The sequence below is a fragment of the Amblyraja radiata genome, chromosome 1 (genome assembly GCF_010909765.2).
Source record: "Amblyraja radiata isolate CabotCenter1 chromosome 1, sAmbRad1.1.pri, whole genome shotgun sequence".
In the NCBI taxonomy this organism is placed as follows: Eukaryota; Metazoa; Chordata; class Chondrichthyes; order Rajiformes; family Rajidae; genus Amblyraja; species Amblyraja radiata.
In genome coordinates this window covers 116,111,941-116,223,910 of record NC_045956.1, presented here as the reverse complement: position 1 = coordinate 116,223,910, position 111,970 = coordinate 116,111,941, and the positions used below count along the sequence as shown (strand labels likewise).

Here is a 111,970-nt window from a genome sequence, read left to right as displayed (position 1 = left end):
TAAATAATGAACATCCTTGTCTATTGCCCCTTGATAATTGGAATTTTGTAGATAGTATATTATTAGTTAATATTCTAGCCGTGGGTTTGTTATATAATAATTTTATCCATGCGATGAAGTTCTCACCCATTTGAACTTTTTGCAATACTTTAATCATATAATCCCATTCTACTTGATCAAATGCTTTTTCTGCGTCCAATGAAATGATAGAAACATAGAAACATAGAAATTAGGTGCAGGAGTAGGCCATTCGGCCCTTCGAGCCTGCACCGCCATTCAATATGATCATGGCTGATCATCCAACTCAGTATCCCGTACCTGCCTTCTCTCCATACCCTCTGATCCCCTTAGCCACAAGGGCCACATCTAACTCCCTCTTAAATATAGCCAATGAACTGGCCTCGACTACCCTCTGTGGCAGGGAGTTCCAGAGATTCACCACTCTCTGTGTGAAAAAAGTTCTTCTCATCTCGGTTTTAAAGGATTTCCCCCTTATCCTTAAGCTGTGACCCCTTGTCCTGGACTTTCCCAACATCGGGAGCAATCTTCCTGCATCTAGCCTGTCCAACCCCTTAAGAATTTTGTAAGTTTCTATAAGATCCCCTCTCAATCTCCTAAATTCTAGAGAGTATAAACCAAGTCTATCCAGTCTTTCTTCATAAGACAGTCCTGACATCCCAGGAATCAGTCTGGTGAACCTTCTCTGCACTCCCTCTATGGCAATAATGTCCTTCCTCAGATTTGGAGACCAAAACTGTACGCAATACTCCAGGTGTGGTCTCACAAGACCCTGTACAACTGCAGTAGAACCTCCCTGCTCCTATATTCAAATCCTTTTGCTATGAAAGCTAACATACCATTCGCTTTCTTCACTGCCTGCTGCACCTGCATGCCCACTTTCAATGACTGGTGTACCATGACACCCAGGTCTCGCTGCATCTCCCCTTTTCCTAGTCGGCCACCATTTAGATAATAGTCTGCTTTCCTGTTTTTGCCACCAAAATGGATAACCTCACATTTATCCACATTATACTGCATCTGCCAAACATTTGCCCACTCACCCAGCCTATCCAAGTCACCTTGCAGTCTCCTAGCATCCTCCTCACAGCTAACACTGCCCCCCAGCTTAGTGTCATCCACAAACTTGGAGATATTGCCTTCAATTCCCTCATCCAGATCATTAATATATATTGTAAATAGCTGGGGTCCCAGCACTGAGCCTTGCGGTACCCCACTAATCACTGCCTGCCATTGTGAAAGGACCCGTTTACTCCTACTCTTTGCTTCCTGTTTGCCAGCCAGTTCTCTATCCACATCAATACTGAACCCCCAATGCCGTGTGCTTTAAGTTTGTAAACTAATCTCTTATGTGGGACCTTGTCGAAAGCCTTCTGGAAGTCCAGATACACCACATCCACTGGTTCTCCCCTATCCACGCTACTAGTTACATCCTCGAAAAATTCTATAAGATTCGTCAGACATGATTTACCTTTTGTAAATCCATGCTGACTTTGTCCAATGATTTCACCACTTTCCAAATGTGCTGCTATCCCATCTTTAATAACTGACTCTAGCAGTTTCCCCACTACCGATGTTAGACTAACTGGTCTGTAATTCCCCATTTTCTCTCTCCCTCCCTTCTTAAAAAGTGGGGTTACGTTTGCTACCCGCCAATCCTCAGGAACTACTCCAGAATCTAGAGTTTTGAAAGATTATTACTAATGCATCCACTATTTCTGGAGCTACTTCCTTAAGTACTCTGGGATGCAGCCTATCTGGTCCTGGGGATTTATCGGCCTTTAATCCATTTAATTTACCCAACACCACTTCCCGGCTAACCTGGATTTCACTCAATTCCTCCAACTCCTTTGACCCGCGGTCCCCTGCTATTTCCGGCAGATTATTTATGTCTTCCTTAGTGAAGACGGAACCAAAGTAGTTATTCAATTGGTCCGCCATATCCTTGTTCCCCATGATCAACTCACCTGTTTCTGACTGCAAGGGACCTACATTTGTTTTAACTAATCTCTTTCTTTTCACATATCTATAAAAACTTTTGCAGTCAGTTTTTATGTTCCCTGCCAGTTTTCTTTCATAGTCTATTTTTCCTTTCCTAATTAAGCCCTTTGTCCTCCTCTGCTGGTCTCTGAATTTCTCCCAGTCCTCCGGTATGCTGCCTTTTCTGGCTAATTTGTACGCATCATCCTTCGCTTTGATACTATCCCTGATTTCCCTTGTTATCCACGGATGCACTACCTTCCCTGATTTATTCTTTTGCCAAACTGGGATGAACAATTTTTGTAGTTCATCCATGCAGTCTTTAAATGTCTTCCATTGCATATCCAATGGATATACTTGTTAGATAACTTGTTCTTGAGGTCTGTGAGAGTGCATTATGTTAAGCAGACGTCTCAGGTTATTAAATGAATGTCTCTTAGGTATAAATCCCGTTTGATCCTCATTTATTAATTTACTAACATATTGACAGTCTTCTAGCTAGTGTTTTCGCTAGTATTTTTTGATCCGTATTTAACAAAGCAATAGCTCTATGAGCCTGGTTCTTCTATATCTTTATCTTTTTTAAGTATTAATGTGATCGTTGATTCTGCTAGTGTTTCAGGTAAGATTTGTTCTTTAAAAGCGTATGTATACATTTTCTGTAGACGTGGTGTAACTATGTCGTAAAAACATTTATAAAATTCATTACTGAATCCATCTGGTCCTGGTGTTTTTCCATTCTTAAGTGTGTTTATTGTGTCTTCTATTTCCTTAGATGTAATTTGTGCTCCCAGTTCCTCTTGTTCCTTCAGTTCTAGTTTTGGAAGGTTACAATTGTCCAGAAATTCTGAAACTTTATTATTGTCTATTAGCGTTTTCGATGTGTATAAATTCTTATAAAATTGAGCAAATCTTTTATTGATATCATTAGGTAGTGTTAATAATTCCCCTCTATCTGATTTAATCTTTAAAATTGCATGATCTTTTTCCCGTTTTTTCAGTTGGTGTGCCAAAAGTTTATGGGGTTTATCCTCAAATTCGAAATGTTCTTGTTTTGTAATTTGGAATAGTCTTATAACTTTCTCTGACAATAATTTATTTAGCTTAAATTTCAGTATTAAAATTTTATTATGTTTATCCATAGTTGGATCTTTAGCATTATCTAGTTGTCTGATTTGTTCTTCTAATTGCCTTTGTTCATTCTTATTCTTTTTGTTTTGAAAAGCTTGATACGAGATAATGACTCCTCTAATAAATGCTTTGAAGGATTCCCATAGTAAAGTGGGCGATATATCTGGTGTATCGTTTGTCTCAAAAAATAGGTCCATCTGGTTTTTTAGATATATACTCCCTTGTGGGTCTTTCAGAATTTGCGAGTTAAACCTCCAGAACGATTTGTTCGTAGACATTCCTCCTAATTTTAAAACGAAAGTTAGCGGTAAGTGATCTGAAATCGTATTGGTGTGATATTTAGGGTTCATAGTATAAGGGATTAGTTTTGTATCCACTAGGAAGTAGTCTATACGTGAGTATGTTTTGTGTACCATTGAATAAAACGAGTATTCCCTTCCAGTCGGATTCGCGATCCTCCAGACGTCTGCTATATTTGTATTTTTTATATATGTATTTAAGAGTTCACTAGTTTTAGATTTCATATTACCTCTTTCTTTTTGCATCGATTTATCTAAGTACAGATCTAAAACACAGTTGAAGTCTCCTCCAATTATAACATTTTGGTAGTTGAATTCTGCGATTGTATTCAGGATTTTATTAAAAAATTGAGGATTATCGTAATTGGGCGCATATATATTTACCAAAGTGATTGGCGTAGCATGGATCTCTCCTGTAACTATAAGATATCTCCCTTCCTTATCTGATATAATGTTCTTTGATTTGAATGGTATTCCTTTGCGAATAATAATTGCGGTGCCTCTGGATTTCGAAGTATATGAGGAGTGAAATGTTTGGCCTATCCAATTCGCCCTCAATCTCATCTGATCTTGATGTTTAAGATACGTTTCTTGTAGAACGTTTCTTGTGTGGACGACAGATGGCACAATGGGCTAAGTGTTCGGCTGGCAACCGGAAGGTAGCTGGTTCGAATCCCGCTTGGAGTGCATACTGTCGTTGTGTCCTTGGGCAAGACACTTCACCCACCTTTGCCTGTGTGTGTCCTTGGGCAAGACACTTCACCCACCTTTGCCTGTGTGTGTGAATGTAATTATGTGAAGCACTTTGGGGTCAATGCAAGTTGACTAAAAATGTGCTATATAAATAAAGAAATTTAATTTAATTTTAATTTAGAAAAGTAATGTCCGTGTTATATGATTTCAACTGAGCTAGTATTTTGCCCCTTTTAATTGGTTCATTAATACCCCTTATATTCCAGCTACACAATGTGATTCCTCCCATTTTCTTTTGTTTATCATCTTGCATTTTCTCTGATTTTAATACCCTTATTTATTACAGTGCATCCATACCTCAGGACTCTGGATATTTGGGGGGCGTTTATATTAATAACTTCCTTGGTAGATCCCTTGTGCGATTGTCCTTGAAAAAAAACCACATAGTTGTGACATATTGTGATTAAAAAAAAAAATTGAACAAGTAAAATTACAGTGTCTGGAGTATTCGACACTGTAGTGAGTGTCCCATGCGTCTGTGGGATTCGACATCTAATCGACTTCCGAAGTTGATGTTGTACAATTAGCTCCGCTCCCTGATTTTGAAATGGTACCGCCCTCCTAGGTTTAGAGCAATAAAGGGAGCGGAGCTAATTGTACAACATCAACTTCGGAAGTCGAATAGATGTCGAATCCCACAGACGCGTGGGACACTCACTACAGTGTCGAATACTCCAGACACTGTAATTTTACTTGTTCAATTTTTTTTTTTTATCACAATATGTCATAACTATGTGGTTTTTTTTCAAGGACAATCGCAAAATGGATCTACCAAGGAAGTTAGTAATATAAACGCCCCCCAAATATCCAGAGTCCTGAGGTATGGATGCACCGTAATAAATAAGGGTATTAAAATCAGAGAAAATGCAAGATGATAAACAAAAGAAAATGGGAGGAATCACACTGTGTAGCTGGAATATAAGGGGTATTAATGAACCAATTAAAAGGGGCAAACTAACCTGAACTATATAATGGGCAAAATGTAATAATGTGTTAAAAAGACTGACTAGCTCGTATATAGAGCGAGACAATTAAGCAGGGATAAAGAAATAATAAATAACAAATTTTAGAATTAAAGTAGATAATACTGAAAGTTTAAGTGCTATGTAGTTCGTGTGGGGAAGGGAGGAGACTCGGGCACCTGGCATAATTCCAGGAGTCTGATTCTGGTTAACCCTTTCAGCTAACAGCTTACTATTATCAAAGGTATAACTAATTATAAATAATTAGTATATGAAAGTGTTAGATATATAAATTTCACAGTAGCTGAACACAAGATCTGATAAGTCTGAATGAAATATATATATATATATATCTATATATATCGACTAATTATTTATAATTAGTTATACCTTTGATAATAGTAAGCTGTTAGCTGAAAGGGTTAACCAGAATCAGACTCCTGGAATTATGCCAGGTGCCCGAGTCTCCTCCCTTCCCCACACGAACTACATAGCACTTAAACTTTCAGTATTATCTACTTTAATTCTAAAATTTGTTATTTATTATTTCTTTATCCCTGCTTAATTGTCTCGCTCTATATACGAGCTAGTCAGTCTTTTTAACACACTATTACATTTTGCCCATTATATAGTTCAGGTTAGTTTCCATTTATATTTCTATATTAGTATTGTTAATTATTGTTAATTCTCTATATTTTGTAAAGCTATTTTAAGATCTTAAACCGCCATTTGTCCTTATGATGTTTTCCACATTCGGCTCTGCTGTTCGTCCCTGCGTTGCTTATCAGTCTTTCCTTCATTTTGAACAAAGAATGTCCTTGAGTTGAATGCCAAAGCGTCCAAAGGAGATAAGGTGTCTAGACCAGCGCAAGTGGAAATGCTCTTCCATTTTAAACTTTTAGAGAATGGTGTTTCTTCCCTTATCTTCAGGTGTTCTCTGTGAAGTAATAAAAGGAAAGAATTTGTCCATATCGTCCCGCTGCCTTGATTAATCTTCTGTTTCTGCCACAATCTCTTGGGCATATTTATAAGATGCGTCCAAATTAGTGAAAGTTTTCTCTTTTCCCTTGGAAGTAATGCGCATCCTGGCCGGATAAAAAACGCCACATCTGACATCTTTAACTCCATGGAGAATCTGTCTTGTCTGTGAGAACTTTCTTCTCTATTGCACGATCTCATAGGGATAATCCCAGAGTTTGATAGTCGTTTCCAAACGTCATCTTCACTCCGTATTTAATTTTTTTCATCAGCTCTTCAAGTGCTGAAATCTCCCAAAGTTTGACTATGATCTGTCGTGGGTGGGCTGGATCTGCTTGCGATATTGGCTTAAATCTGGGTACACGATGTGCCACTTCAATTTCCGGTTCCACAGGTAAATTGAGTACGTTTAATTAAGTTGGCAGTGAACTCACGGGCATTGCTTCCCTCTGCCCCTTCTGTTACTCCCAGTATTCGTAAATGTTGGCATCTTGAGCGAGCTTCGCGATCAAGGCATTTATCTGAGACTTTCGCCGGTTGACTCTTGAGGCTGTCTAGTTTTAGCACCATTCCCTGCATATCTTCAGCCATTTGTTCAACAATTGTTTCCATGTTTTTCATTGCAGTTACATGTGAAGAAACAATTACATGCACAGCCTCAAACTTCTTCGTAGGTTCTTTTCCCCTTTATTAATTCTCCCCGTTAGCTCTTCTTGCACATCCTCAATTCGTTTTTGTATAATGCCAATGCAGTCAATAACTTTTTGATTACCAGCATTGATGTTCGACATATTTTCCATCAATTTAACATTAATATTTTCCATCATTTTTGAGTTTCCAGCCTCAATATCCTTTCTCAGTTCTCTTACCGAGTTCTTTATCTCCTCCATTTCATTTTTCTCCTTAGTAGCCATCTCAGTCTTTGCCCTTGTAGCCATTCCAGAATCCACTTCAGAGGTCTGTTCTTCAGTTTTCTGGGTTTTCAGCAATTGTTTTGAGATTGTTCTCTGAGGGCTCTGAGCTGAAGATGTTTTTTTCATTTAAAAGCCTTTATCCTCCGTTTAAATCACAGCGCTTACTGATGACGTCATCAGCGCGACGTCCCGGGGCTCCGGTAAGTTTTTTGAATTGGTCCCGACCTCCAGACCCAATTTTAACGCGAAAAATCGCGATTTTACAGCAGCGGAGCTAAAAGTTGCGACTGCTAGTCCAGCATGGCGCCACCGTAAGATCTAAAGTCTGAATTTATGAAAATCTATCTGTATGGACTTTAATTAATTTAATTGCACCCTTTTATAATGTGAATAAATTCATTCATTCACTTACTCCATTCATTCATTCCTTATTCATTCACTTTCATTCATTCATGAAGTTGAGGGCCTAAACTATATGTATCCATAACACAGTCAATTAAACATTGTCACTAATGCCAGCTTGTTGTAGATTAATAAGTCTTTAACTGCTAATCTCGGAGCTGCCTGCGATACCTTATCGGGAAAAAGTGCTCCGATCGCGGGGCCTAGGTACCTGCGGTAAAGTGAAGCCGCGGTCTCAATTAATAAGCGGCCGATTCGCGCCGATAGTGCCTTCTGTAGCGGCCGTTTTCAGGCACGGACAACGGGAGAAAAACGGAGGGACATCGATCGCACTTTATAGGCTTCCATTGCAGTGCGAAATGGTCAGAAATTGTTGATGTTTCTGTAGAAATGAATTGGTGATATGTGAACTTGAACTAGTTTTTTTATGGTAGTAACCTATTGTTATTCTCATTAACATTCTTCTTGGTTTCTTGGTCCTCCAAAATATTCCAAATGGAATTTAAACTGGAGGTGGAATTTTATTAAGATTAATTAACATTATTTATTAACAATTATTAATTAATTTATTAATTATTATTAATTAACAAAATTTATTAACATTAAGAAGAGGTTGAAATTTTATGAATTGACGTCCATGCAGACTTAATGACTGTGAGATTTTTTTTCTGTAGCCTCTTGAAATAACTTATCAATTGTAGTAAATTACAGTGTAAGTCTCTGACATTAAATAGAGGTTGACACTTTATGAATTGGAGTCCGTGCAGACCTAGGTACTATGAGATGTTTCTTTCTAGCTATTCTGCACCCTCTGCTCCTGCACTTGAACTTGAAGTCTTATCTATGGCAGTAAATTACAGTCAGTCTCATTGACATTAAGAAGAGATTGACATTTTATGAATTGAAGTCCATGCAGACATAAGTAATATGAGATATTTTTTTTCTGCTGCTTCTGCCCCTCCACTCTTCAGAGCCTGTCCACACAAAATATGATTACATTCATATTTACAGGTTATATATATATATATATATATATTGGTATAATAATATATAGTTTAAATGGACTGCAACACGGAAATAGGCTGCCCATGATGTAATACGGGCATTGGCCACTAGATGGAGCTTATTTTCCCGATCTCATTTTCTAATTGGTTTAATTAATTAATGTGCAACGTTTGGCAATGACGAGTTATGCCATCCTTCTCAATTTTATTTAATCTAAATCTGTGGAAAATATCATGTAATTTGGTGACCTGAGTCACGAAAACTGATTTCTAGACACATTTTTGATGCTCGGCCCACAGCCTATATCCCGCACCCACTAGGAACAATTTTACACCTACACCAAGCCAATTAACCTGTATGTCTTTGGAGTGTGGGAGAAAACCCACAGGGAGGACGAACAGACAGCACCCGTAATCTGGATCGAACCCGGGTCTCTAGCACTATCTTTTCTATTAATATTGCATTTAAACCAAGATTCATAGGTGGGAGCATCATCAGAGTTAAAAAAAAAACCTCCAACTTGAGTGATCTAGAGAACATTAATTGAGTCATAACCATCCCCCAACCTATCTCAACTGTTATAGTTAATGGAGTTTGCTCAAGGAGCTAGAGTGCAGAACTTCACTCTTAAACTGCACAAGCTTCAATGTTATGGCACAGTACTGACCTTATTTTATTTTGAAATTGCATAGTAAACATTAAAATTGTACATTAAAAATTCAGAAAGGATTACTGCATACAGCAACACGCCTGTCAAAAAATAAATTGAAAGCAAACCACAGAAATCCAACTGGGTATATCTAATTCTACAAAAATGTTTTTGTGCTGGCACGAGCAGAAATAGTGCATCTATTCTAAATTTATAGTGTGAAAAACAAATTATCTAAATTAATGTAAATTCTTTCACTTCAAGTGTCACTCCTGATTACCTTCAGGCAGTTCTCAGAGTTAAAAGCAACTCAACTTGAGTGTAGTTCTGCATGCTGTAGACATTTTGTTTGTCATTGTCATCATAGCAATTTTTTTTTACAAAATTGCAAAGAACAAAGGATTGTGAAATAATTTAATTTTGTCTTTAAGAAACTGCAATTATTTTCAGTTATATTGTTTTTCCAGTGTACCCAAGCAAACAATTACACTTCAGTTCCTTTTTGAAAACAATTACACTTATTTAGATTATATTAACGATACACCGCCCAAAACACTCGGTAAGATACACAATGCTTTAAACACAAACTAATTCATATTTTATGCCAACTTCTGAGATAAAAACATCGCAGAAGGGTGCATGTTATCAAGGCTTGAGCTTCTTTAATGACAACTGAGAAAGCATTCATCAGCAATGCCAATATATCAAATGCATTTTTGTTAGTTATGAACCTTAATGGTATATGGAAGTGTGAAGTGAATTTTGTTTACATGCAACTTACAATGAAATAATACAAAACTGCTTGAAATACCATCTAAACTTTGTTTTCCAATGATAGCAATTAGGTAACTGTAACACTAACACCCAGCTGTGGACAGGAAACTTTTGGCATTGATGTTCTGGGTAGGCTTAAATTCAGACAGGGTGAAAATTTCAAAAAAATTAAAGTACAATAACAGTAAATCAGTGTTTGTAGTTCCATTTAATACCAATCCCAATGCCTGTACATAATTCATTTCTATGTTTGAATATGAAAGCAGAAAACAAACCATATGTCTAAAATCAGTAATTCAGTGTCCAAGTCAGAAGGAATTTTTATCTACAACATATGTAAGCTCCGTGGCTTTCTAATTCACAAATGTATTGTCACAAGCAACTTATGTAAACTACTTTCCAATGACAAATCAAATTTACAGGCAAAAATGGTGGACAAACAGTAGCATAGTCTCACCTGAGGGAGTTTAGCTACAATAGATAAATCGGTGAATTTAAAATATCACTTTCATTGTCCATTCAGTATTTTGTGTTCACTTTGAATTGGACCTCAAATCAAAAAATAACAATTACTGCAATCTGTACTGGTTGTCCAAATCAATACAATTTGCACATACAGTAGTCACAAAAAATGCTCCACCTTGAACAAGCACATTTAAACTTTATTTTAAATAGGCTGATAGTTGATATAGTACGATGATAGGTTAAACAGAATTACAGTTTAGGTAAATCATAATAAGTCTTAGAAGGTAGTGATGCACTTGTTGGTGACAAAATATAGTAGTGCTGGAATCAAAGCCTCTCATTATAAAAGTGGATATATTTCAGTATAAAAGAGAATTACACGGTCTTGTTATTACAAATTGAAAAATTAGAGTACAGCCGATTCAGAGATAAAATTATTTAAGTTACTGAGATGTGTTGCAACTTATACTAAATGTAGACCAAGAGAGCCTGGTTAGACTGACCAATTTAAAATGGACAATATTTCTACTGAAAGACCAAATGAAAACAAACAACAATTTCAGCATTCAACAGGAATCAAATTTCATTAACTTATTCCAAACAAAAACAAGATCATGATGAACATCAATAAGTCGTCAGTCATGCACTTCGGGCTCCGCCATTTTCTATAAGAAAGGAGGAAAACGTTAAAATTAGTGACATTGTACACATAATAAATAGGGAGCAAAACGCACATCCTATTTAATTTTCTAATTCAGTTTAAGAATTTTCCTCACCACCAGCCACTAAAGACTTCTGATGTAAGTGCAGATGTGTGATGTTGGTATAAAATAAAGCTGAAGGACAATCCTGACATATTGTGCGAACTATGTAGCTGCAGTGAACAGCGGTAAGCATGTTCAGGACAAAACTAGAATGTCACTAAAACAAAGAACATATTTACATTTTAATACATGAAAATATATTTTAACTTGCATTTTGTTGCAATGAAATTGAGGAGAGTAACCAGAAAATATTACTCCTGGACTCCAATATTCCACTCCTCTAGAATTATGTAGTCTGTTCAGGACAGCACAGTGGCGCAGCAGTAGAGTTGTTGCCTTTCAGCGCCAGAGACTGGGATTCGATCCTTACCAGAGATACTGTCTCTACAGACTTTGTACATTCTTCCTGTGATCGCCTGGATTTTCTCCAGGTACTCCAGTTTCCTCCCACACCCCCAAAGACACACTGGTTTGTAGGTTAATTGACTTCTGTAAAAATTGTAAAATTATCCTTAGGATAACGTTAGCGTTAGGTATCCCTGGTCAGCGCAGACGGTGTGGGCCGAAGAGGCTGTTTCCACCCTGCATCTCTAAAGTCTGAATTCTGTTTCTAGTTTCAAGAACATTGAACAATATGACACAGAAATAAGGCCTTTGGGGCTCATGTCTGTCCCGATCACAATGCCAAGTTAAACTAATCTCCTCTGCCTGCACGTGATCCATATTCGTCCATTTCCTATGGATCTATATCCCTTTCCAATGGCTTCTTCCACACTACTATTATATCAGCTTCTTCCACCACACCTGCCCATTCCAGGCATCGATCACTCTTTGTGTAAAAACTTAGCCCTCACATCTCCTTTGAACTTTCCCTCTCTAATCTTAAAGCTATGCCCATGAGCCTTTGACATTTCCACCCAGAGAGACATGTTCTGACTGTTTACTCGATCAATGCCTCTCATAATTTTATATACTTCTGTACAACGGGAACTGGGGGTCCTTGTTCATCAGTCACTGAAAGTAAGCATGCAGGTACAGCAGGCAGTGAAGAAAGCAAATGGCATGTTGGCCTTCATAACAAGAGGAGTTGAGTATAGGAGGAAAGAGGTCCTTCTGAAGTTGTACAGGGCACTAGTGAGACCACACCTGGAGTATTGTGTGCAGTTTTGGTCCCCTAATTTGAGGAAGGACATTCTTGCTATTGAGGGAGTGCAGCGTAGGTTCACAAGGTTAGTTCTCGGGATGGCGGGACTGTCATATGTTGATAGAATGGAGCGGCTGGGCTTGTATACTGGAATTTAGAATGTTGAGAGGGGATCGTATTGAAGCATATAAGATTATTAAAGGTTTGGACACGCTAGAGGCAGGAAATATGTTCCCGATGTTGGAGTCCAGAACCAGAGGCCACAGTTTAAGAATAAGGGGCAAGCCATTTAGAACGAAGATGAGGAAAAACCTTTTCACACAGAGTTGTGAGTGTGGAATTCTCTGCATCAGAAGGCGGTGGTGGCCGGTTCTCTGGATGCTTTCAAGATAGAGTTAGATAGAGCTATTAAGATAGCAGAGTCAGGGGAAAGAAAATTAGTCAGAGGGAAAGACAGTTTAAAAAGAGCGCAAAAGTCAGTCCTAGCCCTGTCCTTACGTGGAGCTCGGAGAAACAGCAAGCAGAAGCAAAGAGAAGATACTATTGGCTTGAAAGTCCGTGGGAAAGAAGGCGAGTCAGAGGGAAAGACAGTTTAAAAAGAGTGTCAAAAGCCAATCCTAACCCATGTAAATTGGTTATTTCCTACTAACCAATTGTAGTGCTTGTTAGTAGTTGCTCCACCTAATATGCGATTTATATTACCAAGATCTTGCTTACGTAATTCAGTCTGAGTAGCTGCTAGTTACGGAAAGTGAAGATAAGAGTTCAGCCATTCACTCTCTCCTCCCTTCCTCTAACGAGCAACTTGACCCTGAGGTAACCATGTTTGTGAATATCAAGGCTGTGATCGCAAAGATTGATACCGGCACGAATTGCAATGACATCTCGTTATCTGAGTTTAAAAAAAAAAAACGTAATGCTGAACATGTTGAAAAGGCCCCGGCCACGCTTTGGGCCTATGGGGGTGGTGTTCTACACCCACTTGGACAAACTGATTTAAACTGCATCATAGACTCGCAGTCTTATACCCTAAAGTTTTATATCATCAAGGGGGATTCTGAAACTCTGCTTGGTATCAATGCATGCCACGATCTAGGCCTAGTCTACTTTGGTCGCACTGTCCATCAACTCTTTCTCGCTGAGGGCTCCACTCATCAAATACTCTCTCAATATAGAGAACTGTTTAATGATGAGCTTGGCAAGCTGCCCCTCAAGTAGAACATCGCCGTTGATCCCAAAGTCACTCCTGTGGTTCGAGCACCACATCGTGTTCTTTATGCCATGCGTGACAGAGTACACAATGAGCTCAAGCGGATGGTCTCCCTGGGTGTCATTGCTGAAGTTACTGACCCATCTGACTGGGTTTCCACCATGGTGGTTGCAACGAAGAAAAACAAGGAGGAAATCAATATCTGCATCAACCACAGGGATCTCAAGACACAGCTATCAAGGGACCCACGCAAAACCAGCGAACAACAGCCCTCTAAACAGGACCAGTTCTCAGTAATAAAGGTATCGAATGTTCCCAATGATTGCCTAAGCAGCCTGGCAGAGCACACGTAGTTGCTAGTTGCTGTAATGTCCTGCAGACCAATGCTGTAAGTGGACTTTAATAAATATGTTGCATCTTGACGTGTGTACGACTCGACTCATTGCAGCCCAGTCCTTACGTGGAGCTCGGAGAAGCAGCAAGCAGAAGTAGAGAGAAGAGACTATTGGCTTGAAAGTCCATGGAAAGAAGGTGAGTCAGAGGGAAAGAGTTTAAAAAGAGCGCCAAAAGCCAGTAGTAGCCCAGTCCTTACGTGGAGCTCAGAGAAGCAGCAAGCAGAAGTAGAGAGAGAAGAGTCTATTGGCTTGAAAGTGGGAAAGAAGGTGAGTCAGAGGGAAAGACAGTTTAAAACTGAGAAATGTGATTCGGAAATTGGCGAATTAGGCATTTTATCAGCCAATATAAGCAAGGTTGCTCTAAGGGAGCGGCCAGTCGGGAAGCGGTCTCGTGTGGGAAGCGGCCATGTGAGGGAAGCGCGAGTCTTTGGCTCGAGAAGTGCCTTGTGAGAAAAATGCAAGTCTTTTGCTCGAGAGTCTTGGGCGAGGAGGCTGAGGAGAGGAGACTATGCCAAAAGTTGGTGAGGACGGGACGCGGTGAACACATGACGGGTAAGATGATTCAGTGTGATGCTTGCAGGATGTGGGAGGCCAGGGACACTGATGGTGCCTCTGTCTGCTACAAATGTGGTAAGTGTGTCCAAGTTCAGCTCCTGAAAGACTGTGTTGGGGCACTGGAGAAGCAACTTGATGACCTCAGTATCATCCGGGAAAACGAGTTTCCTAGACAGGACCTACAGTGAGGTTGTCTCGCCAAGGATACAGGAAGAACTAAGGTGGGTGACTAAGAGAAAGTGGAGTAAACGTGGAGTGCAGGGGACCCAGGCGACTGTGTCTAATGAAAACAGGTATGCCCTCTTGGGAGCTGTCGGGTCAGAGGACACTTCCAGTCCATGCGGCGGACCGGGTGGTGGCTCCAATCCTAGCGATGAGACTCGACTGGCGATACCAACGTCGGGCAGAGCTATAGTGGTGGGTGACGCCATTGTCCGAGGTGCGGCGAGAATCGAGGATGGTCTGTTGCCTCCCTGGGGAAGTGAGTACAGGAAAAGTTTCAAAAGACTCCCAAATTAATGGGAAGGAAAGTTCGAGAGGGGATAAGAGTGTAAGGTCAGTGCCAATAGGGACCGGAGTGAGAGGGGAGGTGAATACCAAAGTCAAAGTGATATATATGAATGCGCGAAGTATAAGAAATAAAGTGGACGAGTTTGAGGCTCAGTTAGAAATTGGCAGGTATGATGTTGTGGGAATTACAGAGACATGGCTGCAAGAGGGCCAGGGCTGGGAACTGAATATTCAAGGGTATACATCTTATCGAAAAGACAGACAGGTGGGCAGAGGGGGTGGGGCTGCTCTGTTGGTGAGGAATGAAATTCAATCCCTTGCATTGAAACAGGAGATGTGGAATCAGTATGGATAGAACTAAGGAATTGTAAGGGTGAAAATACCCTAATGGGACTTATCTACAGGCTCCCAAACAGTAGCCTGGATATAGGGTGCAAGTTGAACCAAGAGTTAAAATTGGCATGTCGTAAAGGGAATGCTACGGTTGTTATGGGAGATTTCAACATGCAGGTAGACTGGGAAAATCAGGTTGGTACTGGACCCCAAGAAAGGGAGTTTGTGGAGTGCCTCCGTGATGGCATCTTAGAGCAGCTTGTACTGAAGTCTACCAGGGAGAAGGCAATTCTGGATTTAGTGTCGTGTAATGAACCGGATTTGGTAAGGGAATTTGGTTAATGAGCCATTAGGAGGTAGTGACCATAATACGATGTTTTAATCTACAATTTGAGAGGGAGAAGGGTAAATCGGAGGTGTCAGTATTACAGTTGAACAAAGGAGGCTATGGAGTCATGAGGGAGGAGCTGGCCAAAGTTGACTGGAAAGATATCCTGGCAAGGATGACAATGGAACAACAATGGCAGGTATTTCTGAGAATAATACATAAGGTGCAGGATCAGTTCATTCCAAAGAGGAAGGATTAGTTCATTCCAAAGAGGAAAAAAGATTCCAAGGGGAGTAAGGGACGACCGTGGCTGACAAGGGAAGTCAGGGACAGTATAAAAATAAAAGCGAAGAAGTACAACATAGCAAAGATGAGCGGGAAGCCGGAGGATTGGGTAAAGTTTAAAGAGCACCAGAAGATAACTAAAAATACGGGGAGAAAAGTTGAGGTACGAAATGCAGTTTAACCAAAGTTTTACAGCTGCAACATAACTTTCCTACTCAGATACTCTATGCTATGACCAATAAAGCAAAGCATTCCATATTGCTTCTTTACCAGTCTATCCACCTCAGCTGCCACTTTCAGGGAGCTATGAATCCCTCTGTACATCAATGATGTTATGGGTCTTCCTATTAACTGCAAACTTTCCCCTTACATTTAACCTTTCAAAGGACAATACCTCACACTTGCTAGGATTAAACCTTACCTGTTATTTATCTTCCCTTATCTGTAACTGATCAATATCTCGCCATGTCCTTTGACAGCCATCCTTGTTCACCAACCCATTTATATTTATAACCGTTGATATATATAAATATACATATAAATATATAAATACACATATAAATATATAAATACACACACACACAAATATACATATAAATAGATATATAAACATACATATAAATAAATATGTATACATATAAATATACATACAAATAAATATATGTATACATATAAATACACAAATATACATATAAATATACATATAAATACACAAATATACATATATAAACACATATATATATAAATAAATATACATATATAAACACACACATATATATATATATAAATAAATATACATATATATATACACACGCATACATATAAAAATACGCACACGCCAGATCTGAATCCAAACTACCTAGCCGCTGTGGATCACCTGCATCGTCATCTTCCATAGAAACAAGGAACTGCAGATGCTGATTTACGAAAAAAGGATTAGAATGCTCAAGTAACTCAGGTCAGGTGACATCTCTGTAGAACATGGATAACATGTCCTGCAAAGATGCTGCCTGATCTGCTGTGTTACTCCAGCACTGTGGCTTAATCTTCTAGATAGGCAATTGATAAAGTCCCTCGTAGTAGGCCTGACTAAAATCCATGTAGACCACAACCACTGACCTATCCTCATTGTGAACAATAGCTGACTGTCCCCAGGTATCCCATTATTTCACAAATGCGAGTAAATCCTATTCTAAAAAATCCTCTCCAAGAGCTTTCCTACTACTGATGAGGCTCATCTCTCCTTACACAAAGAAGCAACATTGGCTATGCTCCAATCATATTCTTTAAAATGTAGCGTCTGTGCAAAAAGCAGAGTAAAAAACTGGAAACACTACTTTTTAACCGTAGTGAATAGAAAAAATATATCTTCTAGAATTAAATTGAGGACAGAGAGAAGTTTTCTAAAAGTTGATTTTAACCATTGAGATCTTTTTAAATCATCTAACCCTGATTTATTCTACATATTACATTCTATAAATCTGCCCTCATATTTTGTAATTGCTACTCCTCTTCTTTACAAGTTGTATAATAAATTAAACAGGAATGCAAATCAAACAGATAAAACATCTCGAATACAACAAATGATTAACCAACAAAATGCCAGAAAACTGCAAGTCAGCTATAATCTCACTCATACCTGGCTCTTTTAGAGTGTCTACGCTGCCAGCAAGCTCTTTTGCTCCATCTTCGTCTAGCAGCATGCTGGTTAAATTATTATTTTGTTCCTCTTCAGAAATTCTCTTCATCAATTCAACCTGTGCAGATTGGACAAAAAGATTATTGTGAATTATTGCCATTTTCTTATCTGAATGGAATGTCTGTAAATGAGTACATATTGAGAAAATTGTAAATTTTCCATAATTGGACTGAGGCTAACTTATGGACATGTGATGTGATAACTCGATGGACATGTGATGTGATAAATAGTGTCGGAGTAATATAGCATAGAAACAAATCCTTTAAATCAAGTAATTCATCCCATCGAGTCAGTGACAACTAACAAGCACCAATCTACTCCAAACGCATGCAGAGGAGTATTTTATGGGAGGAGACAAACTGGAGATATAAGGATGGAGTTAAAGGGAAAGAAAGTAAAAGAAAAGTTAAGAAATACACCAGAATTAACAGGGCAGAAAGCTCAGGAAGGGATAGGAGAGTATGGCCAAGTGAAATAGGAATCGATGTGAAGGGTGAAGGGGGTAATGGATTAAAAGTATTATATATGAATGCACGAAGTATAAGAAATAAAGTAGATGAGCTTGAGGCAAGTATGATGTTGTGGGAATTAGAGACATGGCTGCAAGAGGACCAGGGTTTGGAGCTGAATAATAATGAAGGGTATACGTCCCATCGAAAAGACAGACAGGTGGGCAGAGGAGATGGGGTAGCTCTGTTGGTGAGGAATGAAATTCAGTCCCTTGCGAGGGGTAACAGAGCCAGGAGATGTAGAGTCAGTATGGATAAAACTGAGGAATTGTAAGGGTAAAACGACCCTAATTGGAGTTATCTACAGGCCCCCAAACATTAGCCTGGGTATAGGGTGCAAGTTGAATCGGGTTAAAATTGGCATGTCGCAAAGGTAATGCTACGGTTGTTATGGGAGATTTCAACATGCAGGTTGACTGGGAAAATCAGGTTGGTGCTGGACCCCAAGAAAGGGAGTTTGTGGAGTGCCTCCGTGATGAATTCTTAGAGCAGCTTGTACTGGAGCCTGCCAGGAAAAAAAGCAATTCTGGATTTAGTGTTGTGTAATGAACCGGATTTGATAAGGGAACTCGAGGTAAAGGAGCCATTAGGAGATAGTGACCATAATATGATAACTTTTAATCCACAATGTGAGAGGGAGTAGGGAAAATCAGAATTGTCAGTATTACATTTGAATAAAGGGAACTATGGTGCCATGAGGGAGGAGCTGGTCACAGTTGACAGTAAGATACCCTAGCAGGGATGACAGTGGAACAACAATGGCAGGTAGTTCTCAGAATAATACAGAAGGTGCAGGATCAGTTCATTCCAAAGAGGAAGAAAGATTCGAAGGGGAGTAAGGAGCGACCGTGGTTGGCAAAGGAAGTCGAGGAGTGTAAAAATAAAAGAGAAGTATAACATGGCAAAGATGAGCAGGAAGCCAGAGGATTGGGAAACTTTTAAAGAGCAATAGAAGATAACTAAAAAGGCAATACGGGGAGAAAAGGCCATAGGATCTAGTGTGTTGGAGGAACTGAAGGAAATTCACATTAGACAGAAAAGGTGTTGGGTAGACTGATGGGACTGAAGGCTGATAAATCCCCAGGGCCTGATGGTCTGCATCTCAGGGTAGTTAAGGGAGTGTCTCTAGAAATCATGAATGCATTGGTGATCATTTTCCAATGTTCTATAGATTCAGGATCAGTTCCTGTGGGTAGCTAATGTCCCACTTTTTAAGAAAGACGGGAGCGAGAAAACAGGGAATTATAGACCAGTTAGCCTGACATTGGTGGTGGGGACTTTGCTGGAGTCAATTATAAAAGATGAAATAACAGCACATTTGGATAGCAGTAACAGAATTGGTCCGAGTCAGCATGGATTTACGAGGGGGAAATCATGCTTGACTAATCTTCTAGAATTTTTTAAAGAGGAAAATGGACAAGGGAGAGCCAGTGGATGTAGTGTACCTGGACTTTCAGAAAGCATTTGATAAGGTCCCACATAGGAGATTAGTGGGCAAAACTAATGCACATGGTATTGGGGGTAAGGTACTGACATGGATAGAAAATTGGTTGGCAGATTAGTAGGGATTAACGGGTCCCTTTCAGAATGGCAGGCAGTGACTAGTGGGGTACCACAAGGCTCGGTGCTGGGACCGCAGCTATTTACAATATACATCAATGATTTAGATGAAGGGATTCAAAGTAACATTAGCAAATTTGCAGAATACACAAAGCTGAGTGGCAGTGTGAACTATGAAGAGGATGCTATGAGGATGCAGGGTGACCTGGACAGGTTGGGGGGAGTGAGCGGATGCGTGGTGGATGAAATTTAATGTGGATAAATGTGAGGTTATCCACTTTGGTGGTAAAAACAGGAAGGCAGATTATTATCTTAATGGTGTCAAGTTGTGAAAAGGGAAAGTACAAAGAGATCTGGGGGTCCTTGTTTATCAGTCACTGAAAGTAAGCATGCAAGTACAGCAGGCAATGAAGAAAGCTAATGGCATGTTGGCCTTCATAACAAGAGTTGAGTATAGGAGCAAAGAGGTCCTTCTACAGTTGTACAGGGCCCTAGTGAGACCACACCTGGAGTATTGCTAGAGGCAGGAAACATCTATTTTGCCTCTATTTTTTTCCTTACAAATTAAGTACACAACTATAAGCAAACAGATGCACAAATATAAAAACAGCAACACAGGTTAATCAGAAAATTAAAAAAGGCAAACTACAAGTTAAATTTCTTGACAGATAAGAACTGAAGAGCAGAAACCGTAATCACTAGTACAAAATCATAGTTAGACTACCTTGGAAGTTTGCCCCCTCCATTTTAAGAAACAATTCACACAAAAACATTCAAAATTCTTTCCTGATAAATATAATCTCCTGGATAAAACAAGAGAAGACCATTTCTCTAGAAAAAATACTGAGGCTTATCTAATGTAGACAAAAATGCTGGAGAAACTCAGCGGGTGAGACAGCATCTATGGAGCGAAGGAAATAGGCAATGTTTCGGGTCGAGACCCTTCTTCAGGCTTAAATATTACAAGAGTTTGCTCGGGTAGATGTTATGTTTCCACTTGTGTAAGAGACAAGAATTAGGACCTCAAAGGCAAGATATACACAAATAAACGCAAAAGGAAATTCAAAGAAAAGTACTTTTCTCAGAATGATTAGAATGTGAATTCAATCGAGGTGCAGTTGGGGCAATTAGTACAAATGTATTGAAGCTGTTCGAAAAGCACAATAGAATATGCCAACAGGGCAGGAGGAGATGACTTTATTTAGGACATAAATAGCAATTGGACCTGATACAGTGAATGATCTGTTTCTATGCCATAAACACCCAGTAGTTTACCTCAGAAAGCACAGCGAGTCTTGGAGGCAGGTTTTCGACTTTAACAAAGTCATCTTCATCTGATTTCTGACTCAGATTGCCAGATCCAGCCTCCTGTTAAAGTAAAAAAGGAAATAAATTGCACAATTTTACTTTTCCAGATATCTGTGACAGATTTTGCAGTTAAAATAGCAAACATATTTGGGAATGAATGAACAAATCAGTAAGCAGTACTTATGGCCAATGGAGATGCAAGGAATATACTTTGATCTGCTTACATAATCATTAACTAATACAGGAGACTCTGTGTCAGGGCTGGCAGCCAATGAACTGTCCGGTGATCCTTCCAGGTCATTTTCTAATTCCATCTGCATCGATGTTCCTGGAGCATATTCACTTAAAGGTAAGGGCAGCTTTGAACTCTTGGTGTCTTCGCTGAATATTTGATTTGATACTGCCGAAGATTTAAAAGGAAGATTTGCAGTTTTGCCGCATTCATTTTCACCTACAAAATAAATATAAAATGCGAATTGATTTAGCTACCTAATCCAATATTAAGATAAATACAATATGGTCAAATTTCACTGTTTGTTGATTTTTAATAAAAATCATATCAAAGCTTATTCTACCTGCGGCGACTGTGTCCTCGATTTGATTAACCACATCACCCTGGCTGGTTTTGGTAAGAAGATCCTACAAAGAGAAAAGTTCTGTTTGATAATAAGCACAATGCAGAATTTTAGAACTTAAAGTGGCAGAGAGTAGTCTGGCCCTTCAGCCTGCTCTGCTGTTCCATAAGATCATGGCGATCCAGTACTTCATTCATTTTCCTTCCCAAACTCCTTACTCTTCAATTCTGTTGCTGCCACATTCTGCTTCTCTCAATGACAAGACATTGAGTAAAGACATTTAAAATAAAGAATAAGCTTGCTATTTTACAATCCCTACAATCCCATGCATAAACAATTGTTCACTCTTCAATTTTAGGTTAATATTTTATTCAGAATCTTCAGCCCAAGGAAACAGCTTCATGAGCCTACATACTGACAATATCTTCAACAATCTCCAAAACTAAATCTCAATGAGCTATTTATTTTCTCTCCTTTCTTGACCAGTAATATATTTTTACATTACTTTTATTTTCAGTGAAGATAGAACACTGACACAGATATAATTGGTTTTAAGGCAAAACTCAATGACGGCAAACATGAGCTTTTGAATACAGATGTTCCATCTTGGCAACAGACAGTATGATGGGAGGAGGTTGCTTGTGACATAACATTTCTCAACGGTCTGCAACAAAGTTGTTGCATAAAAGCTGCAGTCCAGGAAAAAGAGCAATTACATAAAGCAAAACTTTGGCATTAAATGGGATGAAAGTTTGAAAAATTGAGCAGCCATAAAACATAAGCTGGCAATGCACCCAACAAAAAGAAAATGTAACAAAGAACAGTATAAAAAGATGTTAAACTTTATTTGGAAAAAAGGACCCATGCGGCCCAAGATCAAATTATGTGGACCCTAATTAATAATAACACAATACCTTTATCCACAGGATGACATTGATAAATCAGGAAAAGGGCAAGTACAACATGATCTGGGTATTCTTGTTCATCAGTCATTGAAAGTAAGCATGCAGGTCCAGTAGGCAGTGAAGCAAGCTAATGGCATGTTGGCCTTCATAACAAGAGGAGTTGAGTGTAGGAGCAAAGAGGTCCTTCTACAGTTGTACTTCCGGTGGCGCTGGTGCCAGCTGCCTCCACCTTCAGCTCGGTATCTTTTTGTTTTTTCGTATTTTTTGTTATGTTGAAGTGTGTTTTTTAATGTTTTTTTTAATGTTTTAATGTGGGGGAAGAGGGTACGGTAAGGGGGATACCGTCCTTCAGTCACTTCCTGGAGAGGACGCGACTATTATTCGAGTCGCGTCCTCGCCCCCCCCCCAGCAGCCTACCTACTGGATTGGCGCGGCCTTTCCTGCCTGGACCGACCAGAGCTGCAGCAGCGGCGGGACAGCGCTGATACATCGCGGGGCTGGCGATGCCTTACCGGGGATCGCCGTCTGGAGCCTGGAGTGCTGGGCCTGCGGCACCGACATCCTGGAGCTGTGGTTCGCGGAGCTCCCAACGCGGGCGGCGCTGACAAACATCGTGGGGTCCTGCGACTCTGCCCGGCTCGGCCTGCGGACTCGGGAGCTGCGGACTCCGGTGGGAGGCGGCTGATTGAGAGGTCCGGACCGCTGAGGAGGATTTTCACCGTCGGGGTTCGGCGTCGGCGTTCCATCAGCCCGGCGAGAGGGCCTGAGCATCGGGCCGCCCGGGGTGGCGACTGCGGGTGCTCGGAAGGCCCCGACCACGGGTGAACATCTGGGAAGATCGGAGGGGAGGCTGGCTGGACTATGGTGCCTTCCTCACCAACTTTCTGTGTTTGTGCTTTTTTTTAAATTCTATTTTATTTTTAATATGTTTTATTATTTATTATTTATTTATTTTTATGATACTGACTGTAAAGGGAAATTCATTTCGTTGTCTCTAATTGAGACAATGACAATAAATTTGAATACAATACAATACAAAGTTGTGCGGGGCCCTAGTGAGACCACACCTGGAGTATTGTGTTCTGTTTTGGTCACCAAATTTGAGGAAGGACATTCTTGCTTTTGAGAGTTAGATAGAGCTCTTAAAGATAGCAGAGTTAAGGAATATGAGGAGAAGGCAGGAACGGGGTACTGATTGTGGATGATCAGCCATGATCACAGTGAATGGCGGTGCTGGCTCGAAGGTCAAATGGCCTACTCCTGCACCTCTTGTCTATTAAAGCTCTAATAGTCAACATTTCAAATAGGGCTGTCAATTAAAATTACGAACATGACCGCAATGGAATTAAGTTATATTAACAGGCTAACATGCATAATATTAACATGCTACAGACAAATAAACTCAAAGTTTAAAATAAAGAGGCCAAACAAATTGCCTTGAATGCCATATGATAATGTACTGTAACTCTGAACCAACATGGAAAATAAGTGATTCAATTCCATTTCATATTAACAAATTAAAAATGTCTAGGGACATCGTCCCACATGAAAATCACTAAACCTCAGCAGTTGTTGTCAAAGTAGACATTTTAAAATCACCTCAGAACTGCATAAACCAGCCAACACTGGTCATCATCTCAAATATTACCTGTTCATGATCATTTTCATCTGCAATTTCAATATTAGCCTGCAGAGATGTCTGCACATCAATATTGCAGGCATCAAAGTCCTCTATTTCATCTTCATTCTCATCCTCGCCACTTCCATAATTTGTTAATGCTTGAGTTTCAGCTTTTGAAAGACCTAATGGTTCCAATAAACAAGAATATTGTCATTTGTCTTTTTAAATTGAAAACACATTTGATAATTTTTTTACTTTGTCATTCATTAATCATGGCCAGAGCCATGCAAGTTTTGAAGCTTAGTCAATCAGATTCAGACTTTTTTGGGTTCTATTCAAGGATGTAATTTTTGTTGAATTGGGCGGCACAGTGGTGCAGCTGGTAGAGCTGCTGCCTCACTGCCAGAGAACTGGGTTCCACCCTGACCTTGGGTGTTGTCTGTGTGGAGTTTACATGTTCTTCCTGACTACATAGGTTTCCTCCAGGTGCTCCAGTTTCCTCCCACATCCCAAAGACATGCAAGTTTGGAGGTTAACTGCCCCTTGTGTGCAGAGAGTGAATGTGAAAGTGGGATAGCACAGAATTAGTGTGAATGGGTGATTCATGATCGGCATAGACTTGGTAGGCCGAAGGGCCCGTTTCCATGGGGTATCTTTCAATGAATCAAAAACTCCAAAATAGGGCAGAACGGTGACACAGCGCCAGAGACCCGGGTTCGATCCTGACTACGGATGCTCTCCTTTGGTTTCTGAATTCTTTCCATTTAGAAAATAGTTTATACGCTTATTCCTACTACCAAAATGCATGACTCCACACTTTGCTACACTGTATTCCATCTGCCACTTATTTGCCCAATCTCCCAATCTGTCTAAGTCCTTATGCAGTGTCCCTGTTTTCTCTAGACAACCTGGCCCTCTACCCACCTTCGTATCATCTTCAAACTTGACCACAAAGCCTTCAATCCCCTCATCCAAATGATAAGGATGTTAAGTGGACAACAGTGTTAAGAGTGGCGACCCCAGCAATGACCCCTGCGGAACACCGCTAGTCACTGGCAGCCAACCATAAAAAGCCCACTTTATTGCCACTTTGCCGTCTGCCGTCCAACCAACCTACTATCAATGTTGGTATCTTCCCCCTGATACCATGAGCTCTCATCTTTTTTTAGCAGCCTCACGTGCGGTACCTTATCCAAGGCCACCTGAAAATCCTGGTAAACCACATCCTCTGACTATTGTTTCTCTATCATGCTATTTACTTCCTCAAATAATTCCAACAGGTTTCTCAGGCAAGATCTCCCTTTCACAAAAGTTGTCCCGAAGGATCTGTTTTTGTGCTGTTTGACTCAATCACAGAATTTTTTATTTCAATTCTTTGATAGATTAAATTTCAATTGGAAGGGGAAAATATCGTTTGTACACATAAAGCACAAATTTCTACGGCATCTCGAGAATAACACATAGATTTCTCATACAAAGAATTTAATATTTCAATGTTATGCAAGTCATACAAAAATTGTTTTAAAATTCCATAAGCCCAGCCACAACATTTCTTACTGATGGAGACGCATTTAGCAGTCATGAGTTCACTTTCAGCATCATCATCCTCTCTGTCCGACAATCCACTTTTCATTAACTTCTCGGCTTCAACAGATTCATTTGCTTTGAGATTATCTGCAATAGCAATCTCACTTTCATCCTTATCCTACAAAATAAAAATAATTAGAACAAAATAAACATAAACTGGGAGCATATAAACCTGGAATAACGTTAAAGACGTAAGAAATAATTTAAAGCAAAAGCTTCCAAAATGAACTTTGTGTATTATTTCATGGTAGCTTGGGAGAAAAACAGGTATCCGAAGCAATTTGCGAAAATGCAATGACCAGACATGAATTTATTATTTCAACGAAACTCAGTTAAAAAACCCCCATAAAAGAGTAGAGCAACAGAGCAATTGCAGAATCTATCCAGACCTCCCATTGTCTTGGAAAACATTCATACTTACTTTGTCTTCATCTTCAAGCTCTTCTGCAGAGGAATCATCCTCTTTGAAATGTGCCTTCTCCTATTTAGTAAGAAATTTCAGAACAAGAATGCATTAAATAATTTTATCATCAAACTCCCAATTGACTAATCTGTCCTTCACATGCTTGGTGCAAGTAATTTCCAGCAACAGGATATATTCTCACATTTACAAAACAATCCTGAAAATTCAACTGTAGCATTGAAGAAATTGCATCTCATAATGAACTTCCTCAATATTCCAATGTTGTCAGTTCACAGCAGTCTGTTTTACAATCTTATTGCTATTCAGAAGTTTTTATTTAAGCATGACAGGAGGCAGTCTATCAGTCCATTAGGTCTAGGCCAGCTCCTAGCGGAGCAATTCCGTCAGTCATAATTTTTAATTTTTATACTTCCCAACTCACCATTGATTCGTCTGCCACTTATGTTCATTATAGGGTAATTTATAGTAGCTAATTAACCTGTCAGCACATGTCAGGCTGCACCCAGTTGCTTAGAAATTGAGGCAACAGCATTAATTGCTGCATCACCATGACAGTCAACAAAAAATATTGTTTTTGTTAAAATTGCTCCAAAGAGTCAACAAAATTTACAATCGCAAATTAAGACAATATTTGTAAAACTTTGTATTAAACATATTACCATACCTCTGTTGTATAACGATGTTTAAAAGATGCCACTTCTTTCAGTCTTCTTTTGCATCTTTGTTTTGCTGCCACACTACTGTTATCTAGGTCTTGCATGAGTCTAAAGAATGCAAGTTCATTGAATAGGATCTCTGAAATCTCAACCAGCAAATCCTCCCCACATTCCTTGAGTTTACGACCAGCAAACTTAGCCAGAGAGTCCTATTTGGACAAAGTCAAAGCTTCAATTACAGAATGGAGCCACAGGAATGAGCTAATACAGCGCCTCAGACATTTTAATAAATCCTGGCACATTTACCTGCTGGTGTACCATTTTACCTCATATCATCATATTGGGCTTGTATTCACTGGAGTTTAGAAGGACGAGGGGATATCTTACAGAAACATATAAAATTATAAAAGGACTGGACAAGCTAGATGCAGGAAAAATGTTCCCAATGTTGGGTGAGTCCAGAACCAGGAGCCACAGTCTCAGAATAAAGGGGAGGCCATTTAAGACTGAGGTGAGAAGAAACTTTTTCACCCAGAGTTGTGAATTTGTGGAATTCTCTGCCAGAGGGCAGTGGAGGCCAAATCACTGGATGGATTTAAGAGAGTTAGATAGAGCTCTAGGGGCTAGTGGAATCAAGGGATATGGGGAGAAGGCAGGCACGGGTTATTGATTGTAGACGATCAGCCATGATCGCAATGAATGGCAGTGCTGGCTCGAAGGGCCGAATGGCCTCCTCCTGCACCTATTTTCTATGTTTCTAACATGCCAGAAATCTATTGAAAGCCATAAAAAAATAAAACCTACGAAAATACACTATAGCAATAGCAATACTGATAAGTAAAAGTGTTGATTTTATAATAACAGTACAGTAGCAGCATCACATCATGTGGATAATATAAACTGGGATAACAAATCTTTATTTATTACATCTATAACAAAATGTTTGCCTGCTCATATAAAAAAACTCAGAAATATTAACGTCTAAACACGTGTCCTGATCAACTTTATTGAAATTCTGTCTTGCTACAAGAGGAAATAAGTCTTTATCAATATTGCTGATTCTCATTTTTTAAGTTTCCCTGCCTTTTCTATAGATTTTCTAAACGACACTACTTAGTTAGCAATTATACCTATTTTTTAACCATATGCATTGCATTAATGCATCTATTTGGATCACATATCCTTCCTCTAACTCATTTCACATTGTAATTTATGGCAAGACTTCACCAAATCACACAGAATACTTTCAGTCAACTCCTTCCCCCATTCATTCCTGGAATCATTCTCGTAAACCTCTTCTGGACCCTCTCAACACATCCTTCCTCAGATATGGGGCCCAAATGTGCTCACAGTACTCCAAATACGCCTTGACCAGCGCCTTATAGAGCCTCAGCATTAAGTCTGTTTTTGTATTCCAGTCCTCGATATAAATTCTAGCATTGAATTTGCCTTCCTTACAACCGATTCAACTTGCAAATGAACTTTTTGGGAGTCGTGCACCAACATTCCCAAGTCCCTTTCACCATCAATCTCTGGATTCTCTCTCCATTTAGAAAATAATTTATGCCATTATTCTTATTACCCAAATGCATGACTCTGCGCCTTGTTATAGTGAATTTCATCTGCCACATCGTTGCCCACTCTCTTAACCTGTCAATCTTTGCCAGCTCCTCCCTCATGCCTCGGTAGTCCTCTTTGCTCAGGTGTTAAACGACACCCATACCTTCTCTCCAGAGATGCTGCCTGTCCCGCTGAGTTACTTCAGCTTTTAGTGTCTATGTTCGGTTTACACCAGCATCTGCAGTATCTTCTTACACGACATATCCAATTTCACCTCCCTTTCAAATAGGTTAAATCTTATCATATTGAAGCAATTCATAATTGAGGCAGGTACAATACATGGGTAGGAAAGGTTTAGAAGGATATGGTCAAATGCAGGCAAATGGGACTTGCTTAGATGGGGAACCTATGCAACTGGTGCGTTACATTGCTGAGAACTATATTCTGGACTATGTATTTGCTCTTCCTATTGTACTTGAGTTTGACTTGATGTATAATATTATCTGATTGGGTAGCATGCAAAACAAACTGTACACGTGACATAACAATAAAACTAAAACTATGTTGGAATGGAGAAATTGTGCCAAAGGGCCTGCTTTGATGCTGTACGATTCTCCAAACACCCAATTAACATACACATGTATAAAAATAAACAAAAAATTCAGTACAGTACAAACCTGAAGTATGGCACCAAGCTGTTTATGAAAGAACTTGACAAATTCCTTGCTTTCATCATTCTGTTGTGTAAGTGCCAACACCATGCAGCCAATAGTAGTTAGTAACTGTAGGGAGCACACATCATCCATGTGTTCCTAAAAGAATCAACCAAACGTAGAACATATTTTTATACTTTTGATAATTAGGTTCATGCATAGTTCAGCTGCAACTGGCGATTCATTCTTTTCCCTTCTAACCCATTTTCTTCTTCCCTATCACTCCATTCTGCCTATGAAGGCAAAAAATAAGTCATTAACCTTTTGTAGATGTTCTTTTTCCCCCATCCAAGCTGACAAAAAAAACTGCTATTTATGTAGTTTTCCTCTTAAAATATGTACTCCCTTCCTGTCCCACTGTGCACTGTCCACTTCTGTTCACAACCACATTGGTTTATTCTGGTCAACTTTTTAACCAGCAAAAATTAACTTTCTAGAATCAGACGTTACATGGTCAAGTCCACGGGAGCAGCTCCATTTCAAGGAATTAAGAAACTGCCGTCAAAGCAATTTATATTTGTTTCTTCAGCATCTTTGTCAGTATCGGAATATCTGAGATAATTGAGAAAAGAGTCATTCGAAGAAGCAAAGAGATTTAAGGCAAGAGAGAGCAGCATGATAATGCTGGCTCCAAGTAATAATGTTTGGAGATGAAGTGCAGGCTATGACAGGTTGCTAACTTGTTGATATTGTTAATATTATGAAAAAATTACGATCCGTTTTTCCAATGTGAATGATTCATTCTGCGTGTGATAATTGAAAGAAGGAAATGTCAAATTCTGAAAGAAGAAATTGAATCAAACCACAGAGAGTAAGGGAATTATCTAAATGAAGTGAGTTTACAATTTACGTAGACGCATGATAGCCAGATAAAAGTGAAGAGTCATTGTTTGGTGGCAGAATTAAAGTGCTTAATGTGGCCTAAGAAAGTTAAACACTGGAAGGGTTGTAAAAACTAACAAATGACAAAGTTGCTAGAGTATAACTTAGCAATAAGTAGATAAAAATAGTTTGGTCTTCAACAAGTACATAATAAGAAAGTGCAGCTCAAGTAAACATGGTGGCAGAAGCTGGAAAAATCAAAATAGAGGAAGAAGAAATAACAATAAATTTGAATTAAAAACGTGCCAGAAAAGTGATTGTAATAAATCACTTCTAAGGTAAATAGTATATCAGGGTAAAAACTGAAATGAGTAGGGTTAAAAATGCCCAAACAATCTTAATATGGTAAAAGACAGAAAATCTAACTGTCAATAATTGACGAAAATAGTAAACTACAGATCAATTAGCTAAGGCCCCAGAACACAGAATCAAGAACCATGTTGTGTTTGCCTGATCATGAGGCTTTGAAATAATAAATAATGATTGTCATTCTAATTTTTTTGAGATCTAGGAGAGAAGATACGGAACCTTAGTAGATGTAGACAAAAATGCTGGAGAAACTCAGCGTCTATGGAGCGAAGGAAATAGGCAACGTTTCGGGCCGAAACCCTTCTTCAGACTCCTTAGTAGATGTAGTTCCTTTGGATTTGCAAAAGGCAGTAAATAATAATAATAATTATGGATGGGATTTATATAGCGCCTTTCTAGAATACTCAAGGCGCTTTACATTGTACAGCTTTCCAAAACAAAAAGGTTTACTATTCCATGGCCAGATGATTGGTGAAATATTGGTAAACTGTGAGTAGGGCTAAAATGGTCATTTTCAAGCAGGCAGCCTGTTTCTGGACAACTTCATAAGGATTACTGCTGAAGCAACAGCTAACCTTAAACCTTTAATATTGACACATTGATGAGGGGGGCTGGTATAATCTATTTACTGGTAGCACTTGTCAGGATGGGAAATTAAGCTGAGAGCACAGAGAATACAAAAAAAAAGGGAAATTAAGTGGGCAAGAAAGTGGGAGCTGAAAAAATATTGTGTGGAAATATAAAAATTTTCATCGGAATATTTTTTTGAATTGTTTCTATTCAAGAAGGATTTACCCAACAATCAGCACCAGGTGAGATTAGCTGGTCATTTAGGTAATTGAGTTAATTTCCTGAGTTGAACAATGAACTTCCAGCAACCAGCCTCCTCTCAGGAGTGTGTTTCTGGGAGCAATTCTGCACACTAAGGTAGCTTGCCTATCATTAGAAAATCAAGCCTCCTGCAGTGCCCTCCATAATGTTAGGGACAAAGACCCATCATTTATTTATTTGCCTCTGTACTCCACAATTTGTGATTTGTAATATTTAAAAAAAAATCACATGTGATTAAAGTGCACATCCTCAGATTTTAATAAAGGCCATTTTTATACATTGTGGTTTCACCAAGTAGAAATGACAGCAGTGTTTATACATAGTCCACCCATTTCAGGGCACCATAATGTTTGGGGCACAGCAAAGTCATGTAAATGAAAGTAGTCATGTTTAGTATTTTGTTGCATATCCTTTGTATGCAACGTCTGCTTGAAGTCTGCGATTCATGGACATCACCAGTTGCTGGGTGTCTTCTCAGGTGATGCTCTGCCAGGCCTGTATTGCAGCCATCTTTAGCTTATGCTTGTTTTGGGGGCTAGTCTCCTTCAGTTTTCTCACCACCGTGTTTCACAGATGAGGTGGTGTGCTTTGGATCTTGGGCATTTCCTTCTCTTCTCCATACTTTGCTCTTGCCATCACTCTGATATGTTAATCTTCGTCTCATCTGTCCACAAAATCTTTTTCCAGAACTGTGGTTGCTCTTCTAAGTACTTCTTAGCAAACTGTAACCTGGCCATCCTATTTTTGCGGTTAACCAGTGGTTTGTATCTTGCAGTGTAGTCTCTGTATTTCTGTTCATGAAGTCTTCTGCGGACAGTGGTCATTGATAAATCCACACCCGATTCCAGAAGAGTGTTTCTGATCTGTTTGACAGGCGTTGGGGGATTTTTATTAATTATATAGAGAATTCTTCTGTCATCAGTTGTGGAGGTCTTCCTTGGCCTGCCAGTCCCTTTGCTTTTAATAAGTTCACCAGTGCTCTCTTTCTTCTTAATGATGTTCCAAACAGTTGATTTTGGTTAGCCTAAGATTTGGCTGATGTCTCTAACAGTTTTATTCTTGTTTCTCAGTCTCATAATAGCTTGTTTGACTTTCATTTTCACAACTTTGGTCCTCATGTCGATAAACAGCAATAAAAGTTTCCAAAGGTGATGGAAAGACTGGAGGAAAGACGAGGTGCTGCAAGCTCTCTTACACCTGCATTAAGGAGGCATTTAAACACTCCTGAACAATTATTAAGGCCTGTGAAGCCATGTGTTCCAAACATTATGGTGCCCTGAAATGGAGGGGGGGGGAACGGGACTATGTTTACACACAGCTGTAAATTCTACATGGTGAAACCAAAATGTATAAAAATCCCCTTTAATAAAATGTGTACTTCAACCACATGTGATTTTTTTTCTTACAAATCTCAAATTGTGGAGTACAGAGGCAATTAAATAAATGAGTCTTTGTCCCAAACATTATGGAGGGCACGTGCCAAATGCTCACATATGTTCTCCAAAAGTGTATCACAATAGACTCTATTTGAACAAAGCCTTGATCATGCATGAAGGTTAAATAAATGAACTTTTGTAAGAAATTTTGCAGCATAAAATCAATACTTCTCTTGGTTAACAAATACGATATTTAGTTATATAATTTCCAAATATGCAATTTTAAGGGTGTCATCTAAATATCTAATTTGACAAAAACAGTTTAAAAGTAAAATCGATGCTCTGTAAACAAATGAACTATTAATATCAGCTTTTTCACTGCTGACAGCAACACCTGCATCGCACCTTCAGAAATGGAATTACTTCTGTCATGATGGCCTTTATTTGCTTGTCCAGTTGTTGAGTGTCGATGCGGGGGCCATTAATGTCAGAAGCATCAGTGATGTGATCCATTACATAACTGTTTTCAGCTGCAAATCCACCTGAATTAATAATGCAAATAAAACAGCTTAGATCTGCAGTTGCAAATAAACACAGCAATACAAATTAAATAATTATTTTCAGATGATATCTGGACAAAATCTGCTTTATTTGCTTCCTGAGGTAACAACCCTGAACCAATGTTCATATAGACACGTGCAGGCTGCTTGCGTAATTACATCTCACCACTTTCATACTCAATCCCACACATCATCTTTAAATTGTCAGATGGCCCTACCATTAGTCTTAACTGAGTTGGGTTTCCAATTACAAGTTGTTTAGATCATTACTTCCAAATTCCATAACATTGCTGAACAGAAAATAAGTTCTGAGGAAGTAGCAGTGACTTGAAAAACTGTCTGGTTTATTTCTACAGATGCTGCTTGGTTGGCAGAATCCTTTCAGCAATTCTGGTTTTTTTCCCCCCTTAATGACCCCTTCGTTATACTGCCTCAGCTTGTCTGCTTTGAAATGGACATTCCAACAGATTCCTGGTTCCAATCTTTATTCTTCACAAGAAGACAGAGTGCTGGAGTAGCTCAGCGGGTCAGGCAGCATCTGCAGCTGAGCTACTCCAGCATTCTGCGTCTTCTTTTGTAAACCAGCATCTGCAGTTCCTTGTTTCTGCTCTTCTTTATTCTTCACAAACCTGATTTGCAGCTCCCTCCTGGAACCAAGCTTCACAAACACATATTTGTGGTTAATCACATGGACCCCTGGATTCATTCACAACTCAATTGACAAATTCACATCCTCGCAGTCTGAAGAAGAGTCTCAACCCGAAACGTCGCCTATTTCCTTCGCTCCATAGATGCTGCCTCATCCGCTGAGTTTCTCCAGCATTTTTATCTATCCTCGCATTCAAATCACTTTACCCTTTTCATTTCCACTCCACAGTCCAAAAACATCAATTAACTTTGCATTCCTCCACTTCAGGCCTCTTGCATATATTCCATCTTAATTACTCCAACATTAGCAGCTGAATTTTCAGCAGTAAGTTTCTCAAACTCTGGCATTCACTCCCTTATCCTCTGTGCTTTAAAAAAAAAATAAATAAAAAAAAAAATAAAAAAAGACATTTTCTGCTATGGATTTGCAGAACTTGTCAAATTGCACGGTTTGTCCTCTAACTTCACAGTTGTCTTTTGGTATTGTCACCTTAGCAAGAAAGGTCAAATTGGGCAGTATAATTCCCCATATGCTCACATGACAAGAGGTTCTCAATCTAATGTTCTAAACGTTTGATTTCGAACATCAGTTCTAATAAAATGTCTTTAACTTGAAATTGTTTCACTTTCTGCAGATACTACCTAACATATTATCAAAATTTATTTTTCATTCATTGGCTGAAAAAGCTTTTTTAAATTCTAGTAATTTACCAACTGTCAACTTAACTTATGAAATAAGACATTAGTGCATGACATTTTTCGTTCGATATTGATTATATATTTTTTTCCAGATTACCGTCAGCACAATCGATGGCATTGGTGCAGCCACCTGTAATTTGATTATTTTCAACATCAAATTTCATTCGTTCATACTCTTTTATCCGGGATAGAGCCTTGTCTAAGTGTATGACTGTATTACCTGTGTGCATAAAAAGCACATGTTGTAACATAGGTTCAGTGGAAAACTAATCTATTTTAGCACATATAGTTAAAAAAATATATATTTAAATGAAGATATTAATACAAATCTGGATAAATTTATATAAAAAGCAAGAAAATAAATTTACCTAGATCATCATTGGCAAATGGTTCTAAATTAGAGGAAGTAGACAATGAACTGGCAATATCCAAAGATTCTATGCACTCTGTATTTCCACTCTGTTGAATTTCTATAAGAGTCTGTTGCTCAATAGCCTTGTCGTATGTCTCCTACATTTTACAAGAAAGAAATGAAAGATATCCATATTGTAGCTAATAATAATAAACTTTATTTCGGACTCAAGGTCCAGACAAGGGACATTACATAAAAATGCATTGCATATTAAAAAACATAAACATAACATCATAAAGTACATATAAAACCTTAGTATATCACTTATAAAAGCATCATAAATTATATAAATCTAAAAAAAATACAATACATGAATTAAAATCCAGAATAAAATGATCAATGTCCTACAACGAGCCAACGATACCAGTGTCTCCACAACTGGGATTCGTAACGTGTGGTGTTAAACCTTATGTTTGACAAGGCCACAATAATTACATTTTTAGTCCTTTATCCTGCAGATGAATTTATACATATGATTTCTTAGGATAGCTTCTAAAGTACTGACTCGTGCAGCCACAAACATGTTACTAGCACTACACCATCTAGGTTTCCTTAGCAGTGTTCTCATGGCATCATTATATGCCACCTTTAGTCTCTGCAAACTTGTCTTTCCATAGTTCGACCACAGGTGCGCAGTATAGAGTGGTGTGCAATATGCTCCGCAAACAACGACATTTTCACCACATCTGCACACGCACCAAACGTACGCAAGAGAATATTCGCCTGTACATACAGCATGCGTCGTAGCCTATAAATATCCTCATCATCTGTCATTTGTTCTGTAATAAAATGCCCTAGATATTTTACCTTATTACAAACACTATGTGATCATTGAAACTATGTACATGCGACATAAGATTAGAATAACAATGTCAATCAAGATTGTTAAAGGAACAATTAAATTCTTACTTGCTGCAGCCTTACAGGCACATTAACACAACATTTATCTATCTATAACATATCATATAACTATTAAATGTCTGATCGTGCGCGCGCGCGTGTGTGTGTGTGTGTGTGTGTGTGTGTGTGTGTGTGCGTTTACTTGTCTGCGTATAACCACATCTTCTCAAAAAAAACGACACGGTAACAGTAACATTTTAACATATTCCGGTAGACATTTTCCGGTAGTCCAAAATCTACTTATCTGAAAATTTCATGCTTTATTTCTCGAGTTATTACTGAAAATGTTCAAAAATCTGACAAAACTTTGAATTGAAAAGCGACTGTCTTTCGTTGATGACCTCACAATGGGTCTGCTCTGCGCACTGTCTTCCTCGCGCTGCGAGTGACGTCACCCCCCCCCCCCCCCCGGCCACTCCTCCCCCCACCCCCCGGATATTCAAAAGACGCAAAAAGAACGAGCAAGTAGGGCCCTGTACTCGCCCCGGGTCGGCGCATGGTGGGGAGGTTGTTGCCGCAGGCCGTGCCCGGCGACTGGACCTGGGCAGAAGCAGAGCCTGGAGCTGGAGTGAGGGAGTATTGCAGGAACCAGCCCTCCCCTGTGACGCCGCGCCTCTGCCCACCCCTCAAACTCTACTCTCCTCCCTCTCTGCCCCCCTCGCTCCCTCTGCCCCACCTGCTCTGCTCACCTTCTCTGCCACTGCCCTCTCTCCCTCTCCCTCTAATTAATATATCAAGGGTGGTGGTTAGTGTGTGTGTGGGGGGAGGGGGGGTGGTGGTTAGTGTGTGTGTGTGTGTGTGTGTGTTGGTTAGTGTGCGTCTGACGCCGCAGGCCCCCCGCGACCGCGCTTTGAGGGGACGAGACCCAATGGGTCCCACTTGGTCTAGTATATTACTAAAACTCTCGGCATGTTTGGACGTCTGTCCGTGTGCGATCTCCAGGAACTACGCCAAAATGGTACACAATAGCGCGAAAATCTTTGCACCACCTCACCCACCTTTGTCCCATGGTCGTTCGTATAAAGTTTTGTACAAATTGATGTTATATTCCACATCCAAGTAATATTATCCAAGTATAAAAGTATATGTATATATCCAAGTAATTTTACTTTTTTTAAGCTTAAAAAGTCAATATTTGAGAAAAATGTCTTCACTCTCCAGCTATATCTCCAGCTTTGACTTCACAATGCTACATTGTTGCAATCTCAGCATAGTCAGTCCCGCCAGGCTGCCAGCACAAGAAATGGGGAACGGGTTGCGTTGGGGGATCAGGCCTCCCGTGTGACAGGGACTCAACGGGTCCCACTTAGTCTAGTATATATTATATTATATTACTAAGACTCTCATCTTGTTTGTTTCTATGCGTGAGTGCATGTTTGTGCTCTCTGATTCAGTGATGTCGTCAAATTACGCCAAAATGATACACGATAGTGCTAAAATGTTTGCACCGCCTTAATCACAATTGTCCTGTGGTTGTTTTGTGTCAAGTTTCGCTCAGATTGATATTATATTTTACAAGTTATTGACATTTTTAGATTTACAAAGCCCCAATTTGAGAAAATATTCTTCCCTGTGCTTACAGCTCTGACATCACACGATGGGATTGTAGCCCTGCTCGCAACATATTTGCTACCCAAGTACACTGAGTCCAGCTAGCTCTAGCAGGTGCAAATGTATTTTTCTGAAAGTCACAGTACACTGAATTTTTTTTAAAGTTTAAAATGAGGGAGGGCGAATAAGGCGAAATGTGCAGCCCCTGCACAGTTGGGGGCTATGGGTGAGTGGTGTAATATTGCATTGGGGGAACGGGTTGCGTTGGGGGAACGGGTGAGTGATGGAATATTGCGTTAGGGGACCAGGCCTCCCATGAGGGCTATGGGTGAGTGGTTGAATATTACGTTGGAGGAACGGGTTGCGTTGGGGGACCAAGCCCTCCCATGTGACAGGGACCCAACAGGTCCCACTTGGTCTAGTAACAAATATATATACAGTAGACAATATTACAATAAATTATCAGTTACACTGGGTAACCAGACCATATGGTGCAAGCCGATGGATGCTGCCTATATAAAGACCTTGTCTATGGGAGGGTTGTGATTGTTTTTTTTTTAAATTTAGCTTAGTTTAGAGATGCAGCCTGAAATCCATGCCAATCAGTGACCACCCATAAACTGATTCTATCCTACACCCTCGAAATAATTTACAGAAGCCAATTAACCTACAAATCTGTGGGAAGGAACTGCTGGTTTAAACCGAAGATAGACAAAAAACTGGAGTAACTCAGCAGGTCACACAGAAAAGTAATATTTGACGTTTCGGGTTGAGACCATTTGTCAGACTCGTGTCTCACCTACAAATCTGCACATATTCGGAAAGTGGTAGGAAACCGGAGCACCTGGAACAAAGCCACACGGTCACATGGAGAATGTACAAATTCTGTACAGATGTCACCCATAGTCAGGATCAAATCTGGGGCTCTGGAGCAGTAAGGCAGCAACTCTACCACTGAGCCACAGTGTGGCTCAAGAGCCCAATGTTTGACGGAGGAGGCTATTGTGGAACCTCAAGGTAACGGTTCTCCAGCTCGTTTAATGTCTTCCTAATGGTAGAGCAAGATGAGGGCATGGCCAGGGCATTTCGCCACTCATAGCAGATCAAAACAGTTCAATTATCTAATTGTCTGAGATCTTACTAGGTAAAGGGTGGTTGGTGTATGGAACAAGCTGCCAGAGGTAGTCGAGGCTGGGACTATACCATCGTTAAAGAAACATTTGGACAGGGACATGGATAGGATAGGTTTGGAGGGTTATGGACCAAGCGCAGGCAAATGGGACTCGGGTAGCTGGGACATTGTTGGCCGGTGTGGGCGAGTTGGGCTGAAGGGCCTGTTTCCACACTGTATCACTCTGACTCTAAATATGGGTTACTGCATTTGTCCAAGCAACAAATAGAATTCAAGAGCTGAAAACCAAAAATGGCTGACGCCAAAAGCCTGAAATAAAAACAGAAAATGCTGGGAGCACTCAACTGGTCAGGCAGCAACTGTGGAAAGACAAAATTGATTATTTTTTTCAGGAGATGCAAGAAACTGCAAATGCGAGAATCTGGACCAACAAAAAAAACTGCTGAAGGAACTCTGGGTCAAGCGGTTTTCGGGTCTGTTGAAATATGTGTGTTATGTGTGTGGGGGGGGGGGGGGGGGGGGTGAAACAGGGCTTTCTGTCTCTCCCTTCGGGGGAATGCGACTTTTTTGTCGTATCCCCCTTCTGTTCCCCCGTCTGCGCTGAGGCCTAATGGCGGAGCTGGCGGCCTCCAACCTGCGACTGACCTCGAGGGTCCGGAGGTAGAGCCAGCCAGGACTCACCAACGCGAGGCTGGCCGTCTTCGAGCTGTGGCGACGTCCGGGCAGCGGCACGACTCGGCGCTCCGGTGAGGGCGGACGGCGTGGGGCTGAGACACTCCCGTGCGGGCGGCACGGCTACCAGCTGGAAGGCGCTCCCGTGTGAGCGGCCTGGGTCCCGGCTGGAAGGCGCTCCCGTGGGGGCAGCCTGGTGCGGGGCTGAGACGCTGCCGTGTGGGTGGCCTGGCTACCGGCTGGAAGGCGCTCCGGTGAGGGCGGACCGGCTCCCGGCTGGAAGGTGCTCCCGTGGGGGCAGCCCGGTGCGGGGCTGAGACGCTGCCGTGTGGGCGGCCCGGTGCGGGGCGGAGACGGTTCTCTGGCGGCTGAGACCTGGATCCGGGGCTCGGCAGCGGGCCAGTGGATGACAACGTCGGGAGCTCGCAGGTCACAGGCTGGTGCCTGTTTTCCGGAGCTCCCGTTGCAACAGCTGCGTCCGCTGGACTGGAGGGCGGCAGCTTCGACCACCCCCGGGCCGCGGAGCTTGAACCGCGGGACTGATACCATCACCCGGTGGGGTATCGCCTCGGCGCAGAGGGAGAAGAGGAGGGAAGAGACAGTAACTCTAAGACTTTTGCCTCCATCACAGTGAGGAGGTGTTTGGTGAACTCACTGTGGTGGATGTTAATTTGTGTTTATTGTGTGTTGTTATTATTACATGTATGGCTGCAGGCAACAGCATTTCGTTCAGACCGAAAGGTCTGAATGACAATAAAGGAAATCTAATCTAATCTAATCTAATATCACAATCATTTATTTCCATTTTGCTTGCTTTTCATTCATCCCTGCAGTGGAGACTACATTGCTGACTAATGTCATGAAGCATCCAAGCAACATTTTCTTTCTTTAATGCATCAAGATTATCTGCTATGCACTCATTAACAAAGCAGCCATGTCCTTATTTTTTAAACAAATTTTTGGTTGCCAACTGCATTTATGTTTCCCATATTTTCTTCGATTCATTCATGTTTTTCCCTTATTACATTTTCTGTTGATGATCTTCATTTTTTCCCAATATGGTATCAACTGTGAACGATTCAATGAAACATTCATCTTTAAAACATCTTTCCCGATTTAATCATTCCATTGCTCACGAACAAGCTTCCCATTTTCAATTCTATATAAATTAAATCATCTGTTGCCTATAACCTAATTTGTACATTCTGTTTGCTCATAAATTTTCTGCTGACTGATCGAACAGATCAAATTTCCCAATCCTATTTTCAAACTCATCCACACCCAGGTCCTTCCCCTCACTGTGCAGGTTCTGCAATTCGTAAAGATCTGTATTTCTTCAATTCGAGCCAGATACACATTTCCAATTTTAAACATTTCACTAACAATTGCATATTTTTGTGTTGAGGCTTTCAGCTCTCGAATTCTTATTTTAAATGGTAAAGCAAACAGAGATCCAGTGGTCAAGCCCAAATGAAACTATACAGTTCATATAGATTTTTGAAAAATGTTTTCACCATCACCAAGGGGTTCAATAAAAAACACATTGCCATATAATTTTGATATCTGTAATCCAGAGCCAGATTTCTAAATTTGAGCATAGAATTTGAAAAGTCCTTTCGAAACCAACACCACATCATGTTGTTTAGTTCTGTCAAACTTTGCAAAGCTGACTCAGTACATCAGAGAAAAATACTAACCTCATCATCACTTGTGGCCAGGCTTTCACTCGGAGTCAGTTCTGAATTGCATATCATCCACACAGGTGAACTCTGTGATAATGCATGCCCTCCTCCTTTACAGCTCTTCTCTGAAAGATGTTGTGTTACTACATCCTGCAATGAAAAACATTGTTTTTAGAGAGAATTGGGTATTACAATCCTAATATGGGCTTCATCATTTAAATATGTTGTACCTGTAAAACATAGAGAGCCCGCTGGCGAAGATAATCAGTATTAAGTAACTGAAGCTCATGGAAAAGCTCAATGAGAAAATGGGGCCTTGATTCATTCTGAGAAATTAAAGTTGCTACTTCAGAGTAGATATTATCACGTAGAGCTTCAAAAAGTGAAAAGTCACCACCAGTTTCTGCAACAAGAGTAATCAGAATTTCACTGAATTAGTTAAAAATAAATAAAAAACATTAAAGAATCTATTGTTCAAAGTTATCCACAATATCTAATTTTGTCATTCAAATTTTGAAGTTTGAAACCAATGGTTGCTTTTTTTTTTTTAAAAGCAAAACAGTTAATTTTTCACATCAATGATCTTTCATTGGAATAGTCAGTTCAGATACTTCATGCCCTATTACACATTTACAGATTTTTAAATTTCAAGATTTCCAGCAAATGCAGCATTTCTTCTCAATAGGTCTCCCCCAAACAAATAAAATCCTTTCCATAACGGTCTACTCTTGAGCTGTATCTTTAGTATTCAATGCTAATTAATAGATGTTTAGCAGTGGAGAAAGTGCACATCTTCAAACAATTCAATAACTTGAAATTATCTGATAGATTTACTGCAATAACTAGCGTTGACATAATTACATTTCCATTTGCTGAACCTTCACCGCAGTGATGTGTGGTGAGCCCATCACCACACATATTACAGAGGGTTAAGGCAGTGGCTCATTACCATGGATGATCAAGGATGGACAATAAATGTTGTTTATGTTAATGACATCCTTATCTTAGACAATTAATTATTGTTTTAATGGAGCAAGAATTAATACCAAGAATTGGCAGTATCCAATGCTGATTTTGTTACTTTCTCAAACACTTCAAGCAAAATTAGAAATCAATTTCATCTCACATTTTAAAAATGAACAGCTAGTTATAGAGAAAATAGTGCTTTCATGTGAGCTGAAATGTATCCATTGAACAAACTTATTAGGAAACAGCTTAACTACAAACAAAAACAGAACACACCACAGCCAAAAGCAGCTACATTTGTCAGTTATTTGCTTAAAAGTTAAATTACCTGGTGCTTCACTGCATGCATTTCTGTTAGATTTGAGCAGTGCTCCCCTTGTGTGTGCTGTAGGAAAGGGGGACAGACAGGTAGTAATTTATACTAAATACCATGTACTTAATGGAAAAAATACTGCAGTGCAGAAAGAGATGTAGAAGCAAAAGAAAACTAGAAACATTACATGCACACACAAAATTAACCTCAACTGTGTTCATTTTGAAAATTGTGCAGCAACAGGAAATAATGTTTTTATTATTGTTTTAAAATATTCATTAAGGAACACTTTCCAAGTGTACCACTGGTAATACACATTTCCTACCTGCATACAAACAAGCATCTAGTAACATTCAAGCTAACCTTTCCCCCCAATTTTATAATAAGTGCCCAGTTAGTTCAATTTCATATGCACATCATGCATAAATCAGATGCTAAATTAAATACACTTAAATTTGAAATTAACTAAAATATTTCAAATTAGCTAGATACACATGTTAGTATGAAGGAAGTGCAATAAGACAACTAACTGATAACATGGCAAAATTAAAATTTGTCCTCAGCATTACCGTGACAAATATAAAATCTTAGTTAGTCTAGACAAACGTGAATAGAATCATCAGGCCGACAGAATTAACTTTTTGCATGAAAGGATAGCCACTCTCTGAAAGGAGTTACTGTTAAATATCAAATTATTGAACAGAAAAAAATTACAAATGGATATAGTTCTTTAACATTGTAATATTTAATCTATATTGCTTTTTGCAAATTAGAAGCCTAGGCTCACAAAATTCAACTAAGAGCAGCTCTGATTTCCATTTTCATTTTTAAATGCAAAGTCGTATTGCTGTCTTCAAGTCCTCATCTTATATAACCATAACTCCATATTTAATTTTCCATATTTTATTCCATCTTTAATCAATTTCATTTGGCATTCTTTACTTTAGAGATACTGTAATGGAACAAGGGCCTTTAACGAGTCCGCGCTGACCAGCAATCACACATAAACTAACACTATCCTACACACAAGGGATAATTTACAGAAGCCAATTAACCCACAAACCTGTATGATTATGGAATGAGGTAGAAAACCAGACCACCCGCAGAAAACCAATGTGGTCACAGGAAGAACATACAAACACAGTACAGACAGCACCCGAGGTCAGAATCAAATCCTAGTCTCTAGCTCTGTAAGGCTGCAACTCTACACCTGTGCCACTATACCGCCCCAATCGTGCCTTAAAAAATGGTCTCCAACTTTTGGCTTAAAATAAACAGGAAATGAAATCCAAACGAAAGCAGCACCAGCTCCATTTTATGAATTTTCTTTTGATAGAATATTCTTTGCTGGTTCACTTAACTTGGGGGACTGTAACTTAACTGGATGCAAATTTGAATTCACAGGTTCCATATGGCCACTTCTCATCCCAACAGTGTAATATTTGGACGCATGAAGTGAACGGCAAAAGGGAAAGGAAAATCATAAGGGTATTACCACTTTCCAATTCAATTAATCTGTTAATTAATATCCTTGTTTCATTGGGGGGGGGAAGGGGAAACAAACTAGAGGGTCTCATGACACGTAATAAAATGAATTTTTAAACTGGGAACACTGAACAAAACTGATCATTTTTAATATGTCATAATATGTCATAATCGTTAAAAATATCACCAAGAGTTTCATTTTACTATATACACGAGAAAATGGTTTACACAGATAGGGAATATAGAAATATGAATAAAAGAAACATGAACCATACCAGATGTCCTATCATAATAACATACCAGAGGAGAGATCACCTGATTTCTTTTGTTTTGACTTTTCTTGCAATTCATCTTTGGTTGTACTCGAGGTTTTAGGTTTCAAAACCTCTTCTGTCTGTGTGGAGTGACAAACTTTTTCTCCGCAACAATCACTAGCACTGGAAATGCTTGCAGATTCAAAACCTAACAGAAAAATGCTCTCGTTTAACAATGAAAGGCAACGTGTGTTTTTTAAGACATAAATGGCACAATATAGTATTTATTATAGAATTTGGGCTCAGTAATTTATGCTTTTTGAAATTTAGTTTTGGTGGTGTTTAATAGGACTGTGCAACTATCAGTGGTATTTTTCTCTTTATGGGATAATTAGGTTGCTGTCAACATCCATAATATGGAATTTCTGTAGCTAAAATCTGCAAGTGAATTTGATGTTGACCTAATTATAAAACACTAATTTTTACATAAATATTTGCAAAGCTTGACTCTTCTCATTTCATAAAACTATTTTGCACTGCATCAATGTTCGTCTTAAAACAAACAAAAGGTAAATAAACGCTAGCTTAAGTGAATTCAGCTATTTTGTTGCGTAATTTTGTTTAAATTGCTTTACTACGATTTGAGCTGTTTTCTTATAATAAATAGTTATCGCCAATATAAGCTAGAAGTTGACACGGTGAACTGCAGATGCTGGTTTACAGAAAAAAACAAAGTGCTGGAATAACACAGCGGTCAGGCGGCATCTTTGAAGAATATGGATAGGTAATGTTTGGGTTGGGACCCTTCTTCAGACATTGCAGTAGTGGTGTGTGGGGGGGAAGCTGGAAGAGAGGTGAGGGTGAATCAAAGTCTGACAAGTGATAGATACAAGTGAAGGGGGGAGGAGGGTGTTGATTTGTGTATGCTTGGACAAAAGCCAGAGATGAAAAAGCAAAAAAATTGAGAGAAGGAAATATGACAAAGATGCGTGAGATGTGAACACAAATAAGGAATACAGGTGAAGGGGACGAGAAAAATTGGTGTACTGGGAAAAGCGGCGGTGGGGAGGGTGGGTGAGAGTGTTTACAGGTTAGATACCTAAAATTGGACACTTCAATGTTCATGCTGTTGGGTTGTAAAGTTCCTAAGATGAACTCAAGGTGCTGTTTCTCAAGTTTGCATGTGGCCTCACTTTGGCAATGGTGGACACCCAACACAGAAAGAGCAGAATGGGAAAGGGAAGGGGAGTTACAATGGTTGGCAACGAGAGATCCAGTAGGCCATGGGTGACCGAGCACAAGTTTAGTTTAGTCTTGAGATAGTGTGTGAAAATAGCCCTTCGGCCCACCGACCAACACCCATACACTAGTTCTATCCTACACACTACGGACAATTTAGAATTGTCACTAGACAATTAACCTACAAAAGTGCATGTTTTTGGACAGTGGGATAAAGTCGGAGCACTTGGAGGAAAACCCACGGTGTCATGGAGAACATACAAATTCTGTACAGCCAGCACCCAAGGCAAACGATCGAACCCAGGTCTCTGATGCTGTAAGGTAGCAGCTCTACCACTACGCAACTGCGCCACGAGTGTTTGACAAAATGGTCACTTAGTCTACGCTTGGTATGGCCGATGTAAAGGAGGTCACATCAGGAGCAACAAATGCAGCAGATGAGGTCAGAGGAGGTACATATGAACCTCTGTCTTACCTGGAAGGATTGCTGGGCTCCTTGAATGGATATGAGGGAGGAGGTATAGGGACAGGTATCACATCTCTTGTGGTTGCTGTGGAAAGTACCTGGGGAGGAGGTGGCTTGGGTCGTGGAGAGTGGGCTCTGCAGAAAGGGATGGGGATGGAAAGACTTGGCTTGTGGTGTGATCATGCTGAAGGCGTTGAAAAAATGATGTGTTGGATTTGGAGGCTGATGGGGTGAAAGGCAAGGACCAGGTGAACTCTATCCTAGTTTCATCTGTGGGGGTGGGGAAGCGAGATCAGAACCAAGGCACACTGACACAGGCGAAGGATCCAACTATGACAGCGGGGGGAAATCCATATTTACTAAAGAGGACATCTCAAATGTCCTAGAATGGAAAGCCTCATATTGGGAGCGGATGTGGTGGAGACAGAGAAATAAAGAGCAGAGGATAGGGTCTTTGCAAGACAAATGTGGGAGGAAGTGTAGTCTAGATAACTGTGGGAGTCAGTGGGTTTATAGTAGACAACGGTCAATATTCTGTCCACTGTGATAGAGACAGAGAGATCAAAAAAGGTGTCAGAAACAGTCCATTTGAGGGTAGGGTGGAAGACAGCGGCAAAGTTAATGAAATTAATGTGTTCCACTCGGGTACAGGAGGCTGCCCTGATGCAGTCCATGTGGCGGAGAAAGAGTTGGGGGATGGTGCCAATGTATGTTTGGAACAAGGACTGTTTAATGTGACCAACAAAAGGCAGGAACTGGGAGCCATAGGAATGCTCATGGCGACACCTTTAAATTGAAGAAAGCGAGAGGAGTCCAAAGCAAGATGTTTCTTTCCTCCAGCTTACTGGATTTACATTCTCAAACAAATTAGACCACTTTCACTCTCATCTAAGATAGATGAAATATTTGACCACCTAATATAGGAAGGGGACCAATAAAGTAAACTGGCACGAAAATTACTCTTGTGAGTTAAACACATGCAAAAGATGTAAAGAATTTTATTAAAACCTAAAAGGCGTTTGACTTGGTTATTGTCCATTCTAACACATGCATGAGATTTGACTCTGCCGAAGCATATACTCGATTTTCTACTCCATAATTCAGAAAAAGATATCCATCTACTACTAACAACAAACATAGTACAGGTGCACAACCTTTTATCCGAAGATCCAAATAACGAAAACCTCCGAATAGCGGACATTTTTTCGGTCCTTGAAGAAAGGTCCTTGAAAACGTTCACCGAGGGCGGCCCGCAGAGGTGACAGCGGAACGTCCGGTCGGTCCTCGAAGAAAGGGGAACTAAATCCCCATTCATAAAAGGGAAGGTGAGGGTATATTGCGCGGGAGGGTTAATAATTGACAATATGCTGCTGCCTGCCCACTGAGTTAAAAAGTTCCCACGGTAGCGCGTGAGTCTTGCGTGGGAACTTTTTAACTCAGCGGGCAGGCAGCAGCAGATTGTCGCTCCCTTCAGTTTCACCCCACCTACACCCCTCTGCTTCCCGGCCATGTGTGTGACCCCTTCCCTCCCCTCTCCAGCTCCCCGCCCATTGCACCGCCGCGGGGGCTTTGCACTGTCTTCATGTCGGCAATGCTAGCAGGTCAGTGCCAGTCACCGGAGACGTCAGGACCAACGGGACACCGACCCCCAGGCCCACTGCAAGCACGGAGATCCCAGAGACCCACAGCCAGCAGCAGCCCAGCCCCGTTCCAACTCCAGAGGAAAACTGCAAACTGGCCGGAGACATCAGGACCACCAGAAGCCGTTCCCCGATGGGCTGCTACGGCGACAAGTGGCAGTTCGCCCACAGCCCCCTCATCGGGACACCGACCCCCAGGCCCATTGCAAGCACGGAGATCCCAGATCAGCAACTCCAGCCCAGCCCCGCTCCAACTCCAGAGGAACACGCTCCCCGTATGGGCAGAAGCTGATGGTGTGCAAGGTACGTCTTGTTCTTGGGGTCGCGCAGCTCGGGTTGTGGGCGAACTGCCACTTGTCGCCGTAGCGGCCCATCGGGGAGCGGATTCCTCTGGAGTTGGAGGGGGAGGGGGGTATTGTGCTGTTTGATCGCCCCCTACTATCCCAGGGACAGGGAGACAGGACGTTCACCGAGGGCGGCCCGCAGAGGTGACAGCGGAACCTCCGGTCGGTCCTCGAAGAAAGGGGAACTAAATCCCCATTCATAAAAGAGAAGGTGAGGTTACATTGCGCGGGAGAGTAGGAATCCCAAGACAAAGTTGAGTGAGCGTTCACCGAGGGTGGCCCGCAGACGTGACAGCGGAACCTCCGGTCGGTCCTGGAAGAAAGGGGAACTAAATCCCCTTCATAAAATAGAAGTGGAGGGTATATCGCCCGGGAGGGTATATCGCCTACCTGGAAGAAACCGGACATTTTTTCCAGGATGTCGTCTGCACACCAAAGCTCACGTTTGGCGCCAAACGCACGTCGCCTCTGCTGCACACGGATATAAGAGTGTGAAAATGTCGCCTTAGGCCGCCTAAGGGCATGTAGCCCCGCTAGGGTGACATGAGTGCGAGAGGTGATTCAATGCTGCGGTCACATTTATAAATTCAGGAATTCATTCAACACACTGCATTTCATACAGACATTTATTCTGCAAGAAAAAACTACATTGAAGTCTCAAACTCGCGACCGAGGAACTGCCGGGATCGAGGCGCAAACTCGCGACCTTGCGGATATGAGCCGAGCACTCTACCACTGAGCCAGCCATTAAAATCTACGCAAAAAAATTTCCATTCCGAAGACCAACAAATTCCGAATTACGAAAAGTGTCTGGTCCCAAGGCTTTCGGATAAAAGGTTGTGCACCTGTACTTATGAAACAAACAACAGCATAATACCTTCACTTATTTCTTGATGTTTCTTCTGATGAAAGGCCTTTTTACCTTTGCCTTTTGGAGTTTTGTCCTTTGATGCTAGACTGGCCTGTGCAGAGGCTTTTCTGGATTTAAATGTTTTTGTTACAGTTGTCGGATCAACTGGATCTGGCATACTACTAAAACTTTCCAAGGATTCCTCTTCAAAATTCTTCCTATTTTTCCCTGGAGTTTGTTGCTTTGGATTGTTTACACACATTTGTGATAGAGAAGTAGGTTGCTGCCCTTGTCTAGGTGATTGCATCAATCCATCTTTTGTATCATTCAACCATGCCATCTCGCTCTGCTCTCTTCCATCTCCAGCCTGTTTCTGGGCCCTATATTTAAAAAAAGATCAACTGTTAGATTTTTTTAAACGATCCAATGTGATGTGAAAAAGGACTTAATTAACAAATTTGTAACATATATTGGCTTAAAAATTAGATCAAATTAAAGTCCATAACTAAGGAGGGATAAATACACAGGTAGATGAATAAGAATATACCAATTAGGAACAGTCACAGGCTACTCAGATCTTCCAGCCTGCTCTGCCATTTATAAAAACATGACTGTACCAATTGTCTGTCATACAGAACAGAAGTGGGCCCTTAAGAACACCCTGTACATGCTTCCATTAAGTACGCATATACTTACTTATTATACTTCCCAGTACTTGGGCATAAGACTTCTTTGCCATTAAATTACAATAATTCATCAATAAACAGTTATTATGAGAGAGTATCTGCCTCCTCACATCCTTGGGCACTATAGTCAAGACTTCAACCACTCTCCACCCTTAAATCCACTCTAAATCTCCTCTTCTTTAAACCCACGGTCTCCGGCTTTAACTATACATCTCATCTTTGTGTACTGGAGTCTTTGTATGCCAGACTCATTGAAGTCTTCTCTGCTCCAAAGAAAACAAACTTGGTCTATCCAGTCTCTCCTCAGGGCATTACACTCCCCATACACTCCTGACCCCGCTTCCAAATTCTGTTCCAATTCCAATGTCTTCACTGACACTTACAAATTTCTACGGATGCACCATGGAAAGCATCTTGTCAGGATGTAGACAATAATGCTGGAGAAAAAGTCAGTGGGTGAGGCAACATCCATGGAGTGACGTTTCGGTTCGAGACCCTGTTCAAGACCGCAATAAATCAGAGTTGCGGATGCAGCCCAGTACATCATGTAAACCAGTTCCCCTTTGCACTCCCCCCTCCCCCCAAATAACATTTACTCGGGAAAGCAGGCAACATAATCAAGGACCCCAACCATTCTCTTACTTGTATCTCCTATCACGCATGCAGCATCTTAGCTTTTTTTTAAATGTAGCTACAATATCCCAGCCAATCCATGCCCAGTGTTTGTTGGCCTTCCACTTTAAGCCTCTTGCATTAAAATATATGCAGTTTAACCCCTCTGTTTTCTCTGTTGCTGGCCAATTCTTAGTCACATGTGTGACCAAACAAAAACGAAAAATTGTGGAATACATCTCTTCTGATTCTGAAAGCATTCCAGATACATTATTTTGTACTATATATGATTCATATTTCTTTTCAAAGTTTATCAAGTGAAATTTTTGTTATGCTGACAATGTTTGTTTAGAGGTCAAATATGGCGAGTCATGCGTGTGACCTCACACGGAAGCAATTTTTTTCATAACTCTTACAAACTCTGTGAATGATAAAAAGCTAGAATGTTCATATCTTTAGCAGACATGCATTATAGTTCTGTAGGTAGGAAAATAGCAATGACTAAGATTAATCTCTTACGAGCCGGTAAAGGGTCCAGGTCAGTGTGGTGCCCTGGAACGGGACCATGTAGCCAAAGAACTCCCACCCCTCCCCCCCCCCCCCCCCCCCCCCATCCACCCCCTCGCTCCACTCCCTACCCCACGCTACCACCCCGCACAACGTGCCTTTGCAACACAGGAGCAGTGGCACGGTGGTGCAGCGGTAGAGTCGCTGCCTCACAGCGCCAGAGACCCGGGTTCCATCCTGACTACGGAGTTTGTACCTACGTGGGTTTTCTCCGGGTGCTCTGGTTTCCTCCCACACTCCACGTTTGCAGGTTAATTGAATTTGTCCCGAGTGTGTGTAGGATAGTGCTAGTGCGCACGGGCATCGCTTCGATGGACCGAAGGGCCTGTTTCCGCACTATCTCAAACTGCGCTTGCACAGAAACCACTAAATAGCCCGCCTGCGGGCCGGATGTGGCCTGCGGGCCATAGTTTGGAGACCCCTGCTTTATGTGATGCCATCTGGTCACATATGTGACATTGGTTCGCTTTCCAAAGAATAGCCCTGCTGTGCCCCTGCCTGTCCTGTCTGCTAATATTTTCTTTTACAACAGTATTTGCCCCGAACTTCTCATTTGCACCTTTTCTATTCTTGGACCTAAACCCCTAACCATCTAGTTTAAACCCTCACGAGTAGCACTAGCAAATCACTAGCAACATGCGAGTATTGAGAATCTGCAAATTGCACAAATGTTAATACTTCCATGTCTCTTGTACAATGATGGAGGTCTGAATCAGAAGGTCAAAATCTGTTTTGGTATTAGTTTCAGGTGCAACATGCCCAGACTGCAACTGGAGAATCTGATGTATTAAACTCCAAAGAAAGTTCCTATTTGTTAGTGACTTCTTACTCCATATTCCCATCCCAACCCTGTCTATATCCTTATTGTCACAACATTTCTCCAATAACATTTCCATTTTTGGAAACTGCAGGAATGTTTTTTTCTTTACTACCATCATCAAAAGAACACGCAGAAGCATGCATGATATTAATTTATGCAATATTTTTCAAACAATGATACATACCATTTGTTATCTTTACATTTTGGAGAGTTACTTTCAAATGGCTTTGGAAAAGCCAAGTACTCTGTTTTTCCAGAAATGCTGTGTTCATTTAAATGTGGTTGTTGATCATTGCTTTGGACACTAATATTTTGAGATGCATCACTAAACCCAGGAGGAAATATTGGATTAACATTAAAACCTATTTTTGAAGAAAAAAGAGAAAATAATTAATGAAAAAATAATTATGATGTTGCAACAAAACAAAAGATCACTCACTGACATGACAAAATATTTTGTCCAAGACAGGGGGCATTCCTCCTCTGTAACCCATCTCAGGTTTCCTCTCAGAGATGAAACAGCAGGAATTACAATACAGTAGAGGTGGATTTCTGCACAAGTAACACCCGCACATACGCTGTCTGCTGGACCAATTAGGCAAATCATGTAACGAGCAAACAGTGAAGACAGAAGGAAAATGCAGTAATTGCGGATCTCACAATTTTCCACTATTTGTCTTTGCACTTTTTGCTCAAAATCAAATAGTACAACACACAAAAATATTGGTACTCCAATTTCCAGATTAGTACCTTCAAGAATTGCTTTCATTCTTAACCTTCATGTAGACCATTTCCACCAATGTTTTGGTCCATTCTTTGCACAGAAAGAAATATTTGACAGTTCATTTATTTATTTTTTTAACTAGCTTAGTTCAGATAAAAGCAATTACTTCTACTAATACAAGGAGATTTTCTTCCCAGCTGTTCTCAGGCAATGGAACCATCCGGTCAATAACAAGAGCGGTCCGAAGCTACGATCTACCAGATCAGAAACCTTCGGACTACCTTTAATCGGGCTTTACCTTGCACTAAACGTTATTTCCTTTACCCTGTATCTATACACTGTGGATGACTCGATTCTAATCATGCATAGTCTTTCCACTGACTGGACAGCACGCAGCAAATTATTTTCACTGTGCACGTGACAATACATTAAACTATAACCAAACACTTACCATGAACAAAAGAAGAACAATTTGGAAATCTTGGAGTGTTTAGTGGGTTAAAGGATGGAGAAGGAAAGTTAAATGGTGGGAAGATTAAGTTGTTGGGGGAAGGAGGTGGAACACTACTGTCTCTTCGATTTTCTGACTTTTTGTCTTGCTGTTGTTGATGCAGAAGGTCATTCAGCATCTGTCTGAGCCTACCAGGATAAAACAAGCAAATATTCAACACTTACCCAGAAGAATGCAGTCTATACCATGATTATTTTCAAGATACATTGCCCTCCATAATTGAATATGGTGTTTATAGTGTTTATACATAGTCCCACCATTTCAGGGCACCATAATGTTTGGGACACAGCAATGTCATGTAAATGAAAGTGGTCATGTTTAGTATTTTATTGCATATCATTTGCATGCAATGACTGCTTGAAGTCATTGATTCATGGACATCACCAGTTGCTGGGTGTCTTCTCTGGTGATGCTCTGCCAGGCCTGCATTATGCTTGTTTTGGGGGCTAGTCCCCTTCAGTTTTCTCTTCAGCATATAAAAGGCATGCTCAATTGGGTTCAGATCAAATGATTGGCTTGGCCATTTTCTAGCTTTAAAAAACTCCTTTGTTGCTTTAGCAGTATGTTTGGAATCATTGTCTTGGGATCAATGAACCACCGGCCAATGAGCTTTAAGGCATTTGTTTGAACTTGAGCAGATAGGATGTGTCTATACACTTCAGAATTCATTATGCTACTACCATCAACAGTTCTATCATCAATGAAGATAAGTGCGCCAGTACCTTCAGCAACCATACATGCCCCGGCCATAACACCCCCACCACCGTGTTTCACATATGAGGTAGTATGCTTTGGATCTTGGGCAGTTCCTTCTCCCCTCCATACTTTCTTCTTGCCATCACTCTGATGTAAGTTAATCTTCGTCTCATCTGTCCACAAGACCTTTTTCCAGAACTGTGGTTGCTCTTTTAAGTGCTTCTTGGCAAACTGTAACCTGGCCATCCTATTTTTGCAGCTAACCAGTGGTTTGCATCTTGCAGTGTAGCCTCTGTATTTCTGTTCATGAAGTCTTCTGCGGACAGTGGTCATTGACAAATCCAAACCTGACTCCTGAATAGTGTTTCTGATCTGTCAGACAGGTGTTTGGGGATTTTCTTTATTATAGAGAGAATTCTTCTGTCATCAGCTGTGGAGGTCTACCTTGGCCTGCCAGTCTCTTTGCGATTAGTAAGCTCACCAGTGCTCTCTTTCTTCTTAATGATGTTCCAAACCGTTGATTTTGTTAGCCTAATTTGGCTGATGTCTCTAACAATTTTATTCTTGTTTCTCAGTCTCATAATGGCTTCTTTGATTTTTATTGGCTCAACTTTGATCCTCATGTTAATAAACGGCAAAAAAAAGTTTCCAAAGGTGATGGAAAGACTAGAGGAAAGACTAGGTACTGAGAGTTCTCTTATACCTGCATTAAGGAGGCAATTAAACACACCTGAGCAATTACAAACACCTGTGGAGCCATGTGTCCCAAACATTATGGTGCCCTTAAATGGGGGGGGGGGGACTATGTATAAACACAGCTGTAATTTCTACATGGTGAAACCAAAATGTATAAAAATACCCTTTAATAAAATCTGACAATGTTCACTTTAGCCACATGTGATTTTTTTTCTATTGCGAATCTCAAATTGTGGAGTGCAGAGGCAAATAAATAAATGATGGGTCTTTGTCCCAAATATTATGGAGGGCACTGTATATATTATTATAAGCAAAGAAGCACAACAAAAAAGTCTATAAATCTAAATATCTTTCAGCTTTAGGTAGTGCAAACTTTGAAATTGTATATAGTTCAATTACAGATCGGGATGGAGAAATGGCAGAAGGATTTTAATCCGCGCGACTGAGATGTTACACTTTGCGAGGTTGCTTGTACGAAGAAGGTATACAGTGAATGACTAGACTCTTAACAACACTGATGTACAGAGTCTTGTGGTCCAAATCCACAGCTCCCTGAAAGTTGTCTGGAAGCTGGTAATTTGCCTTCATCGGTTGCTGTATTAAGTATACGAGACATGTTACAGATTAATAAAACTTTGGTTGGGCCGCAGTTGGAGTATTATATGGTGTTCTGGTCCCCACTGCAGGAAGGATATGGAGGCTTTGAAAAAAGTGCAAAAGAGATTTACCAGATCGCTGCCTAGATTAGAGGGTACTAGCTAAAAGGAGAGACTTGGACAAACTTGGTCAGTTTTCTTTGGAGCATCAGTGATTGAGGGGAGACCTGATTGAAGCACATACAATTATGAGAGGCATAGATAAGGTATTCAGTCATAACCCTTTCCCCAGGGTGGAAATGTCAAAGACTAGAGGGCATATCTTAAAGGTGAACGGGTGAACAGCTCATTTATTAAGCAGAATTGTTTTAACATAGATTACGAGCATATTAACTGCATATTCTAATATGCCTCATTATAAATAAATCAATCATGTTGAACATCACCTTTGCACATGGTTCTGTTGCCAAGCCAACTGTGAGTAACACTGATTTAATTGCTGCATGATGACATGAACTTGTGGTGATCCAACATTGCTAGGCATTACACTATAAGGGCCAGTGAGAAATGTCTGCAGAAGGTAAGAAAGTGCCTGGACAGAAATAAAAATATCACTTAGTGACACAAAACAGCACATGTCGTCCTTCAATCATGCATATAACTTTTTTTTTAAATCACTCAAATATCAGTCAGAAAAGCAATCAACTTCTTAGACATTAGTGTCACATTCCGGTGGACTGAAAGTTCGCTCTCCATTCAGGACACAAATGACTCAAATCTTGGCCTCATCATTCCCTTGATTAAATATTTTGCTCGACTAATGGCCCTTCCTACAAATCTCCATATTACTTTTCATCCTTGATTGTATTTAAGTATAGTATTTTTTTATCTGCTTGGATAGCATGAAAAACAAAGCTTTACACTGTATCGCAGTATACATGACAATAATAAACCCAAATCTATACATTTCAAATGCTTGGTGCTTAGGAAAGTCCTGCAATGCTTTGCTGCTGCACAGATATCCCTTATTTGGATCCTCTCTCTAAAATATATTATAGTATATAGTGTAGAAATGAAGCATGAGTTATCTAATTGCGCATTCTACAAACGTGTACTACCATCCGGCAGTTTACTAAAATTTAATTATTTTTCCCGATTCTGAACTATTAAAAATATTCATTCTCTCATCTCCCAAGTCCCCAAATGATATTTTAAACCCACTGACAAGTTGGTAGATGCGTCTATCTCGACTCCTGGATAAACATGATCTCACAGAAAGATTTCTTACTTGCTGGTCCTGCATCAGGCTCTGACACATATTTGTACTGAACTCTAACTGCCTGGTTAGTTGATTAACTTGTTCTTGCCAGTGTTCCCTTTCTTCCACATAGGAGAGATCAGCTGCCCAGCGTATATTTTCCTGTCGGCGCATGCCAACATTCTGTTGTTTGCTTTTTGCAGAAGATCTTTGTTTGCCCCTCCATCTACAGAAACAATCCAATTAGACAATAGACAATAGGTGCAGGAGTAAAATCATGTTGCAAAAAGGTCAGTCTACAGTCTAGAAACATAACACTTGAAAACCAGACAGTATATGTCAAAATCAACTGTCTTTACAACATTAAAATAGTGACTACAAAAGTGCTCCACTGAATACAAAGTGTTTTAGAAGCGAGAAGAGATTGAGAAAAAGAAAAACCTTCCATTATTTACTTTTTAAAAATACGTTATTCATGAACAGTGTTCAGTGCCACACCATTCCATTTGCTAACAAACAGAAGTCCAATTTTTAAGAATTTAGTGTTCTTTAGCTTTGTTTTATGTGGGGGGCTGAGGTCAGCGTGGTTCCCCCATCCGGGATGGACACGCAGGCCTGTAAGCGGGGGCCCTTGTTGACTGCTGTGAATGGCAGTCCCATACGGACGCTTGCCATTTTTCCTGGCCATTTTTCCGGGTGCAATCTCTATTGGTGGACGTGAGGGGACAGCGCCTTGTCCATGCTTCGACGCTCGAAGCAATCTCTTTGCGCCCTGCTGCGTCTGTTGTGCCAGTTCGCAACCCGGTGGCGGCAGTGGACAATATCTACGCACAATATCCTGACCCCTCAGTTTGCCTTGATCAACCCGAAGCATGGGGTTCAGCATCACATTCTCACTTCGGGACCACCGCTTCACGCCGGCTTGTGAAGGCAGAGTTTCAAAAGATAGAACCAATGGGAATAGTTTGGCGATCAAACAGCCCATGGGCTTCCCCTTTGCACATGGTGCCCAAGGTTTCCGGTGGCTGGTGGCCTTGTGGCGACTACTGCCGCCTGAATGACGCCACGATTGCAGACCGGTACCCCGTCCCACACATTCAGGACTTCTCTGCCCATCTGGCTGGAGCTAAATTCTTCTCCAATAACGACCTGGTCAAGGGGTACATTCAGATCCCCGTGCGACCGGAGGATGTGCCCAAGCCCGCTATCATCACCCACTTCAGGCTCTTCGAATTTGTGCGTATGTCCTTCAGCCTTAAGAGCGCCGCACAGGCATTCCAACGCCTGATGGTCACTGTGGGGCGGGGGCTCGATTTTATCTTCATTTATTTGGACGACATCCTGGTGGCGAGTCGTTCGTGGCAGGAACATTGCACCCATCTCCGGTTGTTGTGCCAGTGCCTGAGCAAGTTCGGGTTGGTATTAAACCCGGATAAGTGCCAGTTCGGCGTTCGGACCATCGACTTCTTGAGCCATTGTGTGACACAGCACGGTGCGGTGCCTCTACCAGGCAGGGTGAAGGTCATCCCCCATGTTTCCACAGTGCAAACTCTGCAGGAATCCGTTGGGATGATAGTTTTACCACCGATTTGTGCCGGTGGCGGCTAGAATACTGCGGCCTCTATTTCAACTGTTGTCGGGCAAGCTGCGGGACATGCAATGGACCGATGTTGCCGTGGCGGCTTTCGAGGGGGCGAAAGAAGCGTTGGCTCGTGCGACGATGCTGGTACATCCGCGGGTCGATGCCCCAACACTAACTGTGGATGCCTTGGACTCTGCGGTTGGTGGTGTGTTAGAAGTTTGTTGACGGTCACTGGCGGCTCTCTCGACATTTTCAGCCGCCAACGCAACCCGGCGGAGCATAAATACAGCAAGTTCGACGGGAGCTGCTCACTTTATACCTGGCGGTTAGACATTTACGTTATTTCCTGGAGGGCCGGGACTTCGTTGCATTATTGACCATAAGCCCCTCACTTTCGCCTTCGCCAAGGTGGCCGACCCTTGATCGGCTCGGCAGCAGCGCCACTCACCATTATCTCCCACATCGCCGGGAAAAGTAACCTGGTCGCGGACGCCTTGTCCCGCCCGGCTGTTGTGACCGTTCTCGACGTGGCACCGGGAATATATTACTTCGCTTTGGTGGCGTCGCAGCTAGCGGACGAGGAGATGGGGGATACTGAACTGCCATCACAGGACTGATGCTCGAGGACGTGCCTTTGGGTTCCGCCGGCATCACCGTCCCATATGAAGTCTCCACGAGGCAGCCGCGTCCTATTGTTCCGACGGCCTGTATGTCCTCGGATGTTCGACGCCATTCATAGTTTGGCCCAACCATCCATCCATCCGGGCAACGGTGGCTGCAAAATTAGTTTGGCACGGATTGCGGAAGCATGTCGGTCATTGGGCCCGGACGTGCATTCCCTGACAAATATCGAAGGTTCAGCGGCACGTCCGAGCGCCTGTTCTAGACTTTGCGGTGCCTCGCCGACATGTCGACCACGTCCATGTGGATATCGTGCGGCCACTGCCTCCGTCCCGCGGCATTTCACACTTGCGTACGGTGGTGGACCGTTTCACACGGTGGCCATCCCGCTTGCCGACACCTCAGCTCTGTCCGGCGCGCTTGCCCTGGTGGCCTATTGGGTTGCCCGTTTCGGGGTACCGCTGGACATCTCGTCTGACCGGGGTGCCCAATTCACGTCGAAGTTGTGGTCTGCAATGGCTCGCCTGTTGGGGGCTCAGCTCCACCCCTCGACGGCCTATCACCCCCAGTCGAATGGGTGGGTGGAAGGTTTCCACCACCAGCTTAAGGACGCTTTGAAGACTCACCTCACCGGTCCCAGTTGGATGGACGAGTTGCTGTGGGTTCTGCTAGGGATCAGCACAGCCCCTAAGGAGGACTTGCAAGCTTCATCGGCTGAGTTTGTTTATGGCGTTCCACTAACCATGCCCGGGGAGTTCATCCAAACTGCTGCCGGCCCCCAGGAGTCACCGTCTTCCATATTGGTCTGGCTGCGGGAGAGGGTCGGCGCCCAGTCTCCTGTCCCAACGTCTCGGCATGGTGTCGCTTCATCTCACGTGCCTCCGGCTCTTACGGACTGTCAGTAGGTCTTCCTCCGCCGCGACGCCCACAGGTCGCCCTTACGATGGTCCTATTTGGGTGCTACGGCACGGGCCCACGACTTTTGTATTGGACATGGAGGGGTCGGTAGGAGACCATGTTGATGGCTCGCTTGAAGCCGGGCCATTGGGACCTGAGCGAGCCAATCCAGGTGGCCCAGCCTCGCCGTCGAGGGCGTCCGTTGTCTCGGGTCCCACCTAATTCGTATTTACCGGAAAATAAACCTTTGCGTGGGGACGTACATACGAAGTCCGGCCGCCTCGATCGGCTGCCCACCGTTTTTGTACCTCCGGATCTGGGGGGGTGGGGGTAATGTGGTGGCACCTGGTGGTGGGCCATGCACTATACATAACCTTCAGCTCTGGGGGGGGTCACGTGCCCCGGTGACAAGAGGTAGGGGTCACGGTGTGGAGAGGTAGGGTGCCCGAGTAGTATTTAAGGTGTTAATCGCGTGCACACGTGGTTGGTGAGTGAGAATTAGCGTAGCAATAAAGAATCGTATTTTCAGACAAACTTAGTGTCTGGCTCGTTCCTTAATGGACAGCTCCGCGTCCGCTACAATGGGGTCAATATGAGACTGAGGATTCTCTCATGGATGGGGCAGGTGGTGAAAAACAGCGTGGGTGCACAGGTAGTTTAAGCGGTGATTCACCCCTTCTACAGGGCCTGTGTACTGTAAGGTTTCTCAAAATTAAGCCAAATGCTTCTTCTCCATATTGAATGGTCAGGTCATAGATTCTCAGGAGTCAAAATGGATGCTGCATTTCCTCAAAAAAGTAATGAGAGTATCCTTGTATCTTATACACACACTGCAGCACTCAAAGGTTTGCACACTTGAGGTTGGAGTAGTGGGTTACTGTGTTCAGAAATGGGGACATAACCAAATCACTTATTTTACCTCGATCCTTTTAAGAAAGATTCCAGAGGCATGAATTGAGCAGGGATGGACTTTCTCGCAAATATACATTCATTGCTATGGTCCTGTAACCAGAGTGTAATTTTCCGCTGAAAGAGAGCACCACATCACACCCTCTCCCAACCACAACTCCAAAGAATTAATGGTGGAAAAATTAATAATAATACTATTATCGAGAATTTTGCATATTCGCTAGCTCTTTTCATAAGTAATAATTGTGGCCTTTAAAGGTGGTCTATAATACTACATCCCACACATTAATCAAAATTCATGTCATCCTATTTGCATCAAGGGCAATATGAGGTGCTTTGTTCCCAGGAAGTTGTGAATGGAGCTCAGCAAACATCTACTCAATGCTAAACGATCCTTTGTTCAAACCCAATGACATAGACAAAGGTCATTTTCGAAGCAACTGTATGAGCCGTGGATACTCCCCCAAAAATCTGCCCTGATGATTTATATAAATGTGTGTCAGGTTTGGATTTCATCTAATGGAGGGCTTCCTCTTTTGGCGGAGATAATTGGTCAAATTTCCCCCCATAGATTCTTCCTGAATAAAGGTGGAAAATCATCCATTTGGAAATTTCTCATGGAACATTTCAGTGTATTTTCTCTCCAACTGCATCATTTCAGATTTTATTAACAAAAGACCATGTTCTGTCTGCCTACCTGCCCGCATTAACTCAGCAACCCAAGAAGTGAAGCAAAAATGGAGGAACTCAGCAGCATTGGTGAAAGGAAATGGGCAATCCATGTTTTGAATCAAACCCGTTGGACTAAACTAAGTAAATTAAAGCAGAGGAGAAATACCCAATATGAAGAGGTGGCCAGCAGAGCTGGGCAAGAGCTAGCAAGCAGTAGATAAATAGAGCTGAGGAGGGGTAGCAAATAGGGGGTGGGGACAGAAGGTTGGAGACAGTAATAGAGGCTGGGAGGTGGTAGGTAGAGAACAAATAGCAGTTTTGTCTGCTACCCAGATTCTCTTAGTTATTTGCAGTGAAAATGTGTTTCTTAATATATGCACTGGTTGAAGCATAGTCAACTATAACTAACCTGTTCTTGCTCTCTCTTGAATTGTGTATTCCTTGAATCTGGCTACGATTGGGATACATGGTATATGTTTCATGGGAACTTGTCTCAAGAACTTCCTCTGGTTGTGTAATCCCCTCAGATTGATAGTCATCATCGTCTTCATCAACTTCATTAGCAGCATCATTATGTAGCTCTTCATCATCCTCATCATCATCCTCCTCCTCCTCATAATCTAATACACCCTGGGTAGAACCACCCCATGTAGCCATTGTCCTGTAAATATTAATGGTCTCAAGATTAACTGGAGTTTAAATTATAACTTTGAAAATCTCAATTCAAAGCCAAATTAAAATTATGCAAGCAGAGACTACTTTCCTGCAATTTTCACAATTTATCCACAGATTCTGTACAAAGCATAAATACTATTTTTTCTGAATCTTCAGGCTTCCGAGTTATTAGATGAAAGAATGGATAAATTCTGCAGCTCTTCTGCATTAGGATTTGCTTCTGAACTAAACCAATAACTCAAGCAATAACGTCATCACACAAGTTAAAATTGCTTTAAAATGCCCAAAGGATGTTAAATGAAGCATATTGATACATTTTTTTTTAAATCACCAGGAATAAACTTCAAATACTTAGCCTGAGAACCTAGGTTGATTAAAAAAAAAACATCTATTGATGCTCCTGAACACATCATCAGTGATGTAACCTGGGGTCATAGGGTGTTTCGGGTCTTTCAACATCAGACACCCTCACCCAGGCGACCCAGCCGTGGTTGATCAGACCACGACTTGTGTTCAGGAGGCATTTGCTCCTCCCCATGGACCTCCTCTCCTGATCCAGAGCCATGTCGAGGCTTTCCCCACTGCCTCTGTGGTGTTCTTGATGGCTCCATTCCGTTGATGCCCAGTGCGCTCAAGGCTTTGTAGATCAATTGCCCTGCAAAACCTCTGCAGACAACCTCGATGGACATACACCTTGGCTTCCAGACCTGCTTATGGCAGTCTATGACCAGCTCTTCGTACTTGGTCTTCTTCCTCTCGTGGGCCTCTTCCAGACAGTCCTCCCACTGGTTCCAACAAGACAATTTTTTTGGTCACCTCTGAGACCAGGAGGATGTCTGGCCTCAGGGTGGTTGTGGCAATGTGCTGTGGGAACTTCAGCTGTTTCACCAGGTCAACAGAAGGGGGCGCGGGGGTTATGTGAGGGGGTTGTGGAGGGTTGTGGGGGTGGGTGGGGTGTGTGGGCGGGAGTGGGTGTGTGGCGGCAGGGGGGTTTGTGGGGGCGGGGGGTGGTGTGGTAACTTTGCTACCAATTGACATGTCTTCTACGCACCTTACTTGACAGCGCATTCATTGCCATCTCTTTGTTTACTGCTGTTTGAACGGCTGCTTCCTGCTTTTAGCTCCAGATGAAGTAGAAGCCATTGTGTAAAGACCATATCGCTATGTTTAAAGCCTATAGCACTCCAGCTGGTAGCGCTATATTTAGATCCCACAATGCTCCAGCCGACAGCTCTTTGTTTAAATTTCTATGCGTTAAACTGACGGCGATCTGTTTAAACCTGGAGCGGGGCAGGCAGCGATTCTGGAGAGAAGGAATGGGTGAAGTTTCTGGTCGAGACCCTTCTTCGGACTGAACTGAACTCCGTGTTTAAAATCCGTATTTAACAACACAAAATCGTACATCAGTATTCCTATCGCATTTTCGTACAAAATACAGAAAATCCGCACTACTTGGCAGCTGTGTGTGTGGGCAGAGGGGGCTTGAGGGGGGAGGGATGTGTGGGTGGGGGGGGTTGTGTGGAGGGGAGAGGGGTGTGTGGGCGGGGGGAGCGTTGTGCGGGGAGAGGGGTGTGTGGGCAGGGGGGAAAAGTGAACTCGGAGAAAAGACGGGGGAAGAGCCGTGGGGAGAGGGGGGCATCACGGGGGAGGTGGGGAGGAGCCAGTGAGGGGGACTAGAGGGGTAGTGGCTGGAATTGGCAGTGCGATGGGGACTCACAGCGGGCGCTGGTCGTTCTCCTCCGCCGGGATCAGAGTCTCCGCATTCCGTTTGGTGACATCTCCGACTCTGGGCTGGGTCTCCCACGCTGGGCTGGGCAGGGTCTCCGAGGCTGGGCTGCTTGGGGCGGGCTGCTTGGGGCTGGGCTGGGCTGCTTCGGGTCCCTCCGAAAGTCCGGTTGGAAACCTCTGCCGGCCATCCTTAGCTCCAGTAAAGACGCGATGGTGCAGGAAGGCACGGACCGTCTCGGGGAGTGACTGGTGAAGAGACTAATCCACGCGGCGCTAACTGGCAGGAGAAGAGATCGATCTGCGCACATGCGGTTTTTAAGATTTTTAAACCTTGGTAACTTTTACGGCATTCAACTGATCGGAACGAAACTTGGTGCACTCGCAGCACAAGAAACGGCGAGTGAACTGCCGAAAAATCGTAGTACTATCGCAAACCGTTTTTTGCACAAATAGAAAGACCGCCAAACCGGAAGATAACAATATCAGTTAGAGTTATGTATAGATTAGCAAAACAGACAGTTTTGATGATATAGTTTGTCTTGCTGGTAACAACATTGGTTATTCAGCAGAGATTATCCAATAATTAATAAATAATTATCAAACTAGAAGTAATGATCAAACAATCCAGCGATTTTATAAAAATATCCTGATCCAACCTTTCAGTTCTGCTGAGATACTGTGTGCCATGTGCCTCAGTCTCTTCACTTTTGACCGATGAATCTATAACAGAGTTGCTATCAGTCAGTGTTTTTTGTCGTTGATGCTCAGCCATTAACGCTTCAAGCTGTTTTCTTCTCTGACGTAATTCTTCTCGCAGAATTTGGTGCCTACGCATCTCTGACCATAGCTAATTGTGATTGTAAAAAAAATGCATGTGGTCACTCAATACAAGGCTACAATACTAATTATGATCTTAAAAAAATTAATTTGTTTCACATCACAATATAGCAATATCACAATATAGGATATCATAGAAACATAGAAAATAGGTGCAGGAGTAGGCCATTCGGCCCTTCGAGCCTGCACCGCCATTTAATATGATCATGGCTGATCATCCAACTCAGTATCCTGTACCTGCCTTCTCTCCATACCCCCTGATCCCTTTAGCCACAAGGGCCACATCTAACTCCCTCTTAAATATAGCCAATGAACTGGCCTCAACTACCTTCTGTGGCAGAGAATTCCAGAGATTCACCATTCTCTGTGTGAAAAATGTTTTTCTCATCTCGGTCCTAAAGGATTTCCCCCTTATCCTTAAACTGTGACCCCTTGTTCTGGACTTCCCCAACATCGGGAACAATCTTCCTGCATCTATCCTGTCCAACCTCTTAAGAATTTTGTAAGTTTCTATAAGATCCCCCCTCAATCTTCTAAATTCTAGCGAGTACAAGCTGAGTCTATCCAGTCTTTCTTCATATGAAAGTCCTGATATCCCAAGAATCAGTCTGGTGAACCTTCTCTGTACTCCCACTATGTCAAGAATGTCTTTCCTCAGATTAGGAGACCAAAACTCTACGCAATACTCCAGATGTGGTCTCACCAAGACCCTGTACAACTGCAGTAGACCTCCCTGCTCCTATACTCAAATCCTTTTGCTATGAATGCTAACATACCATTCGCTTTCTTCACTGCCTGCTGCACCTGCATGCCTACTTTCAATGACTGGTGTACCATGACACCCAGGTCTCGTTGCATCTCCCCTTTTCCTAATCGGCCACCATTCAGATAATAGTCTACTTTCCTGTTTTTGCCACCAAAGTGTATAACCTCACATTTATCCACATTATACTGCATCTGCCATGCATTTGCCCACTCACCCAGCCTATCCATGTCACCTTGCAGCCTCCTAGCATCCTCCTCACAGCTAGCACAGCCCCCCAGCTTCGTGTCATCCGCAAACTTGGAGATGTTGCATTCAATTCCCTCGTCCAAATCATTAATATATATTGTAAATAACTGGGGTCCCAGCACTGAGCCTTGCAGTACCCCACTAGTCACTGCCTGCCATTCTGAAAAGGACCCGTTTACTCCTACTCTTTGCTTCCAGTCTGCCAGCCAGTTCTCTATCCACATCAATACTGAACCCCCAATACCGTGTGCTTTAAGTTTGTATAGTAATCTCTTATGTGGGACCTTGTCGAAAGCCTTCTGAAAGTCCTTCGTCTCTCATTCAATATTCACTTTAGATATCAAGCAAAAGTTGAATTGAATGAAAATCCACCACTTTCAGCCACAGAAACATGTTTTACCCCACTATGTCCAAGCTCATATTCGTCAAGCTTGAAAATTCATATACCCCAAGGACCTAATTATATCCCAGAGTTCTGAAAGAAGCAGCTATAGAGATAATTTATGCTCCCGTTGCCATCTTCCAAAAATTTTGAGATTCTGGATTAGTTCTAAACTTGACTAAACTTGATTAAAAGAAAGAAAAAGTAGCAGAAATGAACAATCCTTCTCGCAATGGCAACTAAAATGATCAGTGCTCAAGACCCAACTATTCACCATCTACATCAATGATTTAGCTGATATGGAACATCATGTGGGTATAATGATGACACAGACTTTGTGAGAACATGAACAAAATGATTGACTGGGAAACAAGGTGTGGAAAAATGGGAGTTTTAAAAAAAGATAGGCAAGTTTTGATTCTTAAAGGAATCTGGGTGATTTGTATACAAGTCCCTACAATTTAGCATGCAAGAGTGACAGGCAATTCGAGAGACAAAGTGCAGTGAAGATTCAGCATATGAAATCCTGCGACAGCATGTCAGTCTTTATAAGAGGAAAGATTCCTTCACAGAAAGGATTATACATTTTTGAAATGCTTCATTCTGGACGCTTCGTCATTGAGTTAATTGAAAACAAAATCAATTGACTTTGGTGGAGACAAATGGCCTACTTCATACGTTCTTCTAATTTCATGCCAAGCTTTCATGAAAATCTCTCCCAGGAACCACCAACTAATCTTCTTCCCAACCACGTCTTAACTTCTCCAGTATATCAATGTTTCTTAAATACTATTCCGCTTTCATTTTAAAACTGACATTATCTCCGCAAAGTATTCAACTTTGATTTCTGAAGTAAGATTTGAGATGGGCCTAAAATCTGCAACTTCATATGCACACTGCTGGGTTTCCTTGTGTGAACCTGATGTTTGCAGTTCAACATCGTTTGGAGATAACTTAGAAATGAAATTTACGGACTAGCATATGATTGACTGTGAGATAGATGTGTAAATTCAATCATTGTAACAAGGAAAGAAAAACAAAACTGACCATCCTTTTGATTTGTATCACGTTCAAAACCCAAACCCACAGTAGCGGCCTAACAAGATACGCAATACAGGGACAAGGAACAGGCAACAAATACCAATCTAGCCAACAACAAAACTCACCCCTTGAATAAATATATCAAAAGCAATTAACTGGACTAAATCCATGACGTTTCAAAAGGAAGCTGAAAACATTAGAGCCAGATTTCCAGTTTAGCTTTAAGATGCATATCTCAAACACTTATTACATTGAGAGAAAAATAATCGCTTTCAAAACACACCATTAACAAAATTCCTACAGGGACAATCACATCCAAGTTTCGACTGAATGTATCTTACCTCACCTTTCACATAGTAATGACACATCCTTGCTGGTTTCAAAGAATCTAAAGTGTCGTGACTTGAAAATGTTCACTTATTTGCCACTTCAATGCTCAGCCTGCATCAATCTTCCAAAACCAAATATCCAGTGAATTCTCTCATCTTGCAACATTGGCATAGTGTATGCTCCCTTTGCTATTGATAGTGTAAGTAATGGATTTTAAATGTTTACTTGATGCTTTCCGTAACCCCATCAACTTGAAATGTGCCTCAAAATTAACCAGTATTTGAACATTTTTACAGAAATTTTCTCATTTCTCCTAGTTTGCTGTCGGTTTTCCTGTAAATATCTTGGGATGATTTATTGCCACAAAGATATGAATTAAATTCAAATTGTTGTACTATTCCATTTAAAACAAGTCATAAAGATAATTTACTAATAATTATATATTTAAACACAAGTACAAATTTACAGCTATTACCTCATTATCAGGAGGTGGAGCTGCCACTGGATCAGGCAATACCTTTGCTGTTGCACCCTGGACACTAACCGCAGGAGTAGATGTAACAATGGGAACTTGAATTTTCGATAAATTTTTTGCACTTGATGTTGGCAACTGCACGTAAGCAAACATGATGTGCGATTATATAGAGGACTAAGCAAGTCTATAAACAGAATCTGTGGCACAGCAAACCATGCATTGAATACTTAAAGCCAAAAAAATGAGTGTGTTTATTTCCGTAAAGCATGAAATCTTGTAATATGATAGTGAGATAATGCATTGTGTTCAGTTTTGGTCACCCTGCTATAGGAAAGACGTCATTAAGCTGGAAAGAGTGCAGGGAAGATTTATGACAATGACAATGTTGCCAGAACTTGAGGACCCGAGTTGTTGAATGGATGGGCAGGCTAGGACTTGATTCTTTAGAGCACAGGAGGCTGAGGGCGACCTTATGGACGTGTATGAAATCATGACGCAAGTAAATAAGGTGAATGCAAAAAGTATTTTTCCAAGAGTAAGGGAATCAAAAGGGTATATGTTCAAGAGGAGAGCGGAAAGATTTAATAGGAACCCAAGGACAACCTTTTCACACAGATGATGGTGGGTATATGGAACGAGATGCCAGACAGGTACTATAACAACAATTAAAACATTCGGACAGGAACATGACAGGAAAAATTGATGGATATGGGCCAAACGCAGGCAAATGGGACTAGTTTACACGGTGCATCTTGGTCAGCATGATGTGTTGGGTTTAAAAGCCTATTTCAACATTGTAGGACTATGAAAAATATACTAATAATTGATACCAAATAATTTGATTTAAATAACATTTTCGTTTCATATGATACATTTTTAAAGTTTAATAACAAAATAAAGAACCATAAGCAGCACAAACATTATTCTGAAATTTCTTGTCTTGCGTGTATTACGAAATATTTCCCCTATTCAAAATCAATGGAATCCCCCCCCCCCCCCCGCTCCGCCCCACCACCCCCACCTGTAAATGAGGGCATGATCTCTGCAGATGCTTAATCTTGTCCTGAATTTCAATCAAGCGCCTTCTTTCCTCTTGTAACTGCTTCAACTCATGTTGCTGTTGCTGAAATTTAGCTTCATAGAACTTGTCTCTATCAAAGAAATAAACATTCAGAAAAAAATCTATTAGTACCACAATTTCCAAGTGGAAACCTACCAGGCGAATATGCTAACATTAAGAAACTTACAAAACTACAACCAAGCCATATTACAGAAAACCAATATATGAAGACAAATGTTCTATACAAAAAAATCTTGAATGAAACATTATTAGTTTGCTGGAGAAAGACAAACTTTTAGATATATAAAAAGGATCATAGCAGATTTAAATGTTTGTTAAAGTTTTAATCGTTCAATCCAACATGTGCTTGACAAAACAACATGTTTTGTTTTCAGGAGCAGCAAATTCATTTAATGACACGTCTCGATCTCAATATAAATTGTGCTGGCATAACCAATTCGGCTGCATTTTTTTATGGCTTTGGAGTTTTTAAAAAATGGAAGTTTAAATTTTCAATGCAAATAAAACTGATTTATTTTGACTTTTGATTCAAAATGTGTTATTCTTTGGACGGGATATTAAATGAAGAACACATACATAACTATCAGTATCTCTTGGAATCAGAAAGTATCCAGTGGTGAAAGATTTCTGCCTTGCATTGACCTACTACAATTAATGCTGTCCTTTTAATAGGTTGTCAGTGCCAACCCAGAGACTTATTTTAGTTAAAACATTTCACAAAAATTACTTAGTTGATTTTATGACTAGATCTTTCATGGGGTGACAAAGAGAAACAACATAGAATAGCTACAACTTTGCATGTACATCTCCCACTTAAGCCATCAAATTAATTGCTATAAATAAAGCCTGATACATAAAGCCTGATACATAGTTTGTTTGTCTTTTTGCACAAAGTCCGCGAGCATTGCCACTTTTCATTTCACTGCACATCTCGCATGTGTATTTGACGAATAAACTTGACTTGACTTGACTTGATATTAGATGTTGTTGGGACAATAAAGTCTGCAGAACAACAGGTGGTTATAAATTTGTTATAAACCACAGAATCAGTCAGGAATAAATTAACACTATGCAAATATTTTGCAATAGATAACACAAACAAGATCAACTTGCCTGCTAACATTTTTAGGGTGTTCTTGGGAGACATTGTTGCCCAGCCACCAAAACAAAAAGCTAAAATAAATTGAAATCAATTTGAAGTATGAGAGAAGCCAGATAATCTGCTGTTTAATGTCCCCATCCAGGACATTGCAGCATTCTTTCATTTTTACACCAGAGCAACTGTCAAATTAAAAAGGAGATACAAGGAACTGCAGATGCTGAGTTGCAAAAAAAAAAAGTGCTAGATAATTCAGCAAGTCAGGTAGCATCTCTGGAGAACATGGATAGGCAACGTTTTGCATACAGTAGGTATGTTGCAAAACCTACCTTCAGCTGCGCTGCAGTTCTGTCGCTGCCCGTGAGCGCGATTTTGGCGCCTTTGAGAGGGGGGCGGGTTTTAAACGCGATTTTCTCTCGGCTATTCAAATCGAGGTTGTTCAGCCTACTTAGTTGCTGACGAAAAATCGCTGCGAGGTTCGTTCGCTACAGGTATTTTAAAACTAAATTGGGTTATTTAATTGTTAGAGTAATTAAAAATCATCCTCTAAACCCACGGCCGCCGCCAACGGGATGGATCTCATGTAGGGGACAATGCAAGGTAGGTTGTTTATTTTTTAATTAAAAAGCGCTTCTTAAGATCCCTTTATACAACATTTTATGTTGCGAGTAGCTAATTTGGGGGCCCATTAAATCCTGCAGTATTTTTCTGGGCATATGGGGTAATTTCACCGCAATGGGAACGTTCCAAACCAGCGCGTTCCACAGAGTTCCACAGGATCCCACTCGAAAGCTGATTTAAATGGCCATTAATTTACAGCAATTGAACACTAAATTCCTTCCATTTGGCCTAGAAATTAATGTCAATGAGATATAAAAATCATGTTTTATTGTGAATTCTTGTCTGAATGTTCTTTGGACACAGGCTATTTAAAAATGTTAATCTTTCCTTAAGAAATGGATAGATGTTTAGATCTAGTAATTGAATTTTGGAATTAGCTACAATTGGGTAAATAACTAATTATATGCTTTAATTTCAGGTCAAACAAGTAAGATTGTTTAATATTTGTTTCAGAATGCTTCAATCTATAATAACTGAAAATTTCTTTCAGTTCTCTTAATTTTTAATAAAGTTATGGGCTTTAGACTGTCCTCGATCACAGCTTTTGTGTTAAGTCAATGGAAAATCAATAGGGAACAAGATGCTAATTTCCGAGTATGAAAATGGCCACAACTTTTTTAATGCTGAAGATATGAAAGTGAATTAGGTGTCAAATTAAACTTTTTATGCTTTATCTGATGGGATAAATTGCAGGCGTGATTTTTAAAATCTCAAAATGTTGTAACATTGCTACATACAGACCTTGTTTCTGGCTTATTGATGTGTTGGCACTGAAAACAAAAAGTTGAACTAATCCACAAATTGAATTCACAAACTTTAACTGCTAACTCAAAAAGAGTGTAACCAAATAAGCCAGGCTGGCATAATCGATACTGAGGATTAAACTAAAGAGTCATAACTCTGAGCACTAAAATGACAGAATGACAATAAAGGAATCTAATCTAATCCTAATTCTAATCTAAAATGGACTTGGCTGAGGCAGTAGTGTGTTTTTGCGTGTGTCTTTATATTTTCGCAAAAACGCTACGCAGTAACAATAAGACTTTTACATATTCTGACTCACACTTTTCCCCTCTAAGCAGTGAGCAGCTTCACTTAAGATTTTATGCTGCTCTACGACCTGGGTAGGTGCAGTGGCAGGTAATAGGAGTGAGGAGGATGATGAGAGAAATGAGGAAGATGAGGAGGAAGATGGGGTGGGGTCTAGCTCCCTCCCTACCCTCCCTCACCCTGTACCTCCTCCCCCTCATCCCCTCCCTCTCTGCCCCCCCCCACTCCCTCTACCCCGCCCCACTCCCTCTCTGCCTCCGCCCCACTCCCTCTCTGCCCCCGCTCCACTCCCTCTGCCCCTGCCCCACTCCCTCTGCCCCGCCCCACTCCCTCTCTGCCCCCGCCCCACTCCCTCTCTGCCCCCACCCCACTCCGCCCCCGCCCCACTCTGCTCCCGCCCCACTCTCTCTGCCCCCCCACTCCCTCTGCCCTGCCCCACTCCCTCTCTGCCCCCCCACTCCCTCTCTGCCCCCCCACTCCATCTCTGCCCCCCCACTCCCTCTCTGCCCCCCCACTCCCTCTCTGCCCCCCCACTCCCTCTCTGCCCTCCCACTCCCTCTCTGCCTCCCCCTCCCTCTCTGACCCCCCCTCCCTCCCTCTCTGCCCCCCCTCCCTCTATGCGTGTGGATAGGGCGGGGAATGGGGGGAAAAAGGAGCAAATTAATAATATTAATATAATATCAAGGGGGGGGGGAGGTTAGTGTGCGTGTGTGTGCTAGTGCGTATATAGAATATAAAATAATTTACTAAAATCCTCATCTTGTGTTTCCATATGTATGTGGTCTGGGACCCGAGCCAAAACGGTACAGGATAGCGCATACATTTTTTGCACCACCTTACTCGCCTTTGTCCCGCGGTCGTTGCTATAAAGTTGTGTTCACATTTATGTCATATTTCACGTTATTCATAATTTTCTAATTAAAAAAGTCAAGTTTAAGAAAAATGTAACACCTAAATCCTTGCTGGCCCAGCTTGCAACAAAGTTGCAATCTGGGAATACTCAGTCCTTCCACCAAGTTTTTTACCAGAACAGGAGGGGGAGGGGGCAATTGCTATCGAGCAACACTCATCCTTTCAGCAAGTATTTAGCTTAACAGGAGAGGAAGGGAGCAATTGCATGTTTTTTTAATAAAGTCATCGAAGCAAGAGGAGGGGCAGACAGTGCTGGGGATACATCCCTGCACAGTTGGGGGCTATGGGCGAGTGCTGGAATCTGGGGGAACGGGTGAGTGGTGGAATATTGCGTTCGGGAACGGTTTGCATTCGGGTTTAAAACGCGATTTTCTCTAGGCTGTTCAAATCGAAGATGTTCAGCCTAGTTAATTATTAACGAAAAATCGCTGAAAGACCCCGTCGCAAAAGCTATTATTAGTTTTAAAGGCCTCGTAAAATAGTTATAGTAGTTTAAAAATCAATCTCTAAACCCGCGACCACCAGCAACCGCAGGGTCTCATAAAGCAAATAACTGAAGGTATGCTGTATATTTTTACATTAAAAAGGGCTTCTAAAGATCCCTTTATACAAAGTTTAATATTGCGAGTAGCTCATTTTGGGCCTATTATATCCCGCAGTATTTTTCTGGGCATTTGGGGGCACAAATCTACCGCAATGTGAACGTTCTAAACCAGCGCGTTCCACAGGGACCCACTGGAAAGCTGATTTAAATGGGCATTTATTTACAGCAATTGAACACTAAATTCCTTCCATTTGGTCTATAAATTAATGTAAATGAGATTTAAAAATCATGTTTTATTGTGAATTATTTGTGAATATTATTTGGACATTTAGGCTATTTAAAAATGTTAATCATTTATTAAGAAATGGATAGATGTTTAGATCTAGTAATTGAAGTCTGAAATTAGCTACAATTAGGTAACTAGCTAATTATATGCTTTAATTTCAGGTCATCCAAGTAAGATTATTTTATATTTGTTTCAGAATGCTTCAATCTATGATAACTGAAAATTTCATTCAGTTCTCTTAATTTTTAAGAAGGTTATGGGCTTTTGACTGTTCACGATCACAGCTTTTTTGTTATGTCCATAGAAAATCAATAGGGAACAAGATGCTCATTTCCCAGTATGAAAATGGCCATAACTTTTTAAATACTTGAGATATGAAAGTGAATTAGGTGTCAAATTAAACTTATTTTTATGCTTTATCTGATGGGATAAATTGCAGACTTGATTTTTTAAATCTCAAAATTTTGTAACATTGCTATACAATTGCTGTATATTTCACTTTGAGGAAGTCTTTCCTATATCGTTTAAGCCTTTTGTATCGTTTAAGCCTTTTCTGTTGTTCATCTAATTGTCCACTTAAGTCACATCCCTGGTTCTTCATCAAGAAATAAGATCTATATTGTCTTTGCAATACAACAGTAGCTTTGATTTGCGCTCCATATAGTTTTTTTACTACATAAGCATGGTAGTGAGACTGCACTACAACTGATGTATAATTCAGTTTGAGGAAGTCTTTCCTATATTGTTTAAGCCTTTTGAATCGTTTCAGCCTTTTATGTTGTGCATCTATTTGTTTCCTTAGGTCTTTCCTATACCAACTCATACAAAGTACTGACTGAACTTTTACAGTAGCCCTCTTTTGCTTAACCCACTGCCTAACCACCATAACCTTGTAGGCAGTCTGAATGGTAATGGTTGCACACCTCATTGACTGATATTGCACAAACTGGGAATGCCCTATTTTGCATGCTTTGTACCATCTCTGGATCGAAATGACTGCTTGTCGCATAGCTCTGTAGCGTACCCCTGATCGGTAACCACGGTGTGCAGCATGCACAGCGACTACAACCGCCTTTTGCATCAAGAAATGTTTTCTTGTAATGCACATCATTAAGACTGACATGCTGGCATGCTGCCTTGATCTTCTCAACCAATTCTCTGGATTTAATCCCACGGTAGAAGGCCTGAATACAAACCACTGCTTTTCTCAAATTATTATGTCTCACTTGGACATCTCTTATCTGGCAAGCTCTGTATCGTTGCTGTACAGCAGTAGCAGACCAGTGTAGTTTCTTGAAATACTGACACTGTTTATGCATCTGATAATAAGTCTGAATGACAATAAAGGATACTTGATACTTGACTTGAGAGGTGCTTCTGCAGTTGTATAGGCCTCTGGTAAGACCTCATCTGGAGTATTGCGTACAGTTTTGGTCTCCTAATTTGAGGAAGGACATCTTTGTGATTGAGGCAGTGCAGCGTAGGTTCACGAGATTGATCCCTGGGATGGCGGGAGTGTCATATGAGGAAAGATTGAAAAGACTAGGCTTGTATTCACTGGAGTTTAGAAGGATGAGGGGGAATTTTATAGAAACATAAAATTATAAAATGACTGGACAAGCTAGATGCAGGAAAAATGTTCCCAATGCTGGGCGAGTCCAGAACCAGGGGCCAGTCTTAGAATAAAGGGGAGGTCATTTAAGACTGAGGTGAGAAAAAACTTTTTCACCCAGAGTTGTGAATTTATGGAATTCCCTGCCACAGAGGGCAGTGGAGGCCAAATCACTGGATGGATTTAAGAGAGTTAGATAGAGCTCTAGGGGCTAGTGGAGTCAAGGGATATGGGGAGAAGGCAGGCACTGGTTACTGATAGGGGACGATCAGCCATGATCACAATGAATGGCGGTGCTGGCTCGAAGGGCCGAATGGCCTCCTCCTGCACCTATTTTCTATGTTTCGATGATCTTGGCAGATTTGTGCATGTACCGCAATTGCTTTCGAACAAGCATTCCTCGGTAAGCAGCTTGAAGCAGCACACGCTGCTGCGTACCTTCATGTAAGTTTTGCGATCACTTTCCATTTGATGGTGTGCCCTATAATGGGTTTGTACTATTATAGCTGCCAATCTCATTGCCCTGTATGGACGGTATACTCTGTGCATTCTAAATGCTGCTTGTATTATCGTTGCTGCCTCTGTTTGTTCCGGATCTCTCTCCGTACCTTCATACCCTTGAATGCAGCTTGAATAGTTAGGGTTGCCCTCTGGATGGCAATGTCCCTTTGCATTTGACTTTTGTCACTTTGCACTTGACTTTTGTCCTGTGAGGGACTCCCTGCCCTCTTTAGTTCAGGCTCCTTGCCACAGGATGCCCTTGGAGGTTTTGGCGAGAAATTAGCCATTAATGCCTCCATGCACTCCTCGTACATTTTGTCTGTGGGCTTTGCTGGCTGCAGTAAGGTCTGATAACCCTCTCTTCATAAGCATAATATGAACCATGCTCTCTTCTTCTCCTCTGCAGTGATATCATTGGAAATGAAACAATCCTCCAATACCGGTCTATTTCTCAAAATTACACCCAGAATCTAACTGGGGCACCTTTTTCTACAATTTGAAAAGCCATGCTACCCTGTTGCTATTCAGGTGCACTATCTTCTGTTCTCTCAGTGTTTTCTGCACTGGACTTAATCCTTTTACACACTAAGAAGTGATCCAGCCCACTGACTATTACTAATTCTTATAACAAGATTTATTCTATTAACCAACATTTCATGCTAATAGAAATAGAATATTTTAAACCATATTCCTTCTATGCACACAGATTTACTATTAATAACAGTGACCAATGCATTACATTCAAACAGTCCCGCTTTTACTTTGAAGGAATAGTGAATAATGCATTTGCTCCGCTGGCTCCACTGGGCCTCACCGGGCCGCAGCTACCTTCACTTCAGTCCTGCTACTCCGCCCATTTGCTTGCCTGCTGTCTCCCGTGGACGCCCTGCGGAAGGCGAGTCTCTGGCTCCCGGCTGCTCCGCCCGTCGCTGGCTCCACAGTGCGGCCTCACTCTGCTGAGCCCCGCTGCTCGGCTCATCGCTGGCTCCACGGCCCGCCTGGCTGCTCGGCTCGTCGGGACTGTGCCCTGCCGTCGGGGGCTGGTTAAGCGCTGTGTCCCGCTTCTCTCTCAGCCGGATTTTTCTCGCGTCGGGACTGTGCCCCGCCGTCGGGGCTGGCTAAGCGCTGTGTCCCACTTCTCTTGCACGGATCCGCTTCTCTCTCGGCTGGTCCGCTTCTCTTGCGCGGCCGGCTTTCTCACTCGGCGCAAGTGCTGTGTGCTGTGTGCTTGAGTGCTGTGTCCTGCTTCTCTCGCGCGGACCCACTCTTCGCTCACGGCCGGACTTCCTCTCACGTCCGGGCTTTCCCTGCTCTCGGCCATCTCTTGCTACCGGGCTTTCTCGGCTCTCGGCCGTTTCTCGCGCGACCGGGCTTTCTTCTTCTTTCCCCCCCCCCCCCCCCGGGGCTGACTGCCCCTGGCCGCGCTGAAGACTCGGCTTTCGTCGGTGGCTTCTCCGGACCTGTCCATGGCCTACACGGTACTAGGCCCTCACTCGACGTCGATGGCAGCTCCTGGGCCTGGCTGTGGGTTACACAGCCCTGGAAACGTTCGAATCGGTGGTGGACACCGGACTTGTCCGTGGCCTACACGGTACACGGCCCTGGAACTCACCCGAAGTCGGTGGCGGCTGCTGGGCCTCTTCTGCCCCTTTGCCGTGGCTGCACGGCCCTGGAAAGCGTTCCAGGTAAGTTGACACCATCGCTGTCCTGCTGGTTAGGCTTCCAGCTTTCGGCTGCGTTCTTCGGTGACACTTACTTACTGCCCCACTTGTTTTCCTTGCGCTCTTGCTTCCCTTTCTTTTCTTTGGCGCCAATTCAAAACCATTTGGCACCAAATCTTTTTGCTTGGTGCCGTTCCACTTTGTTTCCAAACACAACCTCTTCTTTTAACTTTTTTTTCTTGACAGCCCTTCTTCTTTGTTCTTTTATCCTCGTCGCCAATTGTTGTGTATTTGGGTGCTTGGAACTGACTTAAAAGAACACTCAGATACTGGAGAAAACTAACAAGCTTCTTTATTCCAGGACGCCACCTTGAGTCTCCCCCAGCCCATGCGTCCCCTTGCACAAGACATAACATATGCTAATTATATCACATACATCACAGTCGTGGTAACTGCTTTGAAATGCTGCACTGCAAATGGCTGTTGGTGGTGGTAACTGCTTTGAAATGCTGCACTGCAAATGGTTGTTGGTGGTGATAACTTGACAACTTCCTGTTTGCATTGTATATTGATTTTAGATAAAACGCTACCACGTACGACTGTGATTTTTGGCCATCTTACTCAGTCCCCCTCCGCTCATCAGGTGCAGAGGATTCTTCCCATCAATGAAAAATAAATGTGTTATTAATGTTTAAAAAAATGTTGAGAATCTCTTGCCTGTCAATCATGCCATGAAGGCCACGCCCCTTCTGGTGGGAGGGATTATAAAACCCGGAAGTGTGGGTGTGACTCAGTCTCTGCAAGATGGGGGAGGGAGAGGTCACGACTCTGTGCTGTGAATCAACTGAACGCACTGAATGTCTGCTGAACTGTAAGTGTGGTGTTTATGTGTTTTGTGTGGTTTTATGGTGGTTTCACCCTGCTTGAAATGGTATGAAACTGCATTTGAATGTGGTGGCCTTGAACCCTGTATGAAATGGTATGAAACTGCATTTGAATTTGGTGCCCTTGCACCCTGCTTGAAATGGTATGAAACTGCACTTCAATTTGGTTGTCTTGCACCCTGCTTGAAGTGGTATGAAACTGCACTTCAATTTGGTGGCCTTGCCCACCAGCCGTGAGTGAGCTGCCAGCACATCAGGCTTGAGTGACTAAGCTGTCACCCCAAGAATCCATTTGGCCCACAATGTTCATACTAGCCCTCTGGCAAATAGTCCCTTCAGCCCACAATACCCATACTAGCGCTCCAGAAAGCCCCCCTCCCTCCCCAGCCAACAATATTGGAATTGGTGGAGAGGTGGAATATTGCGTTGGGGGACCAGCCCTCCCGTGTGAACATGGCCCATTTGGTCTAGTTATATTAATAAAACTATCAACGTGTTTGTTTGTATGCGTTCGTGAGTTCCAGAAACTCCACCAAAACGGTACACGATAGTGCCACAATTCTTGCCCCACCGGAATGAATGAATGAATGAAAACTTTATTGTCATTCAGATATACACCTAGACACAGTGCACCTTGAACGAAATTTCGTTGCATTTGACTCTCCAATCAGGTAAATAGTAAAAGTAAAAGTGCTAGGTGCGTCCATAAAAATGCCTCATGTGCATGGTTCTGTAAAATAAATATATATAAAAAGTTTTTTTTTTTTTTTTAAAGTGTCGATATTTTAAAAGTTCTAGCCTCGGTTTTGTTGATTGTTCAGTAATCATATGGCCTGGGGGATGAAGCTGTTGCAGAACCTGGTTGTCCCGCTCTTCATGCTGCGGTACCTCCTCCCAGAGTTAAGCAGTATAAACAGTCCGAATTGTGGGTGTGTGGGGGCTCTGGTAATGCCCTTAGCTCTAATCAGACAGCGCTTGTACCCCATGTCCATGATTGAAGGAAGAGAAGTCCCAATGATTACTCACCATTGTCCTGCGATGTGCATATTTTACAAGATATTGACATTTTAAACTTTACAAAAAACACTTTTCAAACCACTTTTCCACTTGCCGTGCCAGTCAGCCGTCTTAGATGTCACAATGATGTCACAAAGGGTTCCCAAATTTACATTAAACAAAATCGTGATTTTAATTAAATTCTTCCGTTTTCATTAACAGCTAACATTGTGTTTAGGTTAGATTAAAGAAAAAATGCAATTTTCATTGAGAATTTAATTTAAAAAATTTGTTATTTTCATTGTGGGGGGTGGGATAGAGGGAGATGAGGAGTGGGGGAGCAGGGTAAAGAGTGTGAGGATGGGGTAGGGAGAGGGTTTATGGAGGTTGGAAGTGACTGAGGGTAGGGGAAAGGAGAGGGTGGGAGAGGTGAGGGAGTGGGGGAGGGGTGGAGAGGGGAAATAAGAGGTAGGGTGAAGAGGAGGGAGTGCTGGGGATGAGGGGGAATGGAGGATAGGGGTAGGAATAGGGATGGCAAGGTAATGGAGCAGGGATGGGGAAGAGAGGAGGGGATGGGAGGGAGGGGATGAGGGGAGGGTTGGTGAAGGGTGAGGTGAGGGATTATAATGGAAGGGAATAGGGGACTGAAGAGGGAGAGTGAGATGCGTTCACATTGATCTTATATTTTACATGTTATTGCCATTTTTAACTTTTAAAGCGTCGCAGTCGCGCTCCCACTTGCCGGCCGCGCCTGCATAGTTCTGGGAGGGTTGCCGTGACTTGCGTCACAACGGGGATCTCTGGGGTCACAATGGGAACCCGTCAGCCGTGCTTGCGCAAGTCGGGGCTATGGGTCAGTGGTGGAATATTGCATTGGGGACGAGCCGAGCGGGTCCGCACCTGGTCTAGTTACCTCTCTTTTTCATCCACTGCCAATTCTCTCGAATCTTTAGATGTATTTGTTCTGGTATTGTTTGGGTGCTCTCTGTGTTGGTCATCTCCAGTCAACGATAAGTCCGAAAAGTTAGATACATCAATACCAACTCCATCTGGGACTTCCTACAAATAAGGTTAAAAAGTTAAATATTTTCTTTATATCTATGGTGAAGACAAAAATTACAAGACTTTTCAACTCTGTTAGATGTCCAACATTGTTCATGTACTAAATATAAAAATTACTTACTTGTACCATGGCAACAAGCTCCTGCAATTGCTTAAGCTTCTGTTTAGCTGCATTTAATCTGTTGATTTTTTGTTGAATTTCAAAATCCTGTTCCGTTTCTCCCATAAAACTACTTCGGCGACTAGACATTGTACTTTCACATTCCCCTTGGATCTCGTCTTCCCGCGTTTCATCAACATTCTTCTCTTCATCTTTCTCATCGCTGTAGTGAGAACCTGCACAATAATTTTTCAGCTGTATTACATCAATATGACTTTTTGATGATAACAGATATTGAGAGCAAAACAAATAGAAAACACGAATGATCCAAATTTCACATTTCCGAATTGTAGACAGATGTTCAGATAGTTTGTTATTCTTAGTAACAATCATTTTTTTTAAATTACACAAACATTTCCAAGCCTCCCACAAACAAGTATCCTCAAGTGCCTCGTTAATCTTTCATAATACTCCCACCAACACATGTTCCTTCCAAATGAAGAACAATTCACTTGCTTAATATATCTCCTGCACATTGGAGAAACCAAATACAGATTTGTTGACCTTTATAACAGAATACTTCTGTTCATTCTGTAATATTGCCCTCAGCTTTTAGTTGCCAGTCACTTGATTACTCCATTCCAAGCTTACTTTAGCCCCGTATTGATGGTCTTAAAACTGTTCTAACTAATCCCAATTTAAGCTCAGGAAACCTTTATTTTTAGACGAAATACATTACACACTTAGGAGCACCAATTGAATGTAACTACATCAGATAAACAGCCTAGCCCATTTGTATCAGAATTGGCTAGCTATGATACGCAATAATCAATTTGTAACTTGAATTCAATTTTCTCTCCCCAAAGACATCTCCAGATTTGCTAAGTACTTTGAGTATTTTTCATAAAAAGACCTGTACCTTAAATGTTGTTATTCACTAGCCTTTTGCACAATTGTTCAGCCAACAGAACTACTATGTGTCATCAAATCTCCCATGGTCTTCACTATCACAGACCTTCCAATTTGTTTTCTACTATTAAAGCTTGTATTATATTTAACTTTTTCTAATATAAATAAAAGGCAAATTTAACATTGCTTCTGTGTCCAGAGATACTGTCTGATCTGCTAAGCTTGCGAGCTTTAGTGGTTTTAACTTTCCAGTTCTTTTTGCCTTTAACACAACGTGCCACTTTGTTTTGGGTTTTAAAAATATCTGCCTGCAGGTTATGGCTGTTACGTGTGAAGACAAAAGATTAATTTCTCATTTGTTTAACAACTGAACTTACATTCATCATAGCTTAGATGAGGTTCATCTGATGGAGGTAGTACATTCAAGGACTGTACATTTGTCGACCTATTATTGATTTCGCAGTCTGTGTTCAGCAGTCTCCCATTGCAATTATTGGCTCCATTTTGTGACACCATCCTGGAAGTACTGCTGATATCAGTCCAATTACCCCTTTGTGGGTATCTATAGTAATGACAAGAGATTTCAGATTTTCAATGCAAGCAAAGCCTGGAATATATTAAGATCTATATACGAGTTTAAGGCAAAGCCAATAAGTATTGTAATTTATTGCAACAGCTTCAATGAAATACAGCATTTGGAAAGCAAATACAATTGGCAACTGATTTTCTCAAACATTTAACACTCTTGACTAAGGACAAATCTATACCCATGCTGCATCCAATTTTGTTTGTGATTCTTCTTTTCTGCAGTTTCCTCAAAATACCTTATTAAGCAGCACTTACCCGAATACATATATCTCCCCACCTGATGTTTGTGACAGTTTCTGGATTCTCCTGATCAGAGTAGTACATAGACTCTTCCTCAGTCTCATCATCATCCTCTTTTTTATTTTCATTAACAGCATCAGTCATCATATCTGAAGTCTGCTGGTAGTAATCAATTAATTCACGTAATTCATTTAGCCTCTTGTGAACTTCTTTCAGTTTCCTAAAGGAAAATAATTTTATAATGACTATGGCATATTTTTTAATATTGCTGAGTAAACTTGTTCACAACTAAAATAAAGTTAGAGAAATATTATTGAATGTGACACTTGATCAATCATCTAATCATTCTCTAAAAGCCTATGAAGAAATGCTTGTGTAAGATAGGATGCGTAACAAACTCGGGTTAACCCCGTCACCTCACAGGAAAACAAAATTGAAGTATTAGAGGATAATCAGTGAATTGCTCTTTTGCATTTCCCAGAAACCCACAATGATTCAAAGCCCATGTCGATTGCATAGTTTCTCAGCTGCAATTAGGACACAATTCAAGGACACCTCCAGTGGAAGAGGTAAATAAATGCTGATCAATCCATCCATTGGATGTAAATCTGTACTATCATCCATCCATCCATGGGATGCAAATATGTACTGTCATCCATCCATCCATAGGATGTAAATCTGTACAATCATCCATCCATGGGATGTAAATCTGTACAATCATCCATCCATCCATAGGATGTAAATCTGTACATCCATCCATAGGATGTAAATCTGTACTATCATCCATCCATAGGATGTAAATCTGTAGTCATCCATCCGTCCATTGGATGTAAATCTGCACATCCATCCATCCATAGGATGTAAATCTGTCCATCTCGACTTGTTTGTCTGTCTGTCTGATCTCAGGAGCTACGCCAAAATGGTACACGGCAGCACGAAAATCTTTGCAGATTCTTACTCAGCTTTTTCCCGTGGTCGTTCGTATCAAGTTTCTTCACATTATATATTTCACGTTATTGATATTTCAAAGTTTAAAAAGCCAACTTTAACAGGACTTTTACAGTAAAAATCCTTCTTGCCAGCTTCCAACAAACTTTGATACAAAGTTGCAATACAAGCACACCCTGTGCTTCCACCATTTCACCTGAATGGGATATCACAGTCCTCCACCCGACATTTGCAACAATGTTGATACAACAATTGCACCAGGTCCTGGCACGACAGGAGGGGGAGAGTGAATTGGTATTGCAATTGGGGAAGTGCAATTGCAATTTTTTTTAAAGTCCAGTGCTGGGGGAGGCATGGGGAGTGCTGGAATTTTACGTTCAGCAACGTGTTGAGTTGGGGGACCATGCCTCCCGAGGGGGCTACGGGTTAGTGGTGCAATATTGCTTTGAGTAGCGGGTTGCGTTGGGAGGACCAGGCCTCCTCACGTGTGACAGGGACCCAACGGGTCCCAGTCGGTCTAGTCTATTACTAAAACTCGCATCTTGTTTGTTTGTTTGTTTGTTTGTATCTATCTATCTATCTATCTATCTATTTATCTGCTTATATGTGATCCTCAAATTACGCCAAAACGATCCACGATAGAGCTAAAATATTTGCACCACCTTCCTCACCATTGTCCTGTGGTGGGCTGTGTCAAGTTTTGTTCATATTGATGTTATATTTCACAAGTAAATTCACATGTTTTTATTTAAAAAGTCAAGATTTGAGAAAAAATTCTTCTCTGCAGCTACATCTGCAGCAATGACTTCACAATGCAACAATGTTGCAATCTCTGTACACTCAAGTCATGCCAGGCTGCCAGCACTAGGAAATGTAATTGCAAGTTACAATGTTGCTATCCCTTTTTTTATATTCCTGGCAGCATGGAGGGAGGGTGCATTTTATTATAATATTTTAAAGTCACAGAACACTGAATTTTGAATAAGGCCAAATGAGCAGCCCCTGCGCAGTTGGGGGCTATGAGTGTGGTGGAATATTGTGTTGGGGGAACGGGTTGCATTGGGGAAACGGGTTGCATTGGGGAAACGGGTGAGTGGTGGAATATTGCCTTGGAGAACGGGTTGTGTTGGGAGACCAGACCTCCTGTGTGACAGGGACCCAACGGGTCCCACTTCGTCTAGTATCTATATAACTAAAAGTCTCATCTTTGACCACTTCCTGCCTGCGCTGTATATTGATTTTAGAAAAAACGCTACCCTTTATCGGTATGATTTTTGGCCATCTTACTCAGTCCTCCTCCGCTGAGGCAGCCCCGAGGATTTTTCCGATCGATTAAAAATAAAAAAGTTATGAGTGTTTTAAAAATCTTTAGATCAGCTGATTGGTCCTCTCGCCTGTCAATCACCATGATGAAGGTAACGTCCCTTCCGGGGGGGGCGGGGCAGGACTATAAAACCCCAGATGCCTGGACGCGAGTCAGTCACTCTGGAAGATCGCGAGGGAGAGGCCTCAACTGTGATTCTAAGCTGTGAATCCACTGAACTGCGAGTCTGCCATGTACTTGTAATAAATGTTAGCCCTTAATGACAATGCCATGAGTTGTTTGGCCAGCCCTGCCCGTGCTTGAAACTGCAATGCAAAATTGGAAATTAAATGACAATGCCATAAGTTGTTTGGCCTGCCCTGCCTGTGTTTGAAACTGCAATGCAAAATTGGAAATGAAATGACAATGCCATGAGTTGTTTGGCCTGCCCTGCCGTACTTGGAACTGCAATGCCCATGCTTGAAACTGCAATGTAAAATTGGAAATTAAATGACAATGCCATGAGTTGTTTGGCCTGCCCTGAGCTTGAAATGGATTGCCTTGACTTGACTTGAAATGGATTGACTTGACATGATATGGATTGACTTGACATGATATGGATTGACTTGACATGAAATGGATTGACTTGACATGAAATGGATTGACTTGACTTGAAATGGATTGACTTGACTTGAAATGGATTGACTTGACTTGAAATGGATTGTTGGCCCTGCAAAACACCCATGCTAGCGCTCCAGAAAGTCCCCCCACCCCACTGACCACCAATATTGGAATTGGTGGAGAGGTGGAATAATGCGATGGGGGACCAGCCCTCCCATGTGAAGCTGGGACCCAACGGGTCCCACTTAATCTAGTATATTACGAAAACTCTCATCTTGTTTCTATCTATTTATCTAGAAACATAGAAACATAGAAATTAGGTATAGGAGTAGGCCATTCGGCCCTTCGAGCCTGCAGCGCCATTCAATATGATCATGGCTGATCATCCAACTCAGTATCCCGTACCTGCCTTCTCTCCATACCCTCTGATCCCCTTAGCCACAAGGGCCACATCTAATATAGCCAATGAACTGGCCTCAACTACCCTCTGTGGCAGAGAGTTCCAGTGATTCACCACTCTCTGTGTGATAAAAGTTTTTCTCATCTCGGTTTTAAAGGATTTCCCCCTTATCCTTAAGCTGTGACCCCTTGTCCTGGACTTCCCCAACATCGGGAACAATCTTCCTGCATCTAGCCTGTCCAACCCCTTAAGAATTTTGTAAGTTTCTATAAGATCCCCTCTCAATCTCCTAAATTCTAGAGAGTATAAACCAAGTCTGAAGAAGGGTTTCGGCCCGAAACGTCGCCTATTTCCTTCGCTCCATAGATGCTGCTGCACCCGCTGAGTTCCTCCAGCAATTTTGTGTACCTTCTATAAACCAAGTCTATCCAGTCTTTCTTCATAAGACAGTCCTGACATCCCAGGAATCAGTCTGGTGAACCTTCTCTGCACTCCCTCTATGGCAATAATGTCCTTCCTCAGATTTGGAGACCAAAACTGTACGCAATACTCCAGGTGTGGTCTCACCAAGACCCCGTACAACTGCAGTAGAACCTCCCTGCTCCTATACTCAAATCCTTTTGCTATGAAAGCTAACATACCATTCGCTTTCTTCACTGCCTGCTGCACCTGCATGCCTACTTTCAATGACTGGTGTACCATGACACCCAGGTCTCGCTGCATCTCCCATTTTCCTAATCGGCCACCATTTAGATAAGTCTGCTTTCCTGTTTTTGCCACCAAAATGGATAACCTCACATTTATCCACATTATACTGCATCTGCCAAACATTTGCCCACTCACCCAGCCTATCCAAGTCATCTTGCAGTCTCCTAGCATCCTCCTCACAGCTAACACTGCCCCCCAGCTTAGTGTCATCCGCAAACTTGGAGATATTGCCTTCAATTCCCTCGTCCAGATCATTAATATATATTGTAAATAGCTGGGGTCCCAGCACTGAGCCTTGCGGTACCCCACTAGTCACTGCCCGCCATTGTGAAAAGGACCCGTTTACTCCTACTCTTTGCTTCCTGTTTGCCAGCCAGTTCTCTATCCACATCAATACTGTGCGGGTTTGCACATCTATGCGGGTTTGCCCATGTGATTCTGGAACTATGCCAAAACATTACATGATAGAGTTAACATTTTTGCACCACCTTTACTCACCATTGTCCTGTGATCGTTCGTGTCAAGTTTCATTCAGATTGATGTGATATTTCGCACGTTATTGACATTTAAAAGTTTACAAAACCCCACAGGGTATAATAACTTGACAGATGCTGTGGCAGTTAATGGGAGATTCTGGCAGTTTGCAGCAATGAGGTCACAATGGGTCTCAGTCCTCCACCCGACAATAACACAATGGGATCTAATTTACATAAGCTGCCGTGAACAGTCCACCCGACAATGACATCACAATGGGATAAGCCCCATCCAGTGCAATGAGAGATTTCTTACATTGTTGTAAGGAGAAGTAGGGAGCGGGGTAGGGGAGAAATGTTATTTAAACATTGTGTTTAGTGGGGGAGTGCGATGGGGTGAGGTGAGGGAGGGAGTGACTGAGGGTAGGGAAAAGGAGAGGGAGAGGTGAGGGAGGGACTGGAGGAGGGAAGGAGGAGAGGGGAGAGAAGAGGGGGAGGGAGTGTATGAGCCGCGCCTGCGCAGTTGGGGGCTATGGGTGAGTGTTGGAATATTGCGTAGGAGGAACGGGTTGCGTTGGGGGAACGAGTGAGTGGTGGAATATTGCGTCATCCATCATTCATCTCTCAGCCTAGCAGCTGGCCACATTTTCATAGAGGGATTCAGGCTGCACGTTTCAGAAGGCCAAGAATGGCTGGCAACATTGACAATCAAGATTCTTTGACTGGTTGCTTATGAACTAAGGATGATCATATTCAGAGCATCGGAATGGTGACATACTCTTTTGGAGATTGAGAGTGGGGTTGAAAATTAAAATGTTGCAGTCAAGGAGTTGGAAAAGGGATGGTGCAAGCCAAGAAACATCAAAGCCATGAAAAGCATTTAATTTTCCGATGCATCTCCTTCCGGTATTTTTTTTTTCAGCCTTGGAACATTAAAGCAAGAGACCATTAAGTGTAAAATATCACAAATTGAATCTCACTTACCAGAGCCAGGCACTATATATTTAATGATTTAACTTCATTGCCTTTACCCTCAATGTGGGGCTGGGGTCCCATGTTTATTATCTGAGAGATACATATTATCTCTCAAATACACAAAAAAATGAAGACATAAAAGGAAAAGATGCAATTAATAAGTTACTTCTGGAGACAAAATTCAACCCCATCACGTTATCAAGAGTACTTCGGTGAACACAACACTAACCATTCCATAATAAAACAAGCTGTTGGTTTCAACTACATTTAGTTTTGATTTGTACCTTAATTTCTTCCTGGGAATAGCTTGAACTTCTGCATCACTATCATGCCGTGAGGGAATGGAATCCAAAACGCATACCGAGGATGCCAAGCTGTTGGGTTCCCTGTTCACTGAAACAGCATCTGTTTGTGCACAAACAGAACCTCTTTCGTCACTTCTGTGAGATGAGCCAGGCACACCAGGGGCACTAGTGGAAACTGGAAAACAAAACTGATATTTAAACCCACACATTGTCATTCAACAAGATTATCTGTACATAGCTTAATATCTTCATGATAAAGTTGTTACAATAAAATTTGAAACTTTATCACAATCAGTAACTTGACTGGATAAATTGCAAAGCCAGTAAGACACAGGATGCTGGAGTAACTCATCGGGTCATGCAGCATCCTTGGAAAACATGGATAGATGTTTCAGGTCAGGACCCTTCTTCAGACTGATTGCAGGGGTGGGAGGACAAAGCTTGGCCAGTCATAGGTGAACACAGGTAAGGGGTTTTTTTTTTTTTACAAATCCTGGTGGGATTACTGGTGGAATTCTGGTGGGATTGATGACTAGAAACTGGTCAAAATACCAGAAACTAGTTGTCAATTAGAATGGTGAACTTCTTACATAATTTCGTTCAGACTGAAAGGTCTGAATGACAATAAAGGAATCTAATCTAATAACAAATAGAATTGCATAGTTCTCTCACACACAGAAGAAAATATTTGAAGGGCAATTTTTAAACACTTTAAACCAAATCAATTTTTAAAATGACTGCAGAAAGACAGAGGCTTAGTGCAGGACAAGAGACATTATCAAAAAAATTATGAACTTTGAAGTAACACCACATGACATAATCAAAAGTCAAAAGGACCATGCAAAACTGCTGCTCCATTGTTTTAATTGGAAACTCCTGCAAGGTAAAGTGCATGAGAAACTAATTGCACATGCAGTTCCAAAAGGCTTGTGAAGGCCACTTTGTGTGTTGTATTCTAAGATTCTACTGTACACCCAAAGCAAAACAGGAAGATAAGCAGCCTAGTTGGATTTACCAGCTGATGGTGCACTCACCAAAGGTTAGAAAGAGGAGCGCACAAACAAGAACAGAATTAAGGCAATCAACTGTGAGTGGGCGAAATCAGGGGTCAATGTTCCCAAGCTAAAATATACTAGGGAGGGACAATTATCATTGAATAATTTGAACAGTGGTGAAGCTGTTAAATTTAAAGAGCTTGGGTCAAAAAGCCTAAATTAACCCAGTCCGAATTGGTATTGGGTGATGAAAACATGGGTAATGTTGTTCTAAGGCCTAATTACCACTGTCTAATGAACTAATGCACATAAAATTCCAGCTAAAACCAACGTAGTCCACTGAGTAACTACCAACAAGATTTGGTGGCTGGTTGATTATAGGCTGACTTACATGGGGGAAACATACCAGCACAAACATATTTTTATGCCTTTTTAATGTAACATTAAATCACCATCTTGCATATTTCCCAAACTGTAATCTTAATACTCACTCGAACTGTTGTTGACATGATGGTCTCTTAATGAATGCAACTCATCAAGGAGTTTATCCATTCTCTCCTTCTTCCCTTGTAAAACTTGCAGCTTATTCACCAGCTGCACTTTTTGGTCTGACAGATGTTCTGAAGTTGAGGAATCTCGACTCCTCGCAACCTCTTGTGTCAGTGATAGACTTTCTGCTTGTCTCCTATTGTCTGGAACAGACTGAAGCTGCAAAGGAATATACATTGCTCAGATTCAAAACTTCACAATGGGTTAAAAAAAAAAAATCCAATTATTTAATTTCTAGGATCTGACAAAGTTTATTAATACTGCAAATCAAAAGTGTACTGCCTTGACATTTATTTAGTATGAAGTGAGTGCAAATGACAGGGGGATGTTGAAATGGAAAAAAATCTGGTACTTTATCACTCCTGATCAGTCTCTTCTCAGCCTTCTATTACCTCTCCTCAACTAATTTAATACATTCTCATGTCTCCTTCACATTCGATCTTAATACCATCTCATCTTATTCTCTCATCTGTATTCTGTCCAGACCTACCACTGCTCACCACCCCTTAATCATTCCTTTCCTGCACACCCTTCTTCCTCTTTCATATTATTTCAACAAATTGTAATTGAAAATTACAAGATAATCAGAGTGTAATTTGTGCAAACAATTCAATACTTCAGTCACTAAGCATTCTTCTTCAAATTGTAATACCTGTGAGTTTTGCAGCTGGTTGTGGAATCGTTGGATCAAGTCATTTAGTTCCTCATTGAGTTCTGATGTAATACTTAGACCTGAAACACTACTGGTTGTTTCAGCTACAACTGAGAAAACAAAAATGAGAATTTTATTTCCATTGTTAATAAATTATATACAATTATGTTGCAACTTCCTTCTAATTTTAAATCAGCTTTCATTACCAAGTACTATAACATGTGAAAATCATTGAGCAACCTGTACCTCTGTCCAAAAGCAATGAAATTATCAAGATGATAGATTTCACTTCTGGAAAAGTGAAAACTAAAAGGCTTAGATTTTGGGTGAAGGAAAAGGCAATTAATCGTATTGATGTGCTAACTTTAATGATGACACTTTATAATGTCTGGGACATTATGTTACATGACAAGCATTGCAGTCAGCTTCTGCTGCAACAAATCACTAATTATCTGGACACTAACCTGGTAGAAAAGAGGCATATCTTGCTCGAGAAACAAGAAAATGCAGATGCCGGTTTACAAAAATAAACAAGTGCTGGAGTAACTCATTGGATCAGACAGCATCTTTGATGACATGGATACGTGCCTGAGTGTCTGAAAAATGGTCCGAACTAAAAACATCACCTAGCCACGTCCTTCAGAGATGCTGTCTAACCTGCTAAGTTACTCGAGCACTTAATGGGTTTTTTTTTTTAATATCATAAGTTCGAAAATAATTCCCTAATGCCTCAAAATCTCATGTCTGTTCCAATTTTATTAGAAATGCATAGGTCATTTAAAATTAAAAACGCGAGTCCCTTTTGTTAGTAATACTTTAAAAACATTTCTACTTCAGTCATTTTTTTTTCCCTAAACATAGAAGCATTTGTAGTTCCATTCCATTGCTTTGATGATTTATCAGCCATAGCATGGCACAAAGCCCTGGGGTAGTGATCGTTAGCATGAAGATTTGGGACATCTCATTGAGTGGATTCAGACACAATTGAGTGGAAAAGGAAACTATTTATATTTCACTGGGGTTCATAATAAAATGAACAAAATAATGTTATGATTGACAAATCATAAGCCAAAAACAATATTTATTCCATCAAATGACAAAAACTCAGACAAGAAACGATTAAATGATGGGAGTCATTAACTTTCCAAAACAGAAATGTAATTGTCAAAATGTCAATTTTCAGTTCTCAATTTAAATTCTGAAGTGACACCAATTAATCCACAGAATTAAACATATTCAGGCAGGTTAATAAATCTAGAACTAAAAAATGCTGAAGTCATAGGTTTCTTTCTCTTTCCTCTTGTCAGATTCACCCTCCTTACCAAACTCATGAACAAAAGGAAGAAAACTTCCACATGGAACAAGTAGCTGAGCTAATGTTTAAGGTATACCAGAATCATCCATTCCAGCAACAGTTTGTTCTGCTTTCTGCTGCAGTGCCAGAAGTGCTGCCTGTCTTCCTTGAAGAGTCCTTAACTGTTCCTGCTGTTCTAACATTCTTTTCAAAAGCTCATGTTGCTTTTTCAGATTTTCCAACTCTTCTTTCGTATCTTGATGCTGGTCACCTTCCTATTTAACAAAAAGTGAATAGTTATCTTTAAAAAGGTATGTTACATGACAGTTAAAATAGTCACTAACCAATGATTCATTGTATCTATCAGAAGACTGATCAAAATTAGGAGATCCAAATTCAAATTTGCATTAATTATTTGTTGAGCATTACAATATACTGTAATGCACATTTTTACTCTGACAGAGTGTATGAAGAGAAGGGAATAAAAAGAGGACAAAACACTCCAAAACATCAAACTGGAAGGGACAGATGGCATGGGTGCTGTTTTATCTGCTTCAGCAATGGTCAGGCCATGCATTTCTTTTATTGAGTTAAACATATGCATGGAGAACAAACTAAAATTAATTGTCTACATCATTTTTAATCTCCAAATATTCTGCTTCTGGATGATTCCTGGTCTTGGGTGATAAAATGAAAAAAAAAGTAGTAGGGCATTCAGCCCCTCAAGCCAACTACACCATTGATAAGATCATACCTGATCAGAGTGCAAAACCTTAACTCCACTTCCCAATTTGCCTGCAGCAAAGTTGACATTAATACTGCCTTCAAAATGGAAACATGTCCTAAGACATCTCAAAGAGTGCAAGGACACAAAAATAAATGTAGAAAAATTGAGAACAATTTTCCATAATAGAGATTTGAACCATTAATTTATATTGTCTCTTCTTATTCTTTGTTAAAATGTCTTTGTTCACTGTTAGCATTGTGTTCAGTGATGCAAGTTCAGTGATAGCACTGTGTATATTAAATGGTCTAGATCAGAGTATCGTGCATGACTTCAGCATGAAAAGAAACAAAAATCAAGGCAGACAATAACATGCAGAAAAAGGTTGAAAAATGTTGAAATGAGCAAACACGGCAGAAGCAGAACACTGTGAAATGTAGCATTTTAACAAAGATTGAGAAGAGACAATATAAACAAATTGTCCAATTTTAAGGAGATGGGGTGGAGAGTGGGGTTGGAGGGAAGGTGTGGAGGGAGTTGGGGGGCGGGTGTGGAGGAGGGAGTTGGGGGGAGGGTGTGGTGGAGGAGTTGGGGGAGGGTGTGGAGGGAGATGGGGAGGGGTGAAGGAGGGAGATACCCCTTCCCTATCTACCCTCACTCCCACCCTCCCTCTCTACCCTCCTCCCTCTCTACCCCCCTCCTTCCCTACCCTCCCTCCTCCCACCCACTCTACCCCTACCTCTCTGCCCCTCTCCACTTCCCCCTTCCCTCCGTCTCGACCACCTCCCCCACCCCCCCCCCCCTCCCTCTCCACCACCCCTCCCTCTCTAGGGATTGAAGAGGGAGGGTGAAGAGGTAGGGTGAAGAGGAGGAGGAGGGAGTGCTGAGGGATGAGAGGAAATGAGCCACGCCTGCGCAGTTGGGGGCTATGCGCGAGTGGTGCAATATTGCGCTGGGGGAACGGCTTGCATTGGGGGAACAGGTGAATAGTGGAATCTTGCGTTGGGGGTCTAGTATGATAATAAAACACTCTTGACTTGAAAATTTAGAGGAATACAAATGTGTTCACTGACAGAATCCTTTTCATTGTTTCTCGGTACATACAGTGCATTCAGAAAGTATTCAGACCCCTTCACTTTTTCCACATTTTGTTACATTACAGCCTTATTTTAAAATGGATTCAATTCTTTTTTTAAACCAATCTACACACAATACCCCAAAATGAAGAAGCGAAAACTGGCGTTTAGAAATTTTTGCAAAGTAATTAAAAATAAATAACTGAAATATCATATTTGCATAAGTATTCAGACCCTTTGCTATGAAACTCAAAATTGAGCTTAGGCTCATCCTCTTTCCATTGATTATCCTTGTGGGGTTTCTACAACTTGATTGGACTCCACCAGTGGTAAATTAAATTGATTGGACATGATTTGGAAAGGCACACAGCTGTCTATATAAGGCCCCACAGTTGACAGTGCACATCAGAGCAGAAACCAACCCATGAAGACAAAGGAATTGTCCGTAGACCTCTGAGACAGGATTGTGTAGGGACACAGATTTGGGGAAGGACTCTTCATAAAGCTGACCAGCCAGCCAAACTGAGCAATCGGGGGAGAAGGGCCTTAGTCAGGGAGGTGACCAAGAACCCGATGGTCACTCTGACAGAGCTCCAGAGTTCCTCTGTGGAGATGGGAGAACCTTCCAGAAGGACAACTATATCTGCAGCACTCCACCAATCAGACCTTTATGGTAGAGTGGTCAGACGGAAGCCACTCCTCCGTAAAAGACACATGACAGCCCGCTTGGAGTTTGCCAAAAGGCATGAGAAACAAGATTCTCTGGTCTGATGAAACCAAGATTGAACTCTTTGGCCCGAATACCAATCGCCACGTCTGGAGGAAACCAGGCACCGCTCATCACCTGGCCATTACCATACCTACAGCGAAGCATGGTGGTGGCAGCATCATGTGGTGGGGATGTTTCTCAGCGGCAGGAACTGGGAGACTAATAAGGATCAAGCGAAAGATGAACGGAGCAAAGTACAGAGAGATCCTTTACGAAAACCTGCTCCAGAGCCTTCTGGACCTCAGACTGGGGCAGAGGTTCACCTTCCAACAGGACAACAACCCTAAGCACACAGCCAGGACAACGCAGGAGTGGCTTCGTGACAAGTCTGTGAATGTCCTTGAGTGGCCCAGCCAGAGCCCGGACTTGAACCCGATCGAACATCTCTGGAGGGACCTGAAAATAGCTGTACATCGACGCTCCCCATCCAACCTGGCAGAGCTTGAGAGGATCTGCAGAGAAGAATGAGAGATATTATCCAAATACAGGTGAGCCAAGCTTATAGCACCATACCCAAGAAGACTTGAGGCTGTAATAGCTGCCAAAGGTGCCTCAACAAAGTACTGAGTAAAGGGTCTGAATACTTAGGTAAATGTGATATCAGTTATTTCTTTTTAATTACTTTGCAAAAATTTCTAAACATCTATATTTGTTATTTTTTAATTAAGTAAGTAAGTTTATTGGCCAAGTATTCACATACAATGAATTTGCCTTGGTGCATTGTGGGGTATTGTGTGTAGATTGATGATGATTTTTTTTTAATCCATTTTAGAATAAGGCTGGAACATAACAAAATGTGGAAAAAGTTAAGGGGTCTGAATACTTTCTGAATGCACTGTAGACAAACACAAAATAAATCAAAATACATAATCAGAGTAAACCGATTTGTGATTGCCACAAAGGGAGGTTTTTAAGTTGGGTTTCCAAACACAGAAAATTGTTATCTCTTTTACCTCCAGAATGCCCTGCCCGAAAAGGGTGTCAGAAGCACAATTAGTGATATTTTCCGAAGGGGAGAGGGAATAAAAACTGAAGGGGGGGAAAAAAGTGACAGAACTAAGAGGACAGAGAAAGAGAAGTGAGGAACAAGGAATTTGGCACATGCACAATGCATCGTTGATTCTTTGATGCATCAAGATGTTGTTTTTTTATCATTGTAAATTTAGTCAGAAAAACATGCTACGAAATACAAAGAGGAAAAGGTATAGTCGAATAGGAAAATCCATGTGGAATTTCAGATCTGCAACATTACAAGATCAATATCAGCCAAAGGCTAAGTAAATAATGTTACTTTTCTTGAAGACTTTTCAGACGGTGCTGAAAATTATTTTTACTGTAGGAAGGAACTGCAGATGCTGGTTTATACCGAAGATAGACAGAAAATGCTGGAGTCACTCAGCAGGTCAGGCAGCATCTCTGGAGAAAAGGAATAGGTGATGTTTCTAACAAATAATCTTTGTTTCCCAGACACAAAGCTTGAAAACCTTGCAACTATACTTGTTAGTTGAACTAAGCTCCAATTACAATATTAAATTACTACAATACTGAATTATAAATGTGACAGAACAAGAGAAAAAATTCACAAATGGCGTTCAGATGTCAGGACACTTCTGGTGCATTCAACTGTCATTAAATATATTATCCAGAATGAACAACCCCTTCTGCTTATAGCTTCAATCCAAGAAGCAGCCTTCTGTGTTGTGGTGAAGAACATCCTAAGAAAACCTGACAAGATTATCAAAATTACTGCTGTGCTCCCCACCATAAATTTTCCTAACGCCCTGTAATTCAAGGATTACAGGTAAAAGCGCTTTTGGTACATTGGTCAGTTCTCAAGCAAAACACAAAGAATGGTGTTAATGTTTCAGGTCTGACAAAGAAGGGTTAACTCCTGAAATGTTACCACCTGAAATGTTAACTCCGTTATTTCTTTTGAAGTTGCAGCTTGACCTGCTGAGTATTTTCTGTTTGTTTTTAAGATTTATACTAATTGCAATTTCACCCATCTTCAGAAAGAACTGTACCTTGTAAGGAAGAAAAAAATCTCCATAGAGCCCTCCAATCCTCACTTCCCATTCAAATCATGGCACATCTTCCACATTCCAGAATTATTACTGCAATCCAATTTTACAATATGTGAAAATCTATTATACAGTTTTGAATTATTGAGTACCCAATGCTCTCTTGGTTAGGGAATTCCAAAGATTCATAACCTGGAATAAAGATTTTCTAACTTCAGTCCTACGACCTAATTTTCTAAAAAAAAAAATCCTCAGGCTATAACAGTATAATTCTACTGTTCAGGAAAAAAATCCTTTCAGCATTTGTTGCACAGACATATACATCTCTCAAATTATAAATTTACGTTAATGTTAAAAAAATGTTGTGGTACAAAACAGGATCAACACGTCCAAATTTTAATATACACACCAAAAATCAAGTTGGTGCTTATCACTATTATACCAAAACTGATGAATCCCAAATTAAGTCTGTGAGATTGACAAAAGGGGTTCAAGTAGCCAAGTACATAATTTAAAAATCAACTTGGATGCTATCCATTAACACACTTAAATGCTATTCTTAAGATAGAATCAAACAAAATGTCAATGGGGTCTATCAATAAGCTTTGGACTGCACAGGCAATCAAAACATGTAACTATAGGTTACAGCTGAATATCTGCCACAGATCAAGACTTTACAGTATATTCAGATTCTCCTGAACAAATTTAATACGAATAGACCAGTTGCCAAAAGGGAAAACTGGGGAATGAATAGTACCCGAAGCAGTACACAGCAAATTAATATTTTATTAACAGAATTTAAGGTTAGCATTGATGCTATGGTTGGACCTGGAGTTGATAATAGGCCCTAATAATCACTGGTAGAGGCAAGGAACTGCAGATGCTGGTTTGCACAAAAGTCCTTGTACATAAATAATAATAATTAGTGGGTTTCTCAGTTCAAAACAAAATTGCAAAATAAAAGATACATATGATTGGTTCCACGTATCATATGAACGATACAACCTTAGCTGTTCTAAATTATTCCTCCTTAACAAAATGTTGAAATCTTAAATATGCTTAACTCAAATAATATAGTAACATGCATTCTTTCAAGATTCAAAATAAGCAAAGAAATATGGGATCAGTCTAATATGAAACACTACAAAAAGTAAATTTGATCACAGAATTGAAATTGAATAGATTACAGTTTTCAAGGACTATGCAATGAAATGGTACCTTGGAGGAAATTCCATGCTCCTTGCCATTACTCCCACTATGAAAGACTCTCCTGTCATTCAGACCAAGCCTGTCAGTATCCCCTTTTGGAGTTGATGTAATTGAAGAGCCCTGTGCTGCATTTCCTAGCTTGTCCTCAATGCGGGGCCGAACTCTCAGACTACGAGATGCCTCCTTTATCAAACAGTTTAGTTAAGACATTTATGATTAAAATGTCAATGATACCCAAGACAAACAGCTTTTAAACAAATTCTGCTCTAACGTTAATACCCTTTAAAAAAAATAACATTCACAACAACGTCTCAAAACTTAAAAGCCAGTACCTAAACTTTTTCTATCTGTATGATTTAAAGCTCAACTTACAAAGACAGAATCTGTATTCAATTTGATATTTGCTGCTATATTATCTTACCGTTGCATCTGATGCTTCGGACTGCACATCTAGGTTGAGCGAAGTGCTATCGGCGACAGAACCAGATCCTACAGCAGAGTCAGTTGTGCCAACTTCATCCTCCTCATTCTCCCGGGCCTGAACATTCAACAACAAAAAAGCCGTGGGTACAGAACTTATTAGAAACAAATCAGTCCTTTAAAAATGCATTTAATACTTCAGCTTTGAAGGAACTAAGAAAAAAATCATAATGTCAACTAAAAGAAGCACTGGAATGCAACATTTTAAATGGATTTGTTCATCAATTATCTGGCTCAGTTTTGTTGAAATAGAATGCCTTTGCGCCACTCTCTCAACCAATGATCTCTGAACAACAAAAGCATAGTAAATTGATGCTTCTTTTAACATATCTTTGCCTGAGCCACAAATAGTGGTAGTGTTCCATGTTCCAACAATCCAAACTAATACATTTATTTTAATCCCTCTCACAAGTCAGTATTGGCATTAAATTTAGATTCATCGCTGCCAATCGTAAACAACCAAAGTAGTACTTTTCTTTTATCTCCAACAAATCATTTCATATTTATCAAGATCTCTCAGAATCCTCTAATGTCCTCTGCTCCAGTAGACATATTAACAGCATGAAAATTCTGCCTTTCATCCTATTTTAATATTCCTTGAAAATCTCTATGAATTTCAAACCTCTTCAGTAATGGTTCAGCCAAAGATAGAGCACTACAATTTTACCTTAACATGATTTCCCATTACTTGCAAACTCTGCTCCCATTTATCAGACTCAATAAATTGTGACATTTTCTTGGGTTTATTTACTGCCATTTTTCATCTAATTACCAATTTAAAAAGTTTATCAATTCAACCATTCAGCTATAATCACACATTATGAATTTAAAGAATTTGGCCACAATATACTACTCAACAAATGTAAAAGTAGCAAACATAAATTTACCCCACAATCAAGAAAATATATCAGTACACCAGACCATTGGTTCAGATATCTTTTTTTTAAGCAAGGCAACCATATCCAAGTGGAAATCATTTCACTTAGACAAGAGAAATGAAGTGCACCCATACTAGGAAATGGCTCAAGAAGAGATGTACACAAATGGTATGACTATGTATGCTCTGCTCTGGATTTTATGGTACAAAAAGGCAAATTGAGTACTCAAGTCCAGAAGACCTATTATTACGACAAATAATAGTTAGGTGCATGCTCCAAAACATACCAGCATTTTTTGTAAAAACTTCATGTATGACTTTTCTTGTTCTTTTAAGTGATCTATCAGCTGAGTCAAACGCTCAACATTTGCAGATCTTTCATTTTTCTCCATTAGATCTTCCCGCATGCATTGAGCCTTGTTGATGTAATCCCGGATCTGGATAAGTCTGCTCACGACCTATTATTAAAACAAATACATGGAAACCACTTTCTGTACAATTTCTGCTTTACTATGGATTCAATTAACATATCTAGATGCATTACAATGTTAGATAATTGTTTTAGCTGCGTTGTCTAGTGTCCGTCACCATGAATGGCAGAGATTCAAGTCCCTGTCCCACTTTCGACCTAAATGACAACCTTTTTTACTCGTGGACATTTTTCATCATGTTGAAAATACGCCCCGACCGACTTGATGCCACGAGTACCTACAACTAGCATCACGACCTGCTACGACCTCGTGCCGACCATGCTGCGAGTATGAGTCAAGGGCAAACTCGGCAGAGGTCGTGAATTAGGTCGTGAAAGTGGGACAGGCCCTTAAGCAACTCAAATTAATCAGAACAAATAGAAAGAAGAGTCAATCTTAGAGCCCCTCAGCCATTCAAAAGTTCCCTCAACTGAACAATTAAACAAACAAAATTCCTTGGCACAGGAAATATTTAACAATATACCAATTTCCGCAAAAATAGATATCCTTTCAGTAAAGTCTCTAATGACTTGACAATACCCCAATTCTGGACTCTCCAGCTGAGGGAAACAACAACCCTTCAGTATACCAATTTTTACTATTTTGTCGGCATTTAAAAATTGTTTTCTATTCTTTCTATCACACCAAAACCCAAGAGCTAAAATTATGGTTTTAAAATGACATCATATCTGACAAAAGTAATAATTGGAAAAAAAGATTGAAGAACAGAAAATACTTCTGGAGTACTGTGCACTGAGAATGTCCCAAAGCATATCAGAATAAATTAAATGCTTTCGAAGATTTAAATGGTCAGTTTTTAAAGTATTAAAGTACAACAGCAAAGAAGCAACCTGCAAAATTAAGCAAAAGTAAGTTTGTTTCTGGATAACTAACCAGGAAACATTGTTTTAAGTGTTAGTTATTCAAGCACTTGGTGCCATTTTTTTAAAGTGCTATTGATTGAGGAATAAAGATTGAACAGGACATATGTAGAATGCTCTGCATTTGTTGATGAATGCATATAAACTTATCAATTGATACCTGGAACAAATGGTGGTTAATTGCCAACTATTCTCCTACCCGGAAAGTTAGCCGCTGTCACCCTTATCACAGGCAGACATGAAGCTAGTACTTAGGGAATTGAGACCCACAATCAGTCAGTATAAAATGTCTTATCCCAACGGCTTCCTCGGCATCGCTGGGGACTTAACCAAGTTAGCTTTAAGTCTTGGCCAATACCATAGGACCCAACGCATTCGGCCATTGTTATACCACCATCAGGAACACCTATCGCTCCCATCCCTCTCCCACACTTTGGAAAATCTGACAACCTGAATGTGCTTATTCTTCCCATGTATAGACAGAGACCGAAGAGTATGACAACAGCAAAGAGGACAGCAGGAGAGGCAGCGAAGCAGTTACAGATTTACGTGGAATTGATGGACTGGGCCATGTTCAAGAATTTGAAGAGGGCCTGAATGAATTTGCCAGTCATCACTGATTTCATTGACAAATGCGTGGACAAATGTGTACCTTCAAAAACATTGAGTTTTCACCAACTAGAAGCTCTGGATTAAACAGAAGGCTTGTAATGTGCGAGAGGCCATCGTTGCGTTGTTTAGGCCATTCTAAAGTTGTACAAGAGGTCTGTTGGTTCATTTAGCTTCTGTAAAAATTGAAAATTGTTCCTAGTGTGTAGGATAATGTTAGTGTATGGAATGGCTGGTCGGCACGGTCTCGGTGGGCCAAGGGGCCGCGCTGTATCTCTAAACTAAACTGAAAACAAAGTCCAGGAATGACGTCCAAGTCACGATGAGCACAAAGATAATTCCATATTAAACTGTAGTCACAGACAGAAACTCAACAGCTCTAGCAGGACTTGCATGCTATCACTTCCTTTAAGTTGAAACCAAGTAGCATAATTTGCAATGATACATAATTTCTGGGCCAGCTCAATGTCTTTTATGCACACTTTGAAAGGGAGAACAACAACCAACCTCTTGAGTCCCCACAGTTTACTAGCCAATTGCTGAAGACCTGTGCAGACCAGCTGGCGGGAGTATTCAAGGATAACTTTAATCTCCCGCTTCAACAATCTGAGGTTCACACCTGCTATAGAAGGTCATCTAAAATATGCCCAAGAAAAGCATGGTGACCTGCCTCAATGACTACCATTCAGTTGCACTTATATCCACAATAATAAACTGCTTTGATAATTTGATTACAGCACAAATTAATTCCTGCCTCAATGACCTGGATATACTTCAATTAGCCCAGGGCCTCAAAAGGTCACTCACTGGCTCTCCACTCTGCTCTGGACCATCTGGATAACAGAAAAGCATAAATCAGGGTGTTGTCAATGAACTACAGCTCAGCGTTCAACAGAATCATCTCCTCCAAGCTCATCGCCAAGTTCCAACGACTTGTGCCTCTATCTCCATTTGCAACAAGATCCTTGACTTCATCGCGGACGTACATCAGTGCAGATCGGTAACATCTCCCCCTTGTCCATCATTACAGGTGCATCTCAAGACTGCATGTTTAGTCCCCTCTTCTGCTTTCTTTTCTTCCATGATAGTACGGCAAAGCAAAAATCCAATGCCATCAGAGGACGGTGGAGGCGGGTTCTCTGGATGCTTTCAAGAGAGAGCTAGATAGGGCTCTTAAAAATAGCGGAGTCAGGGGGTATGGGGAGAAGGCAGGAACGGAGTACTGATTGGGGATGATCAGCCATGATCACATTGAACGGCGGTGCTGGGCCGAAGGGCCGAATGGCCTACTCCTGCACCAATAGTCTATTTCCAAATTTGCTGATAAACACCACTGTTGTTGACTGTCACAGGTGGTGATGATTCGGTGTACAGGAGAGAGGGAGAACACCTGGATTAGAGGTGCCGCACCACCACCTCTTGCTTAACATCAACAAAACCAAGGAACTTATCAATGACTTCAGTAACAGCAAGTCAGGAGGTCATGTGCCAGCTCCTGTTGATTAGTCGGTGGTGAAGAGAGTTGGCAGTTTCAAATTCCTGGGTGTCAACATTTCAGATGACCGGTCCTAGGCCAATGACATAGATGTAATTACGAAGAAGGCCTACCAGCACTTCTACTTTCTTATAAATATAAGGCGTTAATATTGCCAATGATCTATTGTAGACCAACCACATTGATGCAACAACCAAAAAGGCACACCAATGTCTCTAATTCCTGAGGAGACTGAGAAAATCTGAAGTGCCTCCAATAACTTACAAACTTCTACAAATGTGCATATTGTTAGGTTCATCACAGCTTCATTTGAGAAGACTGCAAAAAAATGCCTAAGACCGCATAAAAGTGTAGAGTTGTAGATGTAGCGCAGAACATCTCACCGACCAGACTTCCCACTCCACCTACATTACAGACTGCCTCGGGAAAGCAGCCGACATAATCAAAGCCAGTCATTCCTTCGTCCTGCTTGTGTACAAAAGGTACAAAAGATTGAACGTACCCCCAGACTCAGGAATAGCTTTTTTCCCCTCTTATCAGGCTTATCCTTCCAAAAGCTCGGGTGCTGGCGGATTCACTATCTTCTCCTTTGCCCTATCTATTGTACTTGGGTTTGAATCACCTCTTGCATTACTTTGAACTCGTTTTCTGAGTGTTTTTGCACTAATGTCTTGGTTTGCAGTCTTTCTTTTCGTTGTCATGTATAATTTATGTTTAACTTGTGTAATTTAGTGTTCTGTGTATTGTCCAACTCCAAGCACCTACAGTGCTGCTACAACCACGCTTTTCTTTGTGGCTATACCTCATGCAAATGCATATTTGTGCATTTGAAAATAATTTACTCTGATCTATATCTCTCAACTAGTATTTATCCATCTGCTAACATCACTTAGATAATTATCTGGTTTTGTTTGTGAGAGCTAGCCGAGTGCAAATTGGCTGCTGGATTCGGTACTTTAACTGACAAATGGGCAAAACAAGTGTATCCCAGAATCACAAGTAGACTGTAGTTCTTGCAAAATGCTGATAAAAAGTTATGAAATGTATAAATACTGCATTGTCTACTGGCAATGTTTTTTATGATACTCAACATTTTATCAATGTTTTTTCAGGCATGGGAACTATTAAAACAACAAAATATGTAATACACAAATGAGAATGATTGAATCAATGTAATTAGACTTTGAATTATTGAACATTACAGATAAGATAATGCCAGAAAGGTGTGCAACTGCTTAGAAACTACTTCAAACCTAAAAGGATATCTGTTGTCCTAGAATTATTATTTGTGGGCCAATGCCTCACACATTTGCACAAACCTATTACAACAAATCAGTTACAGAAATATATCAAATGTATACAGGAATGGCTTCATAGCAGCTTTATATTCTAAAGTGGATAATAGTAATTTATACCAGTTAATCACACCAGATTTTCACAGATAAGCAAGCTAACAATGTTTTCAAACACCTACAGAATTAGCTTTCATACAATATTACTCATATTTAAGCCATTAAAAGTTATGATAAAGGAATAAATTTAAATCTCACCTGACTACTCTCTATTTCAGATTCTCCTCTGATATCTCCAAGTAAGACCTGATCACTTTGCAACGAATCTTTGTTTATTATAGATGCAAACAAATCTCCTCCTGAAGCAGCAAACTTGGTTTCTTGTCTCTGTGGATTTAAATCAGGATCCTTGCTTTTGTTGCTATTGATCTGCTGCTGAAGAAAGTTGAATGGCTTTCTGTTTTCAACAGGTGGACGTTTGTTGTTTGCAGCCATGGCTCTGCCATGAGAATCACTCCCAATGCTCCTCTAATCAAACATCACAATGTTTAGTGTAAGGAATACTCATGCATTGTTGTGCTCAGATCAATTCATTTAGAAAAGTGACATTCCATTACTTTGATCAATCAATTTCCTGGATAATTTGTGAGAGAATAAACCTAAGTTTGCAAAATCCTAGTACCTCAATAATTAAGAAATAATCTAGTTTTAAATACATTAAAAATCAAATACTCTCCAAATAAAAGAGACAAACATTTACATGGCTAACTTTCCTGCTCAAATCTGACATTGTATGTAGAGGAAAAAAATGTTGTTTATCTTGTCACTTCCTAAATCTCTGCATGTGGACTGTTGGTCAGACTACAGCAAAATACTCAAGATCAAAGTTTAGAAATATACAAACACTATTTTATTCACTGCGCAGATTATGAAAATGATCTGGAGGCCAAAAAAAAGAGTAGGCTCCTCTGGAACTTTATGTTGACAGTATGTTTTTGCATTTGTACACTATTGCATTTGTACACTACTGCATTCTGCATTTATACACTACGTTACAGCTTGATTTTTCCATAATCTAAAATGTCTTGAACATCAGAAGCAAGGTTCAACTATGTATAAGTTCAATTAAGTTCTATCATGAACTAATTTTTAAAATGTACCATAATGATAAGGATGATCTCTATAACACAGACTACCAAAAACACAAAGCTGAAAGGACGGACGGTCTGGGTTTAAGAGGCTATTGGCTAAAGCTGAAGTTCAGATAAATTATTTAATGTTTTGGTTTTGTCAAAAATCAGCAAGAGACAAAATATAACTAATGAGCTACCAGTGCAAGTGGTAAGATTTGTAGTAAACGCATCTGGTGCTTGCAAGGAGCTATTTGATTTCAGCTATTCATTAAACAAATTAACAATTATAATGGAAATTAAATTATGTCCAGGTTGGTCAAATATTGGAAGTAGAATTGCAAAGAAACTTTGGAGTGTGGGATGGAGATGGAAGACCGTGTACATTTTTATGGACAAACACAAAAATAATCAAATGGATTGCTGACCTTCAAAACTTGATAACAAGAGGTAAACATTATTCTACTACTATTCAGCCCCCAGTTACACCGCGTGAGTAGCATTGGGAGATTATACACCAACTTGGGGGCTGTGCAACAAATTTATCCAAATTAAAACTGGATTCCAAGGGTCAAATGTATGAAATCTAATTGCTTGAACGATGACTTAAACTAGATATTAGGGGAACCCAAAGGGTAGATATAAATTATTATTAGTCAACCGGTTATCCTCTTGCACGTTTAAAAGTTGCAGTCAAGTCTTTCAGAAGTATAGTTATAAAGAGCTTTTTACAGAGAAGGCAAGTCTGGAATGCCCTTAACCAAATGGCAAATGAACTATCTTCAGTACATTTTTTATTAAGGAATATGGGGCAAAGCTGCAAATGTAATCTGGACACATGAGACAGCACAGTAGCGAGGCTGGTAGAGGCCTCACAACACCAGAGAGCTGGATTCAATCCTGACCTCAGATGCTGTCTGTGTGGAGTTTGAAAGTTTTTCCTGTGACCATGTGGGTTTCATCCAGGTGCTACGGTTTCCACCTAGATCCCAAAGATGAGGGGTTGTAGGTTTATTAGCTGCTAAAAATCACCCCTGGTGTGTAGGGAATGAATAAGAAAGTGGGATCACATAGGACAAGTCGGAATGGGTGATCTATGGTAATTGTGGACTCATTGGGCCGAAGGCCCTGTTTCCATGCTGTATGATTCTGTGACTGGCATTACTTATTTCTTTAAAAAAATGGGCGATGCCTTCCTACTTTTCAGTCAGAGAGATGGCAAGAGACTGAAAATTTACATGCAAAATACCTCATCCATAGATGTAAACATTTTTTTTTTAATGGAACGTGGGGCCTAGATGGCATTGACCTAGCTAGTTTCCTGGCAGCAGTTCTTGAGCATTTGTTTTATCATAACTACGTGCTTATCTTGTCTTAATGTGAATCTCTTGCTGTACAAAACTAATTTTCAAAAGCCAGTCCCTGCAGTGCCATTTTAAGTTATTCTGCACACATTACAGCTTCACAAGTTAAACCCTAAAATGCAATCTCTCCCCCCCCCCCCCCCCAAACATCTGCCTTACGCCATAAGATACAAACTATACTATTCCCAGCACAGCTGTTGAGATTGAAACAAGGACAACTGAAGTTTCTGAAGCACTTTTCTCAGGTGGTCTGCAGTTTGTCAGGTGTGCACAATATTTCAATTTGTTCACTTCAACTCAATTCTTGCGGTTCAGGAATTTTGCTGTAAAGGCCAGTATTTAAAAACAGTTTGAGCACTAGGACATTGATTATTTTCTAAACATAAAACACATGTATTACTTCATTACGGTCTCAAGCGATTGCTCAAGCCCAGCACTTTTCTGTGCATTAAAAATCTTGCAATCCAGTTTGATGAAAAATACTGCTTGTTTATTATTCTTAAAAAGGGTAATTTAACTGATCGTTCAAATCTACCTTACCTCATCTAAATCACTGAAGTTTATACGCTGCTTCAGCCTCTCAAGCTCTGCAGAGTCTGAGACAGAGAAACGATAAGTATGCTTTGTGGGAGGGTAACTCTTGGGGGTTTTTGTCCTTCGGCGCCCAACACCCGGCGAGGATTCAGGAGAAATGTCATTTGTAAGTCGGCTCTCACTTCCTCCACTTAACCTTTTCTTGTTCTTCTCAGATGACTTGTTGGCCTTCTTAAACTGAAGACACCAATCCTATAAAGAAGAGTATAATTGTTCCACACTGGTTGGCAAAGGCTTTATATTACTTCTGTAACACAAACATTTATCAAAAATACAGGACCAAAGCATCCATATCATAATTTGGGTGTGGAATACTCAAGGCGAAAGGCCTTACAATGTCCCGACAGATCTGATCGGGGATTAATTTATTAGCAGGTTGTTCTTATGTCATTCGTAAATTGAATTTAATTCTGATAAATCTCATAAAATTACCAACCCTGTGAAGAAATACAGGCTCAATAAAAGCAATCTTCCTGAATTTCTTGTATTAATGAATGAGTGTCTACCTATGAGGGGCGGCACAGTGGCTCAGCAGTAGACATGCTGCCTTACAGCACCAGGGACCCAGGTTCGAGCCTGACTATGGACTGTGACCGCACGGGTATGGGGCTCCGGTTTCCTCCCACAATTGAAGGACGTACAGGTTTGGAGGTTAATTGGCTTCTGTAAACTGTAAATTGCCCCATGTGTGTAGGATAGTGCTAGCGTACGGGGTGATCGCTGGTCGGTGTGGACTCAGTTTCTAAGCAGTTTCTCCAAAGTCTAAATATGCTTGGATTCCCTACATTTCATTTCTGTGTTAAGTTCTCTCAAACCAACTGTCATTGTGTAATTTCTAAATACTCATCATACCTAGTAACCACATTACTTCCCCATGGCAACTTTGAACTGATCATATTCATAATATGCCATCTGTCCTATCCACCTTACCCCACCTCAGTCTAGAAAAACTTTGACCTGAAATGTTAGCTCTGTTTCTCCTACGTTTGCTGAATATTTCCAGCAGTTGTTTGTTATTATTTCAGGTTTTTCAACTTGTGCAATTTATTTTATATATTTTTGCCTAAATCTGTCATAACGAATGGTGAATAACACAGAAATTTACTGTTAATATTTTAAAGGATGGATGGGAGATAATGCGGTAGAATGGTGAAAGATGGGAAGAAAACAACTTTAAAAGACCTAGGATTGCAAAGATCAAGTACAGTTCAATGCAGAATTTTATGCCTGGACATTTCATTATTCTGCCCATGCCGCTCTGATGCCATCTAGCTCAATAAGAGAGTTCGGTATTCTGAAAAACGCAAGGAATCATGGGATTTATCAAAGGTCACTGGCTATAAAGAAAAAGCGAATGAAACGCTGACTGCATAAACTGTATGTAAATTCTTATCTTTATTCTTGATTTATGTGTAAAAATATATTTAATCTGAACTATTTTGAACTATTGACTGCATACAAATAGGATGCAGTCATTCATTACCATTGAATGAATGGTAACCACCTCCATTCAATATGTAACAAAATGGCAAACTTCCCAATTCTTTGTAATTTTGATTCTCCATTTTGCTCTCACAATCTGACCTTTCTATCAGACTCCTAAATTGTTTTAATGAAAGCTCAAATTAAGGGCAATGAAAGGCACATCAGCATGGCACTAGGCACATTAACAGCCCACTCAATTCATCAATGACTACCACACCTCTCCGTCTGAGTCACAACACTCTACATCGAGGAGGCAAAGCGACGGCCACTGGACTGGGAGAAATGCGCGGTCTGCGGTTCCCGGCCCACCGGATAACAGCCCTCCTGGGAGTCGGCACCGAGGCCCCCCGCGCCCGGCCCGACACCTCCGGCCGCCTCTGGACGGGGACGGGATACCCGGACGATGGACGGGGATGGCCCAGTGGCGGCGCCGGAGACCACAAGGAGAAGCACAAAACATAAAGCACTCACTGAAACAAAGGTCTGATAACCAAAAATAACACACAGCAGATACGCACCCTCCAATGTTTATCTGTAGTGACCTATGACCTGGGCATGCACAATCGGAATACCAAACTCGCTTATGTTTAAAATATCCAAGTTTTGCAAACTTTGAACTATTGATTGCATACAAATAGGATGCAGTCATTCATTACCATTGAATGAATGGTAAACACCTCCATTCAATATGTAACAAAAATGGCAAACTTCCCAATTATTTGTAATTTTTGATTCTCCATTTTGCTCCCAATCTGACCTTTCTATCCTTGATTGTTCTAATGAATGACTCCTAAATTGTTCTAATGAAAGCTCAAATTAAGGGCAATGAAAGGCACATCAGCATGGCACTAGGCACATTAACAGCCCACTCAATTCATCAATGACTATAGGGTGATTTCACGAAAGGTCACTGGAGCGTAAATCCCCACTCACGTGACCGAAAATTTTAACTGGGGGACAAGCGTCACTTCCGGTACATGTTAGTGAATGGGAAAACACGCACTTTCACACCCGTTAAAAACATCGAAAACGGCCTGTTTTTGAGCTGCAATTAAGTGAGCCGGTCGGGGTGACCGTGAGGAACAGCTACCTAAATTTACAGTCCAAACGAAAGATAGAAACTAAGGTAAATACAAGAGCGAGCTGAAGGTGTAAATACAGCGGAAGTGCTAGCGGACTTTTTTCTTGGAGATTTAAAGATCCAAAATATCGGGAATTATCGCGTTTGCTCGCTGCATTTCATCAAAAGTGGCATTATTGACTTTTTATCTTTATTCATTTGTTATATGAAAAGTATTAAAAGTTAGAAACCCGTCAGTAAAATTGCAATCGCCCATGGTTCTCGGGTGGGTTTTAACATGCAAAATGAAAACGCTTCTGAAGCGCCATTTAACATTTAAATAATCGTAAACTCTCAATGCGTTTGGAAATCAATTTTACTCAGATGCAAGCTAACGATTATTTAAATGGTAAATGGCGCTTCAGAAGCGTTTTCATTTTGCATGTTAAAACCCACCCGAGAACCATGGGCGATTTTGCAATTTTACTGACGGGTTTCTAACTTTTAATACTTTTCATATAACAAATGAATAAAGATAAAAAAGTCAATAATGCCACTTTTGATGAAATGCAGCGAGCAAACGCGATAATTCCCGATATTTTGGATCTTTAAATCTCCAAGAAAAAAGTCCGCTAGCGCTTCCGCCTTTTTTACACCTTCAGCTCGCTCTTGTATTTACCTTAGTTTCTATCTTTTTTTTGGACTGTAAATTTAGGTAGCTGTTCCTCACGGTCACCCCGACTGGCTCCGTTAATTGCAGCTCAAAAACGGGCCGTTTTCGATGTTTTTAACGGGTGTGAAAGTGCGTGTTTTCCCATCCACTAACATGTACCGGAAGTGACGCTTGTCCCCCAGTTAAAATTTTCGGTCACGTGAGTGGGGATTTACGCTCCAGTGACCTTTCGTGAAATCACCCTATAATATCAGATATTTATTAAGTTGGTTACAGTGGACCTATCTTCTTTATTTGTTCCAAGATCATCTGTTTTGTGTTGTACCATCATTCCACATATTTAACCTTCACCCCCCCTCCTAACTCCATCTGCCCACCATCCCTGACTTCAACGATCACCTACCAGCCTTTGTCTCAGCCCTCCCGCTGATCTTTATATTGGCTATCTTCTGTGTGCATTCTCAGTCCTGATGTAGGATCTAGACTGATGCCAGATTTAGACTTGAAATATGGACCATCCCTGAGCCTCCACAGATCCTAATCAACACCATATTCTGCTTGGGTAGCCAATAATCGAATAGTATGAAAAATGGGTTTTCTAATTTCAGGGTGTTCCCTTCCCACTCCCACCAGAGTTCTCTCTCTTTGTTCACTTACATCATTCCTGTCACCCTCATTACCAAGATTTGCTACCATCCCCACTTGGTTCTATCTCCCCATCACCCACAAACCTTTCCACAGGGGTTTCCTCACCATTGGTTCACCTTTCTTATCTCCCTCCCCCTCATCTACCTGTTTCTAGCCATCAAATAACAGCTGCAGTCTCTACCCTCTCCCACCCAGTTGCATTTGCATAATGATCTCCACCCCCCCCCCCACCCCTCTCACTCCACCTTTGCCTGTGCCCACCTATCATACAGATTGTCTTCCCTCTAACCCCTCCTCAGTCCTGATGCAGGTACATGATCGAAAACATTGTCCATCCCCGTGTTTCCACCGGTGCTGTTTGACCTCCTGAGTTCTTCCAGCAGTTCACCATTGGCTCCAGATTTCAGCCTCTGTAGTCTCCCATTCCCAATTCTGTACAGTTCTATGATTCTATGAAAGAGTATTAAATCAATCTCTTTTTCAACAGATAGTGTCTAATGTGAACATCATTATTTTCTGGTTTTATTATCATTTTCTGTTTCTTCGTTAAATATAAAAATCGTACACAAATCCTTCCTCCCATTGAAAGTGCAGTGTATCAAGCTGATAAAATTGACTGCAATAAACAGAATTCCTAATTATTACCACAAAGCATCCATCACCTCCAAAGCTCTAAAAATAGTGCATTACCCACAAGTGAAAGTTTTTACCTTGAATTCAAAATATTTGTTTAGCTTATCTCTATGCTATCAAATTAATAGGCCCCTTCCTACATAATCCTCAAAGGGTATGCCAAGCATATAGATAAACGCAGCATTTCACTAGCAGTGTCCCCCAAATGCCAAATCACTAGTTTGACATTACCAATGCTCTCAACAATAACTAGAATGTCATCCTACCCGATTATTTAACTGATCATCCAGACCTCCATTGTTCACTGTACAGTTGGCCAAGTCTGGTTCTTCAATGCTTTCCTCAAACAATGGGGTACCACCAGTTGCCATCTTTAGATGCTAGACAAAAAAAGTTGAAGTTTTTACATCACTTGAAGATCATAGTCTATTTTTATTATTTAACTAAAATATCTGGAGACAGACATTCCCACACACTTCTGCCTTAATGTAGGTGCAGTTTTGATAATAGGGCAAATGATTCTTCCAGACTGTTGTAAAATACTGCTGGTATTTAAAGATCTGTCAATATTTATGGCTCAAGCACTATTGCTCTTGGTCAGACATTTCAGTTGCTTTGTTGTTTGCCACGCTGCCTTGACTACAACAGTGGTGAAAGCCGTTCATAACTGTTCACAGCCAAGATTAAGAAAATGCTGTACAACTAAGAACCCAAATTAAATAAAACTAAACTAAATCTTCTCATGCGTAGATCAAAATGCCAAAACAGTTAGCAAAGATGCATTACAACTAGTTAAACAGAAATGATTTAGTTTGACAGATGAACAAAATAAAAACATGATTTTCCAAATCACATGAGAATTTTACAACCTTATCAATTTGCTGCAAGTGATATAGTTTTAATCCCGAGACTGGACCGGGCGTTGGAATTCAACATTCAAAAGCCAAAATAAACATTTATGGTTTCCTGCGCTAGGAAACGGGTTCAGACAGCGGGCGACCTCACCTCACCCAGTGCCCCCAACCCCGGCTGATCCAAGAGAAGGGTGGGAGTTGCCGCCGGCCGGCCAACCCCGGAGATGCTGATGGATGTTGACCGGCAATGGGAGGACAGGCAGGCCCGGCCGGCGGGTCAAGCACAAGTCCGCCACTGGCTGGCCACACACCTAGCGGTTGAGGGCCGGGCCCAACGTTTGGTCGGGCTGGGAGCAGAAATACGCACAGCCAGGCTCAGGGAACGGGAAGGCGGCTGGCGGACTGACTGGCCCACCGACCGACTGACTGTCTGTCTGTCTGTCTCACCCGGGGAGGAGACGGCGCCCACTGGAGCCGGAGCGGAGTGGCCGCGCGGATCGGCGGCGGTTCGCCAACGGAATCCCGGCTCGCGCCCTTTCCCGCACTCTCCCGCGAAGCGCCGAGCAGCCGTCGCGAGCCGTTACTGAAACCATAGCGATGGGACCGGAAGTGACGCGCCGAAAGACACAACAAACGCGATCAGCAGCCTCCGCCGGCTGGCTAATAATGCGCGAGGTCCGCCTGCGTTCCCCTTCCGGCCGCTGGGGCAGCGCAACGCTCCAAAGCAAAGATTAAAGAGCAGCGCACCCACTCACTCGCCGCCATGGCGCCACCGCCAGCGGGTGGCTCGGCTCGGCTCAGCTCGGTGGCGGTTTACAGTAAATGGTGCTCCATTCCTGGCGAAATACCTCGTAGTAGTGCTTTAAAGCCGCGGAGGCCAAGTCAATGGACATGTTTAAGATAGGTAGATTCTTGGTTAGTACGGGTGTCAGGGGTCATGGGGAGAAGAGAGGAGAACGGGGTTTGGAGGGAGAAACAGATATCTTTGGCCAGTCTGAAGAAGGGTTTCGGCCCGAAACGTTACCTATTTCCTTCGCTCCATAGATGCTGCTGCACCCGCTGAGTTTCTCCAGCATTTTTGTCTACCTTCATATCTTTGGCCATGACGGAGTAGACTTGATGAGCCGTATGGCCTAATTGTGCTCCTAGAACTAACGAACTTATGGGCCTGTCCCACTTAGTAGGAATGTTACAGAAATTTGAGATTTTAAAAATCAAGCCTGTAGTTTATCCCATCAGATAAAGCATAAAAAGAACTTTAATTTGATACCTAGTTCACTTTCATATCTTCAGTATTAAAACAGTTATGGTCATTTTCATACTGGGAAATTAGCATCTTGTTCCCTATTGCTTTTCCATTGACTTAACACAAAAGCAGTGATCGAGGACAGTCAATTGACATAAAAGCCCATCACTTTTTTAAAAATTAAGAGAACTGTGAAATTTTCAGTTATTATAGATTGAAGCATTCTGAAACATGATACATCTTACTTGGATGACCTGAAATTAAAGTATATAATTAGTTAATTACCTAATTAAGCAACTAATTACAAAATTAACCGTTGTGATGGAAATAGTAATAAACTCCCAGACTGCCTTGAAAATTCAAAAATGTGATATTCTCAAGATCAGAACTTTAATATTATTGTATTATATGCTGTAAGTCCGTAACAGACAGGTAAAGAAATTACAATTTCTAGCAAAAGACCAAGTCTTCATGGAGAAGATCAGCTGCTTGATGCTACATT

General features: G+C 41.2%; 1 protein-coding gene across 12 annotated transcripts; it reads right to left on the bottom strand.

Annotated features, from left to right (window-relative positions):
- Positions 1-10,054: 10,054 nt before the first annotated feature.
- On the bottom strand, positions 10,055-110,835 carry pcm1 (pericentriolar material 1). 12 transcript variants are annotated; one of them, XM_033029502.1, is made up of 41 exons: positions 110,670-110,835; positions 109,635-109,748; positions 104,816-105,061; positions 102,040-102,309; positions 97,322-97,492; positions 96,099-96,215; positions 95,687-95,860; positions 89,976-90,153; positions 88,585-88,694; positions 87,875-88,091; positions 86,368-86,563; positions 80,693-80,875; positions 80,205-80,389; positions 78,940-79,154; positions 78,670-78,815; positions 67,531-67,660; positions 66,510-66,644; positions 63,089-63,279; positions 60,439-60,690; positions 55,379-55,574; positions 54,537-54,682; positions 52,043-52,230; positions 51,052-51,229; positions 48,210-48,562; positions 43,690-43,851; positions 41,920-41,976; positions 40,856-41,028; positions 40,641-40,775; positions 34,645-34,786; positions 34,374-34,496; positions 32,775-32,911; positions 28,936-29,070; positions 26,707-26,907; positions 26,040-26,099; positions 25,589-25,736; positions 24,059-24,213; positions 21,506-21,569; positions 21,155-21,381; positions 20,898-20,990; positions 17,494-17,611; positions 10,055-10,995 (listed from the first exon to the last, which is right to left on the bottom strand). In XM_033029502.1, the coding sequence occupies exons 2-41, from the start codon at positions 109,737-109,739 to the stop codon at positions 10,970-10,972; spliced, it is 6,438 nt and encodes a 2,145-aa protein (XP_032885393.1). In that variant the 5' UTR covers positions 109,740-109,748; positions 110,670-110,835; the 3' UTR covers positions 10,055-10,969. The 12 variants fall into 12 exon arrangements, with proteins under 12 accessions (XP_032885393.1, XP_032885408.1, XP_032885401.1 ...); XM_033029517.1 differs by having other exon boundaries at positions 43,705-43,851; XM_033029510.1 differs by having other exon boundaries at positions 110,374-110,708.
- Positions 110,836-111,970: the final 1,135 nt, after the last annotated feature.

Bases quoted from the DNA above. Each gene is read 5' to 3' on its own strand.
- pcm1 (XM_033029502.1), bottom strand. From the start codon at position 109,739: ATGGCAACTGGTGGTACCCCATTGTTTGAGGAAAGCATTGAAGAACCA. The intron at 66,645-67,530 runs GTGGGGGTGGTG...GCTTACGTGCAG, and splicing joins GATCATGCCCTCATTTACAG to TTGCCAACATCAAGTGCAAA. The intron at 41,977-43,689 runs GTATGTTATTAT...CCTTTCCTACAG, and splicing joins ATCAGGTGATCTCTCCTCTG to CACACACAAGGGGAGCACTG.